General features: G+C 35.8%; 1 protein-coding gene across 1 annotated transcript; it reads right to left on the bottom strand.

Annotated features, from left to right (window-relative positions):
- Positions 1-102,820: 102,820 nt before the first annotated feature.
- LOC131043604 (uncharacterized) lies at positions 102,821-106,364 on the bottom strand. Its single transcript, XM_057976833.2, has 4 exons — positions 106,335-106,364; positions 105,491-105,727; positions 104,325-104,671; positions 102,821-103,172 (listed from the first exon to the last, which is right to left on the bottom strand). The coding sequence occupies exons 1-4, from the start codon at positions 106,362-106,364 to the stop codon at positions 102,821-102,823; spliced, it is 966 nt and encodes a 321-aa protein (XP_057832816.2).
- Between the last annotated feature and the right edge of the window lie 37,815 nt (positions 106,365-144,179).

The following is a 144,179-nucleotide window of genomic DNA, read 5'->3' as shown; positions in this document are numbered from 1 at the left end:
TGACTCTCACCATGCTTTTTCCTTGTGTGGGTTTTCCACATAAATCTAGTGTTCTCTTGTGCATGTTATTTCATTGCTATTGATGAGAGTAGGGTTAAATTGACTATGGATTGTGGAATAAAATTTGTATTTTCTCTAGACCAATAACCCCCCTTTCAATCCTAAATTGTGTTCAACAATTGGTATCAAAGCCAAATTCCTCTAGAAGAAGCCTAACTGCTTGAGGCAAGTTTGAGATGGCACAAGATGGATCTTACAAGATTATAAACTTTGATGGTGCAAACTACTATTTCTAGAAGATAAGAATGGAATCATATTTGAACTCTATGGGGTTTGAGATTTGGAATTCTATTGTAGATGATTATACTCCTCTCTCTACTCGATCTACTACTCTAGATGAAATTAAAATACATGAGAATAATGGAAAGGCAAAGAATGAAAAAATAATTGGTCTATTGAATACAAGACTCTTAAGGTGATCAACTGCAAATCTACAAAAAAGTTTGCAAGAAGCTTAGCAGTATATATGAAGGAGACAAGAAGATAAAGTAAGTGAAGTTGGAGAACCTAAAAATTAGATTTGAGAGTCTAAGGATGTCAGAAGATAAGACTATTGATAGCTACATGCACCAAGTAACTAAAGTGGTGAGTGGATTTAGAGGCGTTGGTATTAAGTTGAAAGAATATGAGGTAGTAAAGGATCCTTCCTAAATCATTTGATCCTAAGGTGTCTACTATTGAGGAGAGTAAAGATCTAGACACATTTAATGGATCAAATCTATGGAACACTCACTACCTTTGAGATGAGAGATATTGAGCTGGACAAACCCAAGAAGGAGCTTGCATTGAAGGCAACTAAGAGAATGGAAGACATTGTTGATCATGATGTTGAAATTGATAATGTAGAAGCAAATCTTGTAAGAAGATAGGAGAAAGGTACCGACAAATATAAAATTGAGTTACCCTTCATATGCTTTAATTATGGAAAAATGGGTCATTATAAAGAAAGGTGTATTTTTAAAGAAAAACAATAGAACCAAAAAATATAAAACCAAAAGGGAAGAAAATAAAGATAAGAGAGACATGCCTAAAATAAGTTTCTACTCCAAATAATGCTACTCTTCTGAAGATGAGGGTTGTGAAGATTAAATAATGTGCTATTGTTTATGGTTGCAAAAGTTGATAATGTTGAAGTATGTAAAGAGTTTAGTACACTACATACCAATAAAAACATTTAAAGATCCTTGATTGTTTCGAATGCTCTTCATACAAAAGCAAAACCTAATGCATGGGTGAGTGATAGTAGCTGCTTAAATCACATGACCAATGATAAAAGGAACTTTATCATCTTAAAAAATGGGATGATGGATCAATTAAGTTTGGTAGATAAGTTTCTCAAATCTATGAAAAAGGAATTGCTACAATTAATGGAAATCATAAAACATAGGATGTTCTCTATGTTGAGGGACTAAGACATAATTTGCTCAATGTTAGTCAAATCTTTAGTAAAGGATATGAGATTACATTTCATGAGAATGGATGTGAATTAAAAAACGTAGCTCTAAAAGATTAGTTGCAAATAGAACAAGAACTATTGGAAATAATTATTAGTCAAGGGAGGCCAACTCTTTCATAGCTTTAAATATAACAACTCAGGAAAAATAAGTGGAAACTAAAATGATGAAATCAGAAAAGGATGATTGCAAAATTAAGGGTTGGGATGATGATGATTGTGAAGCAGAAAATCGAACCCTAGGTGTTCTCCCCCACTCCAAGGAGAAAGGGGGTCACTGGGATTGACGGTTTTCACTTAGGAGGGACTTTACATTCAAAAGAGGGGCTGAAACCCACAAGATCCAATCCCACACAATGCAAGACTGGATTCTAAATGAGTTTCAAGGGTTGAGACATCAAGGATACCCTCTTTTGTAAAGAATGTAGATAGAAAGATTGAACTAGAAATGCATTTAAAGTAAGAAAGATTCTCTTATAAACAAAGATAGGGATACGGGATGAAGCTGCGGACCTGGAATTAGTAGTAAAATGTCGAGATGATGCTGTTCTGTAAATTTGAGTGAAAGTTGACGGGACGATGGTGCCCGACGTGCACACGGTCCTCCGAAAAATCTGCGAAATGAAGGGGGATCTGTTCATCTCTGCACAAGGGTTCCAGATCTTCAATTACAGCCGCGTACTTGCAACCTTGTTGTAAGAATGTTTGTATTCTTACATGCAAAGGTGTAATGAATGTTGTATTTTGTATGTTGTAAGTGATCTCCTCTTCAATGGTTGAATCCTTGTCTTGAATGCAACACTTAGCCTTGAATGGAGACTTAGAATGCTCAATTGCTTGAAGGAATGCTTGAATGCTTGAATGTTTGAATATCGCTTCCGCCTCTTACTTGCATATATTTTCCTCTTTTTTCTTTTTTTGCCTCCTCAAATGGGAGGGGAAATGTAGTTTATATACTTGTCAATTAGGGCTGATAGACTAATTTTTCCGACCTTGGGCCGACCAGGAAACATTATTTCCCAATTTGCAAACTTAAAGACCCAATGCCCAAAAGAGACCGGGCCCAAAATAGGGCTAGGGACCAGGGCGCTGGGTGCCATGGTCCTAAGGGACTAGGGCACTGGGCGCCATGGTCCTGAAGAACCAGGGCACTGGGTGCCATGGTCCTGAGGGACTAGGGCACTATGCACCATGGTCCTGAAGGACTAGGGCATTGGGCGCCATGGTCCCACCTCCTGGGACAGCAGGGTGCAAGGAAGGATCAGGCCACGGTGCAGAAATATGTAGTTTTTGGTGTTGTAAACAGGTTTCGGGGTCTCCATTCAGGTTCAACATTGCACCACCATCATGAAGACCCAAATGCAATCAAAATTGCAAGTGTCACAATTTTAGGATGCTACATTTAGCCCCCACTTTAGCGAGAGTATAAGCGTACGCCCATACTTCTGGTAAAGTACAAGGAAACAACATTGAAAGACTTTCACCACATCAAGAAGGCAAGACAGACCAAGCCCCCAGTGGACTAAGGATCTTACGACTTTGATAAAGTAAAAGGGAAGATCACGAGGGAGAACCATGACTGTCAGTAGTAAGGTTCCCTCACTATGAGTCATGTAAGAAAGATATCAAAAATTTTCAAGGCAAAGCTAAGTTCACCAAGAAATTTTCAAGTATCTTGAAAAGATATGAACAGGGTGTATGCCCCCCTACGTTAAAGTGATCACACATGCCTCACCGGGGGTGATTGCTTTAAGGTAGTGATACATATAGGAAATGAGAAAGGAAAGGAGCACGTTATCACAAGGATTTAGCCCCCAAGTATGAGATAAGCCCAAGGATAATAGACACAAACACAAAGCACGAGGTGACTTCGCTTTCCTTGGGGTCAGTATGCTATATGATAATTCATGTATATCATATGTATGTATGCATAATTTTTCTTCATTCCCCAATCAAGGAAGGTCACCTAGAAGAAGGGAACACATGTGTCTTTTGAGTCAACATGAGAGAGACTAAAAGAGATCTCAATGCTTTGCATCGTCCTCAAGTAGACAACACTAAGGAAAACAAATAGAAGAATGAGAATAACACATAGAAGAAGTACCAAAAGATATCAAGAGAGGAGGAGAGAGTCTGCTATGCTAATGAAACTAGTCTAGCACGTCATCTACCCCCCGATCTTGCTGATCAATATTTCAGGAAGGTAGGAAACACGCTAGAGGAGGAACATCCAACACAGTAGATGGAGATATCACAAGATCCAAACAAGGGCTATGTGCATGTTCCAAGCCACGTTGTTCTTGTCTAGGAGCTAGGATAAGTGCTTTAGAAAATTCGTTAGATAAATGGTTATCAACATCAACATATTCATATTCACTATCGGAATGAAAAGAAGTAACATTTTCATCATGAATAACATTTTCATCTATATCATCATCAAGATTTATAAAAATAGGATCTTTAACTCGCACAGGATCAAGACCATCATGCATCTTATGTTTAGGAGATTTTGGCTCAATTTTCGGCTGAGGAGAAAATGGAATAATGCTAGCTGAAGGTGTTTTTGGGGATTGCAAAGTTTGAGAAGTAGCTGCCTGAGCTCTAAGACGATGCTTTTGTCGGCGTTCACGTGCAGAACGATTTCGTCTAGTTTTAGTAGGAAGTTGAGAAGATTGAGGAGGAGGAATGTTCTCATCCTTATCACTTGGGTGTTTGGGTTGTGATCTCTTAGGTTGGATAATAGGAGAAGAAGAAGGTCTCTTCTCTCTATAAGAGGAAGGAGGAGGAACTGCTCCATATAAAGGAGGAATATCTGGTTTAGGAAGGAGACCAAGTCCATCATGATGAGGAGGTATAGGTCTACTTTTAGAAAGTTTATTAGGCATAGACATAGTCACATCCATAGGGATGGGTTGGGAATCTTCTTGAGGAAAGACATTAGTTTTATCTTTCAAAGGAAGAACTTCCTTCTCAAGAATGATAGGAATATCAAGTTTGGGTGTTCTAGGTTCACTTAGAGATAGGATCATATCTTTTTTCCACTTTTGATAAGATTTGAAAAGATGATCACTTCGCGGTGGAAGAGATTGGAATTGTTTAGGCCAAAAGTAATCAATAGGAATGCTAGAAGTTCTTTCAGCTAGTTTAAAGAGACTATGATTGACAGTAACAACTTCACCATTATGGGGAAATTTCAAACACTTGTGAATAGGAGAAGCAATAGCTTTCATGGAAGATAGCCAAGGATAGCCTAGCTTCACATGAAATTGTTCAGATGATGGAATAATAGAAAAGCTTACATCAAGGGATTTGTTATGGACCTCAATAGGTAATGTAATAGAACCAATTGCAGGAGAAGAAAATGCATCAAATAATTTCACAACCACATTTGTTTTGTCATAGGTCACTTGATTCAATTGCAAAGTAAAAAGAAATTCTTCAGTAATGACATTAACCATGCAAGAAGGATCAATAAGCACTCCACGGCAAGGTGTATTCTTGACTTTTGCAACTATATATAAAGGACCATCAAGTGCCTTGATAGTTTCACTGGAATCAAAGGTGATGGAAGGTTCTTTAGGGATTTTCTGCTGCTCTACAAAATTAATCACATTCGGAGTCATAGACACAAGATCATTAGGTGATACAGAGGAATCATTAGTATCAATCGCATTAGAGGTATGAGAAGGTAATGGATTAGTAAAAATCTTAAGATTTTGGTTAGGAGGAGCTACAAATGTGTTGCCTTTATCATTCACACCAGAAATAGAGATAGTATTATTATCAATCAAATCTTGAATTTTACCCTTTAAAGCAAAACATTTTTCAGTATCATGCCCAGGTTGACGATGAAATTGACAAAAAGATTTGTTATCAAAATAGGGTGAATTAATCTTTGTAGGATCTATTTGCTTTATAGGAGGGAGAGTAAGCACATTTTTTTCCAATAACTTATTCATAATACTATGCAATGATTCATTCAAAGGAGTAAACTTTCTTTCTTTCTTGAAAAACTTAGAAATAGGAGGCACACCTGATGTTGCATTCACATTGTTGTTGATGATGTTTTTATTGAATTTAATGGACTCTCTGTTCGGTTTAAACTTCCCAAATGGTTGTTAACTACTATCACCCTTATCACTCAGAGCCATAGGATTTGCTTGTTCCATTTGACTCACAGTCAGTTGATAATTGTGAAGAGTTGCACACAACTATTGGAAAGAAGTAAACTCAGAAAATAGAAGTTTTTCTCTAATATCTTTTTGTAAATTAGAAATAAAGATTCTTTGAATATCATTGTCAGGTACTGGAAAAGAAATTTGAGCATACAAATGTTTATATCTACCAATGAAATCAGTCACTTTTTCTTTAACACCTTGTTTACAATGCATTAAATCAATCAAAGTAACTTTAGGACTTATATTGTTTTGAAATTGTTGAATAAAAGCATTTGCAAGTTGTTGGAAAGAAGTAATAGAATAGGAAGGCAACGAGCAATACCATTGTAGAGCCTTGTCTCTTAATGTTCTAGTAAACAGTTTTGCAAGCAACCTTTGGTCATGAGCAAAATTAGTACATATTGTTTGAAAGGTCTTAACATGTGTTAGAGGATCACCTTTACCATTGTAAAGCTCCAATTGTGGGATTTCAACATGCTTAGGGGGAATAGCTCGAACAATGTCAAGAGAAAGTGGGCTCGCAACATCAAATGTGGGCACACTAAACTTAGATTGATTCAAAGAGGCAATTTGTTGCTGTAAAGAGGAGACAGTTTGTGCAAGATTGTTAATGGTCGCTTCAGTCGAAGGATTCATATTAGACGTGTTAGATTGTGATGGAGGTATTATGTTATTGAAAGAAGGTATTGATTGAGAGTAAGGTGGTAGGACACTATGATAGTTAGTCATAGGAGATGATTGGAAAGGAGGAACACTACAAGGAGGAATGGAATGGTTAAACGAATTGCCCCCTTGCGCCAGGTTCATTTGTGGAGATGTAATAGGGACACTCATTGAAGGAATGAATGAAGAAGTCAGATTGAATGAAGGAAGAGGGTTAATTGAAGAAGAAGGATTGCTCCCATGACTGGTGATCATAGGTGGAATGTCTTGTATTGAAGTAGTCATTATGTTTGATGTAAAGGTAGGTATACTAGCAATAGAAGTTGTCAAAGGGATAGAATGATTGTCTTGAGTAGGAGGTTGTGTATAACCCAAAGTTTCAGCACAACTCTTCATAGGCATCACATTCGAATCCACAATGTGTGCAATACTACACAAAATATCAATTCCAATCTTATCATTTTGAACCATACGTTTTAGACCCTCAATTAAGGGAAGAGCTTGACTATCGGGGTATTCTTGAGACATCCATTGTCGAAAATCATCAAATTGGTTATCCAATTTTGAAAGTTGTTCTACAGAAACCTCATGGAGAGCTTCTTCATCATTAAGAGGATTAGAGGAATTACCCGTGTCCTCGTTAAAAAGGCCATTCAAATTAGGTTCCATCTCCTTGGTAATTAAACCTTGGAAAGACTTAATTCTAAGGCTTCGTCTAACGGGAATAGTGTAAGTAGGGCTTACTGTTGTAAAACTCATGCACTAAAGAGAGAGAGAAGATTTTGAATTTAGAGGTAGAAAATTTCAATAAAATCAGCCAATCTCCTAGATTTAAGCTGTTAAATGCAATGAGGACAATCTCCCAAAATTTCAGAAAAAATGTCCGGGACCGTGGCGAACGGAGTGCACACGGTCCTTGCAAATTTTTTCAAAATTTTCAGGGATGAAAGTTATGATGATTTTAAAGCTAATCTGAAAAAATTGAGTGATTTTACGATCTGTAGATAGGCCAAATTAAAGTTGCAATCTCAAAATTGAACCCTACCAAGATTGTTGAAAAATGCAAAATTTGAATTTTGAAAAAGAGAGGGAAATTGAAATTTTGAATTTTATGATTTTATAGGGAATACTGAAAGCAATGCAGGTTTTGAAATTTAAAAATTGACTCAATTTCATGCAAAATTCAATTTTGAAAGTGGAAATCAAGGTTGTTGCAATTAAACATTTAATTTCAAAAGTCACCAACTGCAAAAAATTTGAATAAAGCACTGAAATTTCGAATGAATGCCAACACACTTTTCAGATTTAGGATAGTAAGAAGCACAATTTTGACATGAATTTCAATTTCAACAATTTTTGAATGATTAGAAGCCTCAATCCAAGCAATCACTAGACTAACTTTGACTTTAATTTTGAAAGTGTTAGAATTAATGAAATTAGCCAAAATTCTGGATTTTAGTAGAAAAATACAGTAAGATCTAGCTCCCAAAATTTCGGAAAAAATGTCGGGGACAATGGCGCTCGGGGTGCACACGGTCCTCACAACTTTTTTCCAAATTTTTAGGGATGAGAGATATTATGATTTTTTTGTGGAATCCAAAGTTACAGCCGATTTGGAGGTGTTTTGATAAGTGAAATCATCAGTCAAAGGCTGAATCAAGAGGGTTTTAAAAATTAGGGTTTTGACACTTAACCACTTAATTTTCAAAGTTAATGCACAAATATGATTTGACAATTTGCAATAGAAGGGTAGATCTAAAACAAGCATTAACGATTAAACATTTCACAAGCTCAATTACTAAACAGAAGATTTAGGGTTTTTATACAATTAACCTCCAAAATTTGCAAAAGATCAAACATGGAAATGTAATTAAGGAAGCAAATTTTTCAGATCTAACCATGAATAATCAGAATTAGGATGTTCACATCAGGTTCACCAAAATGTAAGGCGGAAAATTCAACCCTAGGTGTTCTCCCCCACTCCAAGGAGAAAGGGGGTCACTAGGATTGACGGTTTTCACTTAGGAGGGACTTTAGATTCAAAAGAGGGGTTGAAACCCACAAGATCCAATCCCACACAATGCAAGAATGGATTCTAAATGAGTTTCAAGGGTTGAGACATCAAGGATACCCTCTTTTGTAAAGAATGTAGATAGAAAGATTGAACTAGGAATGCATGTAAAGTAAGAAAGATTCGCTTATAAACAGAGATAGGGATACGGGATGAAGCTACGGACCTAGAATTAGTAGTAAAATGTCAAGATGATGCTGTTCTGCAAATTCGAGTGAAATTTGACGGGATGATGGTGCCGGCGTGCACACGGTCCTCCGAAAAATCTGCGAAACGAAGGGGGATCTGTTCGTCTCTGCACAAGGGTTCCAGATCTTCAATTACAGCCGCGTACCTGCAACCTTGTTGTAAGAATGTTTGTATTCTTACATGCGAAGGTGTAATGAATGTTGTATTTTGTATGTTGTAAGTGATCTCCTCTTCAATGGTTGAATCCTTGTCTTGAATGCAACACTTAGCCTTGAATGGAGACTTAGAATGCTCAATTGCTTGAAGGAATGCTTGAATGCTTGAATGTTTGAATATTGCTTCCGCCTCTTGCTTGCATATATTTTCCTCTTTTTTCTTTTTTTGCCTCCTCAAATGGGAGGGGAAATGTAGTTTATATACTTGTCAATTAGGGTTGATAGACTAATTTTTTCGACCTTGGGCCGACCAGGAAACATTATTTCCCAATTTGCAAACTTAAAGACCCGATGCCCAAAAGAGACTGGGCCCAAAATAGGGCCAGGGACCAGGGTGCTGGGCGCCATGGTCCTGAGGGACTAGGGTGCTAGGTGCCATGGTCCTGAAGGACTAGGGCGCTCGGCGCCATGGTCCCACCTCCCGGGATAGCAGGGTGCAAGGAAGGATCAGGCCACGGTGCAGAAATATGAAGTTTTTGGTGTCGTAAACAGGTTTCGGGGTCTCCATTCAGGTTCAACGTTGCACCGCCATCATGAAGACCCAAATGCAGTCGAAATTGCAAGTGTCGCAATTTTAGGATGCTACAATGATATGTTTGATATCATTCCAAATGACCATGAAGTAGAATCTGAAAGAAAGCTATGGTCATCTCTTGATGACCTAGTTGTTGCAAGGACTAAATGTGAAAAGTACAAGATAAGACTTAAGAAGGCAGAGGATAAGATTATCAAGCTAAAATTTGAGATTGAAGGAAGTAAAGAATATGAGGACAAACTCAAAAGGGATGAATTTATCAACCCACAAATTAAAATTAAATAAGAATATTGACATCTTAGATTCCAAGCTTCGTGTCAAGACAACTAAATGCTCTAATCTTGAGGAATAAATTGTGGTTCTAAAGAAAGAATTGGAAGAGACCAAAAACACTAATATGCTTGATAAAAATAAAAATGATCTAGAAAATATGGATGATAGCAAAAATTAAGAAGTCAAAAAGATAAATGTAGAGGAAAATAAGCTCAAACAACTCCAGATCCAAAGGAGAAACTTCAGAATATTAGCTCCAAATCAATTTGTTCAAACTATGTATCCTCAATCTTTTAATGGCAATAGTTTTACTTGTAACAAATTGGGAATAAGGTTGTAGAATGTAGAAGTAAGATGAAAACAAACTCATTTAGGCCCCCTAGGCCTCAACCCTTTAATGGTCAATGTTATGCATGCAACAAATATGATCATAAATAAAGTGGATGTAGAAGTAGAGTTATGAGGAATGGCTTCATGAATATGAGCAATGTTAGGGATACTCAATATTTCAATAGATATTGTTAAATATGAAACATGTTTGGTCATAAGACTACAAACTATAGATCTAATATGGGAAGAAGTAGTTATGCTTCACAATTTTGTATCACCTGCTATAATTGCAACAAACCAAGACATGTTGCTAGATTTTGTAGAGGGAACAATATAAGGCTCTCTGCTCCAAAGAAGAGTGAACTAGAACAAGAAAATAATTCAAATGAGATAGAAAATGAATTTGAGCTTGAAAAGAAAGAAAAAGTTTGATGGAGTTACTTACTACATATATCCTTTCCCCCTAAGTTTCATGACTTCTCCTTGGGAAGCTCACTAGTCTGGTTGTGTTTAATAAGAATAATGAAGGCAATTTGTTATTGAATAAAGAAAAGATTAATTTTAGTGGAAATACGTGTTGTAGAATTGGCTATCTTATCAAAGGATGTAGAAGAAAGTGGAAAAGAACACTGATGTTTACCTCTATGGGGGTGACGGGGAAGGGGGTGGGGGGGTGAGGGGGGTAGGTTGTCTATTGAGATAATACTGATAGGGGGTATGTGTAAAGGAAAGAAAGTGGTGCAAAGCAGTGATTAATAAAAAATGTATAGCCAAGTAAAAAAATTTATATCAAAAGGGGGATAATTTCAAGACATATCTTTGTCCTAAATCGATGCTACTCTCAATAGAAGATGGCTAGTGTGTTGTTGTTGAAAGGGAAGAATGTAAATCAAAAGAAGTGCAAAATAATCTAAGCATAGAATTAGGTGAAGATGTGCATCATTTGTCCTTGATTTGAAAGGGGGAGAGAATGCAAATATGAAAGGAGAGAACATTGCATTATCTATACATAAGTAAATGTTGCTATCAATGACAAAGCGGAGATTGTTGACAATGTGTATTGTGATTGATATCAACCTGATATTTAACAATATATGTTGTCCTTGGTTGTGTTGACATTAATGATTGGATGAAGAACTATTAGAAGTGATGAAGATGATCATATGAATATGGTATGATGGGATTGTGCAAGATGGTGATAGATTGTTAGAAGGTATTTGGATGATTCTTTGTCTAGTTTTTACTAATATATGTCCTAGTGGGGTCACATGGTGCAACTGAATGGAGGTTTCTAGCTTACTGTAAAGCACTATGGATAGTCTAGAGTGTTACTGATATAGTTCTTATTGTATATTGTGGATTCTACTCTAATAGTTGGAGACAATTGATTAAGATACTTACTCTTTCATTATACTAATGCTTGTTTTGTCAGATATGCACTAGTGTAGAGATGTTGATAATAATGTTCTTGGTTGATGACTACAATCATTTTAGTGTATTGGGAAGAAATGATGATTGTAGAAGTAATGATAAATCTAATTGCCAATATATATGGAGGTTTTTGAAAATTGATTGTTAAATGTTGTTCATTGTGTTTTGTATAACTAATATGAAGAAATTGATATAGAGAATAGATGGATATTGGTTGCAGATAATCTATAGATGTCCACCTTCTTAAATTATAATTCCTACACTAATTAATATAGTTGATGATTCTAATGAAAATGAGTGCATGATAAGGTTTATATGGTTTGACATAATAAGATGAGGATTAGATGTGTGAACATTAGAATGGAAATATTGTACTATGTGAGAAGATAATGCTTTTAGAATAAAACAAGTTGGTGCAAAAGTATATATTGATGATATGGTCTTGTGGACTTCAACATAATGTTTAAGCTATGTGGACATTGCACTCCTAACTTTTCAAGTCCTTGGTCTAGCTGATATGTTTGGTGATTGCACTTGGCTAACATCCTATTTGTCTATCATAATTGGTCCAACAAAAGCTATGTATTTCTCTGCATTAGCTTTTTAGGAGTTGTAGTTAGGAGGAAATGTTTATGATGTTTGTGTTGAATCTTAATTCAATTTTCAGAGGTTGTTGCGGTATGCAAGTTGTGGTAATGTGTTATGTGTTTGACTAGCTCTTTGGAATGAAATTATTTGTATAAATTGTGTTGTGCCAGTATGATCTTGTTATGGAAAGGTGAAAGAAAGATTTGAGGATTTTGTTAGGTGTTCAAAGAATATCCTAACATACTCTACATTATGTTAGATGGTTTTCTTGATATTGCATTGTGACTAGAATGGGTGTTTCAAGGTAAATGTTGTAGTCCATCCAACAGATGTTCTTCTTCTTGTTGTAGTGAAACCTTGGGTGTCTCATCTTGCTTTAAATATTGTGTTGCATTATTTTTGGTTCCTACCATGGCATGTGGGGATTTGCATTGAGCACGTGAACATCTAGAAGATATGTTTTGGGTTGACTTGTGGTGTGTTGTTTGATGTATCTACATGTTACTTTGTTATCAACCTTGAAGGAGGTGTGAAAGTATATGATTTCTTGTAAACAACTTAGAAAGAAGTAACATGATATTTTTAGTTCCTCTCTATCTCCTGAATTGGACTGCATTCACCACATTTATGTTTTGGCAGTCACCTTCATAGGACCTATGTTTTTCCTCTTCTCTGGCCAACCTAATTGATGTTTGTAATGAAATAGATGGTATATATAGAAGATCAAATCAATATTGATGGTGGAGATGAGTGTCTGATCTATTGGAAAATGCACACTCCAATGAGATATTGTAGGTGATTGAAGGTATTATCATTGATGGTAACCTTACTATCATATGATACTGGCAGGCAGACATAGGCATCGACACCGATAGACTCTACACTGGCATACTGAACACTGACATCGAAAAGGAAGGATACCGACACCTTGGCCAACAACAATTTTGTATGAATATATTTTGTAATTAATTGTAAAATATTTTGGAAGCCAACATGGCGGATTGTAATATGACTCATATAAGGATGAGATCATTGTAGATCATTTAGAATAGGATATGATGCGAAATATGAATAAAAGGTAGCAAACCTAATATGTGAATTATTGGTTAAGGGTTTATGTATGTAGCAGAGCTTAAACTGGTACTAAATCTAGCATAGCAGATGCTGATCTAAAGCAGTACAAGACATTGGATTAGTATAATCCATTTTTGTAAGCTGGTGTGACTTCCTTTGTAATTGAGCAATGAGCTCTAGGAACTTTTCCTTCTTGCATGTGCAGGCCTGTATTGTAGCAGTAATATTCTCTTATTGGCCAATAAGCGAATATTATGGGTCACAAATCCCACCGAGGTTTTTCCCACACCGGGTTTCCTCATTAAAATATTGTGTTATGGTGTGCTTTTCATGTTGTGGTTGTTATTCTTATTTGTTGCATTATTTATGGTTTACCGGTACACAGTTTTAATATGATTTTCATGTTATAAGTTAAGAAAATATTATTACTGGTCAGATACTAATTCACCCCCCCTCTCAGTATCTTTGGGAATCCTAACATGATCAATATGTGTGTTATGCTTAAATGATTGCATCATTTGCAGAAGTTAATAATGTGGAGTTGTGAAATAGAAATTCAGTGGTGCTTGTTGTGAAGTCGGTCACTTGAGACAGAGATTCAAGGATAGCTTCATATCTTAAGATTATTGGAGGTTGTGTTTCCAAAGGGATATTCATTCTTGATTCATATATTCATTTACCTTATTTTAAGATAGTGTGTCTTCACTACAAGATCTATATCTTGCACTGAGATAGTGTGTCTCAACCTGCAAGTCCTATGTTTCTTTCACTAGGATAGTGCGCCTCAACCTACAAATCCTATATGGAGAAGTATGCTTCCTTGGTAGTTATCCTAAAGAAAAATTAAAATCATTTCTTATATTATGAGTTAAATCTCACCAAGGATTTTTCCTTCTTTAGTTTTCCACATAAATCTGAAGTTCTCCTCTGCATGGTGTTTCTTTGTTTTATTTTTCAATTTTGTTCAAAAGAGTAAGGTTAAATTGACCATGGATTGTGGAATAAAGTTTAATTATTTTCTCAAGATTGATTCACCCCCTCTCAATCCTAAATTATGTTCAACAACATCATCATTGCAGTTGTTTTCCTTATGATAAAAAAAGCTTCACTCGACAATATATTTTATTTTCAATTTGTATCGATCAATCACCTTGCAATAAGAAAACTTTGTTTGGCACCCCTTTTTGAGGGATGAGTGGAACTAGCACAACCCATCTTTCCATACTATTTTGACTCTTCCTTTACATGATCACACAACACAACTTGTTGTCCCATGAAAATATTTTCTTCCATGGGTCACCTAGAAAAATATAGCTTGCTAGCCAGTGTAATGCATGTTCCCCCCCTCTCTCTCTCTCTCCCATGGATCACCTAGCATAACACAACTTTCTAGCCTATGGAATCCATGTTTCCTTTCTCCTTCTCTACAAATCCAAATCATAATACACTTTTCTAGTTTTAGGATCAAGGTTCCTTATTTGATGCATGCTCTTGCTCTTTCCATGTAACCACTTGTTCTCATGCAATAACATTACGAGAATGATATTAGTAGTTGAGACATTTTGATTGTCAAGGTCTCTTCAACTAGTTGACTTTGAGCCTTTGTTTTTAGTACTTAACCCTTTTGTATGTCTTTTGTCTTTGCTTATCTTTTTGCCTTTTTCTTGTTTGTCTTTTTTTGTGTGTACTTGTATGTGATTGTGTGAGTTAAGATTCTAAGCTTAGGGGGTTGTTCCCTCGAATTTAGTGATGGTGTATCTCCTTGTAATTTGTCATGCCCAAAATTTAGGGCAAAAACAGAACAAATTATTTTTTAAAACATACTAATTAATTAACAAGTTCACCCTCACGACAAGCGTTATTGAAATTTCCATAATTATATTCGAGCTAATTCTGAAATGAACTAAGCATTGATAATTTGTTTAATTTTATTAATTGCGAAAAAATTTACTGGTTTAATTTTATCTCCACGAGATACCTAGTCTTTGGGTTTATTAAATCAATCCAGCTAAAGGAATAGGAGAGGAAAATTAATTTAATCTCCAATATGACTATATAGTCTAATCAACCATTTTTTAAATTTTCTTTTTATTACTTGCTCCAAATTATAACCAGAATTATATAAATATATATATATATATTTATTTATATATACATATATATATATATATTTATAATTAAATACTTAATCCAAATTATGACCAGAATTTATATATATATATATATATATATATATATATATATATATATATATATATATATATATATATATATATATAAATCCATATATATATATATATATAGATACATATATATATATATTACATATATTTTAAATATTTTAATTCTATTTCAAAAAACACATTAACTTTCTTAATATTAATCCATTTTTTTCTCTAACCCTAAATAGGGTTCTATTTTTTTTTTCATATATATATTATCAAATCTAATTATCATATTATATTTTAAATTTCTTTGCCCTAGCCCCACCCGGGCTAGGGTTTAACCCATTTTTTTTTTTACAGAGAAATTTGCTTGCTGGGCTGAAACCCCTTGGCAGCCATATTTTATTGCAGGTTCCGGGAGTGGAGGCGGGGAGAGTCGTGGCGCCACTGTGTGAGGGCACAGTGGGCGTCATGGCACCACTGTGTGTCCACACAGTGGGCGCCGCTAGCGGCTCCCCACTATGTGTGCACACAGTGGGCGTCGCGCGGCCCTCACTGTGCGTACACACAGTGGGGTCCGCGTGGACCCAAAAACATTTCCCCTTTTTTTTTTTTTTTTTTTTTTAAAAAAAATTTATTATATATAAATATATATATATATAAATATATATATATTTATATTTATATAAATTTATAATCATAGTTAAAAATGGTGAAAATATTTCAATATAAATATATGTTTTCTTTAAAAAGAGATTTACATGCAAAATTTTTTAAACTAATATAACAAAAGGAAAAGCATTAAGTTTAATCAGAAATATATATATATATATATATATATATATATGATAAGCTTATTAATCAACACTAACTAAAAATACAATTTAGAAATACATTTTAAGAAATACAATATACTTTTCTGAAATAAAAAGATTCATTGATTTTTTTTCCTCTAGTAAAATATTTACATAAAACATCTTTTTTCTTTAAAATACTTAAGATCTTTCAGCATAAATAAACTTCTATTTTGCCACAAGTAAAATATAGATAAAATTTAAATGAAAACAATTCTTTTTTTTTTTCTTTTCCATAATTCAAGAAGCTTTTGCATGCAACACAAATTAACTTTTCTTTTTCTAAAAACCAGAAGTAGAAATAAACAAGCTTTTCTTTTTTTTAAAACAACTCTAAGATATTCTACCAATTTACAGGATGTTTCTTTGAATAGCCACAACAATAAAACTTCAAGTCTAATTTCAATAATTACAACTTGCTTCTCTTTTCTATGAATGAGGCATACTTCTATAACAAATTTAAACAAATATCTGCAACTGAATTTAAGTATCTTCAATAACAATCTTCTGTGTCTCTTTCATGGTTCCTATTCTCTTTCCTCTGACTTTCCTGCATAATAGAAAACACAAATATGACCACAGAGTGCTCACCTCCCAGCCTAGGCTAACTGGTAGCCACCCTCGAGCTTGGAGAACCAAATCCTAGATGGGTAACAAACAGGCAAACACATAGAAAGCAATGCATACAGACTTTTTTTAGACACATTCCCAACTTGGCTTTCACAACACCACACTTTGGTGATGAACATTTTCAAAGGGTGGTAGTGGACCAATACCCTGAGGAGAACTGCAAGTATGAAATAACAAGAAGCCACCTCATGGCACAATAATAATATCAAGAATCTCCACCCCTTGTTCCTTATGCCCCCCAAAGGCATTCTAGCCTTATATCCCTCCTTATGACCCCCATTGCACAAACAAGCCATGCAACAAGGGTCACACAAAGATCCCTTGTGATCGCTTTCAAAAGAGAGTCTCTCACTCGAGGGTTGTCACTGCTACCACCCTTAAGATCCTCTTCTCTCCCAAGAGTAAGAGGTCTTGAGAAAACTCCCAAAACACAAACAAATCATAAAGCAAAAATACCAAAAGATTTTCTAACATAAATATTCAAGAAACACAGATTTCTTACACCAACAAACTTCTAGACATAAATAAGAAGAAGACATTAAAAGAATAACTGAAACCAACCTTAATCTGCCCAAAGGTTATTATGATATTTGATGAAGAGCTGCCCAATCCACGAATCTCTTTCCTTCTACCCTTAATCAATTTTTCTATTCCATAACATTATTTTCTTTTCAAATTTTCTTCTGTCTCCAAAAATGGAGAGTGGGTGATTACCCTCCAATTCTCAAAAATCTTGCTTAAGAAGCTCACTTTCTGAGTTCTCACAAGTTTCTAAAAACCAAAAAGGAAAGAAAGCAAAAATGCAAAAAGACTCTCATTCCAAAAGGAAAAATCTTGATTAGATTTAACTTCTAATTTTCAATTTTCGCTCAACTCAAAAAAGCCAATTTTTAAAGCGTTAAAAAGATCATTGTAAAGTAGAAACTTGCCTAAAATTACCCCTAACCCCTAGGTATACCTTATGGGCTTTAGGAAACCCTATTAAACTACCCCTAGGTGTTCATTTAACCCATTTTAAACCCCTCTGAAGTTTATTTTCGGGTCAAACATAAGTTGACCACCCCAAATATTATATTCCCAAAGTATTTATGACAACACATTATTTTATTTAAGAAAACTATAATTAAACACTTTCCCACCAAGAGACAAAATTTAAATTTAAATCCACACATGTGTCAAGTGACACAACTAAAACATTTTTACAAAAATAAAACATGAAGTTGTCCCTTGTGGTTTTGACACAATATATTTAAATAACACTTAACACTCATGCAGCATATACTATTACAAATAAAATACAACACAAATGGGGTGTTGTCTCTCCAAATAGACAAACCCTGGCTTACGAACATACATAAGTCTAGGTTTGATTCTCCGTAATTTTTCCATGGTCACATGATAAATTTCCTGCGCATCTCAATTTACACATTAGTACTTCCAAATATCCATATATAATATAATTCAATAATATAACAATACACATCATCACTTGCATACAATTTTCATCTGCACAGATTGAATGCATCTTTTATCAAGCAAATTCACATAAGCAATTTCATCCCAATTCACATAAACTAAACATACATCATAGTTCTATATTCAGAGTAAAGTCCTGCAAATTCAATAACGACATCTATCATTGCAATATCATCCTATCTAACAATCATGTAGTGTTCTATCTCATAAAGCATATAAGTAAATCATCAAATCATAGCAATATTATCCAAATCCTGAAATCATATATGTTCTAAGTCTCAAAATGCATCAAAATAAAGTATCCATAATAGTCTAAAATATAAAATCCACTGAATGTCAGACTGAGTCGAGGTGAGGCCTCACATAATTGTTGGAAATTTTTGTGCCAACCTCAACAAGGATGTCTCATGGGATAAGGTAATGCGGGAAAAAAAGTCAAGATAAAGCTAAGATGCTTATCCCATGAGGATAAAAATGGAGAAATTAGAGATTGCATGGGATAAGAAAAGTAACAAAGAAAAGTGAGGCAGGTGGCCTCCAGTTCTTTCTTTGAGTTGACCGGGTTAGCCAGTTAGCTTACTTAAGTTCAACCAGCTAGAGGGGCTCCTGGTCACTAGCGGGTTGGTTTCCCCTTTCCTCTTACCGGTCCTAGAATTATCAAATATAGAGGTCCGTCGGATAAGAAGCAAAGGAGCAAAAGTGACAAATGCTTATCCTGCAACGTGAAGCAAAGGCTCAAAGAGGGTCACGGGATAAGAAACAACGAAGACAAAATAAAGAGGTGCTTATCTCATGAGGAAAAAAATGGAGATAGATGATACTGTGGGATAAGGAAACAAAGGCAGAAATGAGGATGGCTTATCCCTCAAGGTTGAACAGACAGTGAAGAAGGGTCGCAGGATAAGCATAGCAAAGTAGAACAAAGTGAAGGGCTTATCCCGCGAGGTAAAAGTAGACCCACAGTCATGTCATGGGATAAGAACTCAGTGTAGTCGGTGGTCAAACACAACTAGTGAGACATGGACCCAGGGTGCCACATCAAACATCTATGATCGTCAGATTTTCATAAAGGCCCGATCCAATGACCATGTTTTAATCTTGTGTTGGGCCCGCTAGGTTCTTGCATGGAGAGATCTTGTGCATCCATCTTCATGTGAATCTCTCTGATCGATGATGACATTTGAATTTGTGGTGGTCGTTGGGTTTTGAATGCTCTATAGGAGGGTGGTTGTCGACCCAATGGTTGAGGATGTTCTGTGCTCAGTTGGCTCCCATTTACGACCTGATCTCACCCCAACCATTGAATTTCAATGCCATAACTCCAGAGGTGACCCCTGCAGGACAATTTTAGATGCCACCATGCCTTTTCAATGCAATACAAAAACCTTTTTCCCTACAAGTGTGCTCAGCCATGCTAGTCAAGTGTGCTACGCCATTAGGGAGTGGTTTTTCTCTTTTCTAGGTTGAGGGACATCTTCCAGAGGCCATTCTAGCACATTATCAAATATATCAATATGATCTTCTCCCCCATTTAGACATTTTGTAACCTAACCCTGGTTAGGGTTAGTGTTTTCATCAGTTGTAACCATCTTAGTTATGCCTGAACTATAAAGGCAATTTTGTAACATGTTTTCAAGATCTTCTCCTCTTTTTCTCTTACAGTAATCCATGATTTCCGCAATTGTAAAAAAATCACCTCATCTCTACATTAATAGAATTGGCTCTCCTTACCTAGTTTTAGTTTTTGAAAACTTGTGTATCTCTTTTACCTATTTGTATAAATGCATATTTTCTTACTTTCTCAGCATCTGTGATAGTGTTGATTCCTCGGCCATTTTCAAGGATTCCAACCTTGACTCAGTCTTAGAAAGCTATATTTAGATAGAAACTTGTGTATCTTTTGGGCAATTTTATTAATGTTTTGTGCAATTACAGATGCCGGTAGATAAGCTTTCAGTCTAGGTGTGTTGGGTAAATATTTTGTCACTAGCATACCAATGACAAAATATATGATTCACACAAAACTATGTTGAGAAATTAATCTCTCCTCTCATCAAGGGGAGGTTCCGTTCGAAATCTCTTCTCTAATTAATAAGAAATTAAAATATGTGGGTTAGTGTTGAGCATATAACTCTCTTCAGAGTTAATGTATTCTCCCTTCAATTTGTTACAATTTCCCTATCACTTTGATACTTAAGGAAATTAACAAATTTGTCCAACAAACTATATCAAGATTTTATAAGAAAGAAGCACAAAGTCTTTCTTGAATATAAAACTAACTAAACTAATTATCACAATGATAAGGAATTGAACTCACAGATCAAAGTCTTCAAGTATAATTCCTTAATCCTAAAAACTACAAGAAATAGTAGCAATACAAAGCCTACTACTAATCACTTAACAATAGAAAATTTCTCAAATATTCAAGAGCACAAAGTCTACTTTCAAAATTCAAGAGCTCTTTAATCCACTTAACAATACTTCCTATATCAAGAAATTCAAGAACATATATAAGTCATGAACATAAGAACATCAACTCATATAAGCATCATTTTTTTTTAAACACAACACAAAGTTTGGGATCAAATAAAATCACTTTCTTTATTTGCTTGATCAAATTTTTACAACAAAAGCTCAAAGTCTTAGTTGAGGCAAAAATTTGGCAGAGTTTTTCTTAGCATAATCCAAGATAAAAATATACAAATAAGGGGCTCCCTTATATATAAGAAAAGTGGAGAAAAATATGGGCATAGTTGACTAATTCAACTACACAATCTCACTTGACTACAACTACAGTAGAAAGAAAAAGTGCAGCTGCGAGAAAACTTGCAGCATCTAACAATGCAACTACATGAAAAGAAAATGTCAAGAAGGGATACTTTATTCATTTTTCTCCTCATTTGATTTGTGGAATTCCTTGAAATTAGTCAGGATGGCCTCCACCTCTACTTGGTTTGGCATCTAGGTAGAATCTGTGATCACATAAACACGGAAAACCGTATCGAATGCACCAAGTGAGAAGTCCTGTCCTGTGTAGTGATCTATTAACGACATGAATTCTTGTGTGATGGAATCACTAGTAATGAGATTCTGATTGTCATCATACAGATAACAAGGAAGGTCAGCAATCTTGGCAGAAATGAGATCAATTTCATCATCACCTTCCTTTCGTTCTCAATCTAGCTTTGTTATCATCCACCTTATTATCTCTTTCCTATAAGGAAAAAGCGACAAGATTTGAATATATTTTTCTCTTGAAGGAGCCACTTTATTTTCAATGAGGACATCTATTCTGAAGTCCTCCATTTTTCTCCAAAGGATTCTACTCTTCTCAATATTTTCAATCTCCTAAGGTAATGAAGTTTTGACATTTTGCATCTGAATTTGGATCACTTCAAAATCTGTCAATAACCCAACTATTGAGCTTAGGAGATGAGACCCTTTTAACTTTAGTTGTGCAATCCACTCATCCACCACTCGGCCCTCGGCTCCTACCTGTTCAATTTTATTAAGAGCTTCAATGTCCATTGAGGATCCTATGGGCTCAACTTCCTACGAGGATTGGGTAACTTTCAGAAGAACATTAGTCAATTGTTCACATTACTATTTTAATTCATTCTTCTTATCCCTCTCTTGGTCAAGTCTCTGTAACAAAGAGTTTAAAGTCGTCTGAGAATCCAGCTTAACACTAGCATGCATCTCCTAACCAAGATCTTTCATTTGCATGATGTAATCCTCAAGTTGTATATGTCATGCCCAAACTTTTGGGTATGAACGAGATAATTTTTTTTTTAAAATAACAACCTAATAACATTAAATTTGCTAATACGAAATGCACTAATAAGTTTGTCTTAACTATGTTTGGGTTAACTCTAACCACTAACTCAAGTAAGCAAAAATAATATTTAAATTAAATGCAGAATACTAAAATAATTATTTATTATTTAACCAAAAATCTCTAAATTAATTGAAAAAGATAATATTAATCTCCAATAACCAATTAATTGCCTTTAGGAACTAAATAAATTAGTCCTAGCACTTAGATTATTAATGCCTATATTTTAATTTATCAATAATTCAAATGTGGTTAACTAATTTGACTAAAGGGTCAATTAAATTTCACAATGTAAATTCCCTATAAAATTTAGGCTAGAATGGCCTAAATTTAGGTGGATTAAATAACCCCTTATAGACAAAATAACTTATAAAGTTATTATAAGATCCTAAGTAATTAATCTCCAAAATTAATTTCAATTTTAAAACATCATATTTAATGTTTATATAATCGATCATAAAATATGAATGTACAAATAAAATAATTAAATTAATGTTAAATGTGTACATTCATATTCTTAACTATATATATATATATATATATATATATATATATATATATATATATATATATACATATTTTCTTTAAACAAACATTATTATAAAGAAAATACACATGAACCCTAATAAAAATATTATAAAATGCCCCTTTCAAACCCCATTTCTTTTATTCCTTTAATAATTTTTTATATACCCTAACCCTAACCAGGTTAGGGTTTCATATTCTTTTATGCGGGGAGGAGGGTCCAAAGGCATGGCCACTAGAGGCGGAGGTACTATGTAGGTAGCGACAGAGGGTTTGGAGGGGAGACAGTGGTAACAGTGGGGGACTCCCCGCAGGGATGGCCACCGCCATGCCTATGGGTCATGGCCCATAGAGGCGGCCTTGGTCGCCGCTGTGAGTCATGGCCCGTAGCCATGGTTGCGTTGTCACTGTGGAGCGCCACCCATAGGGGAGAACCGAAGCCTCCCTAACTATGGGTTGTAGCCCATAGTGGCAGCTGCGGCCACCGCTGGGGGTCGTCGCCCATAGCGCGGGGGGCGGGGACGAGGCTCCCCCATTTACTATACATTTAAAAAAAAAAAAAAAAATTTACCCTTTTTTTTATATATAAAAAAATATAATATGTATATATATATATATAATTTTGATGCATATGAAAACTAGAGCTAACTTTAGTATGCAGTATATATTTTTTTTTTTTGAACTTTTTGACAGATCAATTAAAATATTCAGATTTAGATCAATGTATTTTTTTCTCTTTATTTTAAATTCCATGTTGCTAAAATCTGACATAAACTATATAACCTTAGATTTATTTCCTGCAAACAAATAATTGATAGAATTCTATAAACTTATACAGCAACTATATAAATATGTTTTTATTTAAATTAGATAGAGTATTTAACTTTAGATTTTAATTTCTGCAAATAAGTAAATGATAGAATTAAATAAACTTAAACAACAGCTATATTAATTGAGAATCATTTGATTTTAACCTTAGAGATATGCATGTAAATTCTTTAAACCATGATTTGTATTGGAGAATAAATGGTTAGGACTAGATGCTTAAGACTAGATGCTTAATTTTTCTTTCACTAACATGCAAGCTTCCCTATTTCATTCTTTTCCAATAATTCATACGCTTAAAGGGGTAAAATGAACTTTTAGATTTCTAAAATAAGATGCATACAACCATTAATATTTTAAGAAAATTTCATAGCTAAAGCCTAAGAGAAATATTTCATTTATGCAATACTAATTTAACAGAAATAATGCATATATTTAAGGCATTTTTAGAATACAATATAGTCATCATTACAAGAGGGTGGGATACCCAAACTAGTCTCTCGTTTCTATTAAATGAGGACTTTAAATAAAATAGATATATTTCCTTTCAAAATAGATACAACATTTAGTTTCCCTTTACATTGCTGCAACTTAAAATATAAAATATTCCATTCCCAAATCTTTTTCTGCAAACAAATAAATCCAGCAACTTCTACTTGTCCTTTTCTTTTCTTCAAAACAACCTGCAAATAAATCATAGGCTATGACCATGGAGTGCTCACATCCCAGCCTAGGCTTACTAGAAGCCACCCCTGAGCTTGGAGAACCAAACCCTAGATAGGTTACAGACATGCAAACACAACAAGCAAGGGAAAAACATATAGCAAACATTTTCCCAACCAAGGCTACACTCCATCACAAAATGTGATGATTTTTACATGGTAGTGGACCAAATACCCTGAGGAGACTGCAAGAATGGTAGAACACAATGCCACCTCATGGTAAACAAAGCTATTTCATAAGATCATTAACCCCACATTCCTTATGCCCCCCAAGGCATCTATGCCATACTTTCTCTCCTTATGACCCCTAAATGCACAAACCAGGCCATGCAGCAAGGGTCACAAACACACCCCTTGAGTTTGCTCTCATAAAGAGAGTCTCTCATGCATGGGTTGTCAAACTTCTACCACCCACAAGACCATCCTACTCTCCCAAGAGTAGAAGGCCTTGGTTATTCCCAAAACACAGAAAATGCATACAAATAAAAGACAGATTGCATAATAATAATTTTCACAAAAGAGAATACAAGAGAATCATTCTCACATACAACCAAAATTTCCAACATAGACATGCAACGTAAAAAAGCAAAGAGATGAACCAACCTTCAATCTGCCCAAAAATATGCTAGAATTAGTTCGAGGATGAGCAGCCCAAATCCACAATCCTCCCTTCTACACTTAGCCAAATTTTGAATCCAAAAACCAACTTTTCAAAATGCATAGTCTCCAAAAATGGAGAGTGGGTGATTACCCACAAAATCTCTCATTCTTGCCTAAGAAAACCTCGGTGAGAGTACTCACAAGTTTCTAAAACTGAAAAATGAAAAAGTAAGAAAAAGATCAAAAAGGATCTCTCATCAAAAGGGAAGGTTATCTAACCGAGATGACACCTTCTAATTTTAAATTTTCGCACATCTTAGAAAACCCACTTTTTGGGATGACTAAACAGTCACATGGGAGTAGACACATGCCTAAAAACACTCCTAACTCATAGGTATACCTTATGGGCTTTAGGAAATACCTTTAAACTACCCCTAGGAGTCCATTTGACCCCTTATAAACCCATCTGAAGTTAACTTTCGGGTCAAACCTGAGTTGACCACTCCAAAGACTCTCTACCCAAGGAAATTTTAGAACCACATTCAAATGTTTGGAAAAGCTATAGTTGAACAACCCCCTTCAAGAGACAAGTCAAAATTTAAGACATAAATCAACACGTGTCAAGTGACACAATAAAATACATTACAAAATTACAGATGGAAATTGTCTCTTGTTGGATTTAAATAAATCAATAATAAAATTTAACACACATGCATCATTCACTATTACAAATAAAATACGACACATACGGGGTGTTGTCTCTCCAAATAGACAACCCCTAGTTTTACGAACATACATAGGTCTAGGTTTTGTTCTCCACAATATTTCCATGGCCATATGGATAATTTTCCTATGCATCTCAATTGCACATTAGTAATTCCAATAACCTCATATAATATTAAACACATGAATAAGAATACACATCAAACACTCTCCATAGAATTTACATTTAAACAAATCGATATATCTTATATCCAAATAAATCCACATATGTAATTATCATAATCCACATAATTCTGATCCATACATAAAATACACATGCTATTTCTATCATCATACTAAAGTCCTACAATTCCAATAATGGCATACATCATCACAAAGTAATCCTATTCTAGAATCATATAGAGTTCTATATCTATAATGCATAGAAATGAAGCATCAGTATATATCAATGTTATCCAAATCATGAAATCATATAAGTTCCAAATCCATAATGCATAAAAATAAAGCATCCATAATAGTCTCAACATGAAAAATACTGAAATGGTAGGATGAGTCGGGGTAGGGCCTCACACCCTCCCCCTCTAGGCATGAACTTCCTCCTGAAGTTCATCAAAAAGATGGGGGTACTGTGATCTCATACGTGCTACGTCCTCCCATGAAGCCATAACCTCATCATAGCAATCCCACTGGACCCTAACCTGGTCCAGCTCTCGACCTCGAAGGGCCAGTGTCCAGCGTGCCAAAATCTGAATGGGCTCCAAAGCTAGCTGCCCGTCCAACTCCACCTGCAAGGCATCCTAATCTAAAATATGAGAGTCATCATAGATATACTTCCTCAAAACTGATACATGAAACACATTGTGGATGCGTGACAGGCTAGGTGGGAATGCTAAATGGTAGGCAATTGGTCCTATCCTCTCAAGGATCTCAAATGGTCCTACAAAGTGAGGTACGAGCTTAGAACCCTTTCCATAATGGATTGGACTCTTATGCGGTCGCACTCTCAAAAAGACTCTATCTCCAACCAAGTAGCTATGATCTATCCTCTTCGCGTTTGCATACTTCTTTTGTCTATCATGTGCCTCTCTAAGATGTTGTCTAATCAAATCCACTTGCTTTTCCATATCCCAACTATCTCAGAACCAATAGAAACTCTATCCTTTATGCGGTCCCAACTCAACGATGTCGTACAAGGCCTACCGTATAATGCCTAATAGGGTGGCATCCCCAACGAAGTGTGATGCCCATTGTTATAGGAAAACTCCACTAAGGGAAGGTTCTCTTCCCATCTAGTCTGATGATCCATGACATACATGCAAAGCATATCCTCTAGCACCTGGTTAACCCTCTCTGTCTAACCATCCATTTCCAGATGATAGGCTGTACTAAAATTGAGCTTGGTGCCCATAGCTGCTTGTAATGCCTTCCAAAAGGAAGAAGTGAAGAGTAAATCCCTATCAGAAATAATCTTGCATGGAACATCATGAAGCCTGATAATGTCTTGCAAGAACACATGTGCTATTGCTGGTGCTGTGAAGGTAGTCCAAACTGGTGAAAAGTGGGCCACTTTGGTCAACTTGTCAACTATCACCAAAATGGCATCATGGCAATGAGATGACATAGGGAGACCAATGATGAAATCCATGGATATAGTATCCCACTTCCACTCTAGTATAGCATGAGACTGGAGCAACCCACCTAGATGGCGGTGCTCCACCTTGAATCTCTGACACTCGAGGCATCGGGCTACTAACTCAACAATGAGCTGCCGCATTCCTGGCCAATGATATAACTATCTCAAGTCAGCGTGCATCTTCTTAACTCCAAGATGTGCTGCATAAGGAGCTCTATGAGCCACCGTGACAATGAACTCTCACAATCCCCCGAAAGAAGGTACATAGATGCACCCTCTATGGTGTAATAGTCCATCAAACTCTAAGGAATAATCCACATAATTCCCTTCTAGAATTTCCTAAGATCGTATCACCTGACAAACCTCTAAATACCATCCATCCTCTATCAACTGCTGCAATATCCAATCTCTCAAATCCATGCCCATAGATATGATGTACACCTCATGATGTCTCCTACTCAAGGCATCTGCAACTACATTATCTTTCCCTTTGATGTAGTGAACATCAAAATCATATTCGCACAAGAACTCCATCCATCTCCTCTGATGTGCATTAAGGTTTGGCTGAGTGAATATGTACTGAAGGCTTTGATGGTCTGAATGAAGCTCAAAATGATGACCAAAAAGGAAGTGTCTTCACCTCACAAGTGCATGCACTGCTGCTACAAGCTCAAGGTGATGAGTAGGGTATTTAAGCTCATGAGTCTTAAGTTTCCTAGACTCAAAAGCTATAGCCCTACCATCCTGCATAAGGACTGCTCCTAAACCCTCTAGAGAAGCATTTGTGCAAACCATGAAGTCAGCTAAGGGATCTGGTACTACAAGGATAGGTGCACTAGTAAGTGCCTTTTTGAGTTCCTGAAAGGCTCTCTCGCACTTCTTTATCCACTCAAATTTCTTCACTTTACGCTAAAGAGAAGTAATGGGATGTGCAACTCTAGAGAATCCCTTGACAAAGTATTGGTAATAACCTGCTAAGCCCATGAAGCTCCTGACCTCTATCACACTGGTTAGCACTAGCCAATCCATAATAGCTCTGATCTTTGATGGGTCAACTGAGATCCCATCACCAGAAATAACGTGCCCAGGGTACTTGACCTCTGAATGAAATAAAGCACACTTTGACAAACTGCCAAACAACTGATTGTCCCTCAAACACCGCAAAACCTATCTCAGGTGCTCCTCATGCTCCTTCTCATTCTGAGAATATATAAATATGTCATCGAGGAACACAATTACAAAATGGTCAAGAAATGTGTGGAATACCCCATTCATGAGGCTCATGAAGATAGTTGGAGCATTCGTAAGACCGAATGGAACCACGGTGAACTCATAGTGGCCATATCTAGTGCGAAATGTGGTCTTGTGGATATCACTTTCCACTATTCTCAACTGATGGTATCCTGACTTTAGATCAATTTTGGAAAATACTTTGGCACCCTAAAGTTGGTCGAATAAATCATCAATCTTAGGCAAGGGATATCAGTTCTTGATGGTTACTTTGTTCAACTGATGATAATCCATGCATAATCGAAGAGATCCATCTTTCTTCTTCATAAAGATGACTAGTGCACCCCACGGGGATATGCTAGGATGTATGTGACCCTTCTCTAGGAGTTCCTCAAGCTACATCTTGAGCTCATTAAGCTCATTTGTGGTCATCCTATAAGGTGCTCTTGAAACTGGCTCAGCTCCTGGTACAAGGTCTATATGAAAGTCAATCTCTCTACAAGGTGGCATTCTTGGTAGCTCTAAAGGAACATGTATGAATATCCCTTAAGGATAGGATGGTTATCAATCAATGTTTCCTTTTCATCCTCTTCCCCTCTATCAATGATGGTGATGGAAAATAACTAACATCCCTTTTGCATGCTCTTCTTAAGTTGCATTCCGGAAATCATATGAAGAGACACGGGTTTTTCAATCCCTATGATTACTATGGGTGAACCCTGATCATCCTCACACTCGATCTCTTTCTGGTGGCAATCCATCCTAGCTCTATGGGCATAAAGCCAATCCATGCCAAGTACGATGCCATATGATCCAAGTGGTGTAACTTTATGGTCTACTAAGGTGGTGGTATTGCCAATCTGAAGCTGACATGCCCTAACCTCCGATTCCATTGACACTCTAGCCCCTAAAGCTAACTCCACTTCCCAATTGACACCTTGTCTAGTTGCCACTAGCCCACAACACTCCACAACCAAAGGAGATATAAAGGAGTCAGTAGCTCCTAAATCAAATAATATAGATACACTGTTACCTCTTATCATATCTACAGCCTCAATGACCATGGCCTAGTGCTCTACCTGATAGTTGTCAACCACTGAGAAGACTCTATGGGACCTGCCCATATCTCCAATTGTAGGCTCTGATGTTGTCATCCTTTGATTCCATGCCATCTAACCCTAAGGACACTCTCTTGCCATGTGCCCCATAGCTCCACATGTGAAACAAGCACCACGTGCCTGAAACTGGATGCCTTGAAGCCTAGAAAAAGATTGTCCCCCTGTCCTGTTAGAACCACTATACCCACCCCTAGAGGACTGCTGAGTCCTCGCCGGAGGTGTGTAAGGAACTTGAGATTGCTGATCTCGCCTCTGACCCTGACACTGCCACTACTTGGGCTTTGCACCTCGCTAACTCTACAGAGGCCTCTAGCTTTGGTTCTCTTGTGACTGTTGCGGAGGAGGGGGTTTGGAGAACCCCGATGTGTGCCTGTTATTACCCTTCCAATGGGGTTTCTAAAACCCGTATGTCTGGGGTATAGGGTTTCGGTTCTGGAATTGATCCTTTGTATCCTATGGCCTGACCTAAACCTCCTCTGCTATCAAAGCCTTCTCCATGACCACCTGAAGGCTCTCTGGAGTGGACATCCTCACTGGTCCTGCTATGTCGACATTCAGCCCTCTAATAAAATGATTGACGAGAAGCTTCTCATCTTTTAGGTAGTCCACATATGACAAGATCTCGAAGAACTTTCTCTTGTACTAGGTCATTGAGAGACCCTTCTTCCAGAGGTCATGGAACTCATCTATCCTACACTGTCTGTAATGCTCTGATAAGTACCTCCCCTTGAACCTCTCTGTAAAAATCTCCCATGTGAGAGTATCAACAACTAAACCACAGTTGTATTCCTCCTATCTCCACCATGTGGAGGCCATTGCTCTCAATAGGTGGACTACTATACATGCCTTTAGATTGCTCTCATAAGAGCACAATGCAAAGCACCTATCTAGGCTCAAAAGCCAAGCCTCAGCTTCTACCCCGTCGGTAGATCCCCCAAAAGATGGTGGCTGGAGGCACATAACCTCTCTGATTAGATCCCTCGGATCCCAACGTGATCTCTCATAATACACTAGCTCTACCACTGGAGGTGGTCCTGGTAGGTGAACAGACTCGGGCTCATGCCCAGCCTGACTCTCTACGGGATTATGAAGTGGACTCCTACTTCGTTCCCTATCTGTCATTCTATGGCTCCCAGAGTTCTGATTTTCAACATGACGATCCTATGTTGGAAGCCTTTCCTGGACTATCCCTATCAGGTTCTGGAGTGCTTCTAAGATGTCTTGGTTTGGGTCAATTAGAAAATCAGGAGGAGCCTCTGGGTTCCTTTGCGGAACCGATTCCTCCCTATCGACCTCTTTGCGTGCCATACTTTCACGCCAAGGACCTCTACCACGTTTGCGAGCTTGTCGCGTAGTTGGAGGCATTCTAATGAAAAATAAAATAAAATAAAATAAATAAATAGTTTTTTTTGGAGAAATATTTAATTAGTTAAAATTAAATATCATAGAAAATTAATTTAATATAATAAATTAAATAATTAAAGCGAAACATAATAAAGAAAGGTTCCTAGTGTTGGAAACCTTGCTCTGATACCAAAATGTCATGCCCAAACTTTTGGGCAGGAACGGGAAATTTTTTTTTTTAAAATAACAACCTAATAACATTAAATTTGCTAATACGAAACGCACTAACAAGTTTGTCTTAACTATGTTTGGGTTAACTCTAACCACTAACTCAAGTAAACAAAAATAATATTTAAATTAAATGCGGAATACTAAAATAATTATTTATTATTTAACCAAAAATCTCTAAATTAATTGACAAAGATAATATTAATCTCCAATAACCAATTAATTGCTTTTAGGAACTAAATAAATTAGCCCTAGCACTTATATTATTAATGCCTATATTTTAATTTATCAATAATTCAAATGTGGTTAACTAATTCGACTAAAGGGTCAATTAAATTTCACAATGTAAATTCCCTATAAAATTTAGGCTGGAATAGCCTAAATTTAGGTAGATTAAATAACCCCTTATAGACAAAATAACTTATAAAGTTATTATAAGTTCCTAAGTAATTAATCTCCAAAAATAACTTCAATTTTAAAACATCATATTTAATGTTTATATAATCGATCATAAAATATGAATGTAAAAATAAAATAATTAAACTAATGTTAAATGTGTACATTCATATTCTCTCTCTCTCTCTCTCTCTCTCTCTCTCTCTCTCTCTCTCTATATATATATATATATATATATATTTTCTTTAAACAAACATTATTATAAAGAAATTACACATGAACCCTAATAAAAATATTATAAAATGCCCCTTTCAAACCCCATTTCTTTTATTCCTTTAATAATTTTTGATATACCCTAACCCTAACCGGGGTAGGGTTTCATATTCTTTTGTGCAGGGAGGAGGGGCCGAAGGCATGGCGGCTACAGGCGGAGGTACTACATAGGTAGCGGTGGAGGGTGTTTTTTTTTGGCAAGGGCGATGGAGGGTTTGGAGGGGAGACAATGGTAACAGTGGGGGACTCCCCGCAGGGACGAACACCGTCGTGCCTGCGGGTCACGGCCCATAGAGTTGGCCTTGGCCGCCACTATGAGTCGCACCCCGTAGCCACAACCGCACCGTCGTTGTAGGGCGTTGCCCATACGGGGGGGGCAAGCCTCCCCGACTATGGGTTGCGGCCCATAGTGACAGCTGTGGTTGCTGCTGGGGGTCGCCACCCACAGAGAGGGGGGCCCGAGGCTCCCCCATTTACTATACATTTAAAAAAAAAAAACCTTAGATTTATTTCCTACAAATAAATAATTGACAGAATTCTATAAATTTATACAGCAACTATATAAATATGTTTTTATTTAAATTAGATAGACTATTTAACTTTAGATTTTAATTTCTGCAAATAAGTAAATGAAAAAATTAAATAAACTTAAATAGCAGCTATATTAATGTAGAATAATTTGATTTTAACCTTAGAGATATGCATGTAAATTCTTTAAACCATGATTTGTATTGGAGAATAAATGGTTAGGACTAGATGCTTAATTTTTCTTTCACTAACATGCAAGCTTCCCTATTTCATTCTTTTCCAATAATTTGTATGATTAAAGGGGTAAAGTGAACTTTTAGATTTCTAAAGTAAGTTGCATACAACCATTAATATTTTAAGAACATTTCATAGCTAAAGCCCAACATAAATATTTCATTTATGCAATACTAATTTAATAGAAATAATGCATATATTTAAGGCATTTTTAGAATACAATATAGGCATCATTACAAGAGGGTGAGATACCCAAACTAGTCCCTCATTTCTATTAAATGAGGAATTTAAATAAAATAGATACAACATTTAGTTTCCCTTTACATTGCTGCAACTTAAAACATAAAATATTCTAGTCCCAAATCTTTTTCTGCAAACAAATAAATCCAGCAACTTCTACTTGTCCTTTTCTTTTCTTCAAAACAACCTGCAAATAAATCATAGGCTATGACCATGGAGTGCTCACCTCCCAGCCTAGGGTTACTAGAAGCCACCCCCGAGCTTAGAGAACCAAGCCCTAGATAGGTTAGAGACATGCAAACACAACAAGCAAGGGAAAAACATATAGCAAACACTTTCCCAATCAAGGCTACACTCCATCACAAAATGTGATGATTTTTACATGGGTGGTAGTGGACCAAATACCCTGAGGAGACTGCAAGAATGGTAGAACACAATGCCACCTCATGGCAAACAATGTTATTTCATAAGATCATTAACCCCACATTCCTTATGCCCCCAAGGCATCTATGCCATACTTTCTCCCCTTATAACCCCAAAATGCACAAACCAGACCATGCAACAAGGGTCACAAATACACCCCTTGAGTTCACTCTCATAAAGAGAGTCTCTCATGCATGGGTTGTCAAACTTCTACCACCCACAAGACCATCCTACTCTCCCAAGAGTAGAAGGCCTTGGTTATTCCCAAAACACAGAAAATGCATACAAATAAAAGATAGATTGCATAATAATAATTTTCACAAAAGAGAATACAAGAGAATCATTCTCACATACAACCAAACTTTCCAACATAGACATGCAACGTAAAAAGCAAAAAGATGAACCAACCTTCAATCTACCCAAAAATATGCTAGAATTAGTTTGAGGATGAGCAGCCCAAATCCACAATCCTCCCTTCTACACTTAGCCAAATTTCGAATCCAAAAACCAACTTTTCAAAATGCGTAGTCTCCAAAAATGGAGATTGGGTGATTACCCACAAAATCTCTCATTCTTGCCTAAGAAAACCTCGGTGAGAGTACTCACAAGTTTCTAAAACTGAAAAATGAAAAAGTAAGAAAAAGATCAAAAAGGATCTCTCATCAAAAGGGAAGGTTATCTAACCTAGATGACACCTTCTAATTTTAAATTTTCGCACATCTTAGAAAACCCACTTTTTGGGATGACTAAACAGTCACATGGGAGTAGACACATGCCTAAAAACACTCCTAACTCATAGGTATACCTTATGGGCTTTAGGAAACACCTTTAAACTACCCCTAGGAGTCCATTTGACCCCTTATAAACCCATCTGAAGTTAACTTTCGGGTCAAACCTGAGTTGACCACTCCAAAGACTCTCTACCCAAGGAAATTTTAGAACCACATTCAAATGTTTGGAAAAGCTATAGTTGAACAACCCCCTTCAAGAGACAAGTCAAAATTTAAGACATAAATCAACACATGTGTCAAGTGACACAATAAAATACATTACAAAATTACAGATGGAAATTGTCTCTTGTTGGATTTAAATAAATCAATAATAAAATTTAACACACATGCATCATTCACTATTACAAATAAAATATGACACATATGGGGTGTTGTCTCTCCAAATAGACAACCCCTGGTTTTACGAACGTATATAGGTCTAGGTTTTGTTCTCCATAATATTTCCATGGTCATACGGATAATTTTCCTGTGCATCTCAATTGCACATTAGTAATTCCAATAGCCTCATATAATATTAAACACATGAATAAGAATACACATCAAACACTCTGCATACAATTTACATTTAAACAAATCGATATATCTTATATCCAAATAAATCCACATAAGCAATTATCATAATCCACATAATTCTGATCCATAAATAAAATATGCATCCTATTTCTATCATCATAGTAAAGTCCTGCAATTCCAATAATGACATACATCATCACAAAGTAATCCTATTCTAGAATCATATAGAGTTCTATATCTATAATGCATAGAAATGAAGCATCAATATATATTAATGTTATCCAAATGATGAAATCATATAAGTTCCAAATCCATAATGCATAAAAATAAAGCATCCATAATAGTCTCAACATGAAAAATACTTAAATGGTAGGATGAGTCGGGGTAGGGCCTCACTGTATATCATATTTATTCTTATCCGATGATGGCACTGTGACCTCAACATACTTCCTTTTAGAGGCTGGGTCTACTAACACCCGGGAAACAATATTCAGCTTCTAGGTTAGATAACCTTCCCTTTTGATGAGAGATCCAAGGTGGTAATTCTAGATTGGCCGATGGAGTAGTAGCCTCCCTGTTGAGTCTCACTTGGTATTTTAGGAGCATACTGGCTTGAACTGGCAGTAGTTGTAGAGGTTGTTATTGATAGAGACATAGGAGAGTGTGGAAGGTGTAGTGGAAACAAATTGAGTACTAACCAAAGGTGGAATTTCTGTTATGACCACCATGGTAGAAATAACTTCAATTATTACCGAAGATGGAATTTTTGTTATAACCATTATGGAAGGTAAAGTCATCAATTGTTGTTCTGCGAACACTTTCTCCATAGCTTCGGGAAAATCCAACATTGAAGATTCAATGGTGGTTGAAGGAATATCATCCAGGCTAGAAAAGTTGGATAGTGCAAAAAATTGTTGAGCAGTCTCTGACTAAGTCATGCCCATGCCCATGTCCTCATCATCGAATTTCTCTTCTTCTTGATCAGAATCAGAATCGATAGAATGGATAATCACTTTTGAATGAGTTGGTGCTTGTGAAGTGGCTGGAATATCAACTTCACCATGACATGACATTTCTTCAACCTGTGCTTCCTCTTGTTGAGGAATTTCACCTTCTTCCATCTCTTTCTCTTTTTCAGTATCTCTAGCAATCTGATGTTCTGGTTCCTTCATGGTTGTCTCCTATGTTGCTAAAGATGATTCAGCTTTCTTGGACCCTTTAATTGTGAACTTGATTTTGGGTCCCTTCCCCTTGGATTGTATTGTAGGGACCGAGGACAATGCTTGTGAATCTGCTTTATGCTTGGTTCTTGTTTCGGCCGTAGTTGTTTTACCAACTAGGCCATCACTATTATCATCATCTCCATAACTAGCAAGAAATTGTTTCATTCTAAGATTCTTTTTTAACAACCATGCATTGGTGTTTACCAAAATAAGAGAAATTCTTTGAGTGATAGACTTACTTTCCTTTTTTTACTATTGCACCAGTAGAAGTGGAGAGTCGGCAATTTTCTTTTCATAATAGACTAGGTCTATTATGTCATCAGTGTTTTCCATGGTCATTGGGCTCTTTTCTGAATCCAAGTTTTACATTTGTTCCAGGGTAAGATGACTGAAATCCATCCTTCTTATATATTCTTCATCTTTGCAATCTACCCATACATCCTCAAGCCTATAGACATGGGTGTAACTCCTCTTGAGCTTTTTCTTCATGCCACAAAAATCAAAATTATTTCGTGTCTTGAATCTTCTCATAGTGTTCCATTGCATTTATTCCTCCATGTTCTTGGCTTTAAGTTTAGTTATAACTGAGTACCTGCCAATAGATTCTAGGAACTTCAACCCGATCTTATGTGCTTATGATTTCTTTTCATGCACATAGATTAGTTGTCAACACAACTCCATGAGAATGATCTTATCAGAAGGATACCTTGGTAGAATGAAGGGTTCACCTGAGAAACATCCGATCCAGATGTAAGTGAATGTTGGGAGCTGAAGAAAAATGCATCCAAAATGAGACACCCTATTATATGCAGCCTCTTATAATCTTTTCTTTTGCAGGCTTTAATCAAACATGCACTTCCACATAGCAAACAAGGCATCATTAACTCTTCTAAAGTGGCTACCTTGATTCTTGATTGTGAGTTGATCATAGTATTCCTAGACAGACACTAATCTCCCGTCACCTTTAGTAGACAAACCTGGATATTCCCTCATGGAAGTAGCTGCATAAACCAGGTAAGAAGTCATATTAAATTTTAATGTCACTTTGACTTCTTTCAACTGTGCGTAGAGTGCATCACTGATCTGCTCACCCCAATCAATCCTAGTAGCCCCTTTCCTGATTATATTTATGTAATAACACATCCAACTTTGAAAGTAATGAGAGTCTTTCAAACCCTTCACTCTTGCCAACATGGTGACCATATCATTGTACTCTTCATTGAAGTCACTCTTGTGAAAATGCTTAGGCCATCATGAGGTGGTATAATTTCTAGCAGTAGAGAGGTACATAGTATTGATCACTTTCTTACATTTGAGCTCATTTTTCTCATAGTACTCCTTAGCACTTTCTTGAGAAATGTCGGCTACTTCGTTGATTGAAGAACCTTTGTTAATATTGTTGAAAAACATACTATCCAAAGTCATGATCACATTTTGATCAACATCCCTAACTTGTCTTGTATTCGGAAGTGATCCGCTACTGCAAGTACAAAATCTGGATCATGAGCCACAACTGGAAAAAAAGCATATTTATGCAACTCAGATTTGATCACGTTTTTAAAGTGAGCAGGAGCTTTCTCAACTCGATCAATAAACACATGCATACTGAGATGTCCAATTTCTGTATCTTTGATCTCCTTGATCTTTGAATCTACTAAACTTTCTAGGTACAAATTCAAGTACTTATCGTACTTGTACTTCATCTTCTTTATTGATGTTTTACCCAGAGAAGATTCCAACTAACTTAAGGAAGGCTTTGATTTGTCATGAGAGGGTCTTGATATTTGCAAATGACTGCATTCAACACTAAGGATTAGCTCATTTGATAATTATCATCATCAATAAAATCAAATTTTATCAATCGGATCAGAAAATCAGACTCAGAATAGGCTTGGGAGCAAAATTGTCAAAAATGGTAGGTTAGGGAAAAAATTCTAATTTGCACCTTAGGAGTCAAAATTTGCACATCAGACTTTAAAGTCCAACGTGTAAAGATAAAACATCTTTACTTGCATATCAGACTTTAAAGTTTGATGTGCAAATTGGGAAAAAATCATTGGCACATCAGACTTTAAAGTCCGATGTGCAAGTTGGGGGGAAAATCACTAGCACATCATACTTTAACATCGGATGTGTAGGTTGGGAAAAATCATTGAAAAGACCGACACATTGGACTTTAAATTCCGATGTGCCAATGGAAGGATGACCGATTGACATGTCGGGTTTTGAAGCTTGACATGTTCATCGGTTAATCTCCTCTTGCATATTGGACTTTAAAGTCCGAAATGTGAGGTTTACCCTCCTGCATATCGGACTTGAAAGTCTGATATGCAGAGAGATCTCTGCACATAGCCTATAGATCAAGTTTTAAAACCTAATCATGCAGGTGAGGGAAGAGGAAAAACAAACAGATTTTAATGTCCGATATGCCTCTAATCGAAAGAAAACCTAAAGGAAAAAAGCAGAGAAAAAGAGAAAAGAAAACAATGGAAAGGGGAAAAAATCCCGAAATAAATAAAAATAGATTCAAAAGCCTACCTCAATCCATGATGACATAATGAAAATATGATGAAAAATATGACTAATCCACAAGGACAGCGAGCAAAATCAGAGGAGGGAGGAAGAGAGAACGTGTAGCGGAGAATTCACAAAATGTAAATAAAAAAATAACCTCCAAAACTTAATAAATAATCTCCAAAATTAGCAATAAATGCGACCATTAATGACCAATTACGCAGTACATGTCAGAATTTAAAGTTTGACATGCTGGAATAAAACCCTCGCAAGTCAGACTTTAAAGTCTGACATGCAACTTTTGACTGAACGACCTACAGATCGAACTTTAAAGTCTGAAATGCAGGGGAAGGATTACCTGGAGGTCAGACTTTAAAGTCCAATCTACAAGGATAAAACCAAACCTTTGCATATTGGACTTTAAAGTCTGATGTGTAATTACCTTTGAAAAGAAGGAACCTTGTAGATCGGACTTTAAAGTCCAACCTGCAGGAAAAATTGCAAATCTTAAAAACTTAGAAAACAATAAAAACAAAAAGCGAAAAGCTAAATGATCTAATTGAAAAATTTGATCAAGCTCTCCTAGAGGTCGTAAGGTACGAAATAGACTAGTTTCGTAGGGTTGCCTCACAATTTTGGCCATGCTGAAATCAAGGACAATAACTGGCTCTGGCTGGGGAACAAGCTGCACCACTTGAAGCTTGTAGAATCCAAAACTCTGAGTGCCTATATTCATTGGGCTATAGAGTCAGGCGACAAAAAGACTAAAAAGACTATACAAATTTTACAATAAGTACAACTCCCTTTACATTGCTCTTTATTGAGTAAAGAGCTTCAAATGTTCTCCACTATGAGGTAGCGAGAACGGGGGTACCATCCGCATATGCAAGTAAGTAGCTATGCTTGCCACATTTTTCATGAATACTGAAGGGAACTCTCCATAAGAAGTCAAACTTTCCATGCAAACCCTTTGGTTCCCTCCTCTTGTCCCATAACAAGACTTGATCACCAACTAAGAACTCACGAGAAGTTGTTTTCTTATCAAATAACACCTTCACTTGGCTTTGGTGTGCAGCAATCCTATCAACCAGTTCTGCTCTTGTTTCTTCCAATTGAGAAAGAAACATAATCCGCTTATCAAGTGAATCTTGATAGGTTTCATCTTCAATGGCCTTGGCGAGCTTTAATGTTGGAAGTTCCATAGTTATTGGAATCTCAGCATTCAACCCATATAGAAGTTGAAAAGGTGACATACCCATTGCTCTTTTTGGAGTTATATGATCTGCCCATAGCGCATCATAAAGAGCTTTATGCCAAGTCCATTGTCTCTCATCAACAAGCTTCCTCATAATAGTAACTAGATTCTTGTTGGTTGACTCGGGCTGACTATTTTCTTGTGGCTAATAGTCAGAAGAGTGTGAAAGAGTAATACCATGATCAAAGCAAAATTCAATGATCTCATAAGATGAAAAACATGAAGCATTATTGATTACTATCTTATGAGGAACACCAAATCTTGAAATGATGTTTTCCTTGAAAAATTGACAAACCACCGTCGAGGTAGCTTGCTTAGTTGGGATTGCCTCCACCCACTTGGTGAAGTAAATTGTCACTGTGAGAATGTATATGTGACCTGCACTAGATGTTGGATTGACAGGTCTAATGAATTCTAATCCCCACTGTTGAAAGGGCTCTTCAATTACAATTGGTTTAAGAGGGAGTGCAACTAGTTTAGGCTTACCCACAAATTGCTGACATTTCTCACATTTACGAACCCAATTGTATGTGTCCTTAAACAATTTCAGCCAATAGTATCTAGCATGCAAGATTGTGTATGAAAAGAAAGATTATAAAAAGCTTGAAGTAATCTTACATGTTGTTTGTCCATGCAGTGCAGGAAATTGTCATCTAGACCTTTCTTATACAAACCATTGTCCCATAGGAAAAAATTTAGCACTTTAAGCTTCAAGGTTAGCCTTTCATTACGTGATAGGTGTGTAGGATAGTCTCCATATGTTAAGAGATATTCCAAGTTGGAATACCACTCATCAGTGGTGCTGACAAATAGAACCTTGGGAAGATCTTGATTCATACCTTCATTTTCCAGCACCACTTCATCAATTGATTTGTTGGCGTCTATGAATTGACATAGACCTTTTCCATGAACCAACTTAGTGGGCTTTATTTCCATGTCATACTCTAGAATCTTGGCAACCCAATTGCCCCTTTTAGTTCTGAACTCTTGTTGCATCAAAATTGACTTGACAACAACATCGGGAACAAGAGCGATGACATGTGAATTTGGAATATAAAACCTGAAATGTTTCACTACTTTTACCACTACAAAAGCATGCTTCTCCATTTATGAGCCTTTAGCGGATAACTCGTGAATGCAATGGGTGATTCCATGCCTTCATGATTTTTATGCATCAGTATGGCCGAATAGGTATGATCTGATGCATAGCTATACATGATAAACTCTTTTGTATGATTAGGATATACCAAGACTAGGGCATTCGCCATGGCCTCCTTGATTTGATGGAAAGCTTTCTTTCCATCGGGAGTCTACTGTAATGTCCCCACTTTGAAATAAAATTCAATAATAAATGATAATAATAAAATTAAAATATTTAAAATTAAATTAAAATATAAAATAAAATAATTAAATATAATTAAATATGATTAATTAAAAATTAATTAAGTTAATGAAAAGTCAAAAGAAATGAAAGGAAAGGTTGTGACTCCCTCAACAATGAGATATAAAAGGGAAAAGAGAACCTCATTTGAGAGGGGGAATAATTTGGAAATGAGAAGTACAGATCTGATTTAAATGATAAGTGCAGATCTGATTATGAGAGGTTGTGTCCCTTTCAAAGGGCAAAAATAATGAAGAGTTGCATTCTATCAAAGGGAATGGTGAAAGGGTGTGTCTCTTGCCAAAGGGCATACATGATGAAGAGGTATGACCTCTCCCTCACATTGAGAGATATAAAGGAAAGGAATCAAAAGCATCTAGTAAGAGCACCATGGATCAGATCAGATCAAAACTGTTATTAAGTTACAGGCAGTAACATCCTTGTTATTGGGGGTATGCATGGGGATGTGTTTAATAAGTATCCTTAATATTAAATATATGAAGCCCAATAATGTTCTTATGCAGATTTAATAGTAATACTAATATGGACTACAATATGTATGATAGTCATACTTAATTTCATATATGTATTTATAATACATAAGAAATATATATACTTATAGTCTAAATCATGTTATTACTTTCTGTATTTAAGAAGATGCGATTGAGATGTTCCAAAGAGGGGCAGTCTAAAACCAAGCAATAGGTTAAGTCCCAAGATAGGGTGGCGATCAGCGACCAATAAGCCTTGAGGGTATAGACCCAAGATAGGTAAGGGCTTGGATATGTAAACTTTGAGGGAACCTATTGTAGTTGGTCTCTAAGCGCTTTGGTAACATATGTAAACCCTTCTCCCTTAAAACTGAAGTAGTATCAGGGTTTGATATCTATATTAAGAACTATGAATAATGAAATTAATCAACTAATGAGGAAAATAGACAAACACTTGTTAATAACTTATTGAAGAAAATCTACCAATTTTAGTATATTTAAATAGATTAGGTAGGGAACATTACAAATGGTATCAGAGCCATGATCTTGCCATCTTGTAGGGTAAGATTCAATCAACGAATTATTCTAGTCAATAAATAGAGGCAAATACCATGACGGATAAGCAACGAGGGTTCCATCTCGTAAACTGAATTTAAAATATATTACTATCAGCCAAATAGATATTGAATTGGTATGACTTTAGAGTAATTCAGATTAAAGTAGTGGATAACTAGGCATATCCATGTGGCATTTTAAATACTTAATATATATATATATATATATAATAATGACAAAAAAAATAACAAATAACAAATAAGATGGCATTTAAATTGAGAATAAATTAATCATAAATTCCATATGGACCATTAGTGAGGAAATGGGGTAGAGCAATGAGGTCATCAGATGTTAGGCCTCTGTCAGGTACATCACCCGCTATGGCGATTGTAGGTCTGCCATTAGTGAGGCCAAGGGGGAGTAAACCACTCTTGGGCCTGATAAGTGCTATGGGCATCTCATTGCATCTAAATCCTTTTGATCTCACTGAGGAAGTGAATACGAAGAAGGCTAATGCATACACAAATATTTATTGAAATTACAAGTCAATATTGAATTGCATTATTAATGTGATTTTAAGATCACAAGGATTAGTCCCATAAAGAAACCATGGATTAATTATTAAGTAATGATGAATGGATAAATTACATACCCAAACCCAATAAGATACAAGGGAATAGGGCCATGGGATAGCAGGAACTAGGCCTCTGTCAGGTAGGCAATCCACTGTGGATGACCGAACATCTGTCACAAGTTGGGCCAAGGGGGAGTGTACCACTCTTGGGACTGATAAGTGCTATGGGCATCCTATTGCACTTACTTCTCCTTGGTCTCACTAGGTAATGAGTATGGAATTATCTCATTGATAACAGTATAATCTTAAACAAATTGACTAATAATAGATGTATACTTTACATTCACCACTAGTGTGGGAGAGAGATAGAGCAATGAGGTCAACAGAAACTAGGCCTCTGTCAGGTAGGCAACCTGATGTGGATGACTGAAAGTCTGCCATCAGTTGGGCCAAGGGGGAGTGTACCACTCTTGGGCCTAATAAGCGCTACGAGTGTCTCGTTGTGTCTAAATCTTTTCTCTTTCATTAATGGTGAATAGGGGGTTAAGCATAGTCCATTTAATTAATACTTGAGGCAAGTATCCAAACTTTGTGCTATCTATCCTCTTTGTTGATATGGCTAATCAAACTCATTATATTTACTCCATTTGAAATTCTTAAATAATCTACCTGAGATCACAAACTAGATTGAGTGTTTATGTTTTTGCATCAAGCTGGTGTTGATTTGTATTTCTACTCATAACAAGAAAGAAATTTCACAATGTGTGTATTCACATGTATACTTTGTGTTTGCATATATGTATGCTTCGTGTTTTCCATGTGTATGCTCTGTGCCTTCCATGTGTATGTTTCGTGTTTCCCATGTATATGCTTTGTGTTGTTTAACTCATGTTGGTAGATGACTTAGTTGAGGAAATTAAAATAAACATTTGCTTGAGGACAAGCAAATTTGGGAAGGGCGGACTGTAATGTCCCCACTTTGAAATAAAATTCAATAATAAATGATAATAATAAAATTAAAATATTTAAAATTAAATTAAAATATAAAATAAAATAATTAAATATAATTAAATATGATTAATTAAAAATTAATTAAGTTAATGAAAAGTCAAAAGAAATGAAAGGAAAGGTTGTGACTCCCTCAACAATGAGATATAAAAGGGAGAAGAGAACCTCATTTGAGAGGGGGAATAATTTCGAAATGATAAGTGCAGATCTGATTATGAGAGGTTGTGTCCCTTTCAAAGGGCAGAAATAATGAAGAGTTGCACTCTATCAAAGGGAATGGTGAAAGGGTGTGTCTCTTGCCAAAGGGCATACATGATGAAGAGATGTGACCTCTCCCTCACATTGAGAGATATAAAGGAAAGGAATCAAAAGCATCTAGTAAGGGCACCATGGATCAGATCAGATCAAAACTGTTATTAAGTTACAGGCAGTAACATCCTTGTTATTGGTGGTATGCATGGGGATGTGTTTAATAAGTATCCTTAATATTAAATATATGAAGCCCAATAATGTTCTTATGCAGAATTAATAGTAATACTAATATGGACTACAATATGTATGATAGTCATACTTAATTTCATATACGTATTCATAATACATAAGAAATATATATACTTATAGTCTAAATCATGTTATTACTTTCTGTATTTAAGAAGATGGGATTGAGATGTTCCAAAGAGGGGCAGTCTAAATCCAAGCAATAGGTTAAGTCCCAAGATAGGGTGGCGATCAGCGACCAATAAGCCTTGAGGGTATAGACCCAAGATAGGTAAGGGCTTGGATCTGTAAACTTTGAGGGAACCTATTTTAGTTGGTCTCTAAGCGCTTTGGTAACATATGTAAACCCTTCTCCCTTAAAACTAAAGTAGTAGCAGGGTTTGATATCTATATTAAGAACTATGAATAATGAAATTAATCGGCTAATGAGGAAAATAGACAAGCACTTGTTAATAACTTATTGAATAAAATCTATCAATTTTAGTATATTTAAATAGATCATGAGCCTTTAGCGGATAACTTGTGAATGCAATGGGTGATTCCATGCCTTCATGATTTTTATGCATCAGTATGGCCAAATAGGTATGATCTGATGCATAGTTATACATGATAAACTCTTTTGTATGATTAGGGTATACCAAGACTAGGGCATCCACCATGGCCTCCTTGATTTGATGGAAAGATTTCTTTCCATCGGGAGTCCACTTGAAAAGAGAATTTTCTTTCATCATGTTAACTATGTGATGAGTTTGTTCAGCAAATTCTGAAATAAATCTTCGCAAGAAATTTACTTTGCCAAAGAAAGAATGGACAATAGTCTTACTTGTTGGCATAGAAAGATCACGGATAGCTTTCACTCTTTTAGCATCAATTTTTATACCTTCTTTTGAAACAATATGCCCAAGTAACTTACCTTTGGTAACCCCAAAAATAGATTTCTTGGGATTGAGGGAAATTCCATGCTGATGACACTTACCCAAAACTTGTTTCAAGTGATAGAAATGATCTTAATGTTTCTTAGAATAAATAGTCAAATTATCCAAATAGACTACAATCAACTTACCAAGGAAACTTTGGAAGGCCAAGTCCATTGCATGTTGGAAAGTCACTCCTACATTTATCAACCCAAAAGGCATTTTGTGATATGCAAAAGTGCCCCAAGGTGTGGTAAATACAGTTTTGTGTTGGATCTTTTTCAAGAACCTCCACTTGGTTGTAACCTGAAAACCCATCCAACATGGACATCATCTCTGATCCACTAAAATCTTGTAGGACGTGATCCATGACAGGTAAAGGGTAGTTATCTTTTAAGGATGCCTGGTTCAAATTTTGGAAATCAACACATATCCGGATCTCACCATTCTTCTTACGTATAGGTACAATATTGACTATCCAAGAAGAATGATGAATGGGGAAGATTATCCTTGCTTTCAACATCTTTTGAACTTCAGCAAAGATAATATCGGAGATCTTTGGGTTGTATTGCCTTTTCTTCTGATGGAAAGGTGTGATATCTAGCTTTAATGGAATATCATGACAGAGTTCTTTGGGATGAAAAGACTTTATATCTTCATAGGAGTAGGCCAATATGTCAACATATTGTTGCAATAATGCAACAAATTTCTATCTTTTGTCTTGTGAACAACACTTTCCAATGTTGATCATTTTTGGATTGCCTTCAGTCCTGATATTTACTTGCTCATATCCCATTGAGCCTATAGCTGATCTTTGTTTCTTTTTAAATAACGTTCATGTTTGTCAAAAATATTTTCTAAAGAAACTAGACCCTTGGGTATCTTGTTTCATTTCAATTGCAGAAATTTCTCTCCCTTTTTTGCATCAATACTTTCAATTGCATCCTTTGAAGGGCAGTGACTACCTTCAAAATATAGATCATCAAAATTGTTAGCCATCTACAAAAAATTATTCACATGATGATAGTCATTAAACATTTTCCAATGACCAGAGTTGTCAGGAACACTTGGTTGAAAGACCAATTCAACAATATATGTTGATCCCAAAAAATCTTTGTGAGGAACCAAAGAGGTTGTTGATACTGCTAATGAGTCTATCTTGTCATTAAATTCATGGGAAACCATAGATATATCAAAAGCATCAAATGCCTCTATTAGATCCCATACAAGGTTATGATAGTGTTGTAGTGTATCACTCCTCGTTTGATATATGTTCCTGACCTAGCAAACTATCAACTTAGCATCTCCTTGAGCATGTAAATTTTTAATCCCCTTCCTTTGGGCAACACTCATTCCCAAAAGAAGAGATTCATACTCGATAGTGTTATTTGTGTTGTCAAACTATAATTTGAAGGAGAAAGGGAAGAAATTTCCATTAGGAGAAACTAACACAACACTGGCTCATGATCTAGTAGAAGAACAACTGCCATCAAATTCTAGCATCCAAACATCATCTGGACTACCAATGATGACGATATCAAAATCAAGAATTTCTTGTTGTGAAGTTGAAGATCTTTCTGATTCCGTAACAATACTTTCACAATTAACTGGAACCTCATTGAGTGGAATGGAATCTTCAATCTCAAGAACAACCTCTAAACCATCATCAACATGTAGGAAATAATTACCCATACCTGACGATTCAAAAAGAATTTGTGCCCGCTGATCATCAGACTTGACAATGGTGTATTTTGATTCTTTTTCTGGAAGCAACTTTTGGATAACTCCTTTAACAAGAATACGAGACTCGGTCATATCCATGTTTAACTCACCTCCCACATCTCTACAGAAATTTCTTCCCAACAATAGACCATAGGAAGTTGGCACATTGGCTACCAATACTGTAATCTTAGTCTTCTTTTCTGGGAATGCAGCAAAAGCAAACCGTGCATCCTTTATCTAACCTATTAAGGGGACTTGCTTGTTATCCATAAAGAAACATCTTCCAAATGTTTTGGTCAAAGTTATGCCAAGGGCATTGACAACTTTTGATGACATAGCATTATCAGATGCCCCAAAATTGACTAAGCTTATAACCATTTATCAACAAAGAGATATAGAATGGTTCTATCTTTTATACAGGAGAAGGGGAAGTTACTAAGTTATTTTGAAGTAAGTTAGACTTGGGAAGATCACTAGGGGTAGTATCTTTTTCTTTAACAAACTTGACCAAATGATCAAATTGATCTGGATTAGATCTCAAAAATTCAACCTCAGACATTTGTATTTTGGTTTTCCTAGCATGGTCTAAAATATCAAATGACTGAAAGGAATTCATCAAATATTGATTTGGGTTCTCATTTTGAGAACTTAAAATATTAGGTACACTAGTCTTTGATGTAGGTGTAGAAGAATTGACAGGTATAGAAAAATTGACAGCAGTCAAAGAATCACTTACACTTTTATCATTTGTGGTGTCCATTGAGATAGCATTATCTTTTGCAAGATTTGGTATATGAGTCCCACGCTTAGCAATAGAAACTGGCAAACATTGAGAATCCTTGATTTGAATAGGATCATCACTCTTCGTGATGACAGGTGGTTGAGCTGCCTATGCTTGCGAACGGATGAATACTACAAAGACATCCCCATCACATGTGTCTGGCATATCATCTTCTTGATATTGCATATACCTGATATTAGAGTCTCCAACCAACTCTGCATCATCTTCTTGATGCAAATTGGCATCTTCTTCACCAAAAGGGGGAAGATCATTTTGTTTAGCTTCATAATAACCTGTAGCTAAATTTTGGGGTGGTTCTTCCAATGCAAGCCTCTTTGGAGTGGGAGGCAATTTATTCTGATTATGCATGGCATAATTGGAAGCATTATTTGGATAAGTCCTTCTTGGAACATCATGATAAGAAGTATTTCCTTGTGAGGAAATTTTCTTCTTAAGTGCTAACAACTCATTTGCTAACTTTTGTATCATGAGATCAAAAAAATTCATTGAAGGAAAAGATGAATCAGAAATTTGATTATTCCTAACCTTGTTAGGATCTCTCCTTATCTTACTGGTGAGGATAAGATCATCTTTGACCAATATAGCCAACTGTTGCGTAGGAGCCAAATCTTTAGGATTATTCCTTCACAAAAGAAAGCTCACCTCTGGCAATTGAGCGTTCATAAAGAAGCATTTCAAATTTCCAACAGTTGGTTGTGAAGCAACTGGAATGCGATTGTGCAATCTGTTGAACTTTGCTACAAACTCACGCATAGCTTCCTGAGGTTATTTCTTCATTTGAGTTAATTGAGCCAGTAGCGCATGATCATCTTTGGTAGACTTGAACCTTGCTTCAAATAGTGTTTTGAGAGTTGCCCAATTTGTGATACAAGCATTCGGAAGATGATAGAACCAATCAATAGTAGCTTCATGCAATGTCTCAATGAATAATCTCACTGAAACATCTTCATGCTCAACACCTAGGACTTCACATGCGATGTAGAAAGCAACAATGTGTTTGTCTAGGAGTTGAGAACCATCCCCCAAAAATTTAGGTAATTTTTTCCACATGCCTTTGGGAAGTTCATGCAAAGGTGCGGTCAAGTTTAATGGACCGAAAGCGGTACCCCAAGGGCCAGTAGCAGCCATCCTTAATAGATTATATGGTGGTATTACAAAATGACTTACAAGTGGAACAAATAAGAATTGAAAACTTGAAGCCTCACTTGGTATGGGAATCATTGTGTAGAAGGAGGAAAACTTCATGTCCATTGCAAAGGAGAACGCGTCCATGGAGTTGTCACAAAAGGAAAATTATTTTGCTGCAAAAACTCAAAAGTAGGATCAACAAATCTCACTAATAGTTTCCCATGAGTGTAACTTCGATCAGCCAGATTATGATTTTTTAGAAAAATAACAAAATGGATATTACAAAGAAAAGAGCACTGAAACCCAAAGGGTAAATACCGGTTGCACGTCACTCCCCAGCAGAGTCACCAAAAAACTATTGGGTGAATATTTTGTCACTAGTGTACCAATGACAAAATATGTGATTCACACATAGCTATGTTGAGAAATTAATCTCTCCTCTCATCAAGGGGAGGTTCCCTTCGAAATCTCTTCTCTAATTAATAAGAAATTAAAATTTGTGGGTTAGTGTTGGGCATATAACTCTCTTTTTTTAGAGTTAATGTATTCTCCCTTCACTTTGTTACAATTTCCCTATCACATCGATACTTAAGGAGATTAACGAATTTATCCAACAAACTATATCAAGATTTTATAAGTAAGAAGCACAAAGTCTTTCTTGATATAACACTTGTTGGTATTTTGGATATGTTGATATGGTTTTGTCATTGATGTCAACACCTGTCAATACTTGTCAACATTTGGAGACTCTGGTATTTGGTTCACTGGCAGATTATATTATTCATCGGCACTTGGAATGACTTGGAAACTACTTGGTTATGTTGAAGAAATTATTCGATCACTTGGTTTTGGAGATTTGGTTAACTGTTTATTCGAGTTTGCATATTTGTTGTCACCGAAAAATAGGTCCAGGATAAGCACCGACAGAATTATCTATTCCACATCAACACAACATGTTATGGAGATGATTTATTATTATTGAAAATTCATTGAGCCGACATCATGCATCAAATATTGATTTGTTTGTAATTGATTTTATTATATATCTTTTAGTGAGCTGACATATTCAATTGGTCTTAGGTTATGGTATATATGTAAGATCACATAGAGATGGGATTGTGAATGCGAAAAGGATTGCAATAAGGTATATGTGAAAATAAGTAGAACTATACACGCAGACATCATTTGAAGGTTGAAGGAGGATTTTGTGAAGGCAATCAGAACTTAACCGGTACTGAATCCAGCATATGAAGATGCTATTTTATGCAGTACATTATCATTGGATTTAACCATCCAATTGTAGTCAGTGTGACTCTCATTTTATGATTGAGCAGTGAGCTCTAGGCAACTAGCCTTTCTGCATGTGAAGAATCCATATTGTAAACACTGTGGTTTTTCCCCTTACAAGGTTTCCACGTACAAATATTGGTGTTATGTGTTGTGGATGTTATTGTCTTTTTGTTTCATGCATTAATCTTTACTAGTATTGCAATTAACTGGTAAGACTATCTATTGGCATAAAGTTTGTCTTATCGGTATTAAGCATTAAGTTTTGGTTAAGTAAATTTTAGTTGAATTTATTGGACAACTGATTCACCCCCCCCCCCCCTCTCAGTTGTCTTCGGGACCTAACAACACTAACTAAACTAATTATCACAATGTTGAGGAATTCAACTCACAGCTCAAAGTCTTCAAATATAATTCCTTAATCCTAAAAAATACAAGCAATAGTAGCAATACAAAGCCTACTACTAATCACTTAATAATAGAAAATTTCTCAAATATTCAAGAGCACAAAGTCTACTTTCACAATTCAAGAGCTCTTTAATCCACTTAACAATACTTCCTATATTAAGAAATTCAAGAACATATATAAGTCATGAACATAAGAACATCAACTCATATAAGCAACTTTTTTTTAAAACACAACACAAAGTTTGGGATCAAATAAAATCACTTTCTTTATTTGCTTGATCAAATTTTCACAAGAAAAGCTCAAAGTCTTAGTTGAGGCAAAAATTTGGCAAATTTTTTCTTAGCATAATCCAAGATAAAAATATACAAATGAGGGGGCTCCTTATATATAAGAAAAGTGGAGAAAAATGTGGGCACAGTTGACTAATTCAACTACGCAGTCCCACTTGACTACAACTACGACAGAAAGAAAAAGTGCAACTACGAGAAAACTTACAGCATCTAACAATGCAACTACATGAAAAGAAAATGTCAAGAAGGGACACATTATTCATTTTTCTCCTCATTTGATTTGTGGAATTCCTCGAACTTAGTCAGGATGGCCTCCATCTCTGCTTGGTTTGGCATCTGGGTAGAATCTGTGATCACACAAACATGGGAAACTGTATCCTCAGCCTCTAACTTATTTTTTTCCTCATCCTTCAACATGGATGTGAGGACCTCAAAACTAACTTGGATCTCCAATAACTTATTGAATGCACCAAGTGAGAAGTCCTATCTCATGTAGTGATATATTAAGGACAAAAATTCCTGTGTGATGGCATTACTAGTAACAAGATTCTGATTGTCATCATACAGATAATAAGGAAGGTCAGCAATCCTGGTAGAAATGAGATCAATCTCATCATCACCTTCCTTTCGTTCTCAATCCAGCTCTACTATCATCAACCTTATTGTCTCTTTCCTATAAGACAAAAGTGACAAGATTTGGATATATTTTTCCCTTGAAGGAACCACATTATTTTCAATGAGGACGTCTATTCTAAAGTCCTCCATTTTGCTCCAAAGGATTGTACTCTTCTCAATATTTTCAGTCTCCTGAGATAATGAAGTTTTGACACTTTGCATTTGACTTTGGATCACTTCAAAACCTGTCAATAACCCAACTATTGAACTTAGGAGATGAGACCCTTCTAACTTCATCCGTGCAATCCACTCATCCACCACTCAGCCCTTGGCTCCTACCTGTTCAATTTTATTAAGAGCTTCAGTGTCCATTGAGGATCCTATGGGCTCAACTTCTTGGGAGGATTGGGTAACTTTTGGAAGAATATTAGTCAATTGTTTGTATTTCTCTTTTAATTCATTCTTCTCATCCCTCTCTTGGTCAAGTCTCCATAACAAAGAGTTTAAAGCCGTCTGAGAATCCAGCTTAACACTCTCATGTGTCTCCTCCCCAAGCTCTACGGTTTGCATGATGTAATCCTCGGGTTGTATATCATTTTTATTCTTATCTGATGATGGCACCATGACCTCAGCATTCTTCCTTTTAGAGGTCGGGTCTACTAACACTCGGGAAATAGTCTTTGGCTTCTTGATTCCCTTAGGCTTCAGAGTAACCAACTGCTCATAGTCAAACTCATCAGGTGAAATGACCTGTTTCTTCCTCTTAGGTGCTACTATTGGAAAATGTACACTCCAATGAGAAATTGTAGGTGATTTAAGGTATTGTCATTGATGGCAACCTTACAATCATATGACACCGATAGGCAGACACAAGCACCAGCAAACTCTACACTGGCACATAGATCACCGACACCATGGCCGACAAGAATTTTGTTTAAATGTATTTTGTATTTAATTATAAAATATTTTGTAAGCTGACTTGGTGGATTGTAACACGACTCATATATGTATGAGATCATTGTAGATCATTTAGAAGAGTAGAAGATGAAAGGATTAATGCAGACCTAATATGCAAATTTTAAGGCAGATATTGGATAAGGGTTTATGTATGTAGCAGAGCTTAAATCAATACTAAATCTAGTATAGTAGATGCTGATCTGAAGTAGTACAAGACATTGGATTTGTATAATCTATTTTGTAAGTCAGTGAAACTTCCTTTTGTAATTGAGCAGTGAGCTCTAGGCACTTGGCCTTCCTACATGTGCAGGCCCCTATTGTAAATAGTAATATTCCCTTATTGGCTAGTAAGCAAATATTGTGGGTCACAAATCCCACCGAGGTTTTTCCCACACCGGGTTTCCTCGTTAAAAATACTGTGTTATGGTGTGTCTCTTATTTTGTGGTTATTGCTCTTATTTACTGCATTATTTTTGGTTTACCGGTACATAGTTTTGATATGCTTTTCATGCTATAAGTCAAGAAAATTACTATACCGGTCAGATACTGATTCACCCCCCCTCTCAATATCTTTGGGAATCCTAACAGCTACTACCTCCATCCAAGGTGGTTATTCTGGATTGGTCGATGGAGTAGTAACTTCTTACTGAGTCTCACTTGGTATTTCAAGAGCATATTGGCTTAAACTGGCAAGGGTTGTAGATGTTGTTATTGATATTATATACACCTAAAAATGGTCTGAAGATAATTAATTAATAAGCAATTATTTAATTAATCCTCCTCCCCAATTTAATTGAATTCACTAAGCAATTTGATTAAATTTCCCTTTTCATCTACTTATTAAAAAATCTAAGGATTTATTTAATAGGTTCATTCCATCCCCTTTAATTAATTAATTCTCTCCATCCAAAATCATTTCTTCTAATTCTTAATTAATTAAAACAAATTAATCATGAGTTGTTGAGATTAATTAGCCTTTTCCCATTATTTGAATTTCTAAATTCAAATTCTCCCAGCTTCTACCACTCCTAAACCTAACCCATTCTACCTACCACCATGCCCCCTTTCATCCAACATCTTCTAGAACCTTGTGACACTTGTCACTAAGTGTTCCCTTTCATCTAACTCCTTCGAGAAGCCTCTTGACACTTGTCACCATAGAGATGATAGATGTTCCCTTTAATCCAACCCCCTTTGCCATCCTCCTCTAATTTAACCATTGATATCTTCAGATCAATATTGACCATTGATTCTTGCCACCTCGCCCCTAGCTTTGGAAAATCCTATAAATAGACCTCATTTTGGAGCACAAAGGATCCTAATTTCATATCATTCTTGCATCTTGTCTCATTTTTAGCTTAAGAACTGTTATTATAGGCATCTAGCTTATAGTTTATCAGTTTTAGCAATGTTATCATTCTCAATCTTAGCTTAATTGTATCTTAATCTTAGCTTATTTTCTAGATCAATCATGAAATCATGTAGCTTAATCATGCTATTCTTGCTAGATCATGCATTTTCATCATTCAAATCCTCCATCTAAGTGTAGTCAAGTCACTGGACTATGTATAATAAGATCTGAGAGAAAAATTCATACTCGCATTTACTAGGAGGCAATAAGTCGATTAGCTATGGTTTTGTCTTTCATTGTTTCAATTTACTAACCATGCTTGTAATGATTTATTGAGTGCATTGTGTTTGTAGGTACAGGTAAAACTTCATAGAGCATGACATATATCAATGTTGAAGTATCTAGGGATATACTTGCTGATGTAGCAACAGCTGTTGATGCTGACCCTTCTTCAGTCATAGCAATAGAGGAGAGAGTGGAAGGCGTAATGGAAACAATTTGAGTACTAACTAGAGGTGGAATTTCCATTATCACCACCATGGTAGATATAACTTCAGTGCTTACCAGAGATGGAATTTCTATTATAACCACCATGGAAGGTAAAGTCATCATTTGTTGTTACGCGAACGCTTGCTCCATAGCTTCAAGAAACTCCAACATTGAAGATTCAATGGTGGTTGAAGGAATATCATCCAGGCTAGAAAAGTTGGATAGTGCAAAAAGTTGTTGAGCAGTCTCTGACGAAGTCATGCCCATGCCCAGGTTCTCATCATCGAATTCCTCTTCTTCTTGATCAAAATTAGAATCGATGGAATGTATAATCACTTCTAAATGAGTTGGTGCCTGTGAAGTGGCTAGAATATCAACTTCACCATGATGTGACATTTTTTCAACCTATGCTTCCTCTTGTTGAGGAATTTCACCTTCTTTCATCTCTTTCTCTTTTTCAGTATCTCTAGAGATTTGATGTTCTAGTTCCTTCATGGTTGTCTCCTGTGTTACTGAAGATGATTCATCTTTCTTGGACCCTTTAATTGTGAACTTAATTTTGGGTCCTTTCCCCTTGGATTGTGTTGCAATGGCCAAGGATAATGCTTGTGAATCTGCTTTGCCCTTGGCTCTTTTTTTGGTTGTAGTTGTCTTACCAACTGGGCTAGCACTATTATCTCCATCTCCAGAACTAGTAGGAAACTATTTCATTCTAAGATTCTTTTTTAACAACCATGCATTGGTGTTTGCCAAAATAGGAGTGATAGACTTACTTTCCTTTTTGGACCATTGCATCGATGGAAGTGGAGAGTCAACAATTTTATTTTCATAATAGATTGGGTCTATTATGTAATTAGTGTCTTCCATGGTCATTGGGATCTTTGCCAAATCCAAGTTTTCAATCTATTCCAAGGTAAGATGACTAAAATCCATCCTTCTTATATCTTCTTCATCTTTGTAGTCTGCCCATACATCCTCAAGCCTATAGACATGGGTGTAACTCCTCTTGAGCTTGTTCTTCATGCCACGAAAATCAAAATTATTCCATTCCTTGAATCTTCTCATAGTATTCCATTGCATTTCTTCCTCCATGTTCTTGGATTTGGGGTTAGTTAAAACTAAGTACCTACCAATAGATTCTGGGAACTTCAACCCGGTCTTATGTGCTTGTGATTTCTTTTCATGCACATAGATTAGTTGCTGACACAACTCCATGAGAATGATCTTATCAGAAGGATACCTTGGTAGAATGAAGGGTTCACCTGAGAAACATCTGATAAGAAGTCATATAAAATTTCAATGTCACTTTGACTTCTTTCAACTACACATAGAGTGCATTACTAATGTGCTCACCCCAATCAATCCTAGTAGCCCCTTTCCTGATTATATTTATGTAATAACACATCCAACTTTGAAAGTAATGAGAGTCTTTCAAACCCTTCACTCTTGCCAACATGGTGACCATATCATTTTACTCTTCATTGATGTCACTCTTGTAAAACTACTCAGGCCATCACAAGGTGGTATAATTTCTAGCAGTAGAGAGGTACACAGTTTTGATCACTTTCTTACATTTGAGCTCATTTTTCTCATAGTACTCCTAAGCACTTTCTTGAAAAATGTCGGCTACTTCCTTGACTGAAGAACCTTTGAAAACATTGTTGAAGAAGACACTATCCAAAGTCATGATCACATTTTGATCAGCATCCCTAACATGTCTTGTATTTGGATCGAAGTGATCCGCTACTGCAAGTACAAAATTCAGATCATGAGTTGCAACTGGGAAGAAAGCATATTTATGCAACTCAGATTGGATCTGGTTTTTTAAGCAAGCTGGAGCTTTCTCAACTCGATCAATCTACTTTTGCATACTGACATGTCCAATTTTTGTATTTTGATCTCCTTGATGTTTGAATCTACTGAACTTTCCGGGTACAAATTCAAGTACTTATCATACTTATACTTCATCTTCTTTGCTAATGTTTTACGTGGAGAAGATTCCAACTGACTTGAGGAAGGCTTTGATTTGTCATGAGAGGGCCTTGACATTTGCAAATGACTGCATTCAACACTAAGGATTAGCTCATTTGTTAATTATCATCATCAATAAAATCAAATTTTATCAATCGGATCGGAAAATCGGACTCAGAACAAGCTTGGGAGCAAAACTCTCAAAAATGGCAGGTTGGGGAAAAAAGTCTGATCTGCACCTTAGGAGTCAAAATTTACACATCAGACTTTAAAGTCCAACGTGCAAAGATAAAAAATCTTTACTTGCATATCAAACTTTAAAGTCCAATATGCAAATTGGGGAAAAATCATTGGCACATCGGAATTTAAAGTCCGATGTGCAAGTTGTGGGGAAAATCACTAGCACATCGGACTTTAACATTCGATGTGCAAGTTGGGAAAAATTATTGAAAAGACCAGCACATTGGACTTTAAAGTCCAATGTGCCAATGGAAGGATGACCAATTGACATGTTGGGTTTTAAAGCCTAGCATGTTAATCAGTTAATCTCCTCTTGCATATCAGACTTTAAAGTTCGATATGTGAGGTTTACCCTCCTACATATTGGACTTTAAAGTATGATATGCAGAGAGATCTCCGCACATAGCCTGCAAATCGGGTTTTAAAACCTGATTGTGCAGGTGAGGGAAGAGGAAAAACAAATAGATTTTAATGTCCGATATGCCTCTAATCGATAGAAAACCTAAAGGAAAGAGGTGGAGAAAAAGATAAAAGGAAATGATGCAAAGGGGAAAAAAACCCAAAATAAATAAAAATAGAAGTAGAAGCCTACCTCAATCTGCGATGACAAAATGAAAATATGATGAAAAATCCAACTAATCCACAAGGATGGCAAGCGAAATCAGAGGAGGGAGGAAGAGAGAATGCGCAGAGGAGAATTCACAAAATGTAAATGAAGAAATGACCTCCAAAACTTAATAATTAATCTCCAAAATTAGCAATAAATGCGACCATTAATTACCAATTACGCAAGTCTGACATGCAACTTTTGACTGAACGACCTGCAGATCAGACTTTAAAGGCCGAGCTACAGGGGAAGGATTACCTATAGGCTAGACTTTAAAGTCCAATCTATAGGGATAGAACCAAACCTTTGCACATCAGACTTTAAAGTCTGATGTGCAATTCCCTTTGAAAAGAAGGAACCCTGCAGGTCAAACTTTAAAGTCCGGCCTGCAGGAAAAACTACAAATCTTAAAAACTTAGAAAATAATAAAAATGAAAAGAAAAAAGCTAAATGAGCTAATCAACGGAATAGATCAAGGTCTCCTGAAGGTCATAAGGTATGAAATAGACCAGTTTCATAGGGTTGCCTCACGATTTTGGTCATGCTGAAATCGAGGACAAGAAGGTGCAAACCTTATTTCCCTTCTTTTATGCAGCCCTTCTCTCTCCCTTTTCCCTATCAGAACATAGGTAGTTTTATCAATGTTGGGTTGGTCCAACACCTTCATAAGATTGAAGAGGAAATTGTCCTTCTCCAGAGATTCAACCTCACATTTTGCAAGGTCCCACACTTAAGAGGTTGACTTAATATTTCACAAGGTTTCTTGGGTCATCAAGGGTGCAAACATTTGTAACAATAGCTTTTGGCATGCCCATTGGAACACAATTTCAACATACTTGTTGAGGATTCAGTGTTTTTCCTAAGCAATTCAGCCTTTGGAGGCAATCAATCAAGCACTTGGCGACTCTAAGGAACAAATTCAAACTCTCAGTGATACCAGTTGCAACTTTATGCCAATAATACAAACTAGAGAATCTTCTAGAGGTAATTTCCAGTACTCTAAACTTTCATATTAAAATTCTAGAAGAACTAGAGGTAGGAGTTGGTTGTCACCTACAAGGGGAACTCAAGGAGAATCATCTACACCCTTAAATTCTTGGTCTACCCCTCCTTTTTTTAGACCTTCTCAATCTAGAGGCCCTCCCATCCATATTAACAGACCCTTATTTTCAATGGAGATCCTAAGAGCACATAATTTTGTCACCTTCAATGGTGGAAGCCCCATAGTCCTAACTCAAAAGAATGATATCCCAGTAGTAGCCTTGAAGGCTATACCACTTTTTACTGGAGAAACATCCACCTACCCAAAGGAACATATCCAAGATATGTCAAGAATTTGCATAGTGTTTGATGTCACTAAAGACAATGTAGCAATAAGGCTTTTGGATTTATCATTCAAAGGAAAGGCCCTTCAATGGTACAAAGGACTAGCTCCTAACTCTATTCACAATTGGGATGAGTTAGGATAAAATCTATGCAAACATTTTGAGGACAAAAGTGACCATATGTCACCTATGTAGTTGTTGACTACAATCATAAGAGCACCCCATGAGTTCATGGGTGACTTCAATTATAGATTTCAAAAGACATGGGATAGAATCCCATCATTAGTAAAGCCTTCATCAAACCATTATTTTCTATATTTTCTTAAGGCTTTGAACAATGACATAGATGCAATGATCCAATCTATGGGAGGAAATAATCTCCCATTAGCTTATGAGACTATCATAATGATGCAGGAGCACCTAATGGGCCTTCATGCCTTAATGAGGCCATGATGAAATATCCTAAGTTTTTTTATTTCATTTTATGTAATAAGGTCATTCATGACCACTCTTGATGTAATAAGTGTCTTTGAGGTTCTTTGATAGGGTTTTGAGTCATAATGAGGCCATATTGACAAGATTGTCAAAAAAAATCAAGATATCCCAAATGTGTGTCAATGAGTCATGTAAGGTATTTTATGATGTATAAGGGTATTTTTGATTTAATTAGACCTATTTTAATCACTACAAAATCATGGAAGTCATAGATTAGGTTTGTGTTCATTTTGAGCAAAATTTGTCAAAGTTGACAAAAAAAGTTGTCATGCAGTTTTTGAGTTTGTAAGGGGTAATTAGACATGGTTTGTCCCAAATAAGTTATGAGAGTGGTTGTAACATTATTAAGGCTTGTAAGGCATTATAAAATCCTTTTTAACATTTGGAGGTGGTTGTTGTTCAACGTGTTGAAGAAGAATATCAATAAAATTTGTGATTTCCTGCACTTTCCTGTGTGTTTTAGACATAACAGTCTGATATTTACTGCTTTTCTTTGTAAAAGTTGATTCATTTGCATTAGAGACTCATTGGAAATGAAAGAGGATTGAATCCTCTTTTTTTTGTTTTGTTTCATTTATTTTGGTTGATATTTGAAAGAGATAATATTTTTTTTAAAACACTATCAAAACCCTACTAGGGTAGACAATGAGAATATAAAATGTATTATACCTCCATTCCACATTGATCAAAGGCCAAATATTGGTGAAATGGAGGGAACTTGTATATATTTTATTTTTACTTTTCTTGCAGAGATCCATGAATGATTTTTGGGCACGTGTGAAGGTTTGGAAGGATGACGGTTACAGTATCTTAAACTATGAATAGCAGTGGGTTGTTGGTGTTTGAAGGCATAGAAGTGCAAGGGGGGATTGTAATGATTTATGGAGACTTAATAGGGAGTATGAGGGTTTCTCAGATGTGTTTCAAGAGGTTGGAAACCCCAAGGGATAATCAAACCATAAGAGTTTTATGACTGTCCCAAAACAACAATGAATACCATTAATTTAATATTGTAACAAACACTTGTGTTTGTATGGATGAATGTTGGTTGGTTTTGAAGTTAGAGTTTGTTGTATGTTTAAGGACACCCTAGGAGTCCATAGAAGCCTTTGGAGGCATTGGGAAGAGGGAAGGAATCATGAATTAATGACTATCCAAAACATGATATGACTATCCTAAAACATACTACATATAACAATGTGACAAGATTGGTTGTTGAAAACAAGTTGGATGAGGGTAGGTGTTGAGTTGAAGGTAAGGAAGGAACAAGTGGAGTTTACCACCTTGTGATGAGTAGTTGGAGATTTGTTTAGATGAGAGTAAACCTTGTTGACATGACTTCCCCTACATGGATTTTGACTGTCCTTAAGACAGTAAACCTACAATAAATGTTGTTGATTCCCATAGGGTGGATGGGGGAATGTAGAAAGGAGATTTGGTCAAGAAAGAAGAGGCTTCAAGGGTTCCATTAAGTACTTGGTTTTGGGTGCTATTGCAAGTTGTGAATTGGCCTTAGAGGAAGAGTGAAAGTCCTATTTGGGGGCAATCCTAGTTGAGTGACTAGTAAGGAGTTTGAAGGTGTTTGAGAGTTGTGGAGCATGGTTTGAGGTTCAAGATGGTTGAAAATATATGGAGTGTGTGTGAGTGGTTGGATAAGGGATTAAGAAGATTGGATGTGTTTGGGATATTGTAGCCTTGTGAGTGGACTAGTATCCTTGTGAGGGGACTTGTGAAGTTATGGAAGGGTTGGTACCTATTGAATAGGTAAGTTGGGAGAAAGAATCTCCTTAAGATGGTTTTGGTGAGGATTCTCTACATCACATAAGGGCATAAAATTGCTTAATACATCTAGGGAAGTTGTCTCCTAGGCCTCCAATGCCCTTATTTCCAAAGGCTCCTCCACAACAACCTATTTTAGCACCAATACCAATGACATCTTCAAGCCATTTGCTTACACTTGCACCCCCTCCAATTTCTGAAATCCAAGAGTTCAAAGCTGGTATGGAGGCTTCAATGCAAAAAATTAGCCAATAACTATAGGGATATGGAAATGAATTAGTCTCAATCAAGAGACGGTTACCATAGGCTAACAATAGGCCTTATCAAGCATCAAATCAAAACTATCAATAGCAAAGGCCTAATTTTCAAGGGTAGAACTAATGGAGCAATACTATTCCCTTGAACAATGTCAATCCCACAGCCACAAGCACCTCAAAGGCTATAGTGTCAGTTCAAAACAATCTTGCTCAAGAGAAAGATTGGTGTGTTCCATGCAATCAAACACATAATTAGATCTCATGTCAAAATGGTGAGTTTTCTTAGGCTCTAGTAGCACAAGAGGAGCCAACAACATCAGGGTAGCAACAATTTGCTAACTGTCCTAGTCATACACAGGGAGATACAAATTTAATGAATTGGTAGGAGGCTGATTTTTGTGGCATGAATCAAACAAATGAGGATAGTTTGGCCAACAACACAAGATCAAAAAGGAGGGCCATAGATCCTAGTGCTAATTCTATAGCAATAGCTCAAAATCCATCTATGGCTCAAGCTTTGCAATGTTTCCCACAATCTTCAATGCCAAAGATCCCTGATAAGGTGGCTTCTCTAAATAAGAAGTAGTATTTGGCTCAAAATGGGATGTAAGGAGAGCCACCTAGGGTTCCTATCATACCAAAATCAGACCTAGTCGCTATGAAGGTCCCTACTAAGGCTATCATCCCCTTTAACATTGTTGAACAAATGAAGAGGGTCAGCCTCAATGTATCAATGTGGGATGCTCTAGCCATCTTATCTCAAAGAGACCTACTTCAGGAAGCCCTTAAGGGGATGGATGTTGCAGAAGGTATCAGTCAAGGTTGCAGTTCTTTACCTTCCACAAGCTTGGTGAAAACTTTGGATCTAGAGAGTTCAAAGAAAAATAGTAAGCCTCCCCCTTTTTATCTATCCTTAATCATAGGAGATAAAATTATTCATAATTGCATGATAGATGGTGGGGCTATTAGCTCAGTTATGCCAAAATAGATAGTTGACCACCTAGGTATCAAGTACGAACCTATAACAAGAGGGGTGGTGCATCTTGATGGCACATCAATTTAGACAGTGGGAGTCATTCAAGATTTAAATCTAACCTTGCATGCCTACCCAGGTTGTAGTGTGTTGCAAGACATCTCAGTGATTGACCTCCCTACTTATTTTGCAATTTGTTTATCTAGGTAATTCATTGACAAGATAGGTGGTTGCCTATCTTTTTATTGGTCACGCATGTTGTTTAGGACAAGATATGGTACCAAAGTAATCATTAGGGTTGAGCCTATTAGGATAACTGGTGGACAACTGGGAGGGGAAGGTGAATCTGTTGTCAATAGATTATATTAATCAAACCACTTTATAACCTTTAACCAAAGCACATAAACATTGAATACCCGAATAGCATAAACATATATCAATAAGAAATAAAACTTAAGAATGAAATAGAGAATTAACACAATGCAACCATACCACATAACACCATGATTTGTACGTGGAAAACCCTGTAAAGGGAAAAGCCACGGTGGGAAGCCTACCCACATTCAAATGATATTTTTTGCAGAAAGTATGTGATACAATAAGGGGCATGCACATGCATGAAGCCACACTTCCTAGAGTGTAGTGCTCATTATAAAGGAGTCTCACTGAATACAAAGACGTTATAACCACCTCAAGATAATTCAACAACAATCCAGAAGAATGAACGACCAGTGATAGCATCTACCATGCCTGATTACAGTCCCGGTTAAGCTCAATACCAGAGGCCTTTGACCTCTTACTTAAACTCAATTCGATCACCTATGATCGACCAAATCTTCGGTGATTGACCAAATCTTCTTTGCATATGATATTTCATTCCACGACCATTGCCACCATGATCTACAATGAGATCTTACATCAATTTATACAAACCCTAAGGCCTAAACCAATTAGATTGGCCACCTAAAAGATATTACAATAAGATCATTACATATATCCACATTACAATGATATGCCATGTCATCTTTAGACCAAAACAACATTAACCAATCCATAAATCATCCCAATAACATGTAGAGAACACATTAACATGATACTGGTCCATAACCTAGATAGGTACCAGACCTAAATAGATTCTCCATGCCAAAGCAATGTCACCAATCAGTCAAGCCATGAACAAAGATCATCTTCAGCATCCTAAATTCCATCTAGAAGTCGTAGCAACACCACTTATGCATCCTGTCAAAGATTCTCAGTAAAAGCTCTACCGGTAAAACCTTAAACCCTTACCGATGACACTAGTTCTTCTACTGGTAACCAAAACCTGTCTATCGGTAACCACCCATAATAGCAAGTTTTGAAATCAATGATAAAAACATCAATACAACACATAATCAATTCCTCCATATTGCCAACAATCTCCCCCTTTAGCATTGATGGCAACACTAGATGTGAAAGAGAAAAATATCTAAGTGCCAATAAATGCCAAACATTTATCATAGAAGATATAACAATGAGAAACTGCAAAAATCCGAGCAACCCCCCTGAGGAGTGTAGTCCAATCTACAACTGATCTGAATCTATCTCCCATATAACATTATTTTTCACATATAACTCCCCCCCTTTGACATCAATGCCAAAGATATAAAAAATTTGTGAATCTCAAAGCTGACTACTCCCCTTGAGTAGTAGCACCACTACATCAACTCGAAGCAAAGGATAAAGTTGATGATGCATACCAGAATAATGGTTTGCTCCATCAATTAAGTTTCTGTCAGAGAGGTAGATGCCCCTAACCTATCTCTCAAATACTCAAATGATTCCTTAGACAGCGGTTTAGTGAATATATCCACATAAACCAATTTGACTTCCTTTTCTTCCACCTTGTCCTTCAGAAAGTCATATTTTATTGATATGTTCTTAGTCTTAGAGTGAATACCAGATTCTTAGACATGTCAATAGCTACAGAGTTATCATAATATATAACTACCGGTTCACTATAATTTACCTTGACATCCTTCAAAATTTTCTTCATCCACAAGACTTGAGTGCAATTATTTGCTCCTGCAACATATTTAGCTTCTGCAGTAGATAAAGAAATGCATGACTATTTTTGTTGATCCATGAAACCAATTTTTTTCCAAGAAAGAAAACTCCACTAGAAGTGCTCTTCCTATCATTAGTATCTCCTGCCCAATCCGAATCAGTATATGCACATAAAGTGAAGTTATCATCTCTAGAATACCATAAGCTATATTATGTTGTTCCTTGCAAGTACCGAAATATCCTCTTTACTGCACATTCATAATTTTCTTTAGGATTACTTTGATATCTTGAAACAATACTTACTACATTCATAATATCCGGTCTAGTTTGAGTTAGATATAGAAAACCACCAATCATAGACTTATACCTTGTTGAATTTACCAGTGCAGATGTGTCTTTGATAGATAATTTCTCACTTGTCACCATAGGAGAACTTACCGGTTTGGAATTATCTATACCAAAATTCTTCAACAATTCCCTTAGATACTTAGTTTGATAGATAAAAAAGCCTTTGTCAGTTTGAGTAATTTGCAAACCTAAGAGAAATCTCATCTCACCAATCATGGACATTTCAAATTCATTCTTCATATTATTAGATAATTCCATGCACAATTTATCTTCACCTCCAAAAATGATATCATCAACAAATACTTCAATAATTAGAATATCATTATCAATGATTTTCTAATATAAATTACTGTCAACACTGCCTTTAGTAAAACCAAGCTTCAAAAGATATTTATCCAACCTTTCATACCAAGCTCTAGGAGCTTGTTTCAAACCATATAATGTTTTCCTTAACTTGGAAACCATATCTTTGTCATCTGTTAGTGAAAATCCATTGGGCTGCTCAATGTATACCTCTTCCCCAAGTTCAGCATTCAAAAATGCACATTTAACATCCATTTGATAGACCTTATAGTTCTTATATGCTGCATAGGCAAGAAATAGTCTAACAACTTCAATTCTAGCTATAGGTGCAAATGTCTCACCATAATCAATTCCTTCCATTTGAGAATATCCTTTACAAACAAATCTATCCTTGTTTCTTACAACTTGACCATCCTCATTTATTTTATTTCTAAAAAACCCATTTAGTTCCAGTAACATTCTTATTTTTAGGCTAGGGAACTAAAGTCCAAGTGTTATTCTTCTTTATCTGATCTAATTCATCTTCCATAGCCTTTAACCAATATTTATCTTTACAAGCTTCAATAATAGATGTCGATTCAATTTGAGAAATAAGACATACCTCTTCATTTTCCATTCTTATTCTTGTCATTACTCCCTTGTTCCTATCTCCAATGATTTGATCTTCAGAATGATTTAACCTTACATACCCTGGTGTCTTTTGAACTTCAGGTTCATTGTTCTGATCATCAATCACAGTTGAATTTTCTGATTGTACTGGTGTAACTGTCTCAATGTCTTGTACTAGTTGAGGCATTGTCGGTTCAGCTATGATCATTTCCAATATTGGTTCCGTATCATATGATATAGATTGATCTCTGTATTGCTCATCCACTTTTACATTTGTTCTCTCCATAATTTTCTGCAATCTTTCGTTATAACATCTATATGTTTTCCTCTAAATTGAATATCCAAGAAATATCCCTTCATCACATATAGGATCAAACTTCCCAATTGAATCATCCCTTTTGATATAACATTTACTTCCAAATATTCTAAAATATTTAATAGTAGGTGTATGTCCAAACCATAATTCATAAGGAGTCTTACCGATTTCACCTTTGATATGAACTTTGTTGAATGTGTAGATTGTTGTACTCACTGCTTCTCTCTAGTAGATGTGAGGTAATTTGTCTTCCATCATCATGGTTCTTTCTGCATATAAAATGGTTCTATTCTTCCTTTCCACTACTCCATTCTACTAAGGAGTCTGGGGTGCAGATAATTGTCTCCAAATCCCATTTATCTCACAAAAACTATTAAATTCATGAGAAGTGAACTCACCGCCTTGATCTGATCTCAAACATTTGATTTTTAATCTAGTTTTTGTTTCCACCTTTTCTTTAAAGATCTTGAATTTATCAAAAGTTTCAGACTTCTCCCTTAGAAAAGTCACCCACATCATTCTAGAATAATCATCAATTATTAGCATGAAGTATCTATCACCTTGAAAGCTTCTGGTCCTTGCTGGACCACATAAGTCAGTATGAATCAAATCAAGCACATCATTAGATTTATCATGTATGCTCTTAAAAGAAGTTCTAACTTTCTTTCCTAATTGACATTCCTTACATATCGGATTATGAGACTTCATAATCTTAGGTATATCTCTAACTGCCTTTGTTGAACTGATCTTAACAATACAATCAAAATTAGCATGACACAACCTCTTATGCCATAACCAACTCTCATCAATATGAGCAATCAAACATTTCTTATTACCAGTGTTCAAGTGAAAGATATTACCTCCAGTTTAAGTACCGGTTGCAATCTCCAAACTAGTTTTATTAATGATTTTGCATTTTCTATCTTTAAACTAAAGTTGGAATCCCTTGTCCACCAATTGACCAACACTTAAAATATTATGCTTTAAACCTTCTACATAATAGACATTATTAGTATTGTGCTTGCTATCCAGAGAAATAATACCTTTACCTTTGATCATACATGCTTTGTCATCTCCAAATATGACTTGACCGCCATTGTATTCTTGCAGGGACAGACATTTTCTTTTATCTCTAGTCATATGATGTGAGCATCCACTATAAATTACCCATTCATCCTTGTCTTCAACTTTTTCTGCCAGGGCCTTTTCTTCATTCTTGATAGCTGGTTTTGGTTCATCTTCCTTTAAAGCATAGAACACTCATTCCTTTCCATTGTTGGATCCACTAGCAGAGTCTCTTGTTGGTTCATCCTTAGAGTCATCACTTACTTCTTCCTCATCCGCTATGTAGCATTGTTTGTTTTTCTTGAATCTATATTTGTTCTGATTAGGATTCAATTATTTCTTAACTCTTTCTTCAAATCTTGCATTCCTTTCAGGACTTCTAGATGAAAAATGACCAATCTTATTACATGCAAAATGTTTAAAAGGTGTTTTTCCTTCATACTTACTTCTTGTTGTTCCTTTAGGTACTCTTCTAACAAATAAGGCTTCAAGTTGCTCAAATTCTTCATCTTATTTCCTCATATCTTCCAATTCTTTTGCATATAGGGCTTTCCAATTACTTTTGCCGGTAGATATTGATGCATGAAAAGCAGGTTCAGATTTTGCAGCTCCAGAGGGTCCAAATTCTTCAAGCTCAAAACTAGATAATTTCCCAATCATAATGTCTCTATTAACTGAAGTGTTTGCCATTATTTTCAATTCATTAATTGTAGTAGCCTTCACCTTATAAGCCGGTGGTAGGGCTCTCAAGACTTTAAAAACTATTTTATCTTCACTCAGAGATCCTCCACAACATTGAATTCCCATGATAATCTCATTTACTCTTTCCATAAATGTAGCAATTCTTTCATTATCTTCCATCTTCAAGTTCTCATATCTTACTCAGTAACCATCAAGTTTAGCAATTTTGACAGTAGGGTCACTTTAATTCAGAGTTTGCAATTTATCCCAGATAACCTTTATAGATGATTTATCAGTCAATCCCATGAGTTGCTGATCAGTAAGTGCACACAAGAGGGCTTCTCTAGCTCTGCAATCATTTTCAATATTCTTGTCCAAGTCTACAAGAGAAGGATTTCTAGATGCCGAATCATAAGATGTATATCCTTTCTCAGTGATCTCCCAAATATCCTTGCCAAGACATCTAAGATGAGTCTCCATTCGGATTTTCCATATCCCATATTTTTTTCCATCAAGCTTAGGGATTTCTCTTCTAAAAATAGTTGCCAGTAGATTTCAAGTATTAGTTGCCATAGGATCTATCTCAGGTAATTTAATCTTCTACAAAAGAGGACCAAATCTCTAATACCAATTGTTAGGATAAATGGTGGACAACTGAGAGGGGGGGGTTGAATCAATTGTCCACATATTATAATAATAAAACCACTTTATAACCTTTAACCAGAGCACTTAAACATTGAATATCGGAATAGCAAAAATAGATACCGGTAAGCAATAAAACTTAATAATGAAATAGAGAATTAACACAATGCAACCATACCACATAACACCATGATTTGTACATGGAAAACCCGGTAAAGGGAAAAACCATGGTGGGAAGCCTACCCACAGTTAGATGATACTTCTGCAGAAAGTATGTGATATAATAAGGGGCCTGTACATGCAGGAAGGCACACTACCTAGAGCATACTGCTCATTACAAAGGAGTATCACTGACTACAGAGAGGTTATAACCACCTCAAGATAATTGGACAACAATCTAGAAGAATGAAATTCTAGTGATAGCATCTACCATGCCTGATTACAGTCTCAATTAAGCTCAATACTGGAGGCCTTTGACCTCTTAAACCCGATTTGATCACCTATGAAAGACCAAATCTCCTTCGCATATGATATTTCATTCCATGACCATGACCATTACCACCAAGATCTACAATGAGATCTTACATCAATTTATACAAACCCTAAGGCCTAAACCAATTAGGGCAGCCACCTAAAAGATATTACAATATGAACATTACATATATCCACATTACAATGATATTCCATGTCGGCTTTAGACTAAAACAACATTAACCAATCCATAAATCATCCCGGTAACATGTAGAGAACATGTTAACATTATATCGGTCCATAACCTAGATAGGTACTAGACCTAAATAGATTCTCCATGCCAAAGAGATATCTCCAATCAGTTGAGCCACAAACAAAGATCATCTTCAGCATCTTGAATTCCATCTAGAAGCCTCAGCAACACCACTTATGAATCCGGTCAAAGATTCTCAGTAAAATCTCTATCGGTAAAACCTTAAACCCTTACCGGTAACACTAGTTCTTCTACCGGTAACCAGCAATAATAGGTAGTGTTGACATCAATGACAAAAACATCAATGCAACACATAATCGATTCCTCCATATTGCCAACAGAACCTATTGCCAATGACCATATAGAGCCCTATACCCCAAGTTCTATCAACATGAATTGTACTCTCCATGAGGAGAAATATTAAGTATTTATAAGAGATCCTACAACTCAATTGGATGAGGTTCCTGACTGTCTACTTGATGATTGGGAAAATGCATTTCACTTTGACCTCATTGATGAGGTCAATAATACCAGCCTGGGTACATATTGTATACATGAAGAAGACACCCTCATTCCAAATCTTTCAAAGGAAGACAATGATATGTAGGGGACTCGAGACATGTTATTTGATGGTTCAAGGAACAAAAATGATGTAGGGGCCAATGTATTGATGATCTCTCCCAAGGGGGAGAAATATTTCTTTTCTTTTAGACTTCAGTTTAGTTGCACTAACAATATAGCTAAGTATGAAGTTTTGATTTTGGGTCTCCAAAAAACACAAAGGAGAAGGATCAAATCTTTGAAGGTGCATGGAGACAGTGAGTTGGTTGTAAATCAAGTCAGAGCTCTACACCACCAAGAACAACCTTCTCAAGTCCTACAAGCAAAGAGCATGGGACCTAATTGATGGATTTGAGGTCATCAATATTTCAACCCTAGAAATCAGAATAAACATATTGATAGACTAGAAGCAGTAGGTGCCCAGCATGACATTCCATCTCATATTGCAGAGGAGAAAGAAACAACAAATCAGACTTGTGGTGAGACCTGTAGTGCCTAATAACCAAGTGAATTGGTAGGTCTTTGATTCTGATTAGTAGATTGTGAACTTCCTGCAAGATGAGGTAGAGTTCGCCCATAGGAAGCAAAGCATGCTACAGGACCAGTATGGAGATCAAATCATGGAGTTCAACTCTAACAGGTTGCCCAAGGGGTTGATCACCCTGGAGGGGATCTTCAGCCATGATGATCAAATTAAAGGGAGAGCAATAAGCTTGGCCGCCAAGAAAGGAGACTACAAATTAATAGCCATGGTGGAAGGAAAAGCTCTCAATTTGGGAAAGGTATGTTCTCAATCAGATCAAAATACTTTTATTAATCTTTGTCAAGAGTATAATGATATTTTTCTTTTACCTATGAGGATCTAAAAGGTTTTGATCCTAATCTAGCTCAACATACCATAGAGCTAAATCCTAATGCTAAATCAGTTAGACAAAAGAAAAGGCTTATAAATCCCAAAATTAAGCCTTGGATAAGGAGAGAACTATCCAAGCTTATAGAATCTAGCATTATTTTTCCAATTAAGCATTTTTCTTGGGTAGCCAATCTTGTTCCAGTTAGAAAGAAAAATGGGGAAATTGGACTGTGTATACTTTAGGGACCTCAACAGAGCCTCCCTTATCCCCTTCCTTCAATGGAACAAATTTTAGCCAAAGTTAGTGGCTCTGAAATATTTTCATTCTTGGATGGATACCCAGGATATAACCAAATCTTAGTCCAAGAATCTGACCAATACAAGAATACATTCACTACTAAATGAGGCACTTATGCCTATTGTAAGATGCCTTCTGGACTAACAAATGTAGGTGCAACTTTTCAAAGAGCCATGGATATAGCTTTTAAGGGAGTATTAGCAGAATTTGTACTAGTATATCTTGATGATATTACTATATAATTCAAGCATGTGGCAGACCACTTTTCTCATCTTGAGCAAGTTTTCAAAAAGTGCAGGGAATATGGTGTGCCCTTAAACCCTAGTAAGTGTGTATCTTCCACTAATCATGGCAACCTACTTGGGTACATTGTATCCAAGGATGGTCTAGCCATAGACCCAGATAGAGTGGAATCCATTGTGTCTCTTCCACTTCCACATTAGAAAAAGGGACTTCAAAGCTTTCTAGGTAGAATCAACTTTGTTAGAAGTTTTATCCCAAACCTTGCAGCCTTGGACAAGCCCCTCATAGCCATGCTAAAGAAGGATTTTCCCTTAAAATGGACTAAGGAGGGGAAGGAGGGCTTTGATTAGATCAAATAGGCCATTGATTAGGCACCTAGCCTAGTAAATCCAAACTATGAGAAAGATTTCATCCTTTACACCTTTGGAGGAGAATCAAGTACATATGTCATCCTAACACAGTTAAATCAAGATGATTTGGAGCAACCCAAAGCTTTTTTGAGTGAAGGCCTAAAGGACTATGAAATCAAGTACAACTATGTGTAAAAACAAGTCATTACAATTGTGAGAGCACTAAAAAAGTTCAAATAGATGCTCTCAAACAACAACATTCAACTCCTAGTCTCACATGCCAGCATTAAGGATTTCCTTCTCAACAAGGATATGGGTGAGAAGAGACCTGGATGGATCACTAAGGTCATGGAGTATGACCTTGACATAAAAATTACCAGGTAAGTGAGGGGAAGAGGACTTTGTGAGCAGTTAAATTCATATTTTTGGAAAGAGTCAGGGTCCTCCCTCTTGCTACAGGAAGAAGAGCATGTTGATAACCAGGGAGATGCACAAACTAGTTGGTTGGAATTTATGTATACCTTCCTAAAGGATGGTATCTATCCTTCTCACTTTGATAGAACCAAGAGAAGGCATCTTAGATTGAAGTCCATCCCTTATGCCTTAGTTGATGGTATTTTATTCAAAAGAAGCCTAGATGGTGTCTTCTTGAGGTGCATCCATGGATATCAGACCTACAGGCTATTAGAAGAATTCCATAATGGGCCCTCTGATGGCCATTTCTCAACAAGAACTATAGCTATGAAGATCATGACAGCGGGCTATTATTGGCCTTCTCTATTCAATGATGCTCGCAAATGGGTTATATAGTGCAAAGAATGTGCACTTTTTGCAGGAAACCAAGGGTTAGTTAACTTTCCTCTTCATCTGATTTCAACTGATCAACCCTTTACACAATGGAGGCTTGATTTCATATGCCCTATCAATCCAATGTCAAGTGCAAGCCACAAGTGTGCCACAAACTATTTCATAAGGTGGACAGTGTTAGGAACCGAGAAGGACAACTAAGAGGGGGGGTGAATTAGTTGTGAACCAGTTGTCAATAAATTACAAATCAAAACCAATTATTCCAACTTCAAACTTAGTGCCAATAAAATAGATTAACTGTTATAGTAGTGCCAGTATAAATTAATGCATGAAACAGAAAGAGAAACAACATCCACAACACATGACATGAAGATTTTAACATGGAAACCCTCTAAGGGAAAAAACTATAGTGGGAAACCTTACCCACAATCAAATGATACTACTACAAATAATAAGTGTATACAAATGGGGTCTGCACATGTAGAAAGGCAAACCGCTTAGAGCTCACTACTCAATCATAAAATAGGAGTCAAACTAACTACAATTGGATGGTTAAATCCAATAACAATGTACTACTTCAGAATAACATCTGCAATGTTGGATTCAGTATCGGTTTAAGCTCTGACCATGAGTGACAAACAACTTCATAACCTTCCTTCAACCTTCAGATAATGTCTGTGTGATTCACACAAGGATATGCTTATTTTCACTCTTCAATATTCGCACACACTCATAATTATGATCTTCAATAAGATCTTACAATCATTTATACAAAACCTAAGACCAAATGTTAAGGTCGGCTCACTAAAGATATTACAATTAAATCAATTATAAAATAAGTCTTGATGTGATACAATATTTCAGATCAATAAATTTACACATTATCCAATCAATAAACCATTTCTAAAATGTGTCGTGTTGATCTGGAATAGATATCATGTACCGGTCCATAACCTAGACTTATCTGTCGATAAAGAAAAATCTGTCAGCCCGATTAGACCATTAAGAAAAACACCAAATCCAAACATCCAATCCATGTCTTTGACATAACCAAATGATCTCCAGATGATAACAAGTCATCATCACTGTCGGTGAACAATATAACCTACCGGTGAAGCATATACCAGTGACTGTGCATAAGCCACTAACCATGTCACTGAACAATAAACCAATATAACCATAGTGCCAAATCAAGAAATGTAGACCTCTAATAAGATAAGTGTTGATATCAATGACAAAACCAATGCAACACATGATGAAGTCAACTATAATACCAACAATCTCCCCCTTTGGCATTGATGACAACACTAGATGGAAAAACATCTAAGTGCCAAAACCAGAATGCCAAAAACCAATAAACCAACAATCTCCCAAAATAGATCAATACAAAAAACTGTACCAAAAATAGAAACCAAAACTAGAAATACATCTCTCCCCAAAGTACAAGGTTTTTCCATAGATATCTCTCCCCCTTTGACATCAAATGCCAAAGCAGTTAAGAATCAAAACATAACATGACATACATCTAACTACTCCCCCTGAGCAGTAGCTCTCCTTCATCAAAGGAAGAATAAGATTTTTTTATTAGTCCCTGTCGGTTTGATGCCAATCTTCATCATTCAAGTCTCTACCAATGGGGAAATTACCCCAAGCTACTCTCTGAGATATTCAAATGTTTCCTTAGGCAAAGGCTTTGTAAAGATATCTGCAATTTGCTCTTTAGTATTCACATAAACCAATCTCACTTCATTTGCTTCAACATTCTCCTTGAGAAAACTATACTTGATAGAAACATGCTTTGTTTTAGAGTGAAATACCAGATTCTTTGATATATCAATTGATGTTGAATTATCACAATAAATAATTATTGATTCTTTTCATTTTACCTTTATATCCTTCAAGATTTGCTTGATCCATAATACCTGAGTAAATTTAGTTACTGCTGCAACATATTCTAATTTTGCTATAGATAATGATGTACAAGTCTACTTCTTGCTTATCCATGAAATTAATCTTCTGCCAAGAAAGAATGCACCACTAGTGGTACTCTTTCTGTCATCTACATCTCCTGCCCAATTTGCATTTGTGTATGCACAAAAATCAACATTTTCATCCTTAGAATACCATAAACCAAGATTTGATCTGCCTTGTAGGTACCGAAAAATCCTTTTAACTGTTGATTCATGATTGTCTTTAGGATTTCTTTAAAATATAGAAACAATGCATACTTCATTCATTATATTGGGTCTAGTTTGTGTCAAATACAGTAATCCTCCAATCAGAGATTTGTACCTTGTCAGATTAATAGGAGTTGAATCATCCTTTAATGTCAATTTATCAGTTGTAGTCATAGGAGTGCTTACCAGTTTGGAGTTTTCCATACCAAATTTCTTCAAGAGTTCCTTCAAGTATTTTGTTTGACATATCAATATAGCTTTATCTATTTGTGAAATCTGCAAACCTAGAAAAAATTTAATCTCTTCAATCATAGGCATTTCAAATTCTTCCTGCAACTTGTTAGCAAATTCTTTACATAATCCCTCTTCACCTCCAAAAATGATATGATCCACAAATACTTCAATAACCCAAATATCATCATTGGTAACTTTGTAATACAAATTGTTGTCAGCATTACCTTTTGTGTATCCAAGCTTTAAAAGATATTTATCCAATCTAGCATATCAAGCTTTGGAATCTTGCTTTAATCCATATAAAGCTTTCCTTAACCTACAAACAATATCCTTATCATCTGTCAAAGAAAATCCATCAGGATGTTCAATTTAAACTTCCTCCTCAAGATCTCCATTCAAAAATGCATATTTTACATCCATCTGATAAACTTTATAGTTCTTATGAGCTGCAAATGCAAGAAATAGTCTAACCGCCTCAATTCTGGCTACCGGTGCAAAGGTTTCATTATAATCAATTCCTTCTTTCTGTGAATAACCTTTACAAACTAATCTTGCTTTGTTTCTGATTACTTCACCATCCTCATTAAGTTTATTTCTATATACCCATTTAGTTCCAATTACATTTTTGTCTTTAAGCTGGGGAACTAATGTCCAAGTATTATTTTCAATCTGTTCTAGTTCATCTTGCATTGCTTTTATCCAATGTTCATCTTGACATGCTTCAATAACAGATGTTGGTTCAACTTGAGAAATTAAACATACCTCTTCATTTGCCAATCTTCCTCTAGTCATAGCACCTTGATTCTTATTTCCAATTATCTGATTCTCTAAATGATTCAATCTTACATGCCTGGGTTTATTCTGATTTACATTCGCATGTTGTTGTTCTTCAGTCACAGTTGAGTTCTCTAATGATGTCGGTATGACTGGTTCTTCACTTTATACTGGTGCAATCTATCTCAGTTCATTTATAATCATTTCAACTATCAGTTATACAGATCTTGAATCTCCTCTAAAACATTCATCTATCTTCACATTAGTACTCTCAATGATTTTTTGCACTTTTATTATAACATCTATATGCCTTGCTTCTAGTTGAATAACCAAGAAATATTCCTTCATCACTTCTAGGATCAAATTTGCCAATATACTCATCTCTTCTAATTTAACATTTGCTTTCAAATATTTTGAAGTATTCAAGAGTATGAATAACCATAGTTCATAAGGGGTCTTACCAGTTTCACTTTTGATGTGAACTCCGTTGAAAGTATAAACCATTGTATTCATTGCTTCTCTCCAATACATATGAGGTAGATTTTCTTCCATCATCATGGTTCCTTCTGCATCCAGAATAGTTTTGTTCTTCCTTTGCTCAACTCCATTCTATTGGGGTATCTGGGGTGCTGATAGTTGTCTTTTCATTCCATTCTCCTCATAGAATGAATTGAATTCCCTAGATGTAAATTATCCTCCTTGATCTAATCTTAAACATTTGATTTTCTTGCTGGTTTCATTCTCTACCATTTCCTTGTATATTTTGAATCTACCAAAAGCTTCTGATTTCTCCTTGTGAAAAGTAACCCAACAAATTCTAGAATAGTCATCAATTATTAGCATAAAGTGTCTATCACCCTATAGACTTCTTGTTCTTGCTAGACCACATAAATCAGTATGAATTAAATCAAGAATATTATTGGATTTCTCAGAAATGCTCTTAAATTTTGTTCTAACTTGCTTTCTCATTTGACATTCCTTACATACCGGATTATGAGGTTTCACAATCTTAGGTAAATCCCTTACTGTCTTAGTTGAACTGATCTTTACAATGCAATCAAAATTCACATGACAAAGTCTTTTATGCCATAACCAACTTTCATCAATGTGTGCAATCAAACATGTCTTATCACTAGTATTCAAGTGCAAGATATTACCTTTAGTCTGATTACCAATTGCAATCTCCAATCCAGTTCTATTCATGATTTTGCATTTTCCATTCTTGAATTGTAATTGAAATCCTTTTTCCACTAACTGACCAACACTCAAAAAAATTATGCTTTAAACCTTCTACATAATAAACATTGTCAGTATTGTGCTTACCATCCAAAGATATAGTGCCTCTTCCTTTGATGAAACAAGCTTTGTCATCTCCAAATCTTACTAGACCTCAATGAATTTCCTATAAAGATAATAATTTGTTTTTATCACAAGTCATATGATGCAAGCATCCACTATCTATAATCCATTCATCCTTATCTTCATTTTTTGTTGCCAGTGCCTGCTCTACATAGTAACATGACTTATCTCTGTTTTTCTTAAATCAGTATCTCTGATATTCAAGGTTAGGATTATATGTTCTTTTTGCTTCCTCCCTTAGTCTTGCATGTCTATCAAGACACCTAGAAGACATATGACCAACTTTATTGCAATTAAAACATTTGAAAGGTGCTTTAGCTTCATGCTTACTTCCTGTTGGACCTTTAGGCATCTTCCTTGCAAATAGTGCTTCAAGTTATTCAAGTTCTTCATTTTCTCTTCTCATATCTTTAAGCTCTTTTGCATAAAGTGCTTTCCATTCAGTTTTGTCAAATGATGATGATGATGATGATGATGATGATGATGATGATGATGATGATGATGATGATGATGATGATGATGATGATGATGATGATGATGATGATGATGATGATGATGATGATGATGATTGTGCTTTAAAATCTATATCAGTTTTGACTATAGCAACAGGACCAAACTCTTCAAGTTCAAATGCAGGAAGTTTTCCAATCAAAGTATCTCTAGAAACTGATGTATTAGGCATTATTCTCAACTCATTAATAGCATTCACTTTCATTTTGTAAGTTGGTGGCAAAGCTCTTAAAAATTTAGACACAATTTCATCTTCACTTAAGGATCCTCCACAACATTATATTCCTAAAACAATTTCATTAACTCTTTCCATAAATGCATAAATTCTTTCATCTTCTTCCATTTTTAAATTTTCATACCTGACCCAATAAATTTCTAGTTTTGCAATCTTGACATTGGTATCACCTTCATTCAATGTTTCCAGTTTATCCCAAATAGCTTTAGTAGTAAATCGGTCTGATAATACCATGATTTTCCGATCTGATAATGCACTTAGAAGTGCTTCTCTTGCTTTGCAATCATTCTCCAAATCCTTAGCCAATGTCGATGGATGAGGTGGATTCAAAGTAGAACCAACATACCCATTCTTAGTAACATCCCATATATCTCTTCCAATGCAGTTTAGATGTGTTTCCATTCTGATCTTGCATATACCATAGTTAGTTCCTTCAAGTTTCGGACTATCTTTCCTGAAAATATTTGTTGCCATATGATCTCCTCAAGCTGTTAGGCTTTTGCAAAAAGAGGACTTAGCTCTAATACCAATTGTTAGGAACTGGGAAGTACAACTGAGAGGGGGGTGGTGAATCAGTTGTGAACCAGTTGTCAATAAATTACAAATCAAAACCAATTAGTCCAACTTGAACCTTAGTGTCGATAAAGAAAACTTAATGCTAGTAAAATAGATTAACTGTTATAGCAGTACTGGTATAACTTAATGCATGAAACATAAAGAGAAACAACATCCACAATACATGACATATAGATTTTGATATGGAAACCCTGTAAGGAGAAAAACCATGGTGGGAAACCTTACCCACAATCAGATGATACTACTATAGATAGTAAGTGTATACAAATGGGGTCTGCACATGCAGAAAGGCCAACCACCTAGAGCTCACTGCTCAATCACAAAATAGGAGTCATACTAACTACAATTGGATGGTTAAATCTAGTAACAATAAACTCCTTCAGAATAGCATCTGCAATGCTGGATTTAGTACCAGTTTCAGCTCTGACCATGAGTTTCAAACACCTTTGTAACCTTCCTTCAACCTTTAGATAATGTCTGCGTGATTCGCACAAGGATCTACTTATTTTCTCTCTTTAATATTTGGATACACTCATAATTATGATCTTCAATAAGATCTTACAATCATTTGTACAAAACCTAAGACCAAATGTTAAGGTCATCTCACTAAAGACATTACAATTAAATCAATTACAAAATAAGTCTTGATGCGATATAATATGTCAGCTCAATACATTTACACATTATCCAATCAATAAACCATTTCCAAAATGTGTCGTGGTGATTTGGAATAGATATCGTGTACTAGTCCATAACCTAGACTTATCTATCGGTAAAGGCAAATCTGTCAACCCGATTAGACCAATAAGAAAAACACCAAATCCAAACATCCAATCCAAGTCTTTGAAATAACAAAATGATCTCCAGATGATAACAAGTCATCATCACTATTGGTGAACAATATAATTATTAGGTCCTGGAGACAACTAAGAAGGGGGGTGAATCAGCTGTCTAATAAATTCAAACCAAAATTAAATTGACCAAAACTTAATGCTTAATGTTGGTAAACCAAACTTTATGCTAGTAGATAATCTTAACAGTTAATTGCAGTATCGGCAAAGATTAATGCATGAAACAGAAAGATAATAACATCCACAACACATAACACCAATATTTGTACATGGAAACCCTGTAAGGGGAAACACCATGGTGGGAAACCTTACCCACAATCAGATGATACTACTGCAAATAGTATGTGTGTACAATAGGGGTCTGCACATGCAGAAAGGCCAAGCGCCTAGAGCTCATTGCTCAATCACAAAATGAGAGTCACACTGACTACAATTGGATGATTAAATCTAATGATAAAGTACTACTCAAAATAGCATCTCCTTATGCTAGATTTAGTACCGGTTTAGCTCTGATTGCCTTTACAAAATCCTTCCTTCAACCTTAAAATGATGTCTATGTGTATAGCTCTACTTCTTTTCACATTTACTGAATTACAATCTCTTTCCTTGCATGTTTTAATCTCACAAATGAGATCTTACATTTATACCATAACCTAAGACCAATTGAGTAGGTCGGCCCACTAAAAGATATATCAATAAAATCAATTACAAATAAATCAATATCTAATGCATGATGTCAGCTCAATGCATTTATAATAATAATAAATCATATCCATAATGTGTCATGCTGATCTGGAATAGATATACCTATTGGTGCATATCCTGGACCTATTTGCTGGTAACAACAAATATGCAAACTCGAATAAGACAATGAAAAAATCACAAAAAAAAAAGTTTCCAAATGATGTTTTCAACATAACCAAGTAGTCTCCAAGTGATTCCAAGTGTTGGTGAATGGTGAACCAAATACCGGTGACTGTGCATAAGTCACTTGCATGTCAGTGAACATAACCAATTTGGCCAATATTGATAAGTGTTGACAAGCGATAACAGGTGTTGACATCAATGGTAAAACCATATCAACATATCAAAATACCAACAATCTCCCCCTTTGGCATTGATGGCAACACAAGATGGAAAAACCATCAAAGTGCCAAAACAGAAATGTCAAAAATTAAAAACCAACAATCTCCCAAAGAGATCATAACCAGAAATCAAAATACATAATATCTCTCCCAAAGTAATAATCTCTCCCCAAGGGATAAAGTCTCTCCCCCTAGGAATAATATGTGTTTTCCATGTGTTTTTCCATGTCAATCTCTCCCCCTTTGACATCAAATGCCAAAGCAATACAAAAACCAGGTTCAAATACAAAATACCAACTCATTAAAAAATATCAACTACTCCCCCTGAGAAGTAGTTCTCCTCATCAAAGTTGGAATAAAAGATTTAGCTGTTAACTCTCTCAGTTGATGACAAACATCAACTGTCTAAGTCTATACTGGTGGGGGTATAACCCCAAGTTGATCTCTGAGATATTCAAAAGTCTCCTTAGGCAAAGGCTTAGTAAAAATATCTGCAATTTTCTCTTTAGTATTCACATAAACCACTTTCACTTCTTTCGCTTCAACATTCTCTTTTAGAAAATTCAATTTGATAGAAACATGTTTAGTTTTAGAATGTAGTACCAGATTCTTAGATATATCAATTGTTGTTGTATTATCACAATAGATAGTTATAGGTTCCTTGAATTTTACCTTTATGTCTTTCAACATTTTCTTAAGCCATAATACCTATGTGCAATTAGTTGTTGCTGCAACATATTCTGATTCTGTTGTTGATAAAGATGTACAACTTTGTTTCTTACTTAACCAAGAAATTAATCTGCTACCAAGAAAAAATGCTCCACCGGTGGTGCTTTTTTTGTCATCTACATCTCTTGCCCAATTAGCATCTATTTATGCTCATAATTCAAAGTTTTCATCTCTAGGATACCATAAGCAAAGATTTGTAGTGCCTTGTAAGTACCGAAAAATCCTTTTTACTGCTGATTCATGATTTTCTTTAGGATTACTCTGAAATCTTGAAACAATACATACTACATTCATAATATCAGGTCTTGTTTGTGTCAAATACAGTAAACCTCCTATCATAGACTTGTACCTAGTCGGATTAACAAGTGTTGATTCATCCCTTGGTGATAATTTGTTGGTTGTAGTCATAGGTGTGCTTACCAGTTTAGAGTTCTCCATACCAAATTTCTTTAGTGACTCCTTCAAGTACTTAGATTGACTCAATAATATACCTTTATCAGTCTGTGAAATCTGCAATCCTAAAAAGAATTTTATCTCTCCAATCATAGAGATTTCAATTCTTGTTGCATTTCATTAGAAAAGTCTTTACATAATCCATCTTATCCTTCAAAGATTATATCATCGACATAAACTTTATAACCAAGATGTCATCATTAGTCACTTTTTAATATAGTTTACTATTAGTATTACCTTTAGAAAAACCAATCTTCAAAAGATACTTATCTAATCTAGCATACCAAGCTCTTGGAGCTTGCTTCAACCTATACAAAGCTTTCGTTAACCTGCAAACCATATCTTTGTCATCTATTAAAGAAAATCCATCAGGTTGTTCAATATAAACTTCTTCTTCAAGATCTCCATTCAAAAATGCACATTTAATATCCATCTGATATACTTTGTAGTTCTTGTGTGTTGTAATTCTAGCTACCAGTGCAAAGGTTTCATTATAATCAATTCCTTCTTTCTGTGAATATACCTTACACACTAGTCTTGCTTTATTTCTGTGTACTTTGCCATCTTCATTAAATTTTGTTTCTGAATACCCATTTTGTTCCAATCACATTTTTGTCTTTAGGCTGGGGAACTAATGTCCATATGTTATTATTTTCAATTTGTTCTAATTCTTCTTCCATAGCTTTAATCCAATGTTTATCTTCACATGCCTCATCAACTGATGCTGGTTCAATTTGAGAAATAAGACATACCTCTTCATTTTCTAGTCATCATCTAGTCATGACTCCTTGATACTTGTTCCCAATTATCTGATCTTCAAAGTGGTTCAATCTTATATACCGGGGTGTCTTTGTTTGTTGTTGTTCCTCAGTTATTGTGGAATTTTCAGATGATGCCGGTGTAACTGGATCTTCATTCTGTACCGATGTATTCAATGTAAGTTCATTTGTTAGTATCTCTGTTGCCAGTTCATAGTCTATGTACCTTGAATTTTCTCTAAATTGTTCATCAATCTTCACATTTGTGCTCTCAACAATTTTCTGCAATCTCTTGTTAAAACATCTATATGCCTTGCTCTTAGATGAATAACCAAGGAATATTCCTTCATCACTTCTAGGATCAAATTTGCCAATATACTCATCTCTTATAATATAGCATTTACTTCCAAAAATTTTGAAATGTTTAAGAGTAGGAGTATTACCAAACCATAATTCATGAGGGGTCTTACCGGTTTCACCTTTGATGTGAACTTTGTTGAATGTGTAAACTATTGTACTCACTACTTCTCTCTAGTATACATGTGGTAGATTTTCTTCTGATAACATACTTCTAGCTACATCCAAGATGGTTCTATTTTTTCTCTCTACAACTCCATTCTGTTGGGGTGTCCGAGGTGCTGACAACTGTCTTTTGATTCCATTTACTTCACAGAATGTATTAAATTCCTTAGATGTGAATTCACCTCCTTGATCTGATCTCAGACATTTAATATTCTTACCAGTTTCATTCTCTACCATCACCTTGAATAGCTTGAATTTCCCAAGTGCTTCTGATTTCTCCCTGAGAAAAGTAACCCAACACATTCTAGAATAGTCATCAATGATTAGCATAAAATATCTATCTCCTTGTAAGATTCTAGTTCTTGCTAGACCACATAAATCAGTATGAATTAAGTCAAGAGCATTATTGGATTTCTTTGGAATACTCTTAAAAGATTCTCTAACTTGCTTTCCAAATTGACATTCCTTACATACCAAATTGTGGGGTTTGACAATCATAGGTAAATCTCTTACTGCCTTAGTTGTACTGATTTTCACAATGCAATCAAAATTTACATGGCAGATTCTCTTATGCCATAACCAAATTTCATCAATATGTGTAATCAAGCATGTCTTTTCACTATTATTCAAATGAAAGATATTACCTCTACTCTTATTACTGGTTGCAATTTCCAAACCAATTTTGTTCATGATTTTGCATTTACCATTCTTGAATTGTAACTGAAACCCTTTTTCAGCTAACTGACCAACACTCAAAAGATTATTCTTTAAACCTTAAACATAGTAAAAATTATCAGTATTGTGCTTAACATCAAGAGATATAGTGCCTTTTCCTTTAATCAAACAAGCTTTATCATCTCCAAGTCTTACTAGACCTCCATTGTATTCCTAAAAGGTTAAGAATTTACTTTTATCACTAGTCATATGATGTGAACATCTTGAATCAATGATCCATTCATCCTTATCTTCAATTTTAGCTACTAGGGCCTGCTCTATCAGTTGAAAAGTAGGTGTCGGTTGATCTTCTTCTATAGCAACAAAAACCAATCCATTGTCTATCGAATCCTCATCAGAATCATCAGTGACTCCTTCATCAGCAAGATAACAATATTTGTCTCTATTTTTCTTAAATCTGTATCTCTGATATTCGGGGTTAGGCTTGTATGTTCTTCTAGCTTCTTATTTCAACCTTGCATGCCTATAAGGACACCTAGATTCCATATGACCAATCTTATTGTAGTTAAAACATTTAAATGGTGCTTTACCTTCATACTTACTTCCAATAGGACCTTTAGGCATTTTCCTTGCAAAAAGTGCTTCAAGTTCTTCATTTTCTTTCTTGATTTCTTCAAGTTCTATTACATAAAAGGCTTTCCAATCAGATTTGTCAAATGATGATGATGTAGATGATGTTGATGCCTTGAAATCTAAATCTATCTTTATAGTAGTAACATGACCAAATTTCTCAATTTCAAAAGCTGAAAGTTTTCCAACCAAAGTATCTCTAGTTACTGATGTATTAGGCATTGTTCTCAATTCATTTATAGTAGTTACTTTCATTTTATATGCCAATGGAAATTCTATTAAAACTTTAAAAACAATTTCATCTTCACTTAAGGTTCCTCCACAACATTGTATACTCAAAACAATTTCATTTACTCTTTCCATAAAAGCAGAAATTCTTTCATCCTCTTCCATTTTCAGATTTTCATACCTGACCCGGAAGGATTCAAGTTTTGCAATTTTGACTATGGTATCACCTTCATTCAATGTTTCCAATCTATCCCAAATATCTTTATTAGTATACTTATCTAATAATCCCATGATTTGTTGATCTGACAATGTGCTCAAAAGTGCTTCTCTTGCATTGCAATCATTTTCGTCATATTTTCTTAAGGTTGGTGGATTAGGTTGACCGAGAGTAGGAGCAGTATAACCATTCTTTGTAACCTCCCATATGTCTTTTCCAGTTCAATTTAGATGTGTCTCCATCCTAATCTTCCATATGCCATAGTTAGTTCCATCAAGTTTAGGATTGTCCTTCTTGAAATAGTTAGAAGACATTGGATCTCCTCAAGCTGTTAAACTTCTGTAAAAAGAGGACTTATCTCTGATACCAATTGTTAGGTCCCAGAGACAACTAAGAGGGGGGGGTGAATCAGTTGTCTAATAAATTAAAACCAAAATTAACTTAACCAAAACTTAATTCTTAATACCGGTAAACCAAACTTTATGTCGGTAGACAGTCTTAACAGTTAATTGTAGTACTGGTAAAGATTAATGCATGAAACAGAAAGACGATAACATCCACAACACATAACACCAATATTTGTATGTGGAAACCCTGTAAGGGGAAAAACCATAGTGGGAAACCTTACCCACAATCAGATGATACTACTATAGATAGTATGTGTGTACAATAGGGGTCTGCACATGTAGAAAGGCCAAGCACCTAGATCTTACTAATCAATCACAAAATGAGAGTCACACTGACTACAATTGGATGATTAAATCCAATGATAATGTACTGCTCAAAATAGCATCTCCTTATGCTGGATTCAGTATCAATTTAGCTTTGATTGCCTTTACAAAATCCTTCCTTCAACCTTCAAATGATGTTTGTGTGTATAGCTCTACTTCTTTTTGCATATACCAAATTGCAATCTCTTTCCTTGCATGTTTTAATCTCACAAATGAGATCTTACATTTATACCATAACCTAAGACCAATTGAGTAGGTCAACTCACTAAAAGATATTACAATAAAATCAATTACAAATAAATCAATATCCAATGCATTATGTTGGCTCAATGCATTTACAATAATAATAAATCATCTCCATAACATGTCGTGCTGATCTAGAATAGATATAGCTGTCGGTGCATATCCTGGACCTATTTGCTGGTAACAACAACTATGCAAACTCGAATAAGAAAATGAACAAATCACCAAAAAAAAGTGTCCAAATGATGTTTTTAACATAACCAAGTAGTCTCCAAGTCATTCCAAGTGCCGGTGAACAATATAACCTGCTGGTGAACCAAATACCAGTGACTGTGCATAAGTCACTTGCATTTTGATGAACATAACCAATTTGGCTAGTATTGATAAGTGTTGACAAGTGATGAAAGGTGTTGACATCAATGACAAAACCATATCAACATATCAAAATACCAACAATAACCAGTCGATGAAGCATATACCAGTGGCTATGCATAAGCCACTAACGATGTTGGTGAACAATAAACAAGTATAACCGTAGTGCCAAATCAACAATGTAGACCTCCAAGAAGATAAGTGTTGACATCAATGAAAAAACCAATGCAACACATGATGAAGTCATCCATAATACCAATAGACAAAGGTTCTTTCTTTGAAGGATGCAACTAAGAATTCAGTGGTTCAATTACTTGAGGGGATTGCAACCAGGTTCAGAGCCCCTTCTACCATCATATCAGATAATGCCAAGGCCTTTGTGGGATCTTAAATCAATCTATGGTTAATGCAACATGATGTGTTTCTAAAAACATCATCAAATTATTATCCTCAAGGCAATGGCTTGGATGAGTCCTCCAACAAGAATCTAATCAGGATCATCAAAAGGACTCTTGAGGACAATCAGAGAGTGTGGCACTTAAAGTTGGGAATAACCCTGTGGGCTTATAGGATTACTCCGAAGAAAGAATTGGGTAGTTCTCCTTTCATGCTAGTATATGGGAGGAGAGCTAGGCTCCCCCTATGGCTTGAGTTGACATCCCTGTACCTGGCACATCAGTTGGAGCTCTTGGAAAATGATGCCTTGTCAGTAAGGTATGCTAAACTTCCAGATTTTGAAGAGGTCAAAGAGAAGACCAAGGAAACCTTAAATTCCCATTAGGGATAGATGAAGAGGTATTTTGATAGGAGGGCCAAGTTGAGGACCTTCCAAATCAGAGATTTTGTTCTAAAATGGGATGCTGATAGAGTGAAACAAGGGAGGCACTCAAAATTTGATGCAATATGGAGTGGTCCCTATGTGATTACAGGAAAGAAGGAGCCTAATTCTATCAGGTTAGCCAAGTTGAATGGGGAAGATCTCCCCTTTGTGGTGAAAGGGATTTACCTTTAAGCATGGGCTTAAAGGGTTGATGTTGTAGCTTCTATTGTAAATATTGTAATTTATGTTCTTTTTCTTTCCAACAGGCTATTCTCCGAAATGACAAAATTTTGACTTTTGCAGTGGCAGAGATTTATCTTTTTGTTTCAGGCTTTGACTCTCTGCCCAATGGACTTCAAGAATACTTACCAATGTGCCAAGAAGGCTTGTCACCCCCTCCGAGTTGCTAGAAATGTAAACCAATTTTGTGCCAACCTCAACAAGAATGTCTTGCAGGATAATAAAGTCAAGATAAAGCTAATAGTATTATCTTGCAAGGATAAAAATGGAGACAACAAAGAATATGTGGGATAAGCAAAGTTTAAAGAAAAGTGAGGCGGATTGCCTCTAGCTCTTTCTCTAAGTTGACCAGGTCAACCAGTCAACTCACTTAAGTTCAACTGGCTGGAGGGGCTCCTGGTCACTAGCAGGCTGCTTTCCCCTTTCCTCTTACAAGTCGCAAGATTGTCAAACGTGGTGGCCCATGGGATAAGAAGCGAAGGAGAAAAAAGGACAAATGTTTATCTTGCAGGGTAAAGTGAAGGCTCAAAGAGGGTCGTGGGATAAGAAACAAAGAAGACAAAACAAAGAGATGCTTATCTCACGAGGATAAAAATGGAGACAGATGATATCGTGGGATAGGGAAACAAAGGAAAAAAATGAGGATGGCTTATCCGGCAAGGTTGAATAGACAGTGAAGAAGGGTTGTGGGATAAGCAAAGCGAAGTAGAAAAAAGTGAAGGGCTTATCCCGTGAGGTAAAAGTAGACCCATTGTGATGTCACAGGATAAGAACTCAATGTAATTGGCAGTCAAACACACCCAATGAGACGTAGACCTGGGGTGCCACATCAGATACCTATGATCATCATATTTTCATAAAGGCCCGATCCGATGACCATGTTTTAATCTCGCATTGGGCCTACTGGGTGCTTGCATGGAGAGATCTTGCACATTTATCTTCACATGAATCTCTTAGATCAATGGTGGATATTTGAATTCGTTATGGTCAATGGGTTTGAAAGCTATACAGGAGGGTGGTTGTTGACCCGATGGTCGAGGATGTTCTATGCTCAGTCGACGCCCATTTTAGACCCAATCTCGCTCAAACCACCGAATTTTAATGCCATAACTCTAGATGTGACCCCTACAGGATGATTTTAGACACCACCATGCCTTTTCAATGTAATAAAGAAACTTTTTGTCCCCGCAAGTGTGCTTAGTCATTGTAGTCGATAGGGATTACTTCACCAGGGAGTGGTTTTGCTCTTTTCTAGGTTGAGGGATCTCTTCCAGAGGTTGTTCTAGCACGTTATCAAATATATTGATCTGATCTTCTCCCCCCTTCAAACATTTTGTAACCTAATTAATCCTAGTTAGGATTGGGGTTTTCATCAGTTGTAACCATCTCAGTTATGCCTATGTTGGTCTCAATTTCTGACTACTTTATTTTCTCTTCAAAATCTTTTGCCTCTGTTTACAAAAGAAGAGAACAAGAAGAATAGGAAACAAGACAACAATTAACAAGGTTTACAAGGAAACCTCCTACACTTCAAGCTTAAAAAATCTTAAGTGGGTATACCTACTTGTGACTACTTCCTCGCAACTTAGTAGATGATTTACAGAAAACCCGTGTGAATTTCTGCAAACTTTTTCACTTTAGTTCAACCAAACATAAATGAAAGATTTTTTTTTATTGTAAAGGATCACAAATACCAGAAACTTAAACCAATTCCTTATCTATGTCTCAGAATCATCAACATTAAGTTCAAATTTGATAATAGAATTCATATACATATCACCACTTTGATCTACTGAATCTGTATATGCCTGACATATACAAACTTTTAACATGTGCTAGAGCTAGTCATCAAATTCATGTGAATGTACTAATTGTCAATGAAGATGAATTAAGTATATTGAATTCTCCTCCTTGAGGAAAAGATCTAAAACATTCCCATCATTTGCCTTGCAAATCATCTAATTAAACAATCCTTGATTATCTAATCAGAAATGAAAACCAGCATACAAACATGAAGACAACACAGATCTGGGCTCACAAATATTTTGATTGTATATTACTATTCTCTCATAAAAAATTTACATAGACACAAGAATGATCCAAAATCCCAAAACAAAGCCTGCATATACTTCGCTAAAGCTTCGATACAAAATTTGTGTAATCTCTTTCTAGGTAGTCCTCGTATCCATTTATAAAATTTTGGATGCAACAAGCTTCAGACTTCCCTAGAAGAATATTCCTATCCTAACCAAAATTCCCTCCAAAAGCTACACCGATTACAAAACTGTGACTGGGGTAGGAGCATAACTAATTTTGGAATGTACTCTTCCATGACTGATTATTTGTCCAGCTAGAAAATGACCAACCTCTCTATAATTATAGATCAGGCACCAGATGTTTTCAATCATTCAAGGTTCCAGTTTGTTAGGATTCCCAAAGATACTGAGAGGGGGGGTGAATCAGTATCTAACTGGTAAATAGATTTTCTAACCTTATTAAATAAATTGCATTCCAAAATAGTGTACCAGTAAACAAGAATTAATGCAGTAAATATGAACAGTAAACACATCATAGAAATCACACCATAACACAAGATTTTTAATGAGGAAACCCGGTGTGGGAGAAACCTCGGTGGGATTTGTGACCCACAATATTCACTCACTGGCCAATGAATGGATATTACTTACAATAGGGGCCTGCACATGCAGGAAGGCCAACTGCCTAAAGCTCACTGCTTAATTACAAAAGGAAGTCTCACTGACTTACGAAAATGGATTATGAAAATCCAATATGATGTACTTATACAAAAAGCATCTGCTATGCCAGGTTCAATACCAGTTTAAGCTCATACAATAACCATAAACCTTACTCCAAAATCTACCTTAATATTCGCACATTACTTTTGCAATATTCTAACCATGTCTGTATCTTAAATGATCTACAAGATCTCATACTTATATATGAGTCCTATTACAATACGCCCTGTCGGCTTACAAAAAGATATTACAATTAAATACAATATACAATAATCAAAATCTTATCAGCTGGGGTGTCGATAAACATTATTGCCATTGTTGGTGAACTATCTGCCAGTGTCGGTGCCATAGGATTGCAAGGTTGACATCAATGACAATACCTTCAATCATCTACAATTCTCATTGTAGTGTGCAATTCCAACAATCTCCCCCTTTGGCATTGATGGCAACACCCATGAGAAAAATTCAAAATTGTATCCAAAAATTGAAGTCTAAAAAATCTTACCAAAACTGTGTGCTCCCCCTGAGCAGATGATCTCTAAGTCATTGGATTTTTATCTTCTCTACGCATCAATGACAAAGATTGGCAAAATGTCAATTGAGTGTAGTTATCAGCTAGAACCCTGTACCTAGTTGGTTACAATCTGAAATACGTCTGCTAATACAAAATTCAGGCTCTTAGTGAATCTGTCACTGTCCTTCAATGTTGCCTCTCTTCTTTCAATGGTACCGGTGAGGTGATGCATTTGTTGTTCTGGTGTATTCAATCCTTGAACAAGTGCCTCTGATATCTCTTTTCTGAAAGAGATGAGGTAATCCAATTTAGGACTAAGTCTACATTTAAGTTATTTTGCCTTGTGTTGTATTCTTTCCTTTTTCTTCTCCAATTTTGCAAGTTTCTCCTCAAAACTTGCTATCTCATGCTCTATAACTAATATTGGTTTGGAGGAACCAATGATGTTGTCAGCTATATCATTTATTTCTGTCTGTACTTTATTGATCTCCTTATCAATATCCACTGTCAAAATATTAGTCTTACATGTGTCTTTGTACAACTCCTTAAATTCCTTTATTGTTTTGCTTAGTGCCGGTAGGAGGGTGTCAATGTGTTTCGTGCACTTCTTTATTGTCTCATCAAAGAATTTCTCTTTTTCTTTATTCATTTTCTCTCTAAATGTCTCCTCATTTATTTGTTCAACTGTCAATATGTTAGCGGTGATATACTTAGACAATGTGTCTAATTGACTTAAAGAGTCTTTATTTCCCACATTGCACTTGGGTGCAATCAATTTTATAATAGGGATGGTATCATCAATAGCCATATAAGCTAGTGCATTACACTCTGTGAGTTTCTTAATTGAATCTAATAATACCTCTATTACATTAGTTGGTCTTAATTCTGTCATGGAAGAACTAGATAATTGTCCAACTACCTTAACAATCTGCATTTCATCGGTGTGAGTAACCTCTTTGCTTGTATTGACCTCTGGTAGGCTAGTTTGTGTCTGCATTTCTATCAACAAAGGCTTAGGCTTCTCAGTTGTTGCCAGTGGTACTATCTTTGTATGAACTTGTGACTCAACCTTTTTCTATTCCTGTTTCTCAACCTGTACCTCAGTGGGTTTCTTTGTGCTCTCTACTGTCGGTTTCTCTAATGATGTCTCAGTGGTATTCACTGTCGGTTTCTCAGTATGCACCTCTATACTATCCACTGTCAGTATCTCAACTGGTTTCTCTGTGTTATCAGCTGGTTGCTATAACACTATAGGTTTTTCAATGTTTGTATTAATGGTATTGTCAGTATCCATTCTAGTAACTAGTGGATCAACTGATTGTTCAGTTTTCTCAAGTTGTGTCGCAACCCCAATCTCAACATTATCAGTTGGTATTTCAACTGCAACATTATCAACCGGTGGCTCGATTGCCACATCTTTCTTCTCATCAACGATTTCCTTATCAACCACAATATTGACCTCTTGTGTATCAATGTTCATTGTGTATAAAACTTCAGAATCAAGATTTGTATCCTCATGTGTAGTCTCCATATCCTCAGTTGTCGGTGTGTAAACAGTTTCAATCGGTGAAGTAATAGAAGGAGGTGGTGGAAAATTGTTTGTTACTTTTATTTTGGTTAGTCCACCTACCTTGCCTTAACCTTTTTCCTTATCCTTTTGATATACCTTAAAAGTTTTGGGTCTATTAAGTTCTTCTTGCTTCTCTTTCTCCACAAAGAAGATATCCCATTTATCTAATGTCTCTTCAATGATTTCATTTACTCTGCCTGCCATTAAAGATACATGTCAGTTACCACTGGAAAATACTATTTTGTTAGCCTCACTTATTAGCTCATCAATTTCTTTTGTTGATTTAACAGGGTGTACAGCAAGTAGCTTTTCAAATTTTATTTTCTTATCCAATTCCATAATAGCTAGCCTTTTGGCATCAAGTCATCTATACAAGTCACTGGGTTGATCATCTACAACCTCTATCAAAAATTTCTTATAGATATCTAGGTGTAGATGATAACTCAATGATGAACAGTGAGTACCAAACTAGTACTGAGAGGGGGGGTGAATCAGTATAGACACAAAATCTACACAAAATCTTCTCTTGAACCAATTTGACTGCAAACAGTGCACTTGACAAACAAACACTAATACCGGTCTAAACCAGATTACTACCAATTAAACATAATGAGACTATGAAAGACATAAACCAGCAACACTTAGCTTTCCATACAATCTACTCCCTCATTTCCACTTCATCCTTATGCATGAACAGATAATCTATCATCAGAGATACAATAATTTACTAGAACAACATGATTCACCACTAAACAGGAAATAACAAAACATCACATGAAAGAGGCATCACACATGACACACATATTTTTCACGTGGAAACCCAACTAGGAAAAACCATGGTGTGATGAATACCCACAAGCTATTTTTGAACTCTTTAGAAGTTCGCTCTATTAGGAGCCTAGTCTGGTTAAAGACTATTACAACAGGTTCTGTTAGGAACCGATCATGTTAGGGATCACTCAGTTAAGGGTCAAATTCTGTTAAAGGTTACCTTGTTAGAGGATTTTATGAACCCAATGGCTTTGAGTCACCATGTTAAAGGATTTACAGCAAGTTGGTTAAAGCTACCCTGTTAAGGGATTTTCCAACTATTGAAGTGATTAGAGATCAATAGGTATTACAATAATCTGGTAATAGCACTCAATGCCAATGCAGATCTATTTTAGTTCCTTCCTTCTGCACACACACTTTGTAGGTATCAATTCTTGTATTTGGTCTGGCAAGAATCACATATCTCTACACTTAGATATGCACACAACATTTGCCAACAACCTCAACATGAAACACAACATCGACCTTATAGGAAATAGATAGGTTGGTAGCATAAACCATAAACCCTAAACATTTAGGTTGAGCAATTCAGTTGGTTCAATCCTAACCACTGAATACTTTGCATTTGAATACAATGGTCTTGAACAAATCTCAAGACAATCTCCATCGTTCATTCTTCACCGCTTCTTGGAGGCGATAACCCACCACGCGTTCTCCACCATTTGTAGGGACTCTGCACATTCCTAATGTAGATAGGATCAACCCCCTTCATGCAAGATCCTTCACGCGCACGAGGCTGACTTGGCAACACAATCTGATCTCCATTACAATGCTAACTCATCACACAATGCCATCGGTTGAATCACACAGGCTCGAAACACTTCAACCATAAACCCTAAGGCTAGGACTACCAACCGGTAGTCATACCATATTAAACCTTGATAGAAAACATTCCATATACCGGTTTACTTGGACAAACGCACCGCTTCACCTTTTACACATATATCGGTTCACAACATTATACCGGTTCACTTTGTCAGTTGCTTAACTTCAATAAACCGGTTTACTCTTCAACATATTATCAGTTCACTCTTCAGCATATTACCGGTTCACTCTTCAGTATATTACCAGTTCACTCTTCAGCATATTGACATCAATGACAACACAATATCATCATGTCAACATACTCTGCACATATGCCTATAGTAGAATGATACTATTTTGTATGCTTTCCTTTTCCTCATTTGTAAAAGTATCATATAGTTTACTAACATTAGACAAGTTTCCATCATTTGTTATTTCATTCAGAAGATTGTCTAAAGGAGGGATAACTTGTTTTTCCTTCTTCTTCCTTGGTGTCATTTTCTTTATTGGGGCCCTTACTTCCTATTTTTTCCTTCTTGTTTTCTTTGGTGCAAGAGAGGGTGTCAGTGAAGGTTTTCTTTTCCTTTCTACTCTCTTAAACTCAACTAGTATTTTACTATCAGATGAAGTTCCAACTGGTGAAAGGTGAGCTTCCGGTTGTAACCTTCCAAGTCACTTTCCTTAATACCAGTGATATTCAATATATTTTCCTTGATCTCTTTCACCTGTTTTGATGCTTTTCTAATAGTTTTCTCTCTTTTCTTCCTTTGTTTAAGTGTTTGAACTTTGCTTTCAATGGTTTTAGCACTACCAAATATTTTCTCTTTAGGTTCTCTAGGGGCTTCAAGTAGGGCTTTGGTATATGTCTCAATTATGTTTACATCAGCCTCATAACCCATTTTTGTCACCCAAATAGTTCTAGGAACCACTGCCTCCATCTTGATTTCATCTTTCTTAATAACAAAATAAATTTCTTTCTGATATTTGTCAACAATGTTCTGAGGTAGCCTTTCCCTTGTTTTCATTCTAGCCTTAAATGCTTGGAAATATTCGATTATATTGTTTTCCCTGTCTGTTCCCATGCCAGTAAAGATATCCAATAGTTGTTTACCTATCGGTATGTCAAAACCAAATTCTTTCCTACCTATACCGGTAACTTCCTTTATAATATATAGCATTATGCACACAAGTAGAATACCAAATCTGAACGTACCTTTCTTATCACCTTTAATTTTCTTCAAGTTGTCAATCAATTCATCTTTCAACCATTCACATATATCTATCTTAGCATTACTGTTCACCATATCATAAGCACTCTTGATACATAAACTAGAAATAGAGTTCAATCTGTTAGCATGTGTAGTTTTGTATCCTATTATCAAGCTAATGAATCAGACATTTATGCCTTTCACATCATTGACTCTCAAGGATCTGCTGTCATGGGTTGCACCAGTTAATGTCATCACAATGTTTTTTGAAACTTTCTTAGTTTTATCAAGCCTGCTACCGGTGGAAGGTAAGCCAACCACTACCTTTACTGCTTCTCTAATGATCTTATGGATAGAATCAAGCCAAAATAATTCTCCATGAACTCTACTGAGTACAATCCTCACAACTTCCTTAGGGAAATACAGAATATCAAGTATTTCCACAAAACCTAGGGTTTCTATGATCTTATGTTCCGGTTTCACAACACCATTCTAATCACAAATGACAGTCTTATACATATTCATGATTTCATCAGCACCTAGTTCCTCAATATGACAATGTATGTATATCCTAGGGTTTTCTGCATTTGTAACTCTTTTAGGTATTTTAGAGAATGCACCTAGGGTATCATTCTACTTCGCTACTTTGGGTATGATCTTGAATACGAGCCTAGGGCATTTAACCACTTCAATAACAATAGGGTTTGCAATGAATTCAGAAGCAGAGGAGGAATCCATTGATAAATACCTTAATCTTCCTTTAGGTTTGGATGCTTGAAAGACTTTGCTTCACTTCTTGCAGTGGATGCCTTCACTCAGGTTTTTTCATGCTCTTAGGAAATTTGGATGCTCTGTGAGTGAAAAACACTTGCTTTATAGTGTCTTTCCTTCAACTGCCATAATAAATGTCTGTCGATTAAGTGAAACTTAACACATCTGCTAGTAAAGAAGCAATTCATCTTCTTACCATCAACTGAGGGTAAACTATCATGATTTTCAATTAGTTGCCATACCCCCAAAAGGTTTCTTTTCAGTTAGATGAAGAATCTCATGCCGGTGGAGTGATACTTTGTTCTACTAGTGAAGGAACAATCTCATCAACATTCTGATCTTTCTTTCTAGTCCATTGTTTTGAAAATTCTTGCTTTACCTCATCAACCTTCTCTTTACCTTTTAAACTGGGTCCTTTATTATTTGTCCGTGATGCCTTACTTCTATAAAATTTTGCAATATGTCCAATCTTGTTACAAGAATAACAAGTTACATTGTTTTTCTAAATAGCCTTTACATATCCTATGCTGGTATGTGTTATGCATTGACTAGATAAGTGTCCAAATCTTCCACAAACATAACATCTTACATTCATTTTGTAGTTTTCTGAATTATGACCAATTTTGTTACATTTAGAACATTGATCGGTGGGTGCATTAGTGTTTTGATAGTTTCTAGATCTACACTAATTTGCTCTATGACCATACTTGTTATAGTTAAAGCATTTCCCATTAAACTTGTATGCATTAGGTTGTTTTACTAGTTTACTATGATCATGATTGTTTGTAGTACTGAAGATTTCACCAACTTCAAAGCCAAGACCATTAGTGTCTCCACTAGGTTTCTAATTTTTTAGCATGTCATCAAGTTCTTCTGAACTTTTCTTGAATTTCTCTTTGTGTTGATTTCCAGTAGCCAACTCATTTTCCAAGAAATCCTTCTATCTCATGAGTTTAGTTTTATCATGTTCCAAGTGAATCAGATCTATCTTCAACATATCATTTTCATGACTAAGTCTTAGATTTTTAGTTCCAGCATCATTGATTCTTCTAGTCAAGTCCTCTTCATTCTTCTTTATGTCTTCAATGTCTTTGCAAAATCTCATAGTCATATCTTGCATCTCATTCCTCAAGGTCATGTTTTCTTGCTTCATCTTGCTTACATGATCATTAAGAGTTTCCTTTTCATCATCATCATTTTGTATCTTCTCATGAAGTTCTCTTCTCTTGTTTCTAGCAATAGTGAGATTCTCTTGAAGTCCTTGAATTATTTCTTGTGCAGCCTTCAAATCATCTTCAAGTTTGATATTCTTCAACTTTTTTGCATCATAATCTAAAAGAGTTGTTTCCAATTGCTTTCTCAAGTTTTCCATATGTACCAGTGTCAGAATCTCCCTCAAGCTATTAGGCTTCTAAAAATAGAGGACCAAGCTCTGATACCAATTGTTAGGATTCTCAAAGATACTGAGAGGGGGGGTTGAATCAGTATCTAACTGGTAAATAGATTTTCTGACCTTATTAAATAAATTGCATTCCAAAATAGTGTACCGGTAAACAAGAATTAATAAAGTAAATATGAACAGAAACACAGCATAGAAAGAAAACCATAACACAAGATTTTTAATGAGGAAACCCAGTGTGGGAAAAACCTCAGTGGGATTTGTGACCCACAATATTCACTCACTAGCCAATGAATGGATATTACTTACAATAGGGGCCTGCACATGTAGGAAGGCCAACTGCCTAAATCTCACTGCTTAATTACAAAAGGAAGTCTCACTAACTTACAAAAAATGGATTATGAAAATTAAATATGATGTACTACTACAAAAAGCATCTACTATGCTAGGTTCAATACCAGTTTAAGCTCATACAATAACCATAAACCTTACTCCAAAATATGCCTTAATATTCATACATTACTTCTGCAATATTCTAACCATGTCCACATCTTAAATGATCTAAAAGATCTCATACTTATATATGAGTCTTATTACAATACGCCTTGTCGGCTTACAAAAAGATATTACAATTAAATACAATATACAATAATCAAAATCCTATCGGCTGGGGTGTCGGTAAACATTATTGCTACTATCAGTGAACTATCTGCCAGTGTCGGTGCCATAGGATTGTAGGGTTTCCATCAATGAAAATACCTTCAATCATCTACAATTCTCATTGGAGTGTGCAATGCCAACATAATTACCCAAAAATCTATTGCAAAAAACCAACTGCTTCAGGATGCCTGTGAACTGCCACATGTTGAAGCATGAGTGGGATCTTCTTGCTCTCCTGTCTCTTTCAAAACATACTTGCTCTCCTATAATTTGAATGTCTCATCACTTGTTCAAGGAAAACTAATAATTTTAAGCTTCTATTTATTCAAACTTTTCCATGTCACTCTTAGTTGTTTAACCTCATTCTCCAAAAAGCCAAAATGTGATTTTACCTTTTCAATTTCTTCAATGGTTTGAATAAACAAAGAATTATCATCCATGTTTATAATATTATTTATTCTTTGAGACAGTCTTTGACCTAGCTCCTTAATCCACACTTCCTTGTCTTTAATTTTATTTGCTCTTAAGAAGCCTCTAGGAAACAATTCAAACTTTTCATTTGCATATTCCTTCCAGAATAGATTTGCCCTTCTTTCAATATGTACCCTTTTTGCTGCAAACCTACACAAATCTTTTACTAATTCATAAGTAGATTTGATTGTATCATCAGCACCTACTTCTTCCTGAGATGATGAATATATGGACTCTGAGTACACCTCTCTAGCAATCCATTTGTCCAAAAATGGCTCCAAAGTAGCCTTATCCTCCTTCAAATAAACCAAAAGAGTCATTATTCTTTTCATGTTTATATAAACAATTGTTGCCCCAACAATATCAGCAAATTTCACAATGGTGCCTCTAACCTTCTCTTCATATTTATTTGCAAAAATTGACTAAGCCTACTCCACTTTTTCAATCTCATCTTGAATATTCTAAGCTGATTGGAAGCCAGGAGTCATGGGGCAAGGAGGAAATTCAATAATAGGACTGGAAGGAGGGGGCCTAGTAGGAGAAGAAGCAATCATTAGTTGAGAAGACTCGCCCTTTTGGTGTTGTCCCTCCAATTTACCTTTTAGCTCTGCAATAGTGTTATATTTAGAAGCTATTTCAATCTTTGCTTCATTATAGGCCTTGAGAACTACTTCTAGTTTTACTTGAAGATCACCTTTTTCTTTTGCCTCCTTTTCGACCACTGCCATTCCAAATTTATCAGACTCTAAAGTCATGCTGGTAGCTTCAATTACCCCTGTATCTCTGACTCTCTTTACTATCATGCCCCTTGAGTAGTTAGACCTTCAGGATTCTCCCCTTCTTCTATTCTCTTCTCTTTTAAGAGACCATATTACCAAAGATGCATGGTCATTACTATAAGTTATTCCCTCCAACGGTTTTGTTTCTTTTCTCACTACATCAAAAATTACAACATTTGCTATATCCCATTCTAGGAGAATTAGCACTCTAGCATCTTTAATCAATTTTCTCCCTTCCTCAGGGGTAATCACCTCAAATTATTTCAACATTTATTCCTTTATTTCTACCTCAATAGTAGATGAGTTTTTATTTGATTATTCAATTTTTTCCTTTTTTACATCTTTCCTTGAACTAATCCATGTGCTTTCTCCAAACAAATTGTAAACAGGTTCTTGACTTCACAAAATTGTCATCGGCCAAAAATTCATTACTGGCCAATTTTATAACAGGATCCAATTCCTTTCCAACAAATTCCTCAATAGTCAGATCCATCTTAGCACCTGCTGGCTCTTCTGGCATTCCTTCCTACAACTCTCAATAAGTAAAAGAAATTTCCCCCAAGCTTCCTAATTGCATTAATTACTCAACAACGGCCTGCTCATCACCCATATGTAATGGGGATTGGGAATGTGAATACATGGCTTCACTTGGTTGTGCCTCTTCATCCAGTCTCTGCCTCTTTGAGGAGGTTTGGGACTCAGGAGCATCCTCCATTGGCCTTTTTCCCTTTGATATGCAAGGTTCATCCCTCCTAGGCATCACCATATTATAGCCTGATTTCTTGTACATTACATACTCTCTAGGGGAAATGATCTTAGCAAAAATGGATTTCGTCAAGATGAGCTTGGCCTTCCCAGGATCTGCCTTTATCACTACATCTTTCTTCTCATTCAAATTTTGCATGGCATCCTCAAAATAATCTATCAAAAAAATTATCTTTTCTCCAAATGGGTGGAAAATCTTCAATGGATCATAGTTTTTATCAAAATGTTGGACAAAGTCAAGAGTTTTCTTAAATACTATCCATTTTTCTTTTCTCACCTGTTGCTCTGCAAGATTAAACTTATTTCTTATTAAGTCCTCAAGGAAGTGGAATTGATGAACTTTGGCCCCACACCTGACCTTCTTTCTAAACATACCATTGAAGAAATCTTCCGTATCAGCAAACCTTGCAACTGTTGTTGGCAATGTGTAGGGCTTGAAAAATTTCTCAAAATGTAACCAACCCCTTTTGGTAATAACAAATTGGTGTACCATGGTAATGGTTGGAAAAATTGTTCCTCTGCTTCTTGCTGTCCCCAAATTTGCCTTATGATTTCAGCAATACCTATTTTCAAGGGGACGTAATAAGGGAGAAAGTAAGGAGTTCCTCTGAAGCTATATACCCTAAAAATAGTAGAACCTAGATATAGAATTATATCACCCCAATTATGCACAATTTTAATGTCCATTGCAAACTCCTTGGGTCTAAAAAATTCAAGGATAAATTTTGGGATCTTGGGATTCTCTTGACATAGAAGAATTCTTAGCTTTGATGCAAAAAATCTGTCAAATTTGAGATAACTAGCATCTTCTCTATCCCAAGATAGATCTTCACTCCATAATTGCATAGGCATGTCTTCACCATCCTTTACTCTCAATAGGTCCATATCCTTTGCAAAATATTATGCACCCTTGAACAAGAACATGTGCATTAACATAGAATACTAGCCAAAAGGTTTATCCACTTTGGCATTATTGATCCCAATCAAACCCTCATGGATGACATTTGCAAGATAGGGTGCAAAGTCATAAGCAACTTCTATAGATGGATTAAGAATTTCTGCCATCATGAGCATGTAGTGAATAGGCATAGCATTTTCTGCATCTTCTCCAAAAATCTAACATAGAGACTGATATACCCCTTTAGCCCTCAAAGTGAATAAATTCATAGGGAAAGGTTCAACTGTACTAGGCCCTACCAATGTTAGTCCTCCTATCTTTGCAAAGAATTCCCTCATGGGTCCACTTCTACGATGGTCCTTTTGAGTATCATAAACCTTCCTTAGCATTTCAAAATCAACTGGCTCTAAATAAATTGAGGATTCACTTAATCAGAATACCTTTCTAACCTCATCGATAGTAATTTCAATTAGAGGGTCTCCACTTATATTTCTTACAATCCTGGTGATAGGGTCATAATTCTTCCCAATTTGGGTCAACAAGTCAATATCCATAAAGACTCTAGGGACCACCAATTTTCCTACATCTAATTCCCATAAGCTATTTGTAGGAGTAGGTGCATTTCATTGACTAAACCCTACCCTGAACAAACCAAGACTAGACATGTTTATCTGGGGATCTCCTAGCCAACATCCTTTTTCATACAAACCATCACCAATCTGCAGGCAAGAAGACTTGGGCACAAGCATTTTGGCAGCACTATTCATGGTTTGAACCAATTGTTCCAAAAAATCATCACTTATAGCCCTTTTCTGATAGTCTACTTTTCCTTTAAATTCCCATCGTGGTGCCATTTTAACAATCTAAGATTTATCTTACTTCATCTTTTACTTAAACAACCCTTCAGAGTTTTAGAACCAAACAATATCAACACTAGTAGAAATTGCAAATCACAGTCACATAACAACTTACTTGTCGCCTAAGAACTCATAGAAGTTGCACACTTTGTCTCTGCCAACCTTCGTGAATGTCTTTTACAATTAAAATCTCAAAACAAGGTTTTATGAAGCAACCTTGGTGGAAAATTAGCATTAATTCTCATCAATGAAACCACATGCTCTATAATTAATTCATTTGAATTTCAAATTTTCTGCTCCAATGGACCAAAAGGGTTTCTTCAGTATGTTTTTCCCTTCAGTCGCTGACCCGCGAAGAGTAAAACTCTAGTAACTTCTCATCATGGTCTAGCAACAACCATTACATCATGCTAATTTAGCACACTCATTAACCACTTAAGCCTTTGAAAAGGGCCCACCATTTAGTCATCTGCCTACCCTTTTCTCACTGAGTCATGATGGGTAAAAGGACATGCATCTTCCCATCACGCTCTCACAACCACCATTGATTTTCCTTGGACTTGACCACATTTTAAAACATGTTAGCTGCTCACACTGGTCGGTCTCACCCATTGGTCGCTAATTTGTGAAGAGTAAAGGACTCACAACTCTTCATTGCAGTCTAGTGACAACCGTCAAATCAAATCCTTGTCGCTCGATCTTAAAGATCCTTTCATCACTTTACTGTCACTGCTTAACTACCACCACTGGATCTCTGACCGGCCCCACCACTAGTAGCTTGTCATGAAGTCACAATGGGTATTCAATGTGCAACTTCCCATCATAGTATCGTGACAACCATAGGATCAAATAAGACTTATCTGACCTTTAAGAACTCGATGCATGTATTAAAGGTATTACTTAGGACTTAGGGAAAAATTAAAGCGCTCCAACCTTAGAAATAAAACCCGCCTAGGGCTAAGACTTAAATGGCCCCCTTTTAATGACACAATGACCCTTCCGTTATAAGAGACATAAAGGTTTTTTAGTTAAACTAAAATTATTAAACCCAAAACCCTTAGAACCCATTGATTTGCAGACTTAGAACATTTGAAAAAATTGTGGAAAAATTTAGGCATATCAGGAATATTTGAACACCATCCAAAATACTAATAACATCAGCTCTGACTAGGGATGGTTGGACGTCAGATCAATGCAAGAAATTAGCAAAACTCTAGGATGCATACCGAAACAAAACCCTAACCAAAGCAAACCTAATATATACAAATTTTACAGCTACTATGTATGGACAAAAAGAGTTATGAGAAGTAATTTTTTAGGAATTGTCCATGCACTGGGAATTCCTATAGCTCACCATTCATTCTTTGCAGGAAGTATGAATATTTTCCATTGACATCAAATATAATCAAAGGGCCTATCCACAATGATTCAAACTTCTTGTTCTTTCCCTTATCCTGTTCTCTAGCATTCCACTGAATAGCCATATCACCAATCTAAAACTTTTTGGTTGTGGTCCTTTTGTCAAAAAGATATTTTGACTGCAATTGAATCTTTAGATTCCTTTTATGAGCCATAATTCTCATTTCTTCCAATTCTACCAATTGGATCATTTTTTCCTCCATAGGTTCAAACACTTCAAATTCTTCAACTTGCAAGAATTTGTATACGGGGAGGAGATTATTTATAGGTACCATGGTTTGTATTGCATATACCAATTCAAATGGAGATGTACCAATGGCCTTTTTCATAGTAACCTTATCTGCCCATAAAGCTAGCTTGAGCTTCTGGTCCCAAGATCTCTTATTCTACTCAAGAATATTCTTAATGATGTTTAGGAGGCTTTTGTTGCTTGATTCTGCCTGGCCATTGCCCTGTGGGTGGTACAGTGAGGAATATGCATTATAATTCCATAACTTGCACAAAATTCTATGAATTCCTCTAACCTGAAGCACATAGCATTATTCAAAATCAACTTCACAGGCACACCAAACCTTGTCAATACATTATCCATTAAAATTCAATAACTTTACTAGTTACCCATTTGGTAGGTATGGCCTCAATCCATTTTTTAAAATAATCTATGGCCACCAAGATCCACCTATGACCTCTACTTGATTTTTTTTGTTATCTCTCCAATGAAGTCCATGCCCCATTAAACAAAAGGGGCCTCAAATGTAATAGGGTTAAGTGGCAAGGCACCTGCATACTTCAATTTAGAAGAAAATTTCTAGCAAGGGTGACATTTCTGGACATACTTGTGAGTATCTTTAAACAAGGTAGGCCAGTAATATCCTACCTTGATTATTTTGCCAGCAGTTGTCTTTGCTAAATAGTGACCTCCACATACTCCATTATGCATCCCTGTCAACACCTTTTGAGATTGAGAATCATCTAGACACATCAATAACGCCCCATCTTTGTTTCTCCAGTATAGGTCTCCCTGAATGAGAACATATTTATGTGACTTCAACTTTAGTATTCTCTTCTGATTATGGGTCATTCCCTCTGGACATGTTGCATTTTTTAAGAAATGCACAATCTCTAAATACCATGGCTGCATTTTGATGCTAGTGACCATAACCTCTTCAATTTCAACATTGTTGATGTTGATGTTAGAAAGATTTGACTTGGTCATTAGTTTGGCCAGGCCCAATCCTCTTACCAACTTTGTGATCTTGATCTCAAGATCAAACTCTTGTATCCTATTTATCCACCTACACCTTTTACCAGTAACTTCAGACTGAGATAAAATATCTTTGATAGTTTCATGTGGGACATAGACAATAACTCTTACATTTACAAGATAAGGCCCGAATGCTTTAAAATCCTTGACCAATCATATGCCTGTTTTTCCATAATTTCATATTTTAACTCAGCAACCTGCAAGGATTTACTTTTAAAAGAAATTGGATGTGCATACCCTTCATCATCCTTCTGAAGCAAAATTGTTGCTATTGTATGGTGAGAAGCAAAGGAAAATAGTGAGAAAGCCTTATTGTAGTCAGGAGATTTTAGCATTGGGGCTTCCTGAATAGCCCTTTTAATCTTGTCAAAGGTCTGTGTTGCTTCTTCATCCCAAGAAAACTTAGCATCCTTTTTCAGTAGCTTAACAATAGGCTTAACAATCTCAGCAAAGTTGGCTATAAACCTTCTTTCAAAATTCACCTTACTCAAGAAGGATTGAATTCCTTTAACATTCTTTGGTTGAGGCACATTGTTAATAGCCTCAATTCTCTCAGGGTCAATCCTAACTCCTTCCTTGGAAACAATATATCCTAATAGCTTTCCTTCAGTTATAGCAAAGTGGCATTTTTGGGGATTTAGAGACATACCAAATTCCAAGGCCCTACAAAATAATTTTTCTAGATGACCACAGTGATCATCTGCCTTCTTTGAAAAACATGTAAGATCATCCTGGTAGACAACCATTATGATGTTAATAAATTCTTTGAAGGTTACATCCATAGCCCTCTAAAAATTTTAACCAACATTCTTTAAACCAAATGGCATCCTTACATAAACATAGGTTCCCCAAGGGGTAGTAAAAGTAGTCTTGAACTACTCGGACTCTTTTACCAATACCTGATTGTAACTAGAGAAGTCATCCATCATTGATAATAGGTCACACCCAGTGACCCTTTGTAGCATAGCTTCCGTATTTGGTGATGATTAGTTGTTCTTAAGAGAAGCGACATTCAAATTCCTAAAATCTACACAGAGCCTTATGTCCCTAGTCTTCTTCCTGACAGGAATCAAATTGGATACCCATGATGAATGCCTTATAGGCTTTATAATTCCCCCTTCTCTCAGGTTGATCAGTTCCTACTGCATTTTGGGTTCTAGGAAGGGTTTTATAGGTCTTTTCTTTTGTCTGAAAGGCTTAGCATCATGCTGAAATAAATCTTGTCTATACGCCTTCAATTAATCATAAGACCAAGCAAAAACATGTTTGTACTTTTTTAGCAGATTAATGAGGTTAGCCTTGATATGGGAAGGCAAACTTTTCCCAATATACACCAACTTAGGGGATGACTCTGTCCCTAGGTTAACCTCTTCTAGTTCTTCCAACTTAGTAGATGACTTCTAGTGTAAATGATTGTCACTATAGCTGAACATACCCTCTAGTTCCATTAGTCCTCTGGGTATCTCATTAGTTTCTAGTTGAACTATGTCATTTCCAAAAACTATTTCTTTCTCATCTACTTCTTCTACCAATGCATTACAATCAATTTTTTGGCCATGATAGTCATCAATGCATTGTACAAACTTAACTATATCATCATCATTTTCGAACACCTACCAGTTATACACATTGTTTTGGATAGCAGGTATGGCCTTGATCTCAAGTATTGATACTCCAGTTAGTGTTACATCATCATTTTTCAATGCAACATTAGCTAAGAAGTCTAACATAATGTTTTTTGACCTTTGAATCCAGTCAATTGAAAATGCATCAAAATACTCAATAACATCCCAAATAGCATGCTTATACTTTTTTAACCTGTCATTCTTAGATGCATATTTTGATCTTATCTGAGAAACCAAAAGTTTTGAATCTCCAAAGACTCTTAACAATTGAATCCCATGTTTCTTAGCAATTTCCAACCCCAATAATAAGGTCTCGTACTCAGCTATATTATTTGTGCACTGAAAAGTGAATAGAAAGGAGTATTTAAAAGTAACACTTAATGGGAAAACAAAAAGTACTACTGCTCCAGATCCTTATTTGGAACAAGCTCCATCAAAATAAATCTACCATAAGCCTTCCTATTGAGATTCCAATTCATTAACAATAGGGTCTATATTTTTTAGCTGAGGTTGAACTAGTTCAATTCTAAAGTTGTCAAGGTCCACATCAATCATGCAATTAAGCATGTTAAGATCTACTATCTCAATGACCCTTAGGGCACGTGATTCTCTATATAATTTCACCTTATTTCCATTCACTAGGATGGTTGCATATGAGAGGTCTAGTTGGAAATTTCCTCCAATTGTTGTAGCCCATTGTCTAGATAAAAGAATTCCATAATGGGGCTTGGTGTCAGTTACTATGACATCCATCTTATAGGTGGCCTCAGGGAATTTCGCTATTTTCACCTCTACATCTTTCATTGTACCCACAACAGGTACTTCTCTGTTATCCATAGTATAGAACTTCCCATACAAGGTACTTACTAACAATCCCAACTCCTTGAAGACCCCATATGGTATCACATTTGCAGCAGCCCCAGAATATATCATACAATTTTTTATTAGTCTATTTTTGACTAATAATGTCACATAAAAAGGATCAAGTTGGGAAGGTTCTTGATTAATTGTGGTTCCCACATTAATTTATGGTATTTTTTGCTCTTGATCCTTTCTCTCCTTTTTAGTACCTTTTGGTTAAGATACATCTGTATCTAATATACTAAAAAGAAAAGAAAACACAACTTCTCTGTGTTCTTTTATTTATAACAACTCCACCAGTGGCACTGTAACTTTCATCTGGGTTAAAGCTTCAGTCATATCAAATGCAGAATTACTATTAGACTCAGAATGGGCTTTACCCTTATCTACCTTTTGGTGACTTGTCTTCTTATCAGCAGTGGTCTCTAATAAATCACCAATTGCATTAACCTTCTCAGGTTTCCCTGAAGTGTTGGACTTATCCATTTTAGCATGACCATCTTTGGCAGAAGTATTACCATTAGCCACCTTTTTCTGAAAAAAGTTCTTTAATAAACATGGAACCAAGCTCACTCTGATTCTCATCTTTCTTGCTACTTCTCAGATTATAATTATGCTTGGCCTTAGCTATTGAAGCTTTGGTGAGGTTCTTGACTTCTTCCTCACTAGGCCTTCTAAGATGAACTTCTTCATCCTCAATTGTCACCACATTTAGGGTAGGATGCCAATCAATTGTTAATTGCCCATGGTAATTTGCATTATTTCTTAATGCATCATACTTATCTTCTTCATCTTGTGAAGACTCATAGTCACTTTCAATAATGGTTTCAAAAATATTTACTGCAGGCTTATCCTCATTCTGATATCTCAATTCACCCTCACTCCTCATAGATTCATTTAAAGCCTAAGCCACATCACACTGGTAAGGGGAATGTCATCCATCACATGCTACACACCAAGGAGTATTCTCCATATTATGCATGTTTCCACCTTTTAAAGGGTGAGGAGTATCATGATTCTGTGTACTTCTTGGCTTGTCTTACACAGGTTTGCCATCTTTCTAGGTAGTGTTATATGGCATATCATGTAACCTAGCAGGCCAATCTTGCCAATTATAATGAGTTTTATCATTCTTACTCACCTTTGTAGTAAGGTCTTTCATAGCAGTCATTAGTTCCTCAATCTTATCCTCTTCTCTAGGGACTTACTTAGTTGTGGGCTTTTCTCTTGCCACGGTCTGCCATCAATTCTTCTTCCCACTTTGCCTGATGCTTTCCTATTACTTTCCACATTTTATTGCAATTCTGAAAGCATCCCTTAGACTGTGTGGGTTTTTATCCCTAAAGATATAGGCCATCTTTGGGTCAAAGGCATTATAATAGGTGGTTAAACATACATTTTCATCTAACCTCATCACTTGAAATAATCTATGTATTGCCTTTTATAACCTTGCATTAAAGTCAATGACAACCTCATTATCAGATTTTCTGATATTATTAAACTCATTGAGCATGAAGCTCACATTTTTCTTGTCCCCATACTACTCTTGAAAGCAATTCTTGAATTCTTCCCAAGAACTTATTCCATCTATGGGCAACCCTCTGTACCAATCCTTGGCATCTTCAACTAGAGATTGCATAAACAATTTCATGATCACATCCTCATTTGCAATCTCATAATCATTAATCATATCACCAAAAGACTTCAAATGCTCCTCTGCACTTATGGCATTTTTTCTAGCAAATTTCTGAAGTTTGTCCCTCATTTCAATAGGGACATGATTTGGATAACCTGTAATCCCATCAAAGAAAAATTGTCTATACAATTCAACATTGATGGGTCTTCTCTGAAACTGGTTACCAGCACAATTATTCCTAGTGTTCATTCTTGAATTTGGACCACCAACTCAAGGAACTTGGTTACTCTAGTTATGGGTTAGTCCAAGAGGTATTTAATTTACTGGAGCAGCATTAAAAGAAAAGGCAGGGTTATTTTGGTTAACAGGGGGAATAGTATTCATAGGCATAGTTGGTTGAGTTTTCAGTGCCAAATGTGAGGTATGTTGAGTTATAGGTTTACTCTGATCTGTTGAAGGGAAAGTTACAGGAGGGGCTTTTAGGTAGTTAATTTTTCTTCTAACTTTGGCATTGGTTGCTTCTAATTCAGCTTTCTCCAATTCCCTTTGCAAATTTTCCTTTTCTTTTCTCAACCTCTCTATTTCAACTTCATGCAAGGATATCCCATGAGGTACCCTTCCACTTTATGATATTACATCTGCAGTTTTGGAACCAGCTCTAGTCTCTACAACCTTCTATTTTCCCTTGTTAGTATAGATTTTGGTAGGTTGTGGATCACTGTGAACCTCCCTATTAGTTTGCACAACAACTTTGGGTGCAAAGCTAATTTTGGTAGTCAAATTCTCTCTAATAATAGGGCCCTCTTCCTTACTTTTAGTCTCTTCTTGAGTAATTAACTCAAGATCTGTAATCTGACTCAACAACCTATCTCTCTCAATAAGTTTTGCCTTAGTTTCATTTTCCTTCTCCATCTCCTTTTGTTTTCTTAAGGAAATTAACTGATGGACTCTTTTATTGAGAGCCTCAATTTCCTGCGAAACCTCATCAAGGTCTGGAAATATTTCCTCTGAATCTAGTATATTGACATGGTCAATATCAATCAGACTCACATTCCCATCTGCAGTTCAGAGCAAAGAATCTACCCTAACATTGGAGCTATTCCTATCTCTCCCAGAAATGCCAGTATGAGACAATATTTGATGAAAAGTTTGAATATCCTCATTATTACCAAACAAACCTGTATGAAAACCCATAATGTCTTGTTCAAATTCATTAGATGATGTATTAGAATTTGCATACACTGGTCATCCAGAGGACTTACCCATATGGCTGCCTTTTTGTCTCCATGAAGCATTAACTGGTTCATGTATAGTTGTTTCTCTCTAGCCTTTCCAAACTATTTCGAGCAATCCTTCTTGCAACTTCCCTTGAGGATTGTTCTTCATGTAGGACCTAGTGTTCCTTCCTCTCTGCATTATGTGAACTTCCTTGAAGTGATCTATGATTATATTAAAAGAGCATATTTTGAACACAATAGCTCACTCAAAGGAGACTGTGGAATGAGAATGCTACTCTCAGAGAAAGATTTGAACAATGCAATGATGGAAAAAGACTATTAGAAGGACACGGGTAAACACAGGGTCGATAGCTTTTCACGGAGACCACAAGATAACAACTTATGCAATGTATACACTGATCTACATTATAAGACTTATACTATGACTCTCCCCAACATAGTCGCCAATTCTTGTTCGTCTCAATTTCTTACTACTTTATTTTCTCTTCAAAATCTTTTGCCTCTGTTTACAAAAGAAGAGAACAACAAGAATAGGAAACAAGACAATAATTAACAAGGTTTACAAGGAAACCTCCTACACTTCAGGCTTGACAAATCTTAGGTGGGTATACCTACTTGTGACTACTTCCTCACAACTTAGTAGATGATTTACAGAAAACCAGTGCGAATTTCTGCAAACTTTTTCACTTTAGTGCAACCAAACATAAATGAAAGATTTGTTTTGATTGTAAAGGATCACAAAGAATGTCATGAATACTAGCAACTTAAACTAGTGCCTTATCAAGATCTCAGAGTCATCAATAGAATTCATATACATATCACCACTTTGATCTACTGAATTCGTATATGCCTGACATATACAAACTTTTAACATGTGCTAGAGTGAGTCATCAAATTCATGTGAATGTATTTATTATCAATGAAGATGAATTAAGTATATTTAATTATCCTCCTTGAGGAAAAAACCTAAAACATTCCCATCATTTGCCTTGCAAATCATCTAAGTAAACAATCCTTGATTATCTAATCAGAAATGAAAACTAGCATACAAACATGAAGACAACATAGATCTGGGCTCAAAAATATTCTGATTGTATATTACTATTCTCTCATCAAAATTTTACATAGACACAAGAATGACTCAAAATGCCAAAACAAAACCTATATATATTTTTCTAGAGCTTTGATACAAAATTTTTGTGATCCCTTTCTAGGTAGTCCTGGTATCCATTTATAAAATTTTGGATGCAACAAGCTTCGAACTTCCCTAAAAGAATATTCCTATCCTAACCAAAATTCCCTCCAAAAGTTACACCAATTACAAAACTACGACTGGGGTAGGAGCATAACTGATTTTGGAATGTACTATTCCACGACTGATTAGTTGTCCAGCTAGAAAATGGCCAACTAACCCATCTATAATTATAGATTGGGCACTAGATGTTTTTAATCCTTTGAGGATCTAGTTACCCAAAAATTTGTTGCAAAAAAACAACTGCTTTAGGATGCCTATGAACTGCCACATGCTGGAGCATCGGTGGGATCTTCTTGCTCTCCTGTCTCTTTCAAAACATACTTTCTCTCCCATAATTTGAATGTCTCATCACTTAGCCAGGGAAAACTAATAATTTTAAGCTTCTGTTTATTCAAACTTTTCCATGTCACTCTTAGTTCTTTAACCTCCTCCAAAAAACCAAAATGTGATTTTACCTTTTCAATTTCTTCAATGGTTTGAATAAACAAAGAAGTATTGTCCATGTTTATAATATTATATATTCTTTGAGATAGCTTATGACCTAGGTCCTCAATCCACACTTCCTTGTCTTTATTTTTATTTTCACTTAAGAAGCCTCTAGGAAACAATTCAAACTTTTCATTTGCATATTCCTTTCAGAATAGATTTGCCCTTCTTTCAATATGTACCCTTTCTGCTGCAAACCTGGACAAATCTCTTACCAATTCATAAGTAGATTTGATTGTATCATCAAAACCTACTTCTTCCTGAGATGATGAATATATGGACTCTAAGTCCACCTCTCTGGCAATCCATTTGTCCAAAACTGGCTCCAAAGTAGCCTTATCCTCCTTCAAATAAACCAAATGAGTCATTATTCTTTTCATGTTTATATAAACAATTTCTGCCCCAACAGTATCAACAAATTTCACAATGGTGCCTCTGACCTTCTCTTCATATTTATTTGGAAAAATTGACTGATCCTGCTTCAATTTTTCAATCTCATCTTGAATATTCTCAGCTAACTGGAAGCTAGGAGTCATGGGGGAAGGAGGGTGTCTATCAGGAGAAGAAGCAAATATTAGTTGAGAAGACTCACCCTTTTGTTGTTGTCCCTCCAATTTACCTTTCAGCTCTACAATGGTGTTATCTTTAGAAGCTATTTCAATCTTTTCTTCATTATAGGCCTTGAGGAATACTTCTCATTTTACTTCAAGATAATTTTTCTCTTTTGCCTCCTTTTCGGCCACTTCCATTCCAAATTTAGCAAACTCTAAAGTTGTGCTAGTAGCTTCAATTACCCATGTATCTATGACTCTCTTTACTATCATACCCCATGAGTAGTTAGATCTTGAGGGTTCTCCCCTTCTTCTATTCTCTTCTCTTTTAAGTGACCAAATTACTAGAGCTGCATGGTCATTACTATAAGTTATTCCCTCCAAGGGTTTTGTTTCTTTTCTCACTGCATCAAAAATTACAGCATCTAATATATCCCATTCTGGGAGAATTAGCACTCCAACATCTTTAATCAATTTTCTCCCTTCCTCAGGGGTAATCACCTCAAATTATTTTAGCATTTCTTGCTTTATTTCTGCCTCAATAGCAGATGGGTCTTTATTTGATTGTTCTATTTTTCCTTTTTTACATCTTTCCTTAAACTGATCCATGTGATTTCTCCAAACAAATTGTAAAAAGGCTCCTAACTTCACAAAATTGTCATCGGCCAAAAATTCATTACTGGCCTGTTTTATAACAGGATCCAATTCTCTTCCAGCAAATTCCTTAGTAGTCAGATCCATCTTGGCACCTGTTGGCTCTTCTAGCATTCCTTCCTGCAACTCTCCATAAGTAAAAGAAATTTCCCATAGGCTTCCTAATTGCATTAGTTTCTCAGCAATGGCCTGCTCATCACCTATATGTAATGGGGATTGGGAAAGTGAATACATGGCTTCACTTGGTTGTGCCTCTTCCTCCAGTCTCTACCTCTTTGGGGAGGTTTGGGACTTAGGAGAATCCTCCATTGGCCTTTTGCCCTTTGATGTGGAAGGTTCATCCCTCCTAGGCATCACCACATTATAGCCCGATTTCTTGTACATTACATACCCTCCAGGGGGAATGATCTTAGCTAAAATGGGTTTGGTCAAGATGAGCTTGGCCTTTTTAGGATCTTCCTTTATCACTACATCTTTCTTCTCATTCAAAGTTTGCATGGCATCCTCAAAATAATCTATCAAAAAATTTATCTTTTCCCCAAATGGGTGGAAACTCTTCAATGGATCATACTTTTTATTGAAATGTTGGACAAAATCAAGATTTTTCTTAAATACTAACCAATTTTCTTTTCTCATATCTTGCTCTGCCAAATTAAACTCATTTCTTATTAAGTCCTCAGGGAAGTCGAATTGATGAACTTTGGATCCACACTTGACCTTCTTTCTAAACATACCATTGAAGAAATCTTCAGGATCAGCAAACCTTGCAACTGTTGTTGGCAATCTGAATGGCTTGAAGAATTTCTCAAAATGTAACCAACCCCCTTTGCTAATAACAAATTGGTGTGCCATGGTAATTGTTGGAAAAATTGTTCCTCTGCCCTTATTTGTCAATTCTACTTCTTGCAAACCCCCAATCTACCTTATGATTTCCGCAATACCTATTTTCAAGGGGACTTGATAAGGGAGCAAGTAAGGAGTTCCTCTGAAGCCATATACCCTAAAAATAGTAGAACCAAGATATAGAATTATATCACCCCAATTATGCACAATTTTAATGTCCTCTGCAAACTCCTTGGGTCTAATAAATTCAAGGAGAACTTTTGGGATCCTGGGATTCTCTTGACACAAAAGAATTCTTAGCTTTGATGCAAAACATATGTCAAATTTTAGATAACTAGCATCTTCTTTATCCCAAGATAGATATGCACTCCATAATTGAATGGGCATGTCTTCACCATCCTTTACTCTCAATAGGTCCATATCCTTTGCAAAATATTCTCCACCCTTGAGCAAGAACATGTGCATTAACATAGAATACCAACCAAAAGGTCTATCCACTTTGGCATTATTGATACCAATCAAACCCTCATGGATGACATTTGCAAGATAGGGTGCAAAGCCATAAGCAACTGCTATAGATAGATTAAGAATTTGTGCCATCATGAGCATGTAGTGAGTAGGCATAGCATTTTCTGCATCTTCTCCAAAAATATGACACAGAGACCGATATACCCCTTTAGCCCTCAAAGTGAAGAAATTCATAGGGAAAGGTTCAACTATACTAGGCCCTACCAATGTTAGTCCTCCTATCTTTGCAAAGACTTCCTTGATGGGTCCACTTCTAAGATGGTCCTTTTGAGCATCATAAACCTTCCTTATCATTTCAAAATCAATTGGATCTAAATAATTTGAGGATTCACTTAGCCAGAACACCTTTCTAACCTCATCGATAGTAATTTCAATCAGAGGGCCTCCACTTATATTCCTTACAATCATGGTGATAGGGTCATAGTTTTTCGCAATTTGGGTTAGCAAGTCAATATCCATAAAGACTCTAGGGACCACCAATTTTCCTACATCTAATTCCCATAGGTTGTTTGTGGGAGCAAGTGCATTTCATTGACTAAACCTAAACCAGACATGCCTATCTAGGGATCTCTTAGCCAACATTCTTTATCATACAAACCATCACCAATCTGTAGGCAAGAAGACTTGGGCATAAGTTCCTTTATTTTGGCAGCACTATTCATGGTCTAAACCAATTGTTCCAAAAAATCATCACAAATAGCCCTTTCCTGATAGTCTACTTTTCCTTTGAATTCCCATTGTGGTGCCATTTTAACAATCTAAGATTTATCTTACTTCAAATTTTACTTAAACAACCCTTCAGAATTTCAGAACCAGTCAATATGAACACTAGCAGAAATTGCAAATCACAATCGCGGAACAACTTACTTGTCCCTTGAGAACTCACAGAAGCTGCACACTTTGTCTCTGCCAAGCTTTGTGAATGTCTTTTGCAATTAAAATCTCAAAATAAGGTTTTATAAAGCAACCTCGGTGGCAAATTAGTATTAATTCTCATCAATGAAACCACACGCTCTACAATTAATTCATTTGAATTTCAAATTTTCCGCTCCAACAGACCAAAAGTGTTTCTTCAGTATGTTTTTCCCTTCAGTCACTGACCTGCGAAGAGTAAAACTCTAGAAACTTTTCATTGCAGTCTAGCAACAACCGTTAGATCACATAGATTTAGCACACTCGTTAACCACTTAAACCTTTGAAAAGGGTCCACCATTCAGTCATCTGCCTGCCCTTTTGTCACTAAGTCACAATGGGTAAAAGGACTTGCATCTTTCCATCACGGTCTCATGACCACCGTTAATTTTCCTTAGACCTAACCACAATTTAAAACACCTTAGCCACTCACACTGGTTGGACCCACCCATTAGTCGCTAATCTGTGAAGAGTAAAGGTCTTGCAACTCTTCATCATGGTCTAGCAACAACCATCAGATCAAATCCTTGCCACTCATGTGAGGCCCTACCCCGACTCAGTTTGACATTTCAGTTATTTGCATATTGAGACTATTATGGATGCTTTATTTTATGCTTTATGGATTTAGAACCTATACGATTTCATGATTTGGATCACATTGACATATGTTGATGCTTTATTTTATGCATGATGATTATGAAACTATATATGTTGCTAGAATAGAATTATTTTGAAATGGTGAATGTCATTATTGGAATTGCAGGACTTCATTTTGATGATAGAAAAATGATGCTTTTTTTATGAATGGTTCAATTTTGTGAATTATGTGGAATCGAATTTGAATGAATGAGATATTGAATTATTGTTGCCAAATGTATGAGTGTTTTATGTGCAATGAAATCCATGTATTTAATTATGTATAACTGGGATTATTTGGAATTACTAATGTGTTAATTGAGATGCGCAGGAAAATTATCCATGTGACCATGGAATTTATATGGAGAACCAAACCTAGACCAATGTACGTTTGTTGAGCCAGGGGTTGTCTATTTGGAGAGACAACACCCCATTTGTAATGTATTTTATTTGTGAAGTGTATGATGCTTGAGTGTTAAAATTAATTTTTATGTATATGTGTAATCCAACAAGAGACAAATTCCATGTGTGATTTTTATATTGTATTTTATTGTGTCACTTGACACATGTGCTGATTAGTGTCATTGATTTTGACTTGTCTCTTGGAGGGAGTTTTTTTTTTACCAAAGCCATTCAAAAACATGAGTGTGGTCCCAAATTTGCCTTGGGTAGGGAGTCTTGGGAGTGGTCAACTCAGGTTTGACCCGTAGGTAAACTTCAGTTGGGTTTCTAAGGGGTTAAATGGACTCCTAGGGTCAGTTTTAGGGCTTTTCCAAAGGTCTAAAGGGTATACCTATGGGTTAGGGGTATTTTGAAACATGTGACTACTCCCATGTGACTGTTTAGTCACCTCAAAAAGTGGTTTTTCCAAGGTGAGCAAAATTCAACTTGGAAAGTTCCTCCTAGGATAGACAACCTTCCCTTTTGATGTCAAACTCTCTTCCCCATCTTCTCTCACCTTTTCCCTTTCCAGTTTTAGTAATGTGTAAGAGTTGGGAAGAGCAACCAATGGGAACTCTCATCTCACCCAAGGGGTTGGGAAGTGTGTGAGAGGCCTTCTTAGGCAAGGATTAGGGACTTAGTGAGTAATCACCCACTCTCCATTGTTGGAGATTATGCACTTGTTTTTTAAAATTAGTTGTAGAATAGAATTTTTGGGAAAGATTGGTGGAAAAAGTTTGTGTGGATTTGGGCAGCTCATCCCCAACTAAATCTAGCATACCTATTGGCAGAATAAGGTTGGTTTTATTTCCTCTTATTTATGTTGTTTATGTTGTTTTGTTGAAGGAAAGAAATGCTTGTTGAAAGAGATGTGTTTATGTAGATTGTTGTTGGAGAAAAAAAAAGAGTAGTTTTCAATTTCTATGTTTTGTTCATGTGTTCTTGTTTTTTTTCTTGGGAGTTTCCAAGATCTCCTACTCTTGGGGTGGAAGGAGTATGAGAGCCTTGGGTGAGAGGCTCTCCTTATGGAGAGTGATCTCAAGGGTGTCCTTTGTGACCCTTTCTGCATAGCCTTGTGTATGCATTTGGGGGTCATAAGGGGAGAAAATATGGCCTTTGAGCCTTTGGGGGGCATAAGGTATGTGGATGCATCTTTTGTTGTATTTTGTATTGCCATGAGGTGGCTTGTATTGTAAAATTTTGGCTTGCAATCTCCCCAATGGTACTTGGTCCACTTCCACCCATGGAATTGATCATCACAAAGTGTGGTGAAAGTGTAGCTTGGGAAGGGAAGATGTGTGTTGAGTGTTTGCCTTATTTTGTAGTGTTGTTTGCTTGTTTGTAACCCGTCTAGTGCTTGGTTCTCCAAGCTCGGGGGTGGCTTCTAGTAAGCCTAGGTTGGGAGGTGAGCTCTCCATGGTCAAGTTGTGCTTTATTGCAGGTTGCTTGGGATGGGAAAGGAAGGAATAAAGAATGTTGTTGTTGTTTTATGATGCAGAAAAGTTTAAATGACAAATGTAATTTATATTGAAGTTTGAAAAAAAAAGAGCCATTGTTGTATTTATTTACCAAAGAAAAGAAATGTATTCCTATTACCATGGAAAGGAAAATATTGTTGTTTTATTTCCAAAACCATTTGTATTCATATATACTTTGTATTTACATTTGCTAAAGAAATATATATTTTTCCCTACTTGGTTAGTTTCACAAAAGGAAGAGGAAATGAACTAGTTGTATTTAAATCTTCAAAAAAAAAAGATGTTGCATTTACGTTTATTTGGGAAATGAAAATTTATTTTGTTTCTTCATGTTCATTTAGCTATATTAATGCTGTTGCAAATTTAATTAAACCTGCCATTATTTTTCCATTCAAAGCAAAAATAAATCTTGTTATAGTTAGTCTATTTCTTTTTCAAAAAAAAACTAGCATTTAGTTTTAGTTTATTTGGTTATCAAAAAAAAAAGAATACATATTAAGTTTGTTGTTTAGGATGCATTGTAAATGCTAGAAGTAGAATGATGTTTTTAGACAAAAAAAGACAGAATATTCAACATATATATTTCTTCAATTTTTATTTTTAAAAAAAAAAAAAATAGATAAATATACTCTTTCCCATTAATCAAACTAAAGGTTATACAAAACAATAATGAACTCAAGAATGCCTAAGTGAGTTATAATATATATATATATATATATATATATATATATATATATATTTTACTCAATTTAAGTGTTCATTCTGAAAACCTGTTTATAAAAAAAAAAAAAAAAGGGGAAAAACTAATAAGCTTGTTAATCAAGCCATTCAAATATATATATATATATATATCATTCATTATTTGTGAAATCTGTATATTTCAAATTGAAACTGTATATATTGTCATACCTTTATATTTATATATATATATATATATGTATATATATATATGTATATATATATATACATATATATATACATATATATATACATATATATATACATATATATATATAAATAGAAAATTATAATTAAAAAAATATTAAAAAAAAAGAAATTTTGCATTTTATATTAACCCCCCAAAAAAAGGGGGTTTTTAAAAAAAAATATTGCACTGTCGGCACCCCCGCACCGCCTCTCTTTGCATACTCCGCTCCGCCTTCCTTCCTCCCTCCGCCACGAAACCCGCTTCGGTTCGGCCCTGCGCGCCGCCGTGAGCAATAAAAGAAATGTGTTGCCTTCCATGGCCACCGCACTCCCACACTTGCGCACACACACATAAAAAAAAAAATCATTCACACACACACAACACTTGAAAGAATAATAGATGTTAAAATATATTTGCCCTAACCCTAGATTTGGGTTAGGGCAAGCACACTGGGTTTTTTTTTTTTTTAAAAAGAATGTGTGTGGGAATGGCTTAAAAAAAAGGGGGGGGCTAATAGTTAAAGTAAAATAAAACCCCCCCATTCTCTTAGAATATATATTCATGAGCATAGGTATATGACATTATAGGTAAGTCTATATATATATATAAGAAATTTAACTTCCATGAATATTTGAAAACAAATTAGATAGTAGTAGAACTAAGTTAAGCACGTTAAATTAGAAAATAAATGTAGAAGCATTATGAGGAGAAGATTTTAAATTCTTAGGTAGAATAGACTCTCATAAAAAGAAAAAAAGAAAATATAAACACAACGATATTTGTAGGGGCAAGTGGCCCATTTAAGTCTAAATTATAAAGTATTTTAATTTATGGGGATTTTATTTAATAGGGTTGTTAAACTTAATAACTAGGACAATTTATTGAGACCCTAGGCGAATAAAGATCTATAAGAGATTATTGGACAATTATTTTTAGAGATTATATATTTAGTTGTGATCATTGCTAAGTGAATTTAATGGAAGATTAGGGATAACTCCTTTTGGGGAAATATTAGCTCGCTTATAAGTTAGAAAATTATATCGTCCAAGTGATTTATTTGTTTGATTCGTTCAAAACATAGTTAAGACCAAACTAATTTGCATTACTTTAATAAAGTAGTTGTTCTAAGTTCAGTAATTTAAACCAAAAAAAAAAAATTATTCCGTTTGTGCCCAAAAGTTTGGGCATGACAGCTCAATCTTTAAGATCTCTTCATCACTTAACCACAACCGCTTAACTGCCACCGCTGGATCTTTGATTGGTCTTGCCACTAGCGGCTTGTTGCTGAGTCGTGATGGGTATTCAACATGCAACTTCCCATCGTGGCATCATGACAACCATAGGATCAAATAAGACTTACCCAACCTTTAAGAACCTGATGCATGTATTAAAGGTATTACTTAGGACTTAGGGAAAAATTAAAGCGCTCCAACCTTAGAAATAAAACCTGCCTAGGCCTAAGACTTAAATGGCCCCCTTTTAACGAAACAATGACCCTCTTTTAACGAAACAATGACCCTTCGAGTATAAGAGACATAAAGGATTTTTATTTATATTAAAATTTATTAAACCCAAAACCCTTAGAAGCCATTGATTTGCAGACTTAGAACATTTGAAAGAATTATGGAAAAATTTAGGGATATCATGAATATTTGAACACTATCCAAAATATTGATAACAACCTGAACTATAAAGGCAATTTTGTAACCTATTTTTCAGGATCTTCTCCTCTTTTTCTCTTACAACAGTCCATGATTTCTGTAGTTGTAAAAAAATCACCTTGTCTTTGCATTAATAGACTTTGCTCTCCTAACCTAGTTTTAATTTATGCAAACTTGTGTATCTCTTTTACCTATTTGTATGAATGCATCTTTTATTACTTTCTCAACATCTGTGATAGTGTTGACTCATCAAAGGGTGGCATCTAAGAACATTGTTCGCTCCTCTGCCATTGTTAAGAATTCCAACCTTGACTCAGTCTTAGAAAGATAGATTTAGATAGAAACTTGTATATCTTTTGGGCAGTTTTAATGATGTTGTATGCAATTACAGGTGGGGGTAGATCAACTTTTAGTCTAGGTGCAAACGTTATTTCCCTTCTTTCATGCAACCCTTCTCTCTCCCTTTTCCCTATCAGAACATAGCTAGTTTTATCAATGTTGGGTTGGTCCAACACCTACATCAGATTGAAGAGGAAGTCGGCCTTCTTTGGAGATTCAACCTCACATTTTGCAAGGTCCCACACTTGAGAGGTTGACTCAATGTTTCACAACGTTGATGATCAAGGTTTCTTGGGTCATCAAGGGTGCAAACTTTTGTGACAATAGTAATCTTTCTCTCAATTGCTTCTCTATCTCTCTCTCTTTCTTCTACTTTACCGTGAGTATGCATGTAGGCCCATACTCTTGCTAGAGTGGGGGATAATGTATCATCGTAAATAGTAACCTTGTATAATTTCCACCAATTTTTTTGCCTCTATCTTAGTGTGTCTTTTTTTATCTCTTATCCAAGCCTATTTATGGCCTTTTTACCTTGAAACTGATGTCATATGTCCACGTGGTGATCTGAACCCTTGTCTCGATCTGAGTGCACCTAATTCTTGGCGTGTTCACCTTATTTCAGATGGACAAAGGCTTTTGGGGCACACGTGTCCTACAAAGGGGTGACCAAGGCATCGTTGTCCCCAAAACTGAGCTCATATTTGAACACGTCAATGCTCGCTTCCCACCAACTAGTTCCCAATTACAATGCCTCAATTTGACTATTGGAGATCAACCTAATTGGTGAAATACCTTGAAAACCCTATATAAGAGCATTCTTCTAATTCATTTTGACATCCATAATAATCCACCTACATTCACTATCCATTCATCATCCATCTTCAAGCATCAAGGAAATATTTCATCCCATCATATCAAGCATTCTTCAAGATCTAGACATCATGGAGTAGAAAGTTACATCAATATTCATGCAATCATGTGTTCATGTTTGATTTCCTTGAGTTCTTTTCATGTAATGTCATTTCATGTCATGTCTTTGCATTGATACTTGTGATTATATTCAAAGAGCATTGCATCCTCAATGTTTAGCAACTACATCAGATCTAAGGTATAACATTCAGCATTTTATTTAAGTATTTCATTTCAGTTCAAGGGTTAATTCCAAACCCCAGTTTTGACCTAAGAAAACCCCTTCCCCAACACAATCTATCTCCTTCTATGTGTAGGTGATAGTTTTAAAAGCCACAATTGGAAAATTGGGTGAAGTAGATAGAGACAATTGGATCCAGCTTTTGCAGAAAGAAAAAAAAAGAGGAGGACAAGAACACCCCATACACCTATTTCCAACGAATTTTTGGATAGCCTTTAGGAGATCATTCTAGACTATATTCAGATCCCATAAAGATATATATTGCCTACATCTAACATTTCAAGGACATGGTCATCTGGAGCATCCTTGTCTCACACTTTCAAGTTCAAATTCCAGACATGGATTCATCTCAACTTCTTTATTTCTAATATGCATTCATGTTTGCATATCAAATCTGAAATTATCTTTTCATGGTAATTTATGTAAATTTTACACCTTTAACCCTAGATCTAGCATTCAATTGACATATTTCCATAGCTCATTTTCAAATCAAAGGGACCAATAGAAGTCAGTCAATATTCATCCTTTGAGAGTGAGTTTACTGACTTCACCTCCCTTTTATGTAATTCAGTAGTGGAAATAAATGCATTCCATGTTTACATAGCTAGACTAGCAAATATGTGTGTGAAAATGTGGAATAAGTATGTAAGCTGCAAGACACAACACTTCAATTAAGTCATTACATGTATGGTTAGATAGATATAAACATGAATATGAAAACCATAACAAATCGACTAATTGCCTTCTAAAAGATGCGAGTATAAGATTGCTCTCAGATTTGTATAAGCAATACTAGTGACTAGACTACACCAAGACAAAGGATTTAATCTATATGAGCATGATATTAAGCTAAATGGATGCCAGATGGATGAAAGATTCAAGCAATATGGATTCAAGCAATAAGGATTCAAGAAATCATGGATAAAATAAATATGCAAAAAACTAAACTAAGCTGCAATAATCTCAAAAAGCAAGCACAATATATTCAATGACTCCAGAGCAAAAAGTGTATAATAATAAATCTTCAGGGTGTTTTGAACGAGAGATGAAGGCTGAATTTATGGAAATTCACAAGAGAGATCAAGAAAAAAGCACAATTTAGGATTAATTGAAATAATTGAGAAATCAGATTCAGTTAACCTTGAGACAGATTCCAATTATAGTTTAATTGAAATGCATTCAGAAAAGAAGTTTGAGTTTGCATTGGTGATAGAATTAAATAATTCCATGTACTTGAGATAAAAATAGGTAATTCCATGTGATTATTTGCTTTATTCAAGAAAAGAGTCTTTTCAATGACACTGAACTTCTTTTTCTCAAAAGCTTTGAGTTCTAATTTTGGAGAATGATTAATAATTCAATTTAATTATTTTTCTAATTTCAAGTTAATCTCAATTTAGAAGAATGAATAATATCTCAAGTTTGATTTCTCTCGATTCAATTATTTAATTTATTTTCAATTTAACTCTTGCTTTGCATATTGATTCCTCTTTTATGATAAATTAATTCCTTTTTGCATGATTAAATGGCAAATTTATTAATTAATTAAATATGATAGGAGATTTAATAAATTAAATAGGATAATTGATCAAAATGATTTTCTTGGAATAATTCAATTAATTAAATAAATATTTAATTAATATTGAGTGATTGATTTGCCATGTGACATTAATGATTAAAGAATTCATTAATGTGCTTAAGATTGATTTAATTGCCTTTGGCTGGGACCTAGGTGATGTTGTCGAGATTAGGGGCCCATGGTTTAGATGACCATTTTTAGGGTATTACAGCAAATACCCTATTTTCACACCATAATAAGAGGAGGTTTGAAACATGTGCATTCGGAGATTTTCTCCTTCCTTTTAATTACCTCGTTTTCTTAGTATGGTGTATATGCATAATTTAGGACCTTGAGTCCTCTTTTGTAAATGTAATATTGATTTATGAAACCTCCTTAACTAGATGGGTTGGATTAACATCATGTATGATTTTGCATGTTTCAGTGTTGGAGTTGAACATACATGTTGTTGTCTATGTTCTTTTAGTATTATACTGATTGTTTAAATAAACAAAGAGAATATTTCATTTGGGATTTAAAATTTATCCTAAGTTAGAAAGCATATTGTTTGCCTTAAATCCTTTAAATCTAATTTCTGTGTAGTGTCATTCAAAATCACCTCATCAATGGGTTGTTTAGGGTCCTTAAAGTGGTATTGAAAAGGTTGGATTGTATTGGACATCTTTCCCTTTCACCCCTTGTGTCATTGGCTTGGTATTGAAGTGTCTTGTAGTCTCCCTAGCCCTTGGAATTGATCTCCTATGTGGCTAGTAAGGGATGAGATCAAGTGTATAGGAACCTCTCGATTCCCAAATCCTTTTCATTATTTTAGAGTATATTTTTCATTAAGTCTCATTTCTTGTAGTTCTTGGGATTTGTTCTTGTCTTGAGGACCAAAAATAAGCTTTGGTTTGCTCATTGGTCAAACTACTAGTGCTAGAATCAATAATATAGTGCTAGGAAGTGTTGACAGTGGTGTTAGCATGGCCAACAATAGGAGATCCATGACGAAACTCCTCTCTTGAAAAGAACATGAGTCGATAAGGTTGAAAGCACCAGAATACTAAGAGGGGGGTGATTCAGTATTCCTATAGATATAAAAAAACTTCTTTTTGACTTTAATCTTCCACAAAGATATCAAACTTCATCAACCAAACTTAACAAATATGAAATAGCAAATGTAGAATAAACATGAAGAACACAACAATAAGACAAACACCGGATTTTATACATGGAAAACCCAAATAGGAAAAACCACAGAGAGTGTTAGCTCTCAGGAGAATATAACTAGTTTTATGATGTTTACAATAGGGTGGCTCACTGCTAGAATACAAAAGTGGCTCACTATCAGACTGCTCACTACAAAGATACAAAGGAATAGTTCACTGTCGGAATGTTCACTAAAACATAAAAGTTTGAACTGAAAAGGATTGCATCTACAAATGCAGGGGATCAGTTCTCAGATTCAGCTCATATTACAATTCACAAACCTTACAACAAATCCAGTATACATATATATATTTATAAATAAATAAGAGATCTATGTATAACTATCTTGCAATGGGTCTAATGAAGGACTACTATTTTTGGCATTATACACTCAGATGAGAATGGTGGATGTTGTCATTAATGGCAACAAGGTTCCTCAAGTTCAACCAGCCATAGACTTCACCTACTGGCACTGACAAATACAACAAGGCTTATTCTCACCGGCATCCAGTTTACACTGGCAAAAGATTATACCGGCATTCTAGGCTGACTTATCAATAAATATTGTTTATGCGAAATGAATTGTAATGTAAATTATAATTGTATGGCCGACATGTTGTATTGTAAAGACTCATATATTTATGAGCTCTTGTAGGTCATTTGAAATGTATGAAAGTGGTAATATGAGATAAGATAGGATATGATAGAGAATAGTTGTATATGCATTTTGATGTGTTTATTTTGGAGCGAATAAGAAGCAGAGAAGAGCGAAGATTATTATGTGTAAGCAGAATCATTTGATAGCATACCAGCTAGGGTTTTTGGTAGAGGCAGAACCAGTATCAAAGAGAGCACAACAGCAAACTCATCTAGCATTTTCATGCAAGTTGTAAGAGTTTATTTTATGTTTACATCAGTGTCATGTTGTAGTCAGTGTGACTCCATTTTTGTTGTTGAGTAATGAGCTCTAGGCAGTTGGTCTTCCTACATGTGCAGGCCCCTTTTTGTACTAAGTAATATTTATTCATATGGCTAGTGAGTAGATATTATGGGTCACAAATCCCACCGAGGTATTTCCCTTACCGGGTTTCCTCGCCAAAATATTTTTGTTATGGTGTGCATTGATATTGATTCCTTTATTTCTCTTTGTTGCATTATTGTTTTCTTACCGGCATATTAATCTCAATTATAGAATTGCAAATAAGTTTAAATCTTTCATTAACCAGTTTGACATTGATCTCCCCCCCTCTTTGTTGAAAAGATTTTTTCTTGACTTTTGATGAAGATTTTAAAAAAAAATCTCGACTTTTAAGATATGAGGTCATTAGGTCACAAGTATGCCCCCTCAGGAGAGAAATCGAAAGATAGTGAGGGTACATGATTTTAGGCAATTGTTTAGCGATGATTTTTATTTGAGCACAAAAAATGATTTAGAGGAATATTTGAAGATTTGGTGATGATTGATGTGAAATTGAGCACAAATTTGAAGAAATATTGAGCTTTTGATGAAAAGCGCTAAGTGGTCCAAATGTTGTGAAATTGACTAGCAAAATGATCTTGGATTTTGATTTCGATCCCAAAAATGGAATCGGGATGGGTAAATTAGCTAAGGGTAAAATTTTCATGTCCATCGGAGCAAGTTGAAAAATTAAGGTTTTGGGCTATATAAGTGGTGGAAGTGTCATTTTCAATTCATTTTAACCCTCCAAGTTTGAAAATTCAAAAAGACTTCTGTGAAGAAAAATGGTGGTTCCCACACATGAGCATCAATTCAAGTGCCAGAGACGACATAATCGACCTCAAAACTATGAGCCAGCGGTAAGTGATCGATCTTAAGCCTCTTAATGATTGATTTTTTCTATTTTTCATCATGCAAAAGTCAAGTTTTGTCGATTTGTCATGCGAAGCAGGATCTTGTATCATATGACAAACTGCATTAATTTATTTCATCGTTTAAAGTCATTTATTTTTTTGTCCCATATACACCCTTGTGTCATATGAGCTCCTTCAAAAGAGACCATTTTGTCATCCTAGAGCTAGTCTTGTGTCGTATAAGTCTGTTTTGTCATCCTATGCCCATTCCTAACTCATACGAGTTACTACCTCTGTTGTATTTTGTTGTTTGAGAAACAATGAGCATTTTTGAAGGTGCAAACTTGAAAATTTAATTTTGAAATTGATTTAGTTAGATTTGCATGATGTTTTACTTCTCTTATAGGCTAATTTGAAATGTTTTATGATGCTCCATTGTTTGATTTTTGTAGGTTCGATTGCCTCATGTTCTCTTCAGATGTGTATAGCCACCAACCATGACATTAGTTCGCCAGTTATCTAATGTAGACCGGGCACATATTTATTTGTATGGATTGACTCACCTCCTTGAGATGCTCAATATACGTGTGAATCACGGTATTCTCACCACACTTGTAGAGAGGTTTCACTCAAAGCATAATACATTTCATTTGCCAGTTGGGGAGATGACTATCACTCCCAAGGACGTATACAAGATTCTCTGTATCCCTTTTATTGGGGATAAGGTTGACTATGATGCAGCATAGCATCCTGGCCTACTAGCTATGAGACAGGTATTCCACAATGAAGACATTCTTACGCGGTCGATCAGTTGGGATGTGATGATGACCAGGTACAGTGAGGACTTTCCACTGTCTTGCATCTTGGCAGGGGTCATCGGTTGCTTCTTGATACCAGATAGGGGACATTAGGGTTTTTTATGGAGATGGGGTAGGATGTTAGAGAGGCTTATGGAGCACCCCCAGAGATTAGGATGGGGTTCTTGTATTCTAGCACACATGTATCATGAGATGAATGAGATTGTCTACCGGGAGGGGAAGAGCATGGTTGCAGGTGCTTTGATATTACAAATATGGGCTTGGGAGAACCTCCCATTTTGCAAACTGATTGTGGATGACGTCAGAGATCCACAAGAGCTGATTGTTTATAGATACTCTGGATACATTACTCAGCCCCATCTAGGCAAGATAGATTATTGGAGACGACAGCTAGATGACTTGATAGTCGTGATATGGAGACCATACAGGGGTCTCTAGCCTTGGGATGATTGGAGAGCTATTTGTAGGGACCTATTCATGTCCCAACCTCTCATAGGTAGATCAGTAACAGTGGTCGAGCAGTTGTTACTCGAGTGATGAGGCAATATGGTAGACCTCGGGGGATCTCATAGGATTTTACTACATATGCACATTATGCAGATGAGGAGAGGTGGGGATGGGCATTGAGGCTATCATATTCCCTAGGCATGCAGAAGATGACTGGGTTAGAGTGACTGAGATGGGTTTACATGGATGATATTGCAGATGTGGGGGTATTGCCCCAGTATAGGGATTGGTTCCAGCAACACCCTTTCCCGAGATCTACTGATCCAACAGAACGGGAACCTCGTATAGAGGAGGTATAAGATGATGCCCCTATGCAGGGATAGGGATAGGGACACAAACAGGGACAAAGAGCTAAGGCTCCAAGGTAGATAGGTTGCGATCCTGGCACTAGCAGCAGCAGGGTGCCAGCTGGTGGTAGGTGTATACACCTAAAAATGGTCTGAAGATAATTAATTGAATAAGCAATTACTTAAGTAATCTCTCCTTCCCAATTTAATTAAATTCACTAAGCAATTTGATTAAATCCCCTTTTCATCTACTTATCAATAAATCTAATGATTTATTTAATAGGTTCATTTCACCCCTTTAATTAATTAATTCCCTCATCCAAATTCATTTCTTCTAAATCCTAATTAATTAAAACAAATCATTTGTGAATTGTTGAGATTAATTATCCTTTTCATATTATTTGAATTTCTAAATTCAAATTCTCCTAACTTCTACCACTCCTAAACCTAACCATTCCTAAACCTAACCCATTCTACCTACCACCATGTCCCCTTTCATCCAACATCTTCTAGAACCTTGTGACACTTGTCACTAAGTGTTCCCTTTCATCTAACCTCTTCTAGAAGCCTCTTGACACTTATCACCATACAGATGACAAGTGTTCCCTTTAATCCAACCCCCTTTGCCAACCTCCTCCAATTTAACCATTGATATCTTCAGATCAATCTTGACCATTGATTCTTGCCACATCACCCCTAGCCTTGGAAAATCCTATAAATAGACCTCATTTTGGAGCTCAAAGGGTCCCAATTCAATATCATGTCCCAATTTCATATCCCATCTCATTCTCATCTTATGCATTGTTATTATAGGCATCTAGATTCTAGTTTATCATTTTTAGCAATGTTATCATGCTCAGTTTTAGCTTAAATCTTAGCTTAATCATGCTAGATCAATCATTCATATAGTTAAATCATGTTATTCTTGCTAAGATCATGCATTTTCAGCATTCAAATCCTCCATCTAAGTGTAGTCAAGTCACTAGAATTTGCATAATCAGATCTGAGAGTATTTTTCATACTCGCATTTACTAGGAGGCAATAAGTTGATTAGCTATGGTTTTGTCTTTCTTTTATTTAAATCTTCTAACCATGCTTGTAATGATTTATTAAGTGCATTGTGTTTGCAGATACAGGTACACTTCACACAGAATGACAGTAGGTATCAGCATAGAGGAGAGGGTGGATCCCTAGGGGCTGTTGGCGTGAGGCTGAGTGGAGCTAGGGTGACGAAGGGTGGAGGAGAGGAGGAGAGAGTAGCTCTGAGATAGGTGAGATAGAGGAGAGATGAGCAGGGTGGAGCTAGAGGTGGAGATGGAGGTGGCGATGGAGGCGGAGAGCCTGCGAGGGAGCAAGGGGCAGATGCAGCATGGTTGATGAGAGCATGCTTGGCGGGTCTGTAGTCATAGTTGACAGTGGCATAGACTCAGCTGGTAGAATGACACCGACAGCTAGCAGAGATGAGGATAGAGTGAGATGCTTTGCGATAGGAGGTATTCCATCAGATGAGTCAGATAGCCTACTATGTTGCAGCATATAGCATAGCAGTTTCCAATAGCGTAGTAGGTTGTACCCTACTCATAGTATATGGCTCGATTTGAGGGAGCTCGGATACCTCGTCAGGACCCTGGTCAGTAGGCTCCACCTCTTCCACCACTTGGCGATGAGGGAGAGGCAGAGAGATAGATTTTTTTTTGTGTAGCTCTTAGATTTTTTGTAGACACACCCATTTTTTGTAGCCCTTACGATTCTTGCTTCGATGGGAGTTTGTATATGTCAATTGACATTATTTTGTACCTTGAGATATTGATAATTATATATACAAGATCTTGATTTGACTTCATTGTACTTGTGTCAATCGATTATGAGATGTTTTCTATATGCTTTATTCTATATGTATGCATATCTTTTCAGTATGGATGTAATGTAAATGAATATGAATGTTTGTTTTTATTTCTTTTAATATGCAAATAAATGATGCAAATGAGCAATGAGTAATATGATTTTTTTTTTTAAAAATTCTATCCAATAATATGAATGCAAATGAATGTATGAATCTATATAAGATGCTTATGTATGCAGCTAACATCTCAATACACAAGTACTTGATTGGAGAAATGATGAAAAATAGACCACTTAGCTAAGACATGATGATGCTTTCAACTCTCATTTGGAAGATAAAGAGATCATTGTTATCATACCAAAATCAATCTAAATTCACAAAATGCAGAATGAAATGCAAAATGAGATGCAACCTAAACCTAGTCACTAGATTTGAAATGCTTAAGTTTCATCACTGAGCGTTAACAAACATAGCAGGCAGATTAGTGTTCCTTTCTTTTCATGTGCAATATTAATTATCTTGTCTGCAATGACCCTTTTTCGTTCATATCCTTGGATAGATTTCGAAGAGACCTGGCTTGCATGATAAATAAATTCCCTCAAAACAAACAAAGAAATTATGTGAATCTCCCTGTAGCATACAAATAAGCGGAGTCAAGGTATGTGTGGCGTTTTCACCTTGATGTGAAGGCTCTTATCATAGACACTCAACTGATTAGATGTTTCCAGGTCGTCAAAATCATTCCTACAAGTAGAAAACAAAGAAAATATTATGCCCCCAATCCTTTCTCCTCTTAGTCAAGATAGACTTCCTCGAGTTACTCGGAGGGATAATAATCAAAAATCAATATAAAAGATAGCACACAATGAAAATTTCATGCATATCTCAAATTGTTTAGTGATTGTTTTCAGTAACGTTGTGTTGCTTGTGTACTCAGTGATAAAACTCTTTAGTAGTCAGGAGATAGGTGACTGACTCGGAGTGGACGACCAGGTTTCATTCACGTAAAGTTGACTTGGTTGATACTTCTTAGGATATATAATGTGCTCTGTCAATTAACCTAAGACTAGGATATTAATCAGTTTCAAGCCATGAGGGTTCCAACGAACCAGGATGTCACAAAAGTGACTGAAATATGTACAAGTGAAAGCAATTATGCATGAAAGTGGGAAATGCCAATGTTTCATTGATAGAAGGAGAGCTTGAGTAAAAGAGGTGCCTATTTGCCAGGTTTTCACCTACTTGGCAGAGATTCATTTTTTTACCAAGGTGCCTATTTACTAGGTTCTCACCAGGGCATTTTCTCTCTTTTTCCTTTTTTTTTAAGGACTTTTTTATGATTTTTATGATTTTTTTCAAGACATTTTTCAATTGTACAGGTTGTTGGAGTAGAGAATGCTAAGTAAAGAATTTCTTCAAATGGATGGTTTTAATCAGTTCATAGAGTTGTTCTCCTTCTGATGTTGAGAGATAATAGGCATCAGAGCCAAAGACTGTAGTAACGATGTAGGGACCCAGCCTGTTGGGTTTAAACTTCCCTTTGTTGTCTCGAAACTGTCAATTTTTTGGATTTTCTCTCAGAACTAGGTCACCAACCTAAAATTCTTATTGTCGAACCTTCTTGTTATATCCTCTGGACATTCTCTTTTGATACACTCTCAGATGATCAAACTCCACTTACCGATGTTCATCCAGCAACTCAAGTTCTCACAATCTAGATATTCTACAGTCTTCATCAGTAACAAGACCTTGCAAAGAAACTCTTAAAGATGATATTTCCACTTTAATAGGTAATACTACTTCGGACCCATACACCAAAGAAAAAGGTGTATCCCCAGTAGGTGTTAAAATACTTGTTCTATAAGCCCATAATGCAGGATTGAGCTGCAGATGTCAATCCTTCCCAGATTTGTTCATTGTTCTATGTAAGATACTTAGTAGGTTTTTGTTAGATACCTCAGCTTGTCCATTACCTTGAGGGTATTATATGGATGACCAATGTTGTTTAATTTTGAATTTCTCACAAAGCTCGTCTAGATCTTTATTCTTAAATTGTCCTCCATTGCCAGTCACGATGGATGAAGGTATCCCATACCTACAAATGATATAATTAAGGATGAACAAAGCTACTTGTTTACCACTCACTTTGATGAGCGGAACCGCTTCTACCCACTTAGTGAAATACTTAGTGGCAGTTATGATAAACTTGTGTTCGTTGGATGATGTAAGATATATTTGATCGACAAGATCAAAGGCCCATTGCTAAAAAGGCCAATGTGTAATGAAGGGTATGAGATCCCTTGCTAGAGCATGTATGAGATTCCCATGTAGCTGACACTTCTCAAAAGTTTTAGAAAACTTTATAGCATCCCTCTCCATGTCTGACCACTAGTAGTCAGCCCTTATTAGTTTACGTGCTAAAGTAAGACCATTCCAATGAGATCCACAAATACCTTCATGGACTTCCAATAATGCACCTTTAGACTCTTCAGTTTATAGACACCTAATAAATGTACCATCCAAACCTCTCCTAAAAAAATCATTAGCAATGATGACGTACCATGAAGCGTTTCTGGTTAGGTTCCTTTTCTCATTATGGGTAAGATTTTATGGGATAATTTGGTCTCGCAGATAAGAGTAAATGTGGTTGTAGCAGGATGAGTCATGTCTGATAATAGAACAAACTATCTGGTACTTAGGAGAATCATAGGAAGGGTAATGTAACTCTTCCACCAAGAATTCAAAGCGAAAATTAGACTCTTGTAACTCTAGTATGGATGCCAAGGTGGCCATAGCATTTGTTTCTTTGTTTGCGGATCTGGGAATCTGTTGGAATGTCACAAAAGAAAAATACTTCTTGATATCATCAACCATTCTCTTATAAGTCATCAGTTTCCCATCTCGAGTCTGATATGTATCATTGATTTGATTGATGATTAGCTAAGAGTCTCCATAGATGTGTAATTCCACAACCTTCCATTCGATAGCTAGCTTGATCTCATTTACCAAAGCTTCATACTCTGCAATGTTGTTTGTGCAAGGGAAAAGAATCTTGTAAGCCTTCAGGATTGAATATTTCTGAGGAGTAATAAATAGTATTCCAGCACCGGAACCATTTTGAATGAAAGACCCATCAAAGAACATCTTCTAGGATTGTTAAGTAAGATGCATTATTGATTCATCTAGAAAATCTATATGCAACGATTGAGTGTCTTCAAGTGGAGCTTCAGCAAGTCGATCTGCAATCACCTGTCCTTTGATGGCTTTGTGTTCCAAATATTCAATATCAAACTCGATAAGAACCATGACCCATTTAGCCAATCTTCCTATAGGTGTTGCTTTGTTGAGAAGATATTTGAGTGGATCAATCTTAGCTACTAACTTGATGGAATGTACTAACATGTAGTGTCTCAATTTTTGTGATGCAAAGACTAATTCCAAGCATGCTTTTTCTATTATAGTGTAGTCATTACATGTATGGTTAGATAGATATAAGCATGAATATGAAAACCATAACAATTCCACTAATTGCCTTCTAAAAGACGCAAGTATAAGATTGCTCTCAGATTTGTATAAGCAATACCAGTGACTAGACTACACCAAGATGAAGGATTTAATCTATATTAGCATGATATTAAGCTAAATAGATGCAACATGGATGAAAGATTCAAGCAATATGGATTCAAGAAATAAGGATTCAAGAAATCATGGATAAAATAAATATGCAAAAAGCTAACTAAGATGCAATAATCTCAAAAAGAAATCACAATATATTCAATGACTCCAGAGCAAAAATTGTATAATAATAAATCTCTAAGGTGTTTTGAATGAGAGTTGAAGGATGAATTTATAGAAATTCACAAGAGAGATCAAGCAAAAAGCACAATTTAGGATTAATTGAAATAATTGAGAAATCAGATTCAGTTAACCTTGAGACAGATTCCAATTATAGTTTAATTGAAATGCATTCAGAAAAGAAGTTTGAGTTTGCATTGGTGATAGAATTAAATAATTCCATGCACTTGAGATAAAAATAGGTAATTCCATGCAATTGTTTGATTTATTCAAGAAAAAGAGTCTTTTCAAAGCAACTGAACTTCTTTTTCTCCAAAGCTTTGAGTTCTAATTTTGGAGAATGATTAATAATTCAATTTAATTATTTTTCTGATTTCAAGTTAATCTCAATTTAGAAGAATGAATAATATCTCAAGTTTCATTTCTCTCAATTCAATTCTTTTATTTATTTTCAATTTAACTCTTTCTTTGCATATTGATTCCACTTTTATGATAAATTAATTCCTTTTTGCATGATTAAATGGCAAATTTATTAATTAATTAAATATGCTAGGATATTTAATAAATTAAATAGGATAATTGATCAAAATGATTTTCTTGGAATAATTCAATCAATTAAATAAATATTTAATGAATATTGAGTGATTGATTTGCCATGTGACATTAATAATTAAAGAATTCACTAATATGCTCAAGATTGATTTAATTGCCTTTGGTTAGGACCTAGGTGATGTTGTCGAGATTAGGGGCTCATGGTTTAGGTGACCATTTTTAGGGTATTACAGCAAATACCCTATTTTCACACCATAAAAGGAGGAGGTTTGAACAATGTGCATTTGGAGATTTTCTCCTTTGTTTTAGTTACCTCATTTTCTTAGTATGGTGTATATGCATAATTTAGGACCTTGAGTCCTCTTTTGTAAATGTAAAATTGATTTATGAAACCTCCTTAAATAGATGGGTTGAATTAACATCTTGTATGATTTGGCATGTTTCAGTGTTGGAGTCAAACATACATGTTGTTGTCTATGTTCTTTTAGCATTACATTGATTGTTTAAATAAACATCGAGAATATTTGGTTTGGGATTTAAAATTTATCCTAAGTTAGAAGACATATTGTTTGCCTTAAATCCTTTAAATCTATTTTTTGTGCAGTGTCATTCAAAATTACCTCATCAATGGGTTGTTTAGGGTCCTTAAAGTGGTATTTAAAAGGTTGGATTGTATTGAACACCTTTCCCCTTCACCCCTTGTGTCATTGGCTTGGTATTGAAGCGTCTTGTAGTCTCCCTAGCCATTTGAATTAATCTCCTAGGTGGCTAGTAGGAGATGAGATCAAGTGTATAGGAACTACTCAATTCCCAAATCCTTTTCATTATTTTAGAATACATTTTTCATAAGGTCTCATATCTTGTAGTTCTTGAGATTTATTCTTGTCTTGAGGACCAAAAATAAGCTTTGGTTTTCTCATTGGTTAAACTACTAGTGCTAGAATCAACAATATAGTGCTAGGAAGTGTTGACAGTGGTGTTAGCATGGCCAACAATAGGAGATCCATGATGAAACTCCTCTCTTGAAAAGAACGTGTTGATAAGGTTGAAAGTACCAGAATACTAAGAGGGGGGTGAATCAGTATTCCTATAGATATAAAAAAAACTTCTTTCTAACTTTAATCTTTCATAGAGATATCAAACTTCATCCCACAAACTTAACAAATATGAAAAAGCAAATGTAGAATAAACATAAAGAACAAAACCAATAATACAAACACCAAATTTTATACATGGAAAACCCAAATAGGAAAAACCACAAAGAGTGTTAGCTCTCGAGAGAATATAACTAGTTATATGATGTTTACAACAAGGTTGCCAATTGGCAGAATACAAAAGTGGCTCACTATCAGACTGGTCACTTCAAAGATACAAAGGAATAACTCACTATCGGAATGTTCACTACAACATAAAAGGTTGAACTGAAAAGGATTGCATCTACAAATGCAGTGGATCAATTCTTAGATTAAGCTTAGATTACAATTCACAAACCTTACAACAAATCCAGTATACATATATATATTTATAAATAAATAAGTAAGAGATCTATGTATAACTATCCTGCAACAGGTCTAATGAAGGACTACTATTTTTTGGCATTATACAATCAAATGAGAATGGTGGATGTTGTCATTGATGGCAACAAGGTTCCACAAGTTCAACTGGCCATAGACTTCACCTACCGGCACCGACAGATACAACAAGGCTTATTCTCACTGACATCCAATTTACACATGCAAAAAGATTATACCGGCATTCCAGGTCGACTTATCAATAAATATTGTTTATGCGAAATGAATTGTAATATAAATTATAATTGTATGGCTGACATGTTGTATTGTAAAGACTCATATATTTATGATCTCTTGTAGTTCATTTGAAATGTATGAAAGCGATAATATGAGAGAAGATAGGATACGATAGTGAATAATTGTATATGCATTTTGATGTGTTTATTTTGGAGAAAACAAGAAGTAGAGCAGAGCAAAGATTATTTTGTGTAAGCAGAATCATTTTACAGCATACCGGCTAGGGTTTTTGGCAAAGGCAAAACCGGTATCAGACAAAGCATAACAACAAACTCATCCAGCATTATTAATGCTAGTTGTAAGAGTTTATTTTATGTTTACATCAGTGTGATGTTGTAGTTAGTGTGACTCTATCTTTGTTGTTGAGAAGTGAGCTCTAGGTAGATGGCCTTCTTGCATGTGCATGCCCCTTTTTGTACTAAGTAATATTTATTCATATGACCAGTGAGTAGATATTGTGGATCACAAATCCCACCAAATTTTTTCCCTTACCGGGTTTCCTCGCCAAAAAATTTGTGTTATAGTGTGCATTGATGTTGATTCCTTTATTTCTCTTTGTTGCATTATTATTTGCTCACCGGCATATTAATCTCAGTTATAGAATTGCAAATAAGTTTAAATCTTTCATTAACTGATCTAACACTGATCCCCCCCCCTCTCAGTGTCTTTGGGATTAATCAATTACCTAACAATTGGTATCAGAGCCTGGTCCTCTATTTGCAGAAGCCTAATAGCTTGAGGAAGATTCTAAAATGGATACCAATGGAAAGTTTGAGACAACAGTTGGAAGGGGCTCTTGAAGATTTTGATGCGTAAAAATTAAAGAATATCAAATTGGAAGAAGAACTTAGATCTGCTCAAGAATTCATCAAAGCACTTCAAGAAAATGTGGTCATGGCATAGAATAAGAGAAAAGAATTGCATGTGCAACTACAAAAACAAGATGATGAAGAAAAAGAAACTCTTTGAGATATTGTAGAGAAAATTGAGACAAGAGAATACTAACATGGAGAATGAGATGCAAGGTTTAACCATGAGACTATGTAAGGATATTGAATGTAGAAAGAAGAATCGGGAAGATTTGGCCAGACTATTTAATGAAAGAGAAGATGAATCTACAATGCTTAGTCATGAAAATGATATGCTTAAAACAGAGTTGATTCAAATGCAACATGACAAAGAGGAACTTATGAGACAAGTTAGCACTCCGAAAAGTGAGTTGGTCATTGCAAATGAATACAAAGACAAATTCAAAAAGAGCTCAAACAAGCTTGATGATATGCTGAAAATTCAAAAACCTGATGGAGAAAGTTTTGGAACTGCAAATAATCATGATCATAGCAAACCGGTAAGGCAACCTAATGCTTATAAATTCAATGGCAAATGTTTTAAATGCAATAAATCTAGTCATAGAGCAAATCAATGCAGATATAGAAATAATCAGAATACAAACTCATTTACCAGTCAATGTTCCAAATGCAATAAATATGGTCATAAGTCAAATGATTGCAGAATGAATGTAAAATGCTATGCTTGTGGTAGATTTGGACATCTATCTAATCAATGTAGAACTCAAACTGGGAAAGGCTATGGAAAAGCTATTCAAAGAAATAATGTAACTTGTTATGCATGCAACAAGATTGGGCATATTGCAAGATTTTGCAGAAGCAAGAATGTTCCGGCAAACAACAGAGGATCTAATGTCAAAGGCAAGGAAAAGGTGAATGAAATCAAGCAAGAATTCACTAAACAATGGGTCAAGAAGATAGATCAGAGAAATGATGAATCTAGCTCTACACCGGTAGAACAAAGCAATCCTGCACCAGCAAGAAATTCTTCATCTAACTAAGGAATAATTCTTGGGGGTAAGGCGACTAATTGAAGATCATGCATTTTACCCTCGAATGATGGTAAGAAGTAATAATCCTTCTTTACAGGCACATATGTTGAGTTACAATGGAAATTCACTAACCGACGAAGCATTTATTGCCGTTGTTAGTTAACTTTTTGGCTATAAAGCATTGAAATTTCTCATTTCGACTCGCCAAGGATTCAAGTATTCAAAGAGAACATAAGTAGAGCACTAGCATTCAAGAAGCGAAGCAGCAAAGATTTTCTAGGGCATCCAAGGTTTTCACTTGCATTCGACAGAAAAAGGTATTTATTTTTCGTAATGGCCTCTTCATCTTCCCTTCCTGAATTCATAGCAAACCCTACTATTGTAGAGAATACCAAATGTCCTAGGCCAGTTTTTAGGATAATTCCTAAGATAGCTAAGATGGACGACTATATTGGAGCATTTTCAAAAATTTCGAAGGGAGTCGCATTCACAGAAGACCCTAGGGCATACATTCACTTTAATATTGAAGATTTAGGGTCTGAGGATATAAAGAACATGTTTATGAAATTCATCACAAACAACCAAGGTGTAATCAAACGTAAACATAAGATTGTGGAAGATTTAGGATTAGTAGACATCCTTTATATGCCCAAATTTGAAGATGAAATTGTTTGATATGTTCTAAGTAGAGTTCATGATGAATTCTTATGGCTTGAATCCATCTTCAAAATCACTAAGGAAGCTATTATAGTTGTTACAAGTTTACCCTCTACTGGCATGAGGCCTAAGAAGAATAAAATTTCAAACAAAGAAGTTATGAATCTAACCGGTGCTACATCTGATAATAGATCACTCGAGGTAAGTGACATAATTGATGACAATGTTAAATATGCTAGCATGGTTATTGGTTACAAGGTAGCACATACAAATAGGCTAAATTTTTGTTTCTAGTCTATGCATTCACAGTGCTTACGAAATAGTAAAGAATAATACAAAAATTGACCTTTGTGAATGGTTAAAAGATGAATTGATAGATAACTTGGACAAAATCAAAGGTTATAAAAAGGGAACATTCAAATTTGGAAATTTAATTGTATGTTTGATGCTATACTTCTCAAAGGAGATTCCTGACATAGGGCATAGAGATTTTGCCTATGATATTTCTATTGGAAAACATATTAAGGAGGCAATTTCTGGCATGGGTTCAGAAAGAAACAAGCAAGTATGGGGATACTTTAAAAACTTTCAAGCAAGAATGAAGCAAAGGGAAAGAATCCCTCAGAGCATTGTTGATAAGTATGACAAATTGATGTGCTTTGTTATAAAGAGAGATAAAACATGGATGGAGGTTGTCACACCTAGAACTGTTTGGGTAACAGAAATGGGATATGAAGTGGACACCAACATTCTGGAAACTTATGCCAAGAGACTTCTAGATGCCCCATCGGAACCTACTGAGAAGATTTTTGGCACTACTGAAACCATAGAGAAAGATGTTGCTATTCAGAAGCAAAGAAATAAAAGGGATAAAACATTGAAAGATGCTTCAAAATTTGTCGAAGATGTTACCAAGGGATTATTGAAACTTGGACAGTTGAGTGATGTTGTTGCAAGCATAAAAGAAAGAAAGTATGACCAGCAACCGGTAACACATGTTTTCCCTATTGTTACCTCATCCGAGACTGATAGTGACAAAGCTGTGGAATTTAAAAGGGTGGATAGGTAGAAGAGAAAATCCTCATCAGCACCTGCTCCATCACCTAAGAAGACAAGGACACTTAGAAAGAAAGAATAGGTTGTGAGAGAGCCTATCAGTCCAAAGAAGAAGATTGTACAAAAGAAACTGGCACCAAATAAATCTGATACACTTTCCCTGGTAGAGCTCGTTAACGAAATAACTCAGGATGGTAATCTCAACAATGTCAGTTAGTTTTATCATTCTTTTAATGATTCGGATAAGAACACTATTGAAGAAAGCATATGTATTTAGATATATTTAAGAAAGTTCTTATTGAAGTCATTGATTTTCTCCCCAATGACTTATATCTAAGACTTGAGGCAAAAAGAATGTCTATCATGGAATTGGATAGGAAATTGTTGGTTGTCCATCCAACTAAGTCTAGACAAGAAATAGATGAATTGATAGCTGAAGCTAACATAATTATTTTTTTAAGTGGTCACCGGCAAGTAAGCCTCATGGCCAGCAGGATAAAGGAAATCATAGATGAGACAACAGACAAAAGGGATATTTTCTTTGTAGAGAAAGAGAAAAGAGAAGAAAAAGAAAGACAAAAAGCTAACAATCTTTTACTAAGGTATATCAAAAAGGAGATAAAGGGAAGAATAAAGTTGGCAGTGTTCCTGATTTAAAAATAAAAGATACCTTACCCCCACTAGCTACAGCAGAGGCATAGGCAGAAGTGCAGAATCAGCGCATAGAAAAGACATCAAAGGAAGGAAAAGGAGCAGATGCAGTTGATCCTGAGTCAAACCTTCTATTCACAATGAAGGTTGACACTTAGGACATCAACATTACAATGGATGATACCTCTATTCCATAAATTGGTATGGACCAACCCATGGACACTCCTTTAAATATTGATATTGATAAAACAATTGTTGATGATGAAAATAAAGCTATAGATAAATAAATTTTTGAGGAGAAGAAATAAGAATCTGTAAATATTGAGAATTCTAACTCACCAGTAAAGGCAATTGACACTCAACAGGATATAAATAATAATGACATCAATGTTGAGACACCGGCAGATAAAGAACAAGAATAGATAGCATCTGAACCGAAAAAGGATAAAAATGAGAATAAGGAAGAGGAAGTGATAGCTGAATAGAAAATAGAGGAAGGGTCAAAGATATCAGGAGAAGAGAAGAAAGATAATGCAGAACCTAGCACCTCTAACAGAAGATATTGATGATCAGATAAGAAAAACTCAGAAGGAAATTGATGATATTGCGGATAACATAATTGGTTCCTTGGAACTAACATTAGTCATAGAATAGGAGATGGCTATATATGAGGAAAAGATTGAAAATCTTGAAAAAGAAAAGGCAAGACAAAAAATGAAAACTAGGGAGTTGAAGAATAAGCTTGGTCCAAGACTGGACAATCTAATCACTCACCAGAATGCACTATCAATGGCTACAATTCAAGGAGATAGATCACCAGAACATCAAATGCACTATCTTACTGAGATGATCAGGCAAACAGAAACATTAATCACCAATAGTACGAAGTTCATGCAGGGTCTAAACTTAGTTCTGGCAGATATTTTTCAAGTTGTACACAACTAGCTTCAGGGTTCTAAGTAAATTTTTGAAATTTTGAAAAATTTTGACATCCTTTATCATTAATGTCAAAGGGGGAGTATATAGTGAGAAAAATGTACAATGAACAGATTATTTGCTCAAGGGGAGCACTCACCATTTTGGATTCACAGTTTTTTATTTTTCTCATGAGTGTTGTCGTCAATGCCAAATAGGGTGATTGTTGGCATTATACACTCAGATGAGAATGGTGGATATTGTCATTGATGGCAACAAGGTTCCATAGGTTCAACCAGCCATAGACTTCACCTACCGACACCGACAGATACAACAAGGCTTATTCTCACCGGCATCCAGTTTACACCGGTAGAAGATTATATCGGCATTCCAGGCCGACTTGTCAATAAATATTGTTTATGCGAAATGAATTGTAATGTAAATTATAATTGTATGGTCGACATGTTGTATTGTAAAGACTCGTATATTTATGAGCTCTTGTAGGTCATTTGGAATGTATGAAAGCAGTAATATCAGATAATATAGGATATGATAGCAAATAGTTGTATATGCATTTTGAGTGTTTATTTTGGAGAAAATAAGAAGTAGAGTGGAGTGAAGATTATTCTGTGTAAGCATAATGATTTGACATCATACCAGGGAGGGTTTTTGGCAGAGGCAAGACCTATATCAGACAGAGCATAACAACGAACTCATCCAACATTTTGATGTAAGTTGTAAGAGTTCATTTTAAGTTTACATCAGTGTCATGTTGTAGTTAGTGTGACTCCATTTTTGTTGTTGAGCAGTGAGCTCTAGGCAGTTGGCCTTCCTGCATGTGCAGGCCCCTTTTCGTACTAAGTAATATTTATTCATATGGCCAATGAGTAGATATTGTGGGTCACAAATCCCACCAAGGTTTTTCCCTTACCGGGTTTCCTCACCAAAATATTTGTGTTATGGTGTGCATTGATGTTGAATCCTTTATTTCTCTTTGTTGCATTATTGTTTGCTTGTCAGCATATTAATCTTAGTTATAGAATTGCAAATAAGTTTAAATATTTCATTAACCAATCTTACACTGATTCACCCCCCCCCTTCTCAATGTCTTTGGGATTAATCAATTATCTAACATACTACAACACTATCTACCTTTTCTATCATCAACTCACACTTTACACGTTGATACCTTCACTGCTAACTCTCTTTCGCATATCACATGAACTTCCTTAATCTCCTTCTCACACACCTTCATAACATGCTTCTCTCTTACCTCATACTACTACATATGTATATGTATATATTGATGAATACTAAGAGGGGGGTGAATTAGTATGCCAAAAATCTCTGCACTTAAACACTTTGCAAGACTAACAGTAAACCGGTAAAATAGTTTAGTAGACAAACCGGTTAACACACATGCAAACCAAATAGGTAATAATGCATTCACCCACAAAAGAAAAAACACCATAACACAAGAGATTTTGACGTGGAAACCCAAATGGGAAAAACCACAGTGAGATGGAACTCACAAGTAACTATCTGCAGAATAGGAACTAGACCAGTTAAGGTCAGACCGATTAAGGTCTTACAATGTTCTTTACTAGAATAGATCCTATTAGGAATCTCAATCTCTATTAGGAGATAAGTCCGATTAAAGACTACCTTGCTAGAGGATTTTAGATTGAATCACCTTGTTAGAGGATTTACAAAAGGCTTTTGGGCCTACCTGGTTAAGGGCTACAGACTTGTCAAAGATGTGAGTAATCAACAAGTGTTTGATCTAGCTAATAGCACAGACTACATGGTTAGATCCTTGATAGCTCGTTCCTAATGCATTCTAGCATTACTTCAGTCTTCTACACATTCATATTCTCTCCAACTCCTCAACCATCTTAAACCCTAGCAACAACATAAACTTTTGCTACAGCCACATCAACAACCTAAAACCCTAGACATGATGTCCTTATAAAGGAATCTGGTTTCATGTTGGTCCAATAGGATTACATTACAATTTCCTAGGTTCAATGAACTTGGACATACTTTGTAACACGACACAAAAAGCGTTAAAGTGTCGGCACCGTCAAACAATTGGTGGATGGTAACTCATCACAAAATGTCGGTTGGTAACTCATCATAGAGTATTACTGGTTCATACAATATACCGGTTGCTGGTTTGTCAAAAATGAAGACTGGTAAAAATATGTTATGTTGCTTTAATTCCTCGTACCGCTTGGGGTCCATGAACCACTTGGGGTCAACATGCCGCTTTAGACCGGGAAACACATTCTACAAAACACCAATAGTCTAAAGACTATAATACAACATTCTGGTTGGAACAAATACCGGTTGTGCTCTAACTCATACATATAAAGGGGATCTCAATGCAAGTGTATGTCCATCAATGATAATCACAACATAAACATCAAAAATGCCAACAATCTCCCCCTTTGGCATTGATGGCAACACTTAGGAAAATAAAATTTTGACATCTAAGTGTTTTACAACAAAATCATGCCATTAGCATAATTTCTCCCCCTAAGCATATACACTATCCCTTTGACAATACAATGTATAACAATTTTGCATATAGAGCATAAACATTGAGATATTCAAAGCATATATCAAAATTTTGATTACCAGATACTTCTCTCAAATAGAATTCTTCTCCCCCTTTGCCAACAATGACAAAGTACAGCTGAACAACCCTGTTTTCATTTGATATTAAAATAATAAAAGTTTATGACAATAAGGAATAATACTTGTCAAAAACAGATTTAAAGTCCTGCAAGAATTGTTTCATCGATAAAGTCCAGGACTCAAGTAGGGAGGTGGCTACTTCTTTCTTTGTCTGCATCTAGGAGACCTGTTCTTCCATGGCATCAATTGTGCTCATCTCCTATGTCACTGTTAAGGCATCCATATTTAGATAGCACTTCTGAAGAATTTGCAGACGTGGGAGAAGAACCAGTTGTAGCTCCTACAAATCTCTAGACCGAGTGCTAATCTCTTGCTCCATTTTTGCAGATTGGATGTGAAACCGGTGAACAATTTGCCCATAAGTTGTAAAGGAATCATAAGGTGGCTTGAATGTGCTCATGTAGGACAGTAAGTCTATTTGAAGCTTTTGCTTCTAAGCTACCACATCTTCATAGAACATATGGGGTTGGTAGATCTTGCTGAGTAGCAGATTCCCTTCATCCAGAGCGTCCCTTATATCCTTTTGTTCTTTTTTTAGTTCAGATCAAAGCTCATTCAACTTCTTCACCAGAGCTATATTAAGAGCTTTTTGATGCTCCTTCTTGACATTTGTCTCTGCTACCTCTTCTAGGCTCTGCACCTAATCATCTGCTACTGTGCATAGGAGCTTTAGTTTGGCCAGTGATGATTTAGTGCACAGAAGGTTAAAACTGGGTATCAAACTGGTAAGAGTGTCCATAGCCACTTGAATTACATCCCGCTCCTTCTTCCTCTGAATGTTTTCAAGTTGTTCTTGGGCAACTTTGATTCTCTGCATCAGCTCCATTTCACTTGCAGACTGGAGGTCGATAGGACTGGTGAGGTTAGCCGGTTTGGCTTGACTACCAATTTCCTTTGGAGTCTCCATCTGGGCACTCTTTGCCACTTCTCTTTCCTTATCCTCTTCTGCTTTTTTCTTCTTTGCTTCTCTTCTCTTCTCCTCTTCTTTGTCCTCCTCAGCCTTTTTCTTCTTCGCTTCTCTCCTCTTCTCCTCTTCCTTTTCTTCTTCTTCCTTCTTCTTTTTCTGTGCTTCCTTCTTCTTCTCCTGTTCCTTGTCTTCCTCTTCCTTCTTCTTTTTCTCAGCTTCCTTCCTCTTATCCTCTACCTTATCTTCGTCTGCCTTTTTCTTTTTTGCTTCCTTTCTCTTCTCCTCTTCCTTTCTCTTCTTCTCATCCTCTTCCTCTTTCTTCTTACTTGCATCTTCTTGTTTCTTTTTCTCTTCTTCATCCTTCTTCTTCTTCTTCTCTTCCTCTTTCTTCTTCTTCTCTTCTTCATCCTTTTTATTCTTCTCTTCTTCATCCTTCTTCTTCTCTTCTTCATCATTTTTCTTCTTCTCTTCTTCATCCTCCTTCTTCTTCTCTTCTTCATCCTTTTTCCTCTGCTCTACCTATTCCTTTGCCACTTCCTATCTGTCTTCGGCTTGCTTATCAACCTGTTCAGTCTATTGCTCATGTCCTGTTGCCTCAGTTGGTGTTTCCTTAGTAACATCTTCTACGTCCAGGGCATCAACATCAATAGTGTTGACCAGTTCATCAACCAGATTTCCTTCATCATCAAATACTTCATCCGGTTTGGATATAATCGGTTCTTTCTCAGCTTGTTGGTTGGCTTCACCCACTCGATGCATCTTCAGAGCTTCTAGAGCACGGGTGTGTGTATCCTTGAGCACTTCTTTACCCTTCCCTTCCAGTAACAGGAGTCTTCTTCTTCTCATGAAGAAAAGACCTTTGTATTTGTTCATTACATCGAACAGTTCCGAATTTGATACATCAGGAAAATGTTCAGCAAAAACTTTTTCTCTCATTTCCTATTCCTGCTCTATGGCAATGCGTCATTTATTGTCTAAGGAGTTATACAAAGAATCCAGTGTTTCAGATCTAATTTTTGAGGGCGACCGGTCATTAACACATAAATACTGAATTATTTCCTTTTCAACCGCTTCCTTTTCATCATCATTAAAGTCATCAAAATAATCAATTAAATCATGTAGCAATTTTCTCCTAATATTCTTTATTGTTCTTTGACAATGTGTCAAAGGTTTATAGGAAGAGATATCTATATTTACTGGTGCAAATGATGTCAGTTCATTCTTTGTCTTCTTTCTTGTCTATCTCACCTTCTTGGGCTGCTCCTCAAACATAGTTTCCCCTGAGTCTGGTGTATTGCTTTTTGTCTTCCTTTTCCTCTCGAAGACTTTAGCCGG

The sequence above is a fragment of the Cryptomeria japonica genome, chromosome 1 (genome assembly GCF_030272615.1).
Source record: "Cryptomeria japonica chromosome 1, Sugi_1.0, whole genome shotgun sequence".
Lineage (NCBI taxonomy): Eukaryota > Viridiplantae > Streptophyta > Pinopsida > Cupressales > Cupressaceae > Cryptomeria > Cryptomeria japonica.
The sequence above is the reverse complement of the archived record's forward strand: the minus strand, read 5'-3'. Positions and strand labels throughout refer to the sequence as shown.

Coding starts and splice junctions, on each gene's coding strand:
- LOC131043604 (XM_057976833.2), bottom strand. CDS start 106,364: ATGACTGCTATGAAAGACCTTACTACAAAG. Junction 105,728..106,334: donor TGAAAGACCTTACTACAAAG/GTGAGTAAGAAT, acceptor AACTTTTTTCAG/AAAAAGGTGGCTAATGGTAA. Junction 103,173..104,324: donor CAAAACAATGTGTATAACTG/GTAGGTGTTCGA, acceptor TTTTGAAAGAAG/GTTTATAGCCAACTTTGCTG.